This window comes from Mauremys mutica, chromosome 8 (assembly GCF_020497125.1).
Source record: "Mauremys mutica isolate MM-2020 ecotype Southern chromosome 8, ASM2049712v1, whole genome shotgun sequence".
Lineage (NCBI taxonomy): Eukaryota > Metazoa > Chordata > Testudines > Geoemydidae > Mauremys > Mauremys mutica.
Window position 1 is genome coordinate 33263023 of NC_059079.1, and position 144179 is coordinate 33407201.

At 40.6% G+C, this 144179-nt stretch overlaps 3 protein-coding genes across 3 annotated transcripts in view; all 3 read left to right on the forward strand.

Moving 5' to 3' along the window:
- The first annotated feature begins 567 nt into the window (after positions 1-567).
- Positions 568-56074, forward strand: BRDT (bromodomain testis associated). The gene is made up of 20 exons (XM_045028632.1): positions 568-750; positions 6676-6918; positions 11022-11159; positions 12056-12185; positions 17745-17923; positions 19298-19660; positions 21014-21142; positions 21407-21595; positions 26885-27069; positions 27143-27432; positions 27537-27650; positions 34749-34889; positions 38906-38967; positions 40723-40915; positions 41833-41945; positions 42313-42436; positions 47214-47278; positions 50704-50909; positions 52223-52403; positions 54636-56074. The coding sequence occupies exons 2-20, from the start codon at positions 6727-6729 to the stop codon at positions 54699-54701; spliced, it is 3060 nt and encodes a 1019-aa protein (XP_044884567.1). The 5' UTR covers positions 568-750; positions 6676-6726; the 3' UTR covers positions 54702-56074.
- A 745-nt stretch (positions 56075-56819) lies between these two features.
- On the forward strand, positions 56820-82918 carry EPHX4 (epoxide hydrolase 4). Its single transcript, XM_045028633.1, has 7 exons — positions 56820-57233; positions 64664-64749; positions 67964-68121; positions 70685-70813; positions 74886-74989; positions 76259-76407; positions 81965-82918. Exons 1-7 carry the CDS (start codon positions 56991-56993, stop codon positions 82197-82199), a joined length of 1104 nt encoding a protein of 367 aa, XP_044884568.1. The 5' UTR covers positions 56820-56990; the 3' UTR covers positions 82200-82918.
- A 12312-nt stretch (positions 82919-95230) lies between these two features.
- BTBD8 (BTB domain containing 8) overlaps positions 95231-144179 on the forward strand; it is a 67116-nt gene continuing 18167 nt past the window's right edge. The window contains exons 1-12 of the mRNA XM_045028614.1: positions 95231-95563; positions 97724-97921; positions 122112-122389; positions 123314-123431; positions 129922-130011; positions 132429-132509; positions 134353-134449; positions 135231-135319; positions 135566-135668; positions 140096-140278; positions 141089-141226; positions 142715-142844. Of these exons, the coding sequence (XP_044884549.1) occupies positions 95430-95563; positions 97724-97921; positions 122112-122389; positions 123314-123431; positions 129922-130011; positions 132429-132509; positions 134353-134449; positions 135231-135319; positions 135566-135668; positions 140096-140278; positions 141089-141226; positions 142715-142844 (1639 nt within the window). The 5' untranslated portion in view covers positions 95231-95429. The remainder of the gene's footprint in view (positions 95564-97723; positions 97922-122111; positions 122390-123313; positions 123432-129921; positions 130012-132428; positions 132510-134352; positions 134450-135230; positions 135320-135565; positions 135669-140095; positions 140279-141088; positions 141227-142714; positions 142845-144179) is intronic.

Below are 144179 nucleotides of genomic sequence, written 5' to 3' on the forward strand. Positions count from 1 at the left end.
TGTATCTAGGCACTTTTTGACCCCAAAACTCAGTTGAATGCAGATAGACAAATTTGAGTTTTTGCAGCTTTCTTGTACCATAGTGTGTTGGGACTAGATTTTTTTAGGTGCAGCATTAGAAGCAACAGTTGTTCTTTAGTTTGATCTTACAATTTCTGGATCTGTGGCCAATTTTTGGCAGGATACTAGATCTGAGTTTTTGTAGTATTGTTGTCCTGGGGTGCACTAGAGTCCAGATTTTTAAGGTACAGCAGGGGTAGTAAAACTTGTTTTTTATTCAGGCAGTAGATTTTGAAGGATTGGGGCCAAAAACTGACTGGATCAGCAGGATCCAGGTGCTGGATCCAGGTTGCATCAACACTTGCTCTCTCCTTAGACATTAGAGTGTGGAGTAGTGGGGAACAAAAATTGTCTGGCTCCAGATTTTACTTTTTCCAACTGGTTTGCTGACCAGCCAATGAATGGGTGGGCCTAAGTATAAATAACCAGGTGGTCACTATTGACTCCTGCCAGCTGCTTCCATTTTATAATGATAAATCCCTGATCAAGAACACTGTTGGAACAGAGATGAAGGCTCTACTCTAGCTTAGGCTGGGGACCTATCCCTATACTTTGTATGTGTGATTGTATTACAGAGATAAAGCAGCTGTGGGAAGAATTAAATAAGCCTTCCCCCTTCCTGCTCTGAGGTTCTGTTCTTCCTCTGCAGGCAGGGAGATGCTGAGCTGAGGCTACTTCCCTGGGGTTGAGGTAAATGGATGTCTGGTTTAAGTAAAGGTTGTACTCAGGCTTTTAGCTGGTTAGTGGTGATGCTATTTGGTCTGGCTTGTCTCTGACAGCAGCTGTACATTGGTGCCATTTTAGAGCTAATATTTACAGGGCTAGCCTTGCTGGCTGGTGTTCAATAAACTCATGGCTTTGGGGATAATATAACAGCCCTTCTGAAAAAGGAATCTGAACTGCTGATGGAGATTGAGATGGGGGTGGGGAGGCTCTGATGAGTCCTATAGGGCCTAGACTAGTTGTGTTGGGTTTCCTTCTCTTCCCCCCTGCCCCCCCGGTACTTAAGTAAACATTTTATTAAAAACAACAGTGAACATCAAGTATATAACAGCTTTTTGTTAGTTGGAGGAACTAATGCTTCTAGTGCATACAGAAATCTTGGCAGATAGCATATCTCTGTTCAAACGTGGTGTGTTAATGTGTGAGTGGCTGATCTTGAGTAATGGCATGTGTTTCCAGGAAGGGGGTATAGAAGCTAAGTATGTCCTAAAAATCCTATTCTTTTTATAAAGGGAACCTTTCAGCTTTCCCATACACTTTCTAGCAGATAACTAATATTACCTGTGGTATAACATGTGAACTAAAATCTCATGAGACTGTTCCAAATCTTATGACTTGATTCTGACTCCTGATAGTGCTTTAAGAAAGATACTAACTCTTGGAGTGATGTGATTATGGGAGTTGCTCAGTCTTTACTTAAAACAAACAAAAAAACTTACTATTTCCTAAAATCTCATGACTTCTGAGGGTTAGCCTTCTGACCTTTTGACTGCTTGGGGGCTGGCAATAGTGTAACTCTACAGTTGTGGGGGAAGCGGGAGGACCTCAAATAACTTATTTGGACAGAAATTACTCAAATCCTTGCTTTCATATACATACAAAGGATCTTATTTTACAGGAGGGAAAGTGCTGGTTTAAAAAATAAAAACAACTTTGTCCTTCAGGTGCAAGGTTAAAGTTATCTCTTCTGACTGTTTCTACTGTCTGTGTAGATATGGAAGTTAAGGATCCCACAGCACTCTCCAAAATGATGGGTGTTAGCTGCCATCCCCTTAATTAAAACACACTAGGTCCCAGGTGCTATATAAACTATTGTGTGCCTAAAAGCTGCTCTGCCTGATCACTTGGTTACTCTGACACTATTTAATTTTTTCAGCATTTTATAACCCTAACTACTAAAAGTGCTTCAAATTAAATTATATGATGTTTCCTATACAATCTTTTAATTCTTGCCCAATTACAACCTTTTCTTTTACCTTTGTCTTTACCTTTTAATGTCCAATCTTAAACCTAGTAACCAATTTAAATCTGATACTTTATTTAAAAAATTAAAGGGAAAGGAATTTTCAATACCATTTTTAAAAGATGGCTTTTATACCTGTGGCTGAAAAACAATACACAGCTTAAAACTGCCTCCCAGCAAAAAGGATTGCTAAGAAATGGCATTTGGCTGAAGCCTAGTGGACAGAACACTGGGCTGGGATTCAAAACCCTGTGTTTTATTCCCAGGTCTATAATGGGTCTGCTGGTTGACCTTGACTAAATCACTTTCTCTGTCAGTTTACTCATCTGTCAAATGGCTACTTCCTTCCTTTTGAGCTCTTTAAGATCTTCTGATGAAATGCCATGTAACAGCTAGGTATTAATGGAACTATCCCAATGAATATTTATTCCTGCAAATAGTAGTCAGAAATTCAATTTAAATTATTCAATGGCTAATAATTTGTCTTGAATACCTATAAACTATGATTGGAACTAGACTATACTAGAATTCAGTGATAGAAACTTTTATACGCAAGGCAGCATGTCCTCTATGGTACACTAGATACTGCTTATGTAGCAAGCAACCGAGACTCATGAAACGTGCTCTGTCCTTCCTGTCCACTGCCTCTTTAGTAGCACAACATAAAAGCTTTATGTGCTGAGCTGTCTTGTCCTTTCATGCTGGGCATATTGCAACCAGCCATCATCTTCTCTTCTTGTGTGGAGTGCTGAGTGAATTCCCAGAATCTTGGCTAGCTTTTTTTGCAAGTTTGGCTTCTGAGGTACAGAACTTCTGCAGCAAGTTCAGGTAAACTAATTTGAAGTTTTTAATGAATTAAATAGGAAAATAATAAATAATCCTTAGTGATGATACAATGAATTGGCAGGGCAGCAATAGTGCAGGAGAAGGCTCTGTGTTGACTCTACTGCTACTCTTTTTTGGCTTCTGACTGCAGTGTGATAGAGCAGTCAGAATGAAAAGATTCCAAAGTCCAGGCAGTACAGAATCGTTTCTTTAGACATGACGGGGGGGACCTGATAGAGCTCAGCCCCCAGTTGCTATGATGAGGACGGTTACCAGCCGTTCTGTACCATCTGCTGGGAATGACCAGGAGTCATTCCTATTTTTACCCAGGTGCTCCCGGCCGACCTCACTGAGGCCAGCCAGGAGCACTCACGGGCTGATGATGAGAACGGATACTAGTCCTTCTGCACTGTACCGTCTGCCACCGGGGAGGGGAGAAGAGAGGAGAGGATGCTGTTGTTTAGCGCTCCAGCACCCCGTCTACCAGCAGCATGCAGTAGACATAGGATGACGTTGAAAAAAGGCGAGAAATGATTTTTTTTCCTTTCGGGGGCGGGGGAAGGGTGTAAATTGATGACATACACCCTGAAACACCCGAGAAAATGTTTTTGACCCTTCAGGCACTTGAAGCTCAGCCAAGAATGCAAATGCTTTTCGGAGACTGTGGGATAGCTGGAGTCCTCAGTACCCCCTCCCTCCCTCCATGAGCGTCCATTTGATTCTTTGGCTTTCTGTTACGCTTCTCACGCAGCACTGTGCTGAGTCCCTGCTGTGGCCTCTGTCTATCATAGCCTGGAGATCTTTTCAAATGCTTTGTCATTTCGTCTTCTGTACCGGAGCTCTGATGCAACAGATTTGTCTCCCCATACAGCGATCAGACCCAGTATCTCCCGTACGGTCCATGCTGGAGCTCTTTTTGGATTTGGGACTGCATCGCCACCCGTGCTGATCAGAGCTCCACGCTGGGCAAACAGGAAATGAAATTCAAAAGTTTGCGGGGCTTTTCCTGTCTACCTGGCCAGTGCATCCGAGTTCAGATGGCTTTCCAGAGCGGTCACAATGGTGCACTGTGGGATAGCTCCCGGAGGCCAATACCGTCGATTTGCGGCCACACTAACCCTAATCCGACATGGCAATACCGATTTCAGCGCTACTCCTCTTGTCGGGGAGGAGTACAGAAACCGGTTTAAAGAGCCCTTTATATCAATATAAAGGGCCTCGTTGTGTGGACGGGTGCAGGGTTAAATCGGTATAACGCTGCTAAATTCGGTTTAAACGCGTAGTGTAGACCAGGCCCCTGAATGCCTTTGCTGCCCTGCCCTGCAACACTTGACAGCAATTGAGTACTTTGCTACACCCTACCCAATGTCCAATAGCTCTGAATAAATGTCTGCTACAGTGATCAGCTGTGATATGGTCAAACACGTGTCAATCTCCAGAGTTTACATAGGATTGAGATGAATGAGGCAGTTCACACCTTACTTAGAGCTGCTACTCTCAGGCTGTGACAGCCTGAATCAGTTCATTTTTTAAGATGGGATGTTCAAAAACACATAAAGAAATGAGTTGCCCAACTTCCCACTGGCTTTCAGGATTTGCTTTACAAAAAGAAGAGCCAGACTTTAGTTTCTCTAGAAAACTTTGACAATGGAATATAATTATTCTACAATTTAAAGGGAATTATGCAACTATTAAAATATCTGCATAATCCCAGGGTTTGTTTTACACTAGGCATAAAATATAATTTTTCCCTTTTAAAATTGTACAGTATGGTAGGTCTGTCCTAAAGTTAAAGCATTGCTTAGAAAAATAAATACAACAAATATTTTCAGGGCTTTGGAGCTGTGCTCCAGCTCCAGGCTCCACTCCAAAGCCCTATGTTTACATGCATCTTTCAATTATCATTATTGGATCTGTTATTATAAACTGTACAGCTTAGCCTGTCTTTGCTTAATGACCAACATTAAAGAGTTTATCAGCTTATTTATTAAAATGGTTGACCAAAAAGTACCTTGAGATACAGTATAATTTGACATTCCAGCTCCTTAAATGAATAAGCTTGAAAGTCAATAGCAAGCTTTGGCTATTGATACAGTCTCTGACTGGGTACAATTGGCTGATGTGAACACTGCTAGGCTAACTTATCGGTAGTAAGAAATTAAATTAGCTGAAGAAACTGTTTTACATTAATGACAATATCCATTGGAAAATTCTATTTTCTGTAAGTTACAGAGATGGGAGAGAAATCAGAACAGTTCTGATCTACAAGCACAGCTAGAGATGAGGCTTCTTTTTAAATGCAAAAATAAATGAGAAAACAGATCAAAATGTCAGATGTAATATTTCATGTCTGACAAGATGCTCTCCTTACAGTAAGAATGAGTTTAAGGTGTTAGACTTGTTTTAATCAACTCAAAGCTAACAATTGTTTCTGCTTGGAAAATATCACATCTCACTGTATATCTTGATCAAAGATGTGTGTGGTTTTTTATTTGTCTTTTGGTTTGCAAACAGAAATTGGATTGGATTATTTTTCACTGAATAATATTTGCTTTAGTAAGGTCAGCAGAAAATGACAGCCTATAGTTTTTGAATTTACTTGTATTGTAACTTAAAATTTAGCTTCCTCTTGGGTAAAATCAGTAATAAAAGTTATGCTCTGGTTTCATTTTCTAACAATTATCTGGTAACATTCAGAAATAATCCTTTTTCTACTTAAGGTGTTTAAAATTCTTGTTTCAGGTATCTTCTCAGCTCTAAACTGGATGACAATATGATTAGTCTTGTAGTAACTTGTACTACACAACACTATTCTTAAATAACCTTTTATTCCTACTCTTAAGTGAATACATATTTGCATTCTAACATGCTAAAGACTGATTAAGTTTAGCACAACAGCACTATCTACTGGCAAAAGTCTAATGATTGCAAGCAATCTCTAGTAATGTCCCCTTAACTGATTTCAAATGCACTAAGATGGTGTCCCAGGGTAGCATTCCATAAAGCTGTTGCAGTCTTGTTTGTACATAACAAGGATGTTCTAAAGATACAAATGATATTCTTGTGCATATGGCCAAACCTGGAAAAACAGATAATCAAAGCCAAGTTTTATTTGAATATGCAATTTTATATGGTGGTTGCATGTCATAACTGAAGTGGTTTGGTAGAGATGTCTGAGACAGTTAATATTAGACCTATTCTTGTATTCTAGGTCAGACCAACACATCTGTAAAGCTGCACATTACTGTAATTTGAAAAATCAAACAGATTTCATGCAAATCTTGACCTGTTCTACAGCAAAAATCTGTATTATACAGCAGCTGAGATTTCTAACCTGAGCTTCAAATCTAGGAAAAATTGTGTGTGTGTGGTAGCCATGTTGGTCCCAGGATATTAGTCAAGGTGGATAAGGTAATATCTTTTATTGGCCCAACCTCTGTTGGGGAGAGAGACAAGCTTTTGAGCTTACACGGAGCTCTTCTTCAGGTCTCTATAAGCTCAAAAGCTTGTCTCCTTCACCAACAGAAGTTGGGCCCATGAATGAGTATAAGTGGAAAACTAACTCGGTGTTTGAGTTATCCAGACCCATAATTCCAGGTTTTTCCGGTATCCTATGTCATTTCCGTGATCTCAAGTGTGCCTTATCACTGTTAGAGATGCATCCAATGAACTGTTTCATTAAAGGAGCTAAAAATGAATGTGTTTAGTATTGCATGTAGCAGTCTCTTTCACCTTATGTACTGAAAGCTTATACCTTTCCTGACTTGGTTTGTCCCACAATATTTATACTAATTATATTAAAACTTGTTTTTTTTTCTTCACAGATTGATGCTATAACAGACCTTGGAACATGTGGCTATAGAAACTCACTAAAGATGTCTGTTCCAAATCAACAGCGTCCAACTATTGTTAATCCTCCACCTCCAGAATATATCAATCCTAAAAAAACTGGCTGTTTAACAAATCAACTTCAATATTTACAGAGGGTGGTCATGAAAGCTATGTGGAGACACAACTTTTCCTGGCCATTTCACCAGCCTGTAGATGCTGCAGCACTAAACCTTCCTGTAAGACTCCATTTGAGTATTGTATTAAGCCTTATAATATGTTGAAGAATAAGCAAGTGAAATCTTAAAGGTGAACTGAAATGTTGTCTTGAAAAAATGTCCAGAATCTCTGTAGAGTAGCAGATTTCAGTGCTGCAGTTTAGGCCCCTGGGACTATCTACATTATGCCAGAAGTATTTCAGCCCACAAAGCAGCCCAGAATGGGGAAGTCTATATAGGGGTCTTAAACCACCCCACCCAGCTACTCCTGAGCTGCAAGTTCTGGGCTGCACTTCATAGAGGTGCAGCACAGACTCTTAGCCCAGAGCTTTACTCTTCCATGACTACATTATGATAGGAATTGTCAGGAAATAATACTTGCTTCTAAACGGTATTGTCCCCAATAAGTAGCTATCAGGTCTGTCTGAGATCTTGCAGCCGCTTTCTCCAGAGTGGAGAAAATCCAAATAGCTTCTACCACTGAAAATCTGATGCAACTTGTCAAAATACCATCCCGATTTAATGTTATGTTTGTCTGTTTTAAGGCCTCATTTGAGTTTCTGGTGGGAATGTTTAAAGATGTCAGGGACCTGATGTGCACAAGAGAAATATTAGAAAGAAAAACCCAGATGAATTTCCCACTAGAAAAAGCTTTCTCTTGGGGGGTCGGAGTGGGGTACCCTTCTAAAGACACCTGCTCTTAAAATAGTCAATAGTTTCCTGACCTCTTTTAAACATTTTATAGAGCATTATGTATCCATTCAAACTTTAGTTCAGGGTTCTGAGAATAGTGTCAACACCTCTCACGGACCCCTTAGAAGTTAGCACTCCTTAATGCTTCATAATCTGAAAATACAGCACCTTTGGAACAGTTTAAAATGCTATATTTACTTTTATGCATGTAAGACTTATTAGAAAATATTGACTATTGAAGATGCGTAATGTTTGTTTGATCGACATTTGGTTTTGTTTGTGACATGTCCAAGCACTTCACACTTTACACCAGGAAATTAATGGATTACTTCTTTTCAGTAATCATCATGTCTCTCTGATGGGAAGGTGGTGAAACTGACCGATGATGCTCATAAGCTTCTTTCTCTGTTCTGCTAACAGTGTATCACTTATCTTTTTTTCTACACTGCAGAGAAGATGAATACAAATACTAAGAGTTTTAAAAAAATAAACCTTGTGAGACTTCCTCAACACCATATGCCTGCTGTATGGCTTTCACTCACTCTTCCGGGGGCTTGATGTAGGGGCAACCTGAGACTTTAACTTGTTTGAGTGGTGAAAGAACTAAGAATGTGTGGTCATTTTGTTGCTAGGATAGTCTGGTTTCTCCCTATATCTGTCCTGTCAAAATCTCCATTTCAAATACAGAATTACGCATCAGTTGACCAGCATAGCTCATTGTGGTAATCTAAAGTCGTCTTGACTTTTAAGTGAAAGACCAAACTTCTGATTTTTTAACTTTCATTTTCACTGTAGTGCAACATTTTAATAGCAGACCCCCTTAGATAACCTTCAAGAAACTTAAAAAGGCAATATTCCATTCTTAAAATCGCCTATAAATGTATGCATACCTCCTAAAAGAAGGCTAGCCACACTTCTCAGTTTGGAAGTCCTTGAGTTATGAGCGTTGTTTTCAATGGCTTGGTTCTTGCTTGTTCTATAGACTTCCTCTCAAGAAAGTGTATATCCAGTCACAGCCCAGGGGTTAGGCTGCTCACCTGGGATGTGGGAGACCCAGATTTGAATCCCCACTCTACTTGATTTAGAGCAGGGACTTGAAACCTGAGTGTCTCACATCCTAGGTGAGTGCCCTAAATGCTGGATTATAGCATCAATCTCTGTCTGGACCAATGAATACTTATTTTCTGAAATAGCACACTATAAAATTAAAAGAATAGAAATTAACTAGATGATCTAACATCTTTCTAATACCTTACCAAAGAAGACTTAGAAACATAGCAATTGCCATACTGAATCAGACCAGTGGCCCAGTAGTATGCCACTAAGGATCTGTTTCTGAACAATGCTAAAGAAAGGTGTAACAAACCTCAACGAGTGATTATGGGATTACTTGTCCCCAAATAAAGCTTTTTCCTAACCCTGAATAGTTTTTGGCTTATGCACTGAAGTATGAGTGCTTTTATCCCTGCCCAAATCCTTGTTTGTTTTGTGTGTGTGTGTTTTTACATAATTAACTCTGGCTATAACTCTCATCTTGTAAAGCTCTTGGTCTTGATGAGATCCTGTGGCAATGAGTTCCACAAGCAAATTGTGTATTATGTGGAAAAAGTGCTTCCTTTCATCAGTTCTAAACTCTCTGCACAATTTGGTGTGTCTGACTGTTCCTTGTATTATGAGACAAATCAAACTTCTGTTCATTCTATTTTCTCAATAACATTAATTATATTGTGTACTCTTTTTTGCATTTCAGGTTATGCAATCCTGGTCTCTCTCAATATGAGGTTTTATGCCTTGAACCATTACTGTTACCCAATTCTGAACTCCCTCAGGATGCTGCTGTATTCTTTCTAATTTTTGGGAGGGTAAAGGGGTATATATTATTCTAGTCTTGTCAAGGAATGGGGCTTCCACCACAACTGCCCTTAGACTTTTAATATGCTGAAAGATGTTGCTCTTAGGTTTATAATTTCTCAACTCAGTCAAGTTTCTCCTGGTTATCCCATTAGATTACCCTTAAACTTGCCTTTCATTAGTGCCCACGTGTACCAGCCATTTATAAATTGTTTCCGTTACGTAGTTGTTACTTAACCAAACTTTGATATAAATACTTAGTTCTTTTAACATTTTCTCATAAATCAGTCCCTCCAGACAATCAGTTTTATTTGGAGCAGCAGACAAAACCCTTTATCCATATCTGTGTATCTTGACAAACTCATTTGGTCAGTTTGTCCAAAAGCACTGTCAAAGTGACTGTCGTCTGCATTTTGTTTTTGTTCTTAGGAGAAACTGTCACTTAAGGTTAATATTGTAGGTCATTCATTCAAAGTTGTGGCAACAATTGTAGTTAGCCTCAGGACAGTTCTGCCTCTTCAAATTTCTAAGGCAGCCACTTAGAGTTTAACACATACTTTCGGAAATAGTGTAGCTTCAACTTTTGCATAATCTACAATAAATTCTGTCTGGCTTCGTTACAAGGACAACGAATGTCTAACTTTACTCTTCTGACACCAAAAGGGGACAGGAGGTGGCAGAAGAGATCAGTAGTTTGACAATAGCTGTTTTTTAGCTGTGTAGTTTAAATGTTCTTCTGGTCATGTTGTTGAACAGATACTTAAACATTATTATGATGCATTGAGCCTTTTGTTCCAGTGGATACATTGCTCTAGTTAGAGGTGCTTCAGAGGTCGTCATTACTAACATAATTATTTGAAGCATATGTAACACAGTTAATGGGAGTGTGAAACTGTTGAATGTTTCTGATTTCTTCTAACCTAGAGATTAACAACTGTGTGCTAATTCCCAGAGGCGGAAGTAAGCAGTTCTACTAGGACTCTCTCTTTTAATTTAAGAGTCAGTCAGCTAGGGATTGAATTCACCTTTGTTTTTAGGGAAGCACCATGGCCCAATGGATAATGTACTGGACAGACATCAAGAGACCTTGACTCTATTCCCAGCTCTGCCTGCAATTTTGTGCAAGTCTCTTTGCCTGTCTTTGCTTCCATTTCTTCATCTGGGAAATGGGGATACTTATTTTCACTTGTAAATTGCTTTGAGACCAACAGATGAAAAGTGCTATACAAGAGAACTATTATTCCTAGCAGAAGTGCCATTTAGCCACATGGTCCTAATACTATTGAAATGAATACTCTTTAAAAAAAAATCTATCATGCAATGGGAGGAGTACAAAGAAATTAAGTTCCATAGTACCTCTGCTGTTGTGGCACTTACGATGCTTTTAATGGTAACTTTAAACCTGAAGGAAGCTTTCTTTTAATGGAATGTTCCTATTCCAAATTCAGCAACATAGTAGTTCTATTCTCCTGTAAAGGCTAACAGGTTGTCCTCAAATGTACAAGAGCACTCGTGTCCTAGTAACTCTTAAATTAAATTCACAAATTGTATGGTTTTAACCATCTTTTTCAAAACTACAGGATTATTATAATATCATTAAGAAACCCATGGACTTGAGCACAATTAAAAAGCGTTTGGAACATAATTATTATACAAAAGCTACAGACTGCATTGAAGACTTTAAAACTATGTTCACGAACTGCTATGTGTATAACAAGGTATGTAAAATGCTAAAAAGAAGGGACTGTAGTAAATGTATAGTGTTCAGTAGGCCATATACCCAATTCTGAAAGTGTTCGCTATTGATGCATTTTGTTACTTGTAACGGCCAACTAACCTAACGTGTCTCTGAATTTTAATAGAAAACATTTATTTAAATAGGCTGCTAATATTTATTCAAACTTACCAAAAGCACCTAGTCAACCTCTAGCCATCTGTACAATTCATCAAAAGGATAAATGTCCCCATACAAGGATACTACCAACAAACCCACTACAACACTACACAAAATAGCCCATGTAATCGCACAGCAGATATGTCTAACAATTAAAAAGCTTATCATAAGTAAGACACACACTCCTGATTATCCTGAATTCCACACTCCACTCCTTCAGGAAGGTGGGTGAATAGATGAGCTTTGCAATGTATAATTACTGACAAAATAGTGTGTGACAGACCAAGGGAAGAAGCAACTTTTAAAATGCTTCTTATGCGTGGCAAACTCAGGCAGTTTTGTTTTAATACTTGATTGCCATATCCTTAGGATTTGAAGGATGCTCAAGTGAACAGCCTGAAATTTGTCTCTGTGTAGGAGTGGGATGGTTGGGGAAATATAGAAGGAAATAATAAAGGGATGGAGGGGCATTTATATTTTTCAATATGATCATAACTTGTGGAACTGGTGGGGTGGGTTATGTAACCTTTTTAAGGTTGTTCTGTAATCAGACTTTATTTAGAAACCCTATAATCTCACTTCAGATTGACAGTAAACTTGTAATGCATGATGCAACAGAACATGGGTGTATTATAATGCTACTGAATGTAATATTCTTGTATTAAAGTATATTGCCTATATTCTGTGATTTACAAACATAATTACCGGTATATCTTGCAGCCAGGTGATGACATTGTTTTTATGGCACAAGAGCTAGAAAAAGTATTTCTGCAGAAAGTGTCACAAATGCCTCCAGAAGAGAGAATAGTTATTGTTAACAAAGGGAAAAGAAAAGGGAAGAAACAAGAAGGTAAATACTAGACTACATACAGTGTTAATGTATTAACTTGCTAACAGTTCACATTTTAATTACTTTTTTCATAAACATCAAATTGTGAGAGAGTTGATATTATTGACAAGTCTATAGATTAGTAAAATTTTATTGGCGACTGTCCTATTTGAACTAAAATCTAATGCTACTAAACTTTGCTGTGGAGCAGTTGGTCAGGACTCTGTATTTCACAAAATGACAACTGTCACTTGATTTTCCTGGAATTCAGTAGACAGGCAAAAAATCATTGCTTCAAGGTTTAAGCAGGTTCAATATGCCAATAATAAATACCCTCTCCAGTTCTCGCTGAATAACTTTTTAAAAAAATCTGCCTTTTGACAGGAGTTTGAGGTTTAGCTCATTCTCTGCATTGACAGTTAACAGGTACAGTAATATAGTTATAGGAAAAATTCTTTATCCATCTGATGAAAGATGCTTCCTGAAAGGAGCAGAAGTGCAGTGCATATATTCCATTATTGACTTACAATTAAAAAAAAATAAGCTAGTTGGTATACTTTTAAGTTAGGAAGTTAAAAGTAAAATTAAGTATTTGAAGAGGGAAATACAAATCTGTGCTAGCTTCTTCCAGGTGTGATAGCTCTTGACCTGCACTCCTCTGCTGTCTGGTTTTCTATTCTTATCTGTCACTAAATTACTGTTTGTCATTGATAAAATTATTTAGTATTCTTGTATCTCTGCTTCTCTTTCTGTAAAATTAAGATGTTTCTGAGCACTTCATAGAAGTGTGATCTGCTGATTAAAGGTGCTGTATAAAGAAATATATTTAGAATAGGGCTCTTGATTAATCGCAGTTAAATCACATGACTAACTCAAATTAATCAGGTTAAAAAAATTAATCAAGATTAATCTGTTTTAATTGCACTGTTATACAATAGAATACCAATTGAAATTTATTAAATAATTTGGATGTTTTTCTACATTTTCATATATATATTTCAATTACAACACAATACAAAGTGTATATTTTATTACGAATATTTTCACTGTAAAAATGATAAACAAAACATAGTATTTTCACCTCATGAAAGTACTGTAGTGCAATCTTTATCATGAAAGTGCAACTTACAAATGTAGAACTATGTACAAAAAAACTGCATTAAAAATAAAACCATCTAAAATTTTAGAGCCTACATATCCACTCAGTCCTACTTCTTGTTCAGCCAATCGCTAAGACAAATAAATTTCTTTACATTTACAGGAGATAATGCTGCCCGCTTCTTGTTTACAATGTCACCAGAAAGTGAGAACAGGCATTTGCATTACACTTTTTTAGCCGGCATTGCAAGGTATTAACGTGCCAGGTATGCTAAACATTCATATGCTCCTTCCTGCTTTGACCACCATTCTAGAGGATATGCTTCCATGCTGCTGATGTGTTAATTAAATTTGTGACTGAACTCCTTGTGGGAGAATTGTATGTCTCCTGCTCTGTTTTGCCCACATTCTGCCATATATTTCACGTTATAGCAGTCTCGGATGATGACCCAGCACATGTTTTTCATTTTAAGAACACTTGCACTGCAGATTTGACAAAATGCAAAGAAGGTCCAATATGAGATCTCTAAAGATAGCTACAGCACAAAACCCAAGGTTTAAGTATCTAAAGTGCCTTCCAAAATCTGAGTGGGACGAGGAGTGGAGCATGCTTTCAGAAGTCTTAAAAGAGCAACACTCTGATGTGGAAACTACCAAAAAGGAGAATCAATCTTCTGCTGGTGGCATCTGACTCAGATGATGATAAATGAACCGTGCATCGGTTTTCACTGCTTTGGATTGTTGTTGAGCAGAATTCATCATCAGTGTGGACGCACGTCCCCTGGAATGGTGGTTGAAGCATGAAGGGACATATGAATCTTTAGCGCAACTGGCACTAGGGTGGCCAGACGTTCCTATTTTATAGGGACAGTCCTGATATTTGGGGCATTTTCTTCTATAGGCACCTATTACCCCTCACCCCTGTCCCGATTTTTCACACTTACTGTCTGGTCACCCTATCTGGCACATAAATTTGTTTACATTTGCAGGAGATAATGCTGCCTGCTTCCTGTTTACAACATCACCTGAAAGTTAAAACAGGTGTTTGCATGGCACTGTTCTAGCCAGTGTTGCAAGATATTTATTTGTCTTAGCGATTGGCTGAACAAGAAGTAGGACTGAGTGGATATGTAGGCTCTAAAATTTTAGATGGTTTTATTTTTTAAGGCAGGATTTTTTTTATTTTTTTTTTTACATCTACATTTGTAAGTTCAGCTTTCATGATGGAGATTGCACTATGGTACTTGTATTAGGTGAATTGAAAAGTACTATTTACTTTTGATTACAAGTATTTGCATTGTTAAAAGAAATATAAAGTGAGCACTGTACACTTTGTATTCTGTGTTGTAATTGAAATCAATATATTTGAAAATGTAGAAAACATCCAAAAATATTTAAATAAATGGTATTCTGTTTAATCACGTGATTAATAGCGATTAATTTTTGAATCGCTTGACAGCCCTAGTGTATAAACATTAACCATTCTAATACCTTTTGGACTAGTGCCTACCTCACTATCTCTCAAATGAATAAATGAAGGTAGAGAGGCTTATTAACTTCTACATAACAATATGCTGCTTCTCATTTCCTTTCACAATGAGGATATATACTTTGGTCATGAACTTTGGAAATCTAATCTAATCTAAAATGGCTCTACCATTATGCTCTCCAAATAGGTTCCCCTTGCTCCCCAACTCTACATATTTGGAGCTTTGTGAGTCATACCTTTTATTAAATGTTATACATAACTAGGGTGACCAGATGTCCCGATTTTTTTGGGTGGTCTTATATAGGCTCCTACTACCCCACCCACACACCCCCATCCCAATTTTTCACATTTGCTGTCTGGTCACCCTATACATAACAATGTTTACCATAGTTTCAGAAGTTTATGCTTGTCTGTTTTCAAAATGCTATACATTGCCAGAGAGACATTTAACAGGAAAGATGTGAGAATGTATCCTCTCTATAGGAATCACCAGTAAATTTATGTTGGATTTGCCTTGAAACTACAAGATAGATACACAATGACACAGGTGCCAACTCTTGGGTCTGTGCACTTGGCAGTAGACCAGCAGTCATGAGCTGTTATCACTAACAAATGATACTGTGTGCTGCCTTAATTAGAGCTGCAGCACCCTATCTCCAGTTGCCTCTCATGACTCCTTCACTTCTGACAGTAAAAGGGCACTGCTCTCAGCTGCCTCTACTGTATCATTCTCGTCACTTGATGGCTATCTACCAAAACTTGTGTAATCTGTAATTGTGTCCTGTTTTGTGTCTTTTGACTCCTCTTTAAATATTCTGTTACTGCTTTACTTGTGGTGGAGGTCTCACGGCTCCACGGTTTCTGAAGTTAATCCTCTGTCAAACAGTTCTACTACTTTTGAAGAAGAAAGAAGAGACTTGAGGATTTCCCTGTTTCCTTTTATCTCGGGTATATCTGAGAAGCATCCCAAGGAGAGGCCCTAGCTGTTTTTGTGCCTTGCCCTGTTGCATCCCACCCCTCAAGCAGCTGAGCCAAAAATAAAAAGGGCAAGCTAACTGGGAGCACAGCCCCTCCCCCCCCCAAATCAAGTGGCATTGCACTTAGGGCAGTTGCCTCAGGCATGCCAATTTGCCCATCCTGAGAACTGGCCCTAAGCATCCCTACAGTGTCTTAAAATGACCTGGTGTGGTGTCTGCTAGATGAATAAAACAGTCTGCTTTGAGGTGGACCATGACTTACTATTTTTTTTTTACCATGTTACTCTTCTGGTCTCCCCAGTGCTCCCTAGAAGACCATAAGCCTCCATGCTTGAAAGCCTCATGTGAAGCAGAATAAGGGATCTTCATTATGTTGAGCGTCTACACGAATGCCACACTTCTCCAGTTTACTCAAAAGTATGTGTCACCACTGACTGGCTATTGCCTAATCTAGATACAAAGTGTCCTTGGAACATTTGGCACTTAAATATATAAACTTTCGTGGTGCTTTTGGCTAGCACTTGTGCTGAGAAAATTACTGATGTTCCTCCGTGAACCTCCCTAAGGAAAGTTTAGTTTCTCTTTAAGACTGGCTTATTCTTATTTTTGATACTGAACAGGACCAGGCCAGACATCTTGAAAGGGCTAGAGTGGCAGTGGAAAAATTACCAATGCTAACAACAGCCACACTACCCTGGAAGTCTATACAAGTGGTAGTTAGGAAGAAAGCTGGCTCCTAGGGATAACTCCAGCTTTCCTTTCCATCCTCTTGGAGAAGATTGTGCAGGAAAATGAGTCAATTTTGATGCCTCATTTTTGTGCCATTCCATCTTACATTAAATTCTTCATTAACGAGGTGATACTGTAAATGAATCTTACTACTTTAGAGCTGGTATCAAGATTCAGTTTCAATAAGTCACCTATCAAGATTATTCATACACTCTGACACCCATCTCAGGGAGGTTCTCTTCCACAATCTGTTTCAAAGATCTTAAGGACTTCATGTGGAATAACTAATGTCCTGCGATAACCTACCCAACCTCTCTTGCTTATCACGACAACATGTTCTGCTCTGAGAACCATCTCTTAATGTTTGGCTGAGCTAATATTTTATTGTCACATCTTTGGCAGGCCTTTGATTTTTAGGGTCACCTTAAAGGAATGTCTGCCTCTACACTGAACCTTCAATCAGACTTCACATGGGAGATTTCTGAGGGCAGCCACTTGCAGTACACAACAATAAATCAGTGATGCTTGAACTCCTCAAGTTAATAATTAGCTTGCTTAAGTGGTCTTACAGAATCCCTTTTCCAAGCTGACTACCTAAGTGCTTCTCCAAATTAGTAAACTTACTTTTGGAATATTGGGCTCTTAGTAGAACTTAAATTATAGAGAGGATTTCTGTCATCACTGTTTATCGGGTATCTGTTTCTAGTTCCAGTACTACTTCTGTTCCACATTTTTAAATCCAAATGACAGACCTCAATGGAGAAATTCTATTTCCAAGACCTAAAAAAGCCCGTGTCTCTGAAAAAAAGATGTTTTAACTAACTTTTGCCTTCAAAGATAAATAGTTTAGTTCAGTTTTTTTCAAGGGTATTAACTCAGTTGAAGACCCTTGGGGGCACTATGACTCCACTGCTGAACTAGCACTGCAGATCTAAACCAGGAGAGTCCCCATCTGGTCTTGCATTAGGAGCATGGATGCAAGAATGGTAATTGTTGCACTTATGTATAGCTTCAGAGAGCACCAATTGCAAGTAAGTATTTAGTCAATTGAAAATAAGATCATGTAGCCTTTGGGCCTACGAACAGGAGCTTTGTGAAAGGAAATATTATGACTGGCATGTAAAGATGGGGGTTTGATACATTCATCAATGGGATTATGACTAAGTTGCCTGCAATGACAGGAGACTGGACTTGATGACCTAGAAGATCTCTTCTATAAGCACATAGGACTGGAATTGTTGGGACACCAAAGTGCACATCTCAGTGTAAATTGGTTTGATTTATTAGGAGCTCAGCTGCCTGATTCAGGAGTTTGTACCACTAAGCAAAATCAACTGCAGAAGCAACTTGAAAGCATTGTTAAGCAGCCTCATGTGATGACTCCAGTACCACAGCAGCTTGTGCTAGCCCCTCTGTCAATGGCTCAATCAACTACCTTCATGTCAGCCACACTCCCTATAATAAAAGTAAGTTACCTTTTGAATACTGGCTTCTAAATGAAAGTAGATTGATACTGTCTGGGGCAGTAGTTGGTACATCCATGTATAGTGTGGATCACAATGCACAAAACTAATGGAACACAATTTAACATTATGCACTGTGAATAAGCACAACCTATTTATCTTGCATCTTATAAAGTGTAGATTTTTTTTTATACACAATTTCTGATCTCTCGAATAAGTGGGGCAGCACTAATTACAGTATATAGGGCAGAGGTTGAGTCAAAATGTAGGGTTACTGTATATTTAAATCTTGGTGTTTTGCTTTTCTTTGTCCTCAGGTGAGTTAATGTGTTTTTTTGTTTTTTAGAAAGATAGTTTGAGAGACTGGTAGCTTTGCTCTATATTGAGTTAAAGGTGGTTTCCCACTATGGGGACGGATCTCTGCTTAACTTCCAAATTAAATATTCAAAAGGAACTGACCTAGTTTTAATGTAAACTAAGTCCATGATATGATGGAAATGCTCAGTTTTCAAAATAACCATACTACCTGTTAACTATTCTGTTGTAGATTTATCTTTTGTATGAGCTACCCAAGGCCACCCAGAGGATTCAGGGGGCCTGGGGCAAAGCAATTTCGGGGCCCCTTCCATAAAAAAAAGTTGCAATACTACAGAATACTATATTCTCATAGGGGCCCCTGCTGGGCCCGGGACCTGGGACAAATTGCCCCACTTGACCCACCCTCTGGTCGGCCCTGGAGCTACCAGAAACAATTGCTACTATCTGGACCTGTGTGTGAAAACACGCCATTTTGGTTAGATCAAACCATCTCATATCAACTAGCTTTGTTTCAAGTATTCTAGCTGGAAACATGCATGCTCTCTGCCAGACCTTTTTCAGAAAAGTAAAAACATATGTATCTGAGTGTCTTAGTGAGTTAGTGGCAAAGTGCATATATTGTATCTCTTCCAAACCAGAGGCAGCACAATTTTAGACAAAACTGAAGAGCTAAAAACTTATACTCATGGCCTCAAATACTAGAGTGCAGGAATATTTGTATTTGCTGGTGACTGTTGTAATGTCAAATTCATAATTTAGTAACTTGTTTGAGATTTTACCCTGCTTAAGTGACGGCAAAATAAATTAAACTGTAGTACACTTTCCTTCCAACTCTAACGAAAGCCTTACGCTTTGATGCTAGATTGTAACACTTTGCTGAAAATGTAGGTCTTAAATATAAAATTGTAGAAACAAGTTCAACAGTTGTGGAGAAAAAATACTGAAGTTTTTGTCTAAAAAAACCCAAACAACTAAACAAAAGTTTCTTTTTTGCTATTTATTGTGGAATTGTGCGATTCTAGTTACTTGAAATAGTCTATGTAAACTTTTGTTTTCTAGGTTAAAAAGGGTGTGAAAAGGAAGGCTGATACTACTACAATATCCACAGCAAGCTGTGAATCTTCTCCAGCACTTAATGAACCAAAAATTGCTAAAATATCATGTAGAGGAGAAAGTGAACGTAGTGTACCAGACAGTTATCTAAAGAAAGACTTGCCAGATTCTCAACAGCCACTTGAAGTTGTCAAAAATGTTCAATTATCAGAACAACTAAAGCATTGTAGCGAAATCCTTAAAGAAATGTTTGCAAAGAAACATGCATCATATGCTTGGCCTTTCTATAAACCTGTAGACATTACAGCTTTGGGGCTCAATGACCACCATGATACCATGAAATGCCCTATAGACCTTGGAACTATTAAGGTAAGGAGTTTTGGCTAGATTCACAATTCTGGTTTATTCTCCTGTGTAGGGAATTCATGGTCATAAATTAAATATATCTTTTAAATTGAATCTGAAAATGTCATGAGGACTTGGTTCTTTAAGGAAAGTAAACCGAGGCACAAAGACTGCATATCCTGCTGTACATAGTGTCTTATGGTTATTTCATGTTGATTAACTGGTAAAGTAATTAGTTTGCTTGCTTGTAGGGTGAACTGAGCTTAAAAATTAGTAAAAGGGCTTAAGTTATAGTTAAGACTTTCACTCAAGCAAACGTCTAGTGGTGGTGCAAGCTTTCCAAGTCTCTAGCCTATCTGTATAAACCCATCGGGGCACATGTCAAAGTACCTTTTGGGTCACCTTTATATATGACTACTTTTAGCATATATAAAAAAGGTAATAGTCTGTCTCGCTTTCCCAGTATTTAAGCATCACTCTAGCCCTTCAGGTACTCACTCATGATGCAATCTGAAACCGCAGACACCCAGATGTCTCAACTGTGTAAGCTCCCTGTTTTGTCTTAAACTTAACTGCTCCCCCGTCTTAAGTGGTAGGGAGATAATTCAAACTTTGTCATGTTTGTTCCCATTTATAAGAAACAAAATAAGTCCTTTAGACAGTGTAGTCAATGACTGAAAAAATGGATACCTATTTTTATAAAATGTTGCTTTGTAAAGTTGGGTTCCCAGACCCTAATTTAGCAACCTAAATAAGTGGCCTACGTTTCAGAAGAGTTGAGAACTTAATGGCTCCCACTGACTTCAATGGAGCTGTTGGATACTCAGTTCTTCTGAAAATTAGGCCACTTATTTAGGGAGCAAAATTGGGGTCTGGGAACCCAACTTTAAGTGCCCATATTTATTTTTTATGTATTGGGAAAACCTTGGCCTGGATTTATTTACAGAGTATTTCAGTCATCTACGTGACTTACAATACAAACTAAATAAATACGGATTCCTTATAATCTATAACTGAACATTAGCTAAAGGTGTTTGGTACTATAGCAGAAAGTGTAGTTATTCAAAGCTCGTTAGTATCATAGCTTTAATTCAATAGAGTTATATTGCTGACAGTTAATATTTGCAACAGAATATTCTAAGTCAGAAGAGGCTATGTGGTGTATGAGGTTTTGTGGTGTTTGTTTTGTTTGTTTACTTTTAATGGTGGTTTTGGAGCTTCTGCAGTATGGTGACCCTACTGCACCAGATTTATTCTGCTGCTGGAAGTGTCAATTTTCTTCGACCACCTATTTTTGGCATTTGTCTGAGATACATAATCTGTATCTTGCATTTTAGATGATCTAAGCTTTAACTTCATTATTCTGTTTCCTCATAGAAGAAAATGGATAACTATGAATATAAAGATACACAAGAGTTTGCTGCAGATATTAGATTAATGTTTATGAATTGCTACAAATACAACTCTCCAGACCATGAAGTGGTTGCTATGGCAAGAAAACTGCAGGTGAGTTATCACTTAATAAATGAAACAGAAGTCTTTGTGGCACCTTAGAGACTAACAAATTCTGGACCACCTAAGGTTCCTACTGTGGAGCTGTTCTGGTAATGGGTTTTGGAGAATTAAATTCTGAGATAGAGGAGAAATCATTGGGTGCTAGGTGACCTGTGACCTGTGGTCTAGGACATCTAGACCAATATAAAGAGATCGGTAAAGATGATATACTCTCCTATAAAGAGGTCCCAACGTTTTTTTTTATTTATATTTTAGGATATCTTTGAGATGCAATTTGCCAAAATTCCAGATGAACCTGTTGCAAGTATACCACCGTCACAGCCCAAAACAGAAATAGCAAGTGCTCTTTCTAGTGAAAGCAGCAGTGATGACTCCTCTGAAGAAAGATCATCTGAAGATTCAGAAGAGGAAAGAACACGACGCCTTGCAAAGCTTCAGGAGCAAGTAAGCAACAATGCTCTGTACAAAGTGCACGACTATTGTAGCCTGTGGTGGCTCTCGATCACATGTATCCATTCTAAGGTCTAGAACCATGAGCTGTCTGTAAAGAGTTTAAATGTATTACAAAAATGTGCATTTGGGGTGGTGCCGAATTATCCTCTTATGTGGTAGCACATTGTGCTGTGGTTACTCTAGTGGGAGATGGCAGGTTCTCTAACAGCAGGCTTAACTTTTTACATTCTGGCTTCAGAGCCTTCAGTAGGCAGTTGTTGTTTGAATAGGGTATCTGCTACCTGTTTGTTTTTTAATGCATTGGATTAAAATTTCAAAAGAGCCTAAATCCAGTTGGTATTGCCTTGTTCTGAAGCCCTAATCACATTGGGCTCTTTGCACCTCTCAAGCAGCTGAAGAGGGAGCCAGTTAGCATCAAGACAAGTCACTTAGGGCAGTGGTTTTCAAACTGTGGGTCACGACCCTGTACTGGGTTGCAGAATGGAAGGCACTGGGTCGTAGTGGCTCTGGTTAGCGCCACCGACTGGGCCGTTAAAAGTCCCGTTGGTGATGCTGCCTGGCAAAGGCAGGCTAGTCCCTATCTGTTCTGACACCACACTGCACCCCGGAAGTGGCCAATGGTTCCCGGACAATGGGAGCTGGGGGGGGATGGTGCCTCTGCCTAGGAGCTGGACCTGAATATGAGTATGTTCAAGTTTTGTGGAAAGCAGGTTAATAAGAAGCTAGACTACATTAGACTATTGTAAACAAGATTGTGAAGTTTCTACTGATCACTGCTGGGTATGCCTGTCTGAGGAACAATATCAGTAGGAATTATTCTGGCATACTGTAAAGATCATAGGTCAAATCTAAAAATTTATTGCAAATCTAAGGGAATGTAATTAATCTATGACACTGTTTTCAACTCTTAATTTAAGAGGAGGCTGCATGCAGACTCTCTCATCCACAACCTCCAAATCCTAAGAATGAACAAGGCAACTACATTATCAGTCTCCCTGCAGGCAAGAAAGCATCAGTGATAAGTTGCTTATAAATTAATTGCACCACTGAAACTTAAACTCTTAACAAAATTCAAGTTGGAACATCAACAGCTCCTCTATTTTCTGTCAGTTTAAAGTGTTAATAGCCTTCATAAAGGGACTGCAACCTTAGTATCATCTTACTCTTTTTAAAAAAATATAATTTATTGAATTTTAATGAGCATAGCCACTGTGAGATTCCATCAGGACAATTACTGGTCTTTTTGCATCTCTGTCAAGATGCATAAATTCTGGCTGAAGTGCTACAAAATCTAATGAAAGGTGGATGGGTTTTAGCTCTAAATTTCAGTGTGCTGAGCTACTTAATTTGGAAAAGATGACTACTCAAGCAGTATCAAGATGTGTATGTTCTCCATTTTGCTGAGGGCCAGGGGATTAATTGATCATCACCCTTACTTCTGCTTAACTATCAGAGGGGTAGCCGTGTTAGTCTGGTTCTGTAAAAGCAGCAAAGAATCCTGTGGCACCTTATAGACTAACAGACGTTTTGCAGCATGAGCTTTCGTGGGTGAATACCCACTTCTTCGGATGCAAGTGGTGGAAATTTCCTGGGGCAGGTATATATAAGCAAGCAAGAAGCAAGCTAGAGATAACGAGGTTAGATCAATCAGGGAGGATGAGGCCCTGTTCTAGCAGTTGCGTGAAAACCAAGGGAGGAGAAACTGGTTCTGTAGTTGGCAAGCCATTCACAGTCTTTGTTTAGTCCTGAGCTGATGGTGTCAAATTTGCAGATGAACTGGAGCTCAGCAGTTTCTCTTTGAAGTCTGGTCCTGAAGTTTTTTTGCTGTAGGATGGCCACCTTAAGATCTGCTATTGTGTGGCCAGGGAGGTTGAAGTGTTCTCCTACAGGTTTTTGTATATTGCCATTCCTAATGTCTGATTTGTGTCCATTTATCCTTTTCCTTAGAGACTGTCCAGTTTGGCCGATGTACATAGCAGAGGGGCATTGCTGGCATATGATGGCATATATTACATTGGTGGAAGTGCAGGTGAATGAACCGGTGATGTTGTGGCTGATCTGGTTTGGTCCTGTGATGGTGTTGCTGGTGTAGATATGTGGGCAGAGTTGGCATCGAGGTTTGTTGCATGGATTGGTCCCTGAGCTAGTGTTACTATGGTGCGGTGTGCAGTTGCTGGTGAGAATATGCTTCAGGTTGGCAGGTTGTCTGTGGGCGAGGACTGGTCTGCCACCCAAGGCCTGTGAAAGTGTGGGATCATTGTCCAGGATGGGTTGTAGATCCCTGATGATGCGTTGTAGGGGTTTTAGCTGGGGACTGTATGTGATGGCCAGTGGAGTCCTGTTGGTTTCTTTCTTGGGTTTGTCTTCCAGTAGGAGGCTTCTGGGTACACGTCTGGCTCTGTTGATCTGTTTCCTTATTTCCTCGTGTGGGTACTGTAGTCTTGAGAATGCTTGGTGGAGATTTTTTAGGTGTTGGTCTCTGTCTGCGGGGGTTAGAGCAGATACGGTTGTACCTCAGTGCTTGGCTGTAGAGAATGGATCTTGTGGTGTGTCCGGGATGGAAGCTGGAAGCATGAAGGTAGGCATAGCGGTCGGTAGGTTTTCGGTATAGGGTGGTGTTGATGTGACCATCACTTATTTGCACCATGGTGTCTAGGAAGTGGACCTCCCGTGTAGATTGGTCCAGGCTGAGGTTGATGGAGGGATGGAAGCTGTTGAAATCGTGGTGGGATTTTTCCAGAGTCTCCTTCCCATGGGTCCAGATGATGAAGATGTCATCGATGTAGCGTAGGTAGAGAAGGGGCGTGAGTGGACGGGAGCTGAGGAAGCGTTGTTCCAGGTCGGCCATAAAAATATTGGCATATTGTGGGGCCATACGGGTGCCCATAGCGGTGCCACTGATCTGGAGATATATATTGTCAGCAAATTTGAAATAGTTGTGTGTGAGGATAAAGCCACAGAGCTCAGCAACCAGGTGTGCTGTGGCATCATCAGGGATACTGTTCCTGACAGCTTGTATTCCATCAGAGTGTGGGATGTTTGTGTAGAGAGCCTCTACATCCATGGTGGCCAGGATGGTGTTTTCTGGGAGGTCACCAATGCATTGTAGTTTCCTCAGGAAATCAGTGGTGTCATGGAGATAGCTGGGAGTGCTGGTAGCATAGGGTCTGAGTAGAGAGTCTACATATCCAGACAGTCCTTCAGTGAGAGTTCCAATGCCGGAGATGATGGGGCGTCCAGGATTTCCGGGTTTGTGGATCTTGGGTAGTAGATAGAATAATCCTGGTTGGGGCTCTAAAGGTATGTTGATTAGTTCTGGTGTTAGTGTAGGGAGTGTCCTGAGTAGATGGTGCAGTTTCTTAGTGTATTCCTCAGTGGGATCTGAGGGAAGTAGCCTGTAAAATTTAGTATTGGAGAGTTGTCTGGCGGCCTCCTTTTGGTAGTCAGACCTGTTCATGATGACAACAGCACCTCCTTTATCAGCCTCTTTGATTATAATGTCAGGATGGTTTCTGAGGCTGTGGATGGCATTGGGTTCTGCACGACTTAGGTTGTGAGGCAAGCGATGTTGTTTTTCCACAATTTCTGCCTGTGCACGTCGGCGGAAGCATTCAATGTATAGGTCCAGACTGTCATTTCGACCCTCAGGAGGAGTCCATGTAGAGTTCTTCTTCTTGTGCTGTTGGTGGGAGGGTAACTGTGTATCCGTGCGCTGTTCAGTGTTGTCCTGAAAGAATTCTTTGAGTCGGAGACGGCGAAAGTAGGCTTCCAGATCACCGCAGAACTGTATCATATTGGTGGGGGTGGCAATGATCCCACACTTTCACAGGCCTTGGGTGGCAGACCAGTCCTCGCCCACAGACAACCTGCCAACCTGAAGCATATTCTCACCAGCAACTGCACACCGCACCATAGTAACTCTAGCTCAGGAACCAATCCATGCAACAAACCTCGATGCCAACTCTGCCCACATATCTACACCAGCAACACCATCACAGGACCAAACCAGATCAGCCACAACATCACCGGTTCATTCACCTGCACTTCCACCAATGTAATATATGCCATCATATGCCAGCAATGCCCCTCTGCTATGTACATCGGCCAAACTGGACAGTCTCTAAGGAAAAGGATAAATGGACACAAATCAGACATTAGGAATGGCAATATACAAAAACCTGTAGGAGAACACTTCAACCTCCCTGGCCACACAATAGCAGATCTTAAGGTGGCCATCCTACAGCAAAAAAACTTTAGGACCAGACTTCAAAGAGAAACTGCTGAGCTCCAGTTCATCTGCAAATTTGACACCATCAGCTCAGGACTAAACAAAGACTGTGAATGGCTTGCCAACTACAGAACCAGTTTCTCCTCCCTTGGTTTTCACTCAACTGCTAGAACAGGGCCTCATCCTCCCTGATTGATCTAACCTCGTTATCTCTAGCTTGCTTCTTGCTTGCTTATATATACCTGCCCCAGGAAATTTCCACCACTTGCATCCGAAGAAGTGGGTATTCACCCACGAAAGCTCATGCTGCAAAACGTCTGTTAGTCTATAAGGTGCCACAGGATTCTTTGCTGCTTCTGCTTAACTGTTCTGCAACTATCCAGCTAATGTGTCTCATTTGGACGACTTATCCATCCTTTCCTCTTTTAATCCCTATACAATGTAAACTGGTCTTTTTCTTTTTTTTTTTTTTTAACTTGGACAAACCATGTGTTGTCTCTGCAGGTGTTTTATAGTTCCAGCTGATTATGCTGAAGCCAGCACTTTGTCTTGGTTTCAGTATAATTGTCTGTCCAGACTACCAGACTTCCAAAATAGCTTGGACTTATTATGTGAAGACTCTGCCCCCATCCTCTAGACTACCTTGCACAGAACCACCTCATAGGAGGTGGGAAGTGGTGCACTGAGACACTTGAGCCCCAAGTTTTTCATGCTAAAGAAAAGCTTTGGGATGTTCCTGCAGGAAGACAGATTTTTTTTTAACTTTTGTTTTTTGGAAGTCTGGGGGAGGATGGCAAGAGACAACCCTCATGTGCACATGTACCTGCTACAAATGTTCTCCCTCTAATGCACACCCCCATTTTCCAAAGGTCCCCTCTTCCTGTTCGTTCTACCTTCCAAAATCTTGTTACACCACTGAGTAAACACCCTGTCCATCCCTGCCCAGCTGCCAAAACTCTTCCATGGCCTTCAGGACTAGTTTCTCCCTCCCCAGTATTTTTCCTGTAATGACTATCAAGATGTTTAGTTTCTTTCCTTCTTTTCTTTGACAGCTTAAAGCTGTTCATCAGCAGTTGCGGGCTTTGGCCAAAACCTCCTTGCCCAAGCTGAGGAAGAAAAAAGGAAAGTCTAAAAAGGGGAAAAGAGGCAAAGAAAAATCCAAATACAAATATGTGAATCAAAAGAAGAAAAAGCTAAAGCAAAAAAAGAAATTGAAGAAAAAACTGTCTTTAAATATGTAAGTGTGAGGGTTGTGTGGGTGACAAATTATTTTAAATTGCTCTCAATGCAGTAAACTCTCTCTCTTGCAGTCAGTCAAAGAAAACAAAGCAGCAAGTCTCATTGGCACGTAAATCAGAAGATGAGGATAGTGCCAAGCCGATGAATTATGATGAAAAAAGGCAGTTGAGTTTGGACATAAATAAACTTCCTGGAGATAAGCTTGGAAAAGTAGTATATATAATACAGTCAAGAGAGCCTTCACTGAGAAACTCTAATCCTGATGAGATAGAAATAGACTTTGAAACTTTAAAAGCATCGACGCTTAGAGAACTAGAGAAATATGTGATGGCTTGTTTAAGGAAAAGACCAAGAAAACATGGTGTGTGTGTATATATCCTGGATAAATGCTACACAATATGTTTTTAGCCAGAATCTATTTTGGGTTTGGATGTAGCTCTTAATGTCTCTTTATTTCATATACAGCTAAGAAACCAGAGAAGTCAAAAGAAGAACTTAATTTTGAGAAAAAACAAGAGTTGGAAAAGAGGCTGCTGGATGTCAATGGGCAGTTAAACCCTAAAAAGCAAAACACCAAATGTAATGTGACCATTAGTTGTACTGCTTTGTTCTTTATAATGCGATTTCCTCCTGAGGTCTGTACTCTGATGTAACTAGTGGGATTTCTTTCTTTTTAGAATATGAGGCACTAAGAGTTGCCAGCCGTCACTTTCTAACCTGCAAGAGTGGGAGATCTCTCTTGTATTGTCTCAACTACACCACAACAGCAATTTTGTTGGTCAGCTATTTTTTCCTTCTGTCCCAGACTTTATCTGTTACAGAACCTTTTCTGTAGCTTTTGTTAATATTTTTAGAAAACATTATCTTGTGCCTCATGGTGTTAGCATCTCTCAAGCAATATGGGGTGCCAGTCAGACCATAGGAATTACTGGTTGCACCAAAGCAAAGGTCTATATTTTGTGTGGTATCTTGCATCTGACAATGGCTAATAGCAAATGCTTCAGTAAAAGTTTCACTTAACCAGGTTCCTCTTTTTCAAATCCTATTCTGGTGTGGTGGTGTGCATACTGAATTGGTACTTTTCCACCTCCATCTCTTCTTTCAGATGGTAAAGACACAGCCAAGTGCCTGCAAAAAGTGTGTAGTTAAAAATGGTCCATAAGAAATATCTTGGTCACTGGTTGCACCAAGCAGGTTAAGTGCAGTGGGGTCCAGGGAGAGTGGCATAAGGCTCTCTTGAACGCCTAGTGCCAACAGATTAAATTCAACAGTAATTCAGCCCGGAGGGTCTAATACTTCTGGAATGCATTGGTCAGGGGTCATTGTTTGGTTAAGGGGTCATCTACAATTACAGCACTACCACTGTAGTGCTTTGTGAAGACCCTGCCTACACTGACAGGAGAGCTTCGCCAGTTGGTCTAGTTAGTTATTGCCTCTTGGGAAGGTGGTGTACACCTCTACCTTGATATAACACTGTCCTCGGGAACCAAAAAGTCTTACTGTGTTTATAGGCGAAACCGCATTATATCGAACTTGCTTTGATCCACCAGTGTGTGCAGCGCCACCCCCACACCCCCGAGTGCTGCTTTACCGCGTTGTATCCGAATTCGTGTTCTATCGGGTCGCGCTATATCAAGGTAGAGGTGTATATCGATGGGAGACGCCCTCCCATTGATGTAGCGCTGTCTAGGCCAAGAGTTAGGTCAGTGTAACTACGTCAGCCAGGGGTATGGACTACTAAGTTGGTAGTATAGACCAAACCTAAGAATCTGCATCAGTGCCAGCCTCTCCAGCTCCCACTGCTGGATTCTGTTGGAGTTGTGCTTTGATCCCTTCAAAGTACTAAGTTATGTCAGTTATGAAGGATGTGAGAAGATGCATTCAGGTTAGGGCTGCCAAGCAATTAAAAAAAATTAATCATGATTAATTGCGTGATTAAACAATTTTAAAATATTTTTGGATGTTTTCTACATTTTCAAATATATTGATTTCAATTGCAACACAGTATACAAAGTATACAGTGCTCAATTTTTATTTACTTTTTATTACAAGTATTTGCACTGTAAAAAATATGTATATTATTTTTCAATTTACCTAATACAAGTACTGTAGTGCAATGTCTTTATTGTGTAAGTTCAACTTACACAATATATAGAATTATGTGCAAAAAAACTGCATTCAAAAATAAAACAATCTAAAATTGTAAAGCCTGCAAGTCCACTCAGTCCTACTTCTTGTTGAGCCAGTTGCTAAGAGAAACAAGTTTGTTTACATTTACAGGAGGTAATGCTGCCCACTTCTTTCTTACAATGTCACCTGAAAGTGAGAACAGGTATTTGCACGGCACTGTTGTAGCTTTTGTCACAAGGTATTTACGTGCTAGATGTGCTAAAGATTCACGTCTCTTCATGCTTCAGCCATTGTTCCAGAGGACATGCTTCCATGCTGATGATGCTTGTTTAAAAAAAATAGTGGGTTAATTAAATTTGTGACTTTACTTCTTAAGGGAGAGTTGTATGTCTCCTTCTCTGTTTTACCCTTGTTCTGCCATATATTTCATGTTTTAGTAGTCTCGGAAGATGACCCAGCACATGTAGTTCTTTTTAAGAACACTTTCACTGCAAATTTGACAAAATGCAAAGAAGGTACCAATGTGCAATTTATAAAGATAGCTACAGCACTGGACCAAGTTTTAAGATTCTTAAGTGCCTTCCAAAATCTGAGACGGATGAGGTGTGGAGAATGCTTTCAGAAGTCTTAAAAGAGCAACACTCAGATGTGGAAACTACAGATCCCTAACCACCAAAAAAGAAAATCAATCTTCTGCAGGTGGCATCTGATTCAGATTATGAAAATGAACATGCGTTGATCCGCATTGGATTGTGGGACATAATCTTTAGTACATCTGGCATGTAAATATCTTGCGGCACTAGCTACAACAGTGCCATGCAAACATCTGTTCTCCCTTTTGGGTGACATGGTAAATAAGAAGCAGGCAGCATTGTCTGCAAATGTAAACAAACTTTTTTTTTGTCTGAGCGATTGGCTGAAAATGTAGGACTGAGTGGACTTGTAGGCTCTAAAGTTTGACATTGTAGAAAACATCAAAAAATTTAAATGGTATTCTGTTTAGCAGCGCGATTAATTGTGCTTAATTTTTTTAATCGCTTGACAGGCCTAAAAAATACTTATTTTATCATTTTTACAGTGCAAATATTTGTAATAAAAAATGTACACTTTGATTTCAATTATAACACAATGCAGTATATATGAACGTAGGAAAACTTCCAAAATATTTAATACATTTCAATTGGCATTCTATTTAACAGTACGATTTAAAACTATGATTAATTACAATTAATTTTTTTTGAATTAATAACATGAGTTAACAGCGATTAATTGACAGCCCTAATTCAGACATCTGCTACCTTGGCACATTGGGGTAAAACTCTATTGAAGTTCTGCTCTTAAGATGACTCCTAAATATCCAGTAAAGCGCACTTCAAGGCATGAGTCAGAAACTTTTTTGCTCAGCTCTTCCTTGCTCAGAACTGCTAGAGCGTCCAGTGACTTTAGGGGTAAGGGTGTGTGTTTGGCACCTCCTGGATAGATCTATCAACATTTACTCATGGTTTTTATAGTAGTGTGATGAAGATAGCACTACTACTTTCCAGTTTTGAGGCATTATCCTAGCATAATCAATGTAGAACTTCTACACCACATGGATTGACACCCAGCCTATACCCTAGTCTTCAGCACCTTCTATGCACATATTATCAGGCCTACTTTTTCCAGTGGAGCCAGAGATGATGATGCCTGTTCTAGTCCAGTAGATTTCCTCTCCTGGCTCACCTTGAGGTGGATCCCTTATGAGGCTAGGTAAACCATGACGGTATAGCCAACTTGGGATGGTGGAGAAATTATAGAAACACTCCTGCATCAGAAGTGGCACAGGGTGAGTAATGTGTGCCTATCGTTGCTCATAGTGACTCAATCCTTACTATCAGACTCTTATGGAAAGTCAGGTACAACAGAAGCAAAAAATCAATATATGCAGTTATGCTTCTGCATTCCCAGACCCTGATTTTAGATAATGTAAAATCACCATCTTCCCATTTAACATTCCTTTTGTGTGCTGCTTGCATTGCAAACTATAAGTCCCATAATATAGACAAATATCACAACTGAAGCTCTATATAGCTCATTTTCTCTGCATTGGACGCCAAACTAGAAAGTCTGGGGACTTGTCTCCAACAGGGAGACAAACACAAGACAGAATTACAGAGCATGGCAGCAATTAAAGAGTGGTAGAATAAGAACTGAGGCTTGACTTTACTTAGTTCTCAAGTTCAATCTAAATCTTGATTCCCCTGGATTCTGTAGGGAAAGACTTCATGGTGGGTGGCTACAGTAGAAAATCAACCCATGCTCTGAATCCTGCATTTTGGGAAAATGCTATTGAACTCTGGGGGAAGACGAGGAACCATGAAATACCTCGGATAGAAAATTTACTTTAACGGTCCTTTTACTGTTTCCTGGGAAAGAGAGAAAATCCTATCTGCATTCACTTTGGAAAGTGCAAAATACTTCCATTTTAATTCCTGAGTTAAAGGTGGAGGAAAGAACTGAATTAGGTTACATTTTTTTTTGTTTTCTTTTTTTGGATAAAGAGTTGTCAATTCTGTTCCAGCTAATGTATTTTAGCAACACTTCAATATTTGTAGATGTGCTCTCTGCATAGACTTGTGGAAGAAAGAACAAATATCTGAAGTGAAACTGTTTGTGTGGCTAGCTATTTTATTCTGCATCTTGCTGTGCTTTCTGACCAGGAACTGCCACTATTACAAATCTGAATTGCCGTACCAGACTGGATCAATGGTCCATCTAATCCAGTATTCTGTTTCTGGCACCAGTACCAAATACTTTGGAGAGAGGTGCAATAATCTTCATAACAGAAGCGTACATCTCTCACATCTATCTTCGGAGCATCTTTATGCTTTTGTTTGTGGTATCTTATGTATGTAGGCATACTTCTTTCCCCAAATCTGGTACTAATGGTCCCATATCTAGCAGTTAGTTGCAGCTTTCTTCTTGTTAACTTGTTAAATGGGCCACGCTCTTACCACTTAAAAAGTTGTTATTTTTCCTCCCTTGGTATCCTGCTGTTAATTGATTTCTCATTAGACTGACCTCACACTTGGTAAAGCAACCCCCATCCTTTCATATATTTTTACCTGCTCATATATTTTCCACTCCATGCATCTGATGAAGTGGGTTCTAGCCCATGAAAGCTTATGTCCAAATAAAGTTATTAGTCTCTAAGGTGCCGCAAGGACTCCTCAGTCTTTCTTCTTAAATTAGCTATTCTGGAGCCTTAGCCTGCAAAAACAAGGACTGTTGTGGAACTCTTTCCAAATCTTAATCTCCACTGAGTTAAATTGCTTATCTTCTCTTCAGGGTAGCAAAAATCTCTTGGTATTAAAAAGACTAACAGTTAGACTCCAATGGTCCAGGGTGCATCCAAGCAATGGCAGGTATGTGTTATCCTCCTTGTGAATAATGGACAGAGATTTAACAAAGGTAGTCCTGTCAGTCACTCAGATGGAGCAGCTTTATTAATCTTAACATTAGGCTGTCAATTAATCGCAATTAACTCATATGAATATCTCAGAAAAAAAGAATCATGATTAATTGCAATTTTAATCACACTGTTAAATAGAATACCAATTGAAATTTATTAAATATTTTGTGGGGTTTTTTTACACTTTCATATATAGTACTCTGTGTTGTAAATGAAATAAAGTGTACAAAAACAAAACAATATAAAACTTCAGGGCCTAAAAGTCTACTCAGTCCTCCTCGTTCAGCCACTCCCTAAGACAAACAAGTTTGTTTACATTTATAGGAGATAATGCAGCTATCTTCTTAGAATCATAGAAGATTAGAGTTGGAAGAGACCTCAGGTCGTCATCTAGTTCAGTCCCCTGCTCAAAGCAGGACCAACCCCAATTAAATCATCCCTGCCAGGGCTTTGTCAAGCTGGCTCTTTAAAACCTCTAAGGATTGAGATTCCACCACCTCCCTAGGTAACCCATTCCAGTGCTTCACCACCCTCCTAGTGAAATAGTTTTCCCTAATATCCACCCTAGACCTCCCCACTGCAACTTGAGATCATTGCTCCTTGTCCTGTCATCTGCCACCACTGAGAACAGCCTAGCTCCATCCTCTTTGGAACCCCCCTTCAGGTAGTTGAAGGCTGCTATCAAATCCCCCCTCACTCTTCTCTTCTGCAGACTAAATAAGCCTAGTTTCCCCCAGCCTCTCCTCATAAGTCATGTGCCCCAGCCCTCTAATCATTTTTGTTGCCCTCTGCTGTACTCTCTCCAAGTTTTCCAGATCCTTTCTGTAGTGGGGTGCCCAAAACTGGATGCAATATTCCCGATGTGGCTTCACCAGTGCCGAATAGAGGGGAATAATTACTTCCCTCAATCTGCTGGCAACGCTCCTACCTTGCAACGCCAGTTTCAAAAGTATTTACGTGCCAGATATGCTAAACATTTGTTTTCCTCTTTGTGCTTTGGCCATCATTCTAGGGGACATGCTGCTGATGCTCGTTTAAAAAAATGCGTTAATTAAATTTGTGATTGAACTCCTTGGGAGAGAATTGTATGTCCCTTGCTCTGTTTTACCAGCATTCTGCCATATATTTCATATTATAGCAGTCTTGGATGATGACCCAGCACATGTGGTTCATTTTAAGAACACTTTGTGTTCTGTCAAATCTGAAGTGAAAGAAGGTACCAATGTGAGATTTCTAAAGATAGCTATAGCACTTGACCCAAGATTTAAGAATCTGAAGTGCCTTCCAAAATCTGATTGTGACAGGGTGTGGAACATGCTGTCAGAAGTCTTAAAAGAGCAACACTCCAATGAGGAAACTACAGAACCCGAACCACCAAAAAAGAAAATCCACCTTCTGCTGGTGGCATCTGACTCAGATAATGAGAATGACCATGCATTGGTCTGCATTGCTTTGGATTGTTATTGAGTAGAACCCATCATCAGCATGGACGCATGTGCCCTGGAATGGTGGGTGAAGCATGAAGGGACATGTGATTCTTTAGCACATCTGGTACATAAATATCTTGCAATGCTGGCTATGACAGTGCCATGAACACCTGTTCTCACTGTCAGGTGACATTGTAAACAAGAATCAGGAAACATTTTTTCCTGCAAATGTAAACAAACTTGTTTGTCTGAGCAATTGGCTGAACAAGAAGTAGGACTGAGTGGACTTGCAGGCTCTAAAATTTTACATGGTTTTATTTTTGAATGCAGTCTTTTGTACGTAGTTCTACCTTTGTTTGTTCAACTTTCATGATAAAGAGATTGCACTACAGTACTTGCAATAAGTGAATTTCAAACTATTTTTGTTTTTTTACAGTGCAAATACTTTTAATCAAAATAAATATAAAGTGAGCACTGTATACTTGGTATTCTGTTGTAATTGAAATCAATATATTTGAAAATGTAGAAAACATCCAAAAATATTTAAATAAATGGTATTCTATTAAGTGTGATTAATTTTTTTAATCACTTGACAATTCTACTTAACATATATATTCATAAGACTTTCGGTGCTATATGTACTTTTAACTTCCTTTTCTTATCTTTCAGCTGAAAATAACACTATACCAAAGATTATTGGTGGACCAAGGCGATTGAGTGAGAGTAGCAGCAGCAGCTCCTCCTCAGACTCTAGCAGCAGCAGCACTAGTAGTGATTCTAGCTCTTCAGATACCAATGACTCTGAATCAGGTCAGATAACCTCATTGTATAGCATCTGCCTCTTGAGATACAGGACCTGATGCTTCAGAATTTACAAAAGAAGCTTCAGTTTGCATACTTCTAGGCCTATGGACTTGCTATATTTTCCAGGGTGCCATAGACTAGTCAAATGCTATGAAGAAAAAAAATTCTGAAACTCTTTTACAGATAAAACTTCTCTCAAAGTATTATTTATTTTATTTTTAAAGTAGCAAACTGAAATTGGGAACGAAAACTTCTAGTAGCAAAATGTAAGTGTCTGTACTGGAGTGTGTCATAAACTATATGCTAGGTAACTTAAAGGTATTAAGCTCTTTTTTAAAAGCATACTTTCATCTAATTCATATTTGTCTAAAAACTGTTGCCTAAATGTTTGTAACATGATTACTATAATAGAATGACTAGAAATATTTTTTGTTTGTGTGTAGGCCTACAACCTAGCAGCAAAACTTTTTTTCTATTTCTTAAAAAAAAAAAAAAATGGTAGGGAGGAATGAGGGTAAGTGTAGTACCTAAAACTCTTACCAATGGCATTTCTAGTGATCATACTTCAAACTGATGTTTTCCCAAAAAACAAAGTTGGAGTTAATTGAAATTTGTTTTTACAGTGTTCTGTTCTGAAATGCAATTCACAGTGCAGTCTGGATTGAAAACAATCCCAGATTGCTGAAAGATTGAGTGTCTTTGACTACTGTATGCATGAGGTGCATATCTGTGTGGGAGGAGAGGAACGAGACAGTATCTTGTGGTGTTCCTTTTAACTTTCTCAACTATTCAATACAAATGTATATAGTGGGTCTGTTTCATAAAGCAGAGCTCAATATTTAGGCCCTGTTTACACTGGGAAAATAACACTTTTTTTTTCCCCAACGTGTAATCTTTTTCCCAATAATGTGTTTTAGCATCGAGTATAGAAGGAAGGTTTAATTGGTCATTAACCTAGCTCATTTTTTCCAGAGTGGCCCTTGTCTTAGACTCTCTGTACACTGATTTTGGGGAACAAACTTAAAATTATTCAAATTGCAAGTAAAGCTGCTATACGTGATGAGATCCTCTGAAGGACTGATACACTCTGTCTTGCATAAAATGCTCACCCTTGCAGTTTACTGAACAATCAATGACTAGGATGACGATATTTCCCTATGCTGAATACAGGACACATGGTAAAATTACTCATATATTCAAGCAAGTTCAACAGCAATCAATCAGAACTATGCAGTACAAACGTTCAAATTAACATCAAGTTGAGTGAGCCCCTGTTAAAAAGAAGCACTGCATAGTTGGATTCTTTTTATTTGCTTTCTTATCTTTAAGGCTTTAGGGCTCACATAGGGAGAGCTCTCTCTCACTCTCACTCACACACACGACAGGGGGTGACCGACTGACCAACCTGACCCTCCCTGGCTGGCGGTCTGTCTTTCATGCCTGGCTGGGCCCCCAGACCGGACCCACCTCACCTGGTGCTGTGCCTTCCCAAGGCAACACATGGGAGGGGGCACACAGGATCGCATGACCCCCCTTCCCCCCCCGCAGATTTCTGCCAGGGTCCACACCAGAATGTGGCCAGCAGCAGCCTTTCAGCACTGTTCAGGAGGGAAGGGATAGGAACTGCTTCCAGCCAGAGGGGAAAGGAAGGGATGACCTGGCCCGTGTCTTTGCAGAGCTCATCCTTTCCCATCCCCTCTGTGGCTGGAAGCAGCTTGTCCCTTCCTGCCCCTGTAGTGTTCAAAGGCAGCTAATGGCCACTGACAAAACCCAGCTGTCTCCTGTCCCCTGCCCACAGCACAGGCAGGAAGGGGTTAAGCCTTAAGGATGCATTGTGCACCAGGGCCCAGGGAACCGGGCTGCAGGAGCTTCAGTGAGTCTGGCCAGAGAGGTGGCTCAGCAGCAGAGTTGCCTAGGGGATGGAGCAGCCCCATACTCCTTGGGCGGGGGGGAACCAGGGTGGGTGGGTGTGTGTGTGTGAAGGATGGTAAGTCCCTGCTGGGGGGTGGGCACTGCTGTGGAGCCTGCAGGGTCGGGTGTCAACAGGTTGGAAACTGCTCCCCACCTCTCCAGACCTTAGCTGAGGGGCAGAGAGGCTTCCATGTGCCAGCACTGTATAGGGCTTTGGCACACACAGAGCTTGGTTCCTACTGGCCAGCACCCCGGGCCAGAGGGTCTTGAGCTTTCCTGGGGTGCTGGCCCAGCCAGAGGCAGTGTGGGGGGAAAAGAAGGAGGCTGCCAGCCAGGCTGTTGGTGAGCTGAGCATTCCGACCAGGGGCTAGTTCTCTACCCGGCTCGGGAGGTGATATGGGGGAGCAGCAGGGCTGGAGGGGGTGAAGGGACAAAGCAGGGAGAGGACAGCAAGAGGGGGATCACATAAAGGGCAATAGAGGCGACACATAACTGGCCGCTGCCTAGTGCCTGCCTGCACGCACCAGAGGCTGCACGTTGCAGACAGCACTGGCTAGAAATGGAACGGGGCGAGGCCCTGCTGTCTGAGAGCCGGCACGCAGCAGGGGCTGCGCTGATGGACCAGCAAGGGCAGTGGCTGGCCCTGCATGCTGCAGCTTCACCCTGTCACCAGCCTTGTACACCTACCCCCATCATCGGTCTCTGGACCCTCCCACTCAGCTGGTGGGAGGGCAGCTGGCAAGCAGAGATCTGGCCAGCAGCAAGACCCACCCGTACTGGTGGGGGGAGACAGAAAATACGGGACAATTTGCCCACTTTAAAGAAAAAGTCGGGACATCTATCGGTGACAACAATATCCAGCAATGAAGAGTTGATGTCTGTCTTAGTGTTAAAACCAGAACATCAAGCTCAGAATTTTTGAAACTTTCTGGGCTATTACAAACTACATTAGTTGCCTGGAAGATGGAAGCATATTCTTTGGTGTAAAGGATTTTTTTTCCTCTTGTAGCTGGAATTTATTTTCATGACCGGCACAACATTTCAGCCAGTTTTATATAGGCATCTACATTCAAAATATAGTTAGTTCATCTCAAGGTGACGTTGACTCTAATGGTCTGGGAATGCCACTAAGCTATGGTACTTCTGTCTTGCAGTTTAAACTTAAGTTTAGAAATTTTGTTTTACTGAGCCATCTGCGACTACTTCAAATGTCTAATTATTTCACATATACTGAATGACAATCTTTAAGTAAAAATAGAAGTAGTCTAAAAATATACAGAATGTATTTTGAACTTAGTTTTCAATTAACATGATTTCAACATGCAGTCCACTTGTACAGCAAGTTTTCAGCTAGAAATGCAGCTGCCTTTCACTTTAAAGATTTTATATGCTGCCATTGATTTAAAATATCCTATTCTGAAAGCCACGTACACTAGTTTTAATTGTTAATCACGTCTTGTAATATACCATTTCATCTGAAATAAAAATATGGATGTAGTTAATGGATACTCTAAGAGCATGTCTACACTTTGAGCTGGAGATGTAACTTCTACTCAAGGAGACATAAAGGTGCTAGCTGATTGAGCTAGCACACTAAAAATAGAGCATGCCTGTGGTAGCAGGAGGGGCTGCCTGCCCCGAATATGTGCCTATGGTCTTGGATGGGTATCTACTTGAGGCTGCTAGCTGCCTAAGGCTGCTTTAAGTTCTACTGGGGGCTGTTCCAGCCACTGGAGTATGCCAAAATGCCATAGCTTCATCTCTGCTTAGGCTGGAAGCTCTGCTGCACACTGAATCCCACCCTTAGTCTGTGGTTTCTTTACACTTGTACAATACAAAAATTTACATTAAAGTGGCAATGGCAGCTAAGGTATAGATCCCATTAGGACCCTATATGTGTGCTTAATTCTATGCATTGAGTCCCATTGACTTCAGTGGTGTTACTCTTTTTCACAAAGTTAAGCATGTGTGTAAGCTTTCTGGGACAGGGACGGTCGTTCAGTTCCCACAACAATGGGTCTTGGACCGCTAGGTGTTACTGCAATACAGATAAAAATGTCCTGATGTATGATTTACAACAATTTCTCACTTCACTTTATTTATGATTACAGAAATAGGCTCAAAGCCAAGTGGAACCAGACAGAATGGTGTGACTTCTAAAGAACAAATGGAGGTAAATTCACAGGTCTCTTCTGTTAGACTGCATATAACTTTGGATCTAGATTAAAAGATTTGTCATTCACTGCGTAGTGTTTGCTGAAATCACTTAAATAGATTTGTTCTCTGTTTGATACTAAAATCTTGAACATTTGATTTGATTTGAATTTTATTTACCTCACTCATAGGGACTGGGAGGAACAAAGTTTGTTTGCTGCAGAAGTTCAAAGTTACGCATATTGCTGAAACACTCTGGCTAGAGCTAGCCCAGCTGCTGGGGTGGGAGCAGCATTTGGGGATCCTCTTCCTTCATTACAGACAAGGAAAAAAACAGGGGCTGGGGAGAAATATGGAGGCAACATTTAACTAAAAATGGTTAACAAGGCTTATTTTAAGTGTCTTTAACACAGTCTCACCCTTCACACATTAAAGTGAATCAGCCTAATAAACCATGCTAAGCACACTAAGGTCTCATCTTAGCTTTAAGCATACAAATCTTCAAGTAAAATATTAGTTCAGATATAGTGACAGATGTTGGAAGTATCCAAAACATTACAGCATCATCTGAACAATGAGCAAGATTTAAGAGGAACTAGCCTACCATGAAACTAAATACACCTCTACCCCGATACAATGCCACCCGATATAACACGAATTCGGATATAACGTGGTAAAGCAGTGCTCTGGGGGGGTGGGGATGCGCACCCCGGTGGATCAAAGAAAGTTCGATATAACGCGATTTCACCTATAACGCAGTAAGATTTTTTTGGCTCCCGAGGACAGTGTTTTATCGAGGTAGAGGCGTATATAGAACTCTTTAAGTCACTTTCCAATAAATAAACAAATCACCTACTCCACTCCTGTGAATACTCATCTTATATACCAGTACAACTACTTGCATGTAACCCTCCCATTGCCCATGCTCATCCTTCAGAATGTACTCGGAAAGATCCCAAATGGGAGGTGTGGCGGGGAGGAAAGGTGGCAGCTAGTATTTCAAAGTACTTTTATAAGAAAACTTCCACATCAGTTTGCCCACACTGGACTCAATTCCCTTCCCCCTCCCCCTTCCTGGAAGACTTTGAGTACCACTCCTGTGCTTCAAATATACTGCTCCTCCTTTCAGAGCAGAGCACTTAGCCACATAGAAAAATCAGATGGCAAACTTAACTGGCCTTCTTTATTCAGTGGCTATTTATTCACCCTCCATTACAGAGGGATTATGCAAGACCTCTTCTTAGAATATGTCTTTCACTCAGGCTCTGATCCTGGAAAGACTTAAGCATATGCTTAACTTTATTCTCTGAGTAGCCTTTGCAAGATAGGTGCTCAAGTGTCTCCACAGTGAGATCCATGCTACTGATATATCTCGGCCTCTCCCTCGGAAAACTAAGACTTACAGAATGCTACTCCTATGCCACAAGGCTGGGCCTTAAGTTTAATTTGTCTTGATGTCTCTACAACTTCCTCTGTAGTACACTATATTCTGACTTGGATACCAAGTATATTTATCAAAGTATCTACCAGACAGCAGGAGTTAATGCCACTTCAGTTTAAATTGTTAATTTAAATGAGTACATTTTTCTGCTGTCAAACCTATAGAATTCCTAACCTATACTATAGGCACCAGTGACATCAGATATTATTTGTACTGTATTTTTAAGTGGAGTAGATCACTTTCAAATGCCCAGGTGGAAAGGTGAATAAAGGGTTAACTTTATCAAATGTATGGTAAATATAAAAAATTAATTGCATTTAAATCTTCCTGCAGCAAGTACCACTGTCTTTACAAAAGACATCCTGCAATGCTATTCCTGAAGTGCAGACCTCATTTTCTTTTACTAGTAGCTTGCAAAATCAAAGATCATCAGAAACACAGCCTTCTCATAAAATACTACAGTGGCCTCAGCTTTTGCAACGTAGTCCACTTAAACTACCTGAACAAAGCATGCTGTCTCCTTCAGGTAATATCTTTACACCAGAAAATGAAATGGCTGCTATTGACATGAGACTGTCATTATAGCAAGAGAAGAAAATTGGTATTTGTCTTGTCTAGAATTCCTGTTTTGTTTTTTGGAGTTTGCTGGGAGGTGGGATGGGGGAAGTGTTAGGTTAGAGATCCTGCAATAGCTTACATGTGTAGTGTTGAGCACCCTTTGTTCTGTCATGGAGGTCAAGCGACACTTAGCAGAATCCTGGTTGCTGAAATGCAGTCTACCAACACTTCAGATACTGTGGTTTTAGTAGGTGTCATTTTACTACTCTCAAACAGCAAAATAGAGTAATGTGACTATAAAAAGTGACTCAAGATTGGGGATAAAAGGACATAATGCTGCATTGGTAAAGCTGGGTTTAAAGGAAAGAATATTAAATATCTCTTACCTTAAAGCTATCTTGCAAATATTTAATGACACCCCCCCCCCAAAATCTGAAAGTTTATCATCCTTCCTCAGCTCTGGTATAAAACTGAATGAGCTGCTAGCTGATTATCCAGCTGGGAAGCTAACTAAAAATAGATGACTGTCCCAAAAAGTATCTAGCTGGAATGTACACTTGGCTATTCTGTGTCTTAAAATATTGTTGAGCTAGGTAATAATTGGAGATATACCAATCTCCTAGAACTGGAAGGGACCTTGAAAGGTCATTGAGTCCAGCTCCCTGCCTTCACTAGCAGGACCAATTTTTTACCTCAGATCCCTAAGTGGCCCCCTCAAGGATTGAACTCTCAACCCTAGGTTTAACAGGTCAACGCTCAAACCACTGAGTTATCCGCAGATTGACTGTGTAGCCCCAGCTAATTTTGAGTATAGGTTACAGATTTGCTGACTCTGTGTATTACAGGAAGTTGCACATTAACTTTTTTTTTTCCCCCTCCACTCAGGTATAATCACAGTTATATCTCCACTGCGCTCCACACCAGTACAGCAAAGGCCTCAAAATATTCCAAAGACATGCCAGCCTTTTGTCAGCCAGCCTACTCACATTGCCACAGAGGTGAATTATCATCATTTATGCTAATTTATCTACAAATAGATTTCTCAAGTATCTTCATATAACTAACCTTTTGTCCTTTAAAATAAGTAGACCTAGTATCGCAACACTTCAGGCTTGTATTCCTACAACACTGGAGCAAAGTTTTTTCTGTTTTCCTGGAAATGCTAGTTGAGCTTGATTAGCATTTTAGTGGTTCCATATGGGTCTAATCTAATTCCCATAATCAAATAGTGACTTAATTGCCTTTAATAGGAGTTGGATTGTGCTTTCTATGCCAAGATATGAAAGGAAAGATTGCAGCCGAAGGAATCGCTAGCACAGATTAACTGATCAGAGTACATTTTGAAGACTCTCTTATCTCTCCTAGGCATCCAATTCATCTTCCCAGGATATTCCAATGAGTGATGGCAAAGAATCTGGAAAATTAAATATTCTTCAAAACAATGTTTCTGGGGGAGTTGCTGGCTCAAAATCCATAAATCAAGAACAAAGTATGTATGGTCTTATTAGAAATGTAACTGAGATCAGGAGCATACACTTGAAATAAATGTATATGTGAACTTTCACATTATGTTGGTCAAAATAAAGTAATACTAAATGTAATATTTGTTCACTAATTAATATCTAAATAGTACTGCATGCAAACAGTACTGTGACTATTTTTCCTGATCCACTTTGTTGTTTTGTTGATTCACTTAACAGTTTACATAAAGCTAAGTAAAAATGGATGTCCAGTCCTCATTCTGGTTGTATCTGTTACCAAGACTATCTAAAGCCAATGACCTTAAATTTGAAAAGGCTTAACTTTCCCTGCAGTTTAGTAGCGGAGACAAATAGCTTAATTTAGAATGCTTAGACTAGTTAGATAAAAATTCACTCCAGTGATGCCCTGTTACATAATAGTAAAACTTTTTACTGAACTTTAAAAGGATTCTCTCCTGACATTCCCTGGAATGTCTCCAGGTGGCTTATTCTTTATTCTCTGCTACTCACAAAAGCCAGATATCTGTCAAAATAAACAGATGCCAAAGAATTTTCCCTACTGTAGAAACAAATTGATAAAATACTGCTTCAGTCTTGCATCACTATTGAAATAGCAGGGGCTACAGGTATCAGTGTGTCCACTGCAGCATTTCATTCCCTTCTAAAGTTCTGCATTGCAGTAATGAGTAGGGAATTCTGCTGAAAAAGATGATCTGATGGCTTCATATTTCCTGGGCAATATATTAAAAGTAGCCCATAAACCACTGAGCAGTTAGTACAGTAGGGTCAGGGGCGGCTCCAGGCCCCAGCACGCCAAGCGCGTGCTGGGGCGGCAAGCTGCAGGGGCGGCAGGCAGGCTGCCTGAGTAGGGCCGCCCCTGAGTAGGGTTGAAGAAGGATCCTGGTAAAGGGTCTGGGAATAACCTGTCCCTAGAACATAAAGTTTTTACTCACTTCAGACTTTCAAATAGGTATTGAGCTGGAGATCTTGCATTTCTGCAGGGGATGGCTTAACAGTTCTCAAACGGAGTCCCCACTGCAATAGTAACTTGAGCTTCAGCACCCCTTGAGCTCCAACCCACCTCCCTTGATGAGCTAGCTACTTCAAACCCAAAGCCCTAGTTACCCTAGGCTAGAAATTTTTGCGTGAAGAAGAGCTGAATTAGCTTGTTGTGCCCCAAACTAACAATGCAGTGAAGAGACATTCCTTCTCCTCCTCCTGTCCCCATTAATTTGAACATAAATAAAACAAATTTCAAACAAAACTTTGTGGAAACTGAAAAGCATACTTATTTCCAAACAATTAGCAGTGAAGATTGTCAATGAATAGTGTTAGAAATTTAAGGTTAACTAACAAACTTAATTATACCAAAACAAGACTGCAGTGTGAAAGCATTAACCCTGCCCTTCTGTACTGCGACACTTATTTAGTACCAATAATGTACTTTATTGTATGCTAAAAAGTGCCTACCATTTTACAGTACCTGGTATCAGTTTTACATGAATTATAATTCAGTGCACAATCCTCAATGACAGTGTGCACGCCTTTTTGCTTTTGAATTATTACCCGTATAGTGTTCAACTGTAAACTTCAAGGCAAGGACCTTGCTTTAATGTGTTTCAAAATGACAGGTACTCCTTATAGCAATCTATAAATATTATTGGAAAATACTGGTCTTTCATTCTCTTCTTCCATTCCTGTTCCCATCTTTTCTTTGTCTGAATGGTTTGCTCTTCCTTTTTCCTTTCAACCTTTTCCTTCCTCATTGCCTATCTTCCCCATATCCCTACTTCTCTATCCCTCTTAGTTCTGTCCTCTTCAATCTTTTCCTTCAATCCTTCACTACCTTTTCACCCACCACTCCTATAGTTCTCACTTGGCAAGTGGAGGGGGCTGTGGGATGGTTCCTCTCATCCTCACTGTCAAGATCACCGGAGTTGGGATGCTCTATTCCTGGCCCTAACAAGGGGGCAATAAAGCTCGAGTTCTTGTACATAAGAAAGCTGCTGCAGGAAGAATCTCAAGATTGAGAAGGTAAGAGAAGGTTTTTGCCATGGGGTGTATTACGAGTTGCTTAGTTTTTTGAGCCACAGGGGTGCAAGCACTAGTTTGCTTATGTCTTTTAGTTTTTTTAAAAAATAAATGAGACGAATGAGCAGAGATCTGCTCAGTGCTCATTCTTCAGCACCAGACTTGCTGCTGCAGGAGTAACCACCGTGGGAGCTATTTCCCAGTCACCCAACCTGAGCTTCTTACTAAGATTATTACATTTATTTTCCATTATTAAAATTCTGGGGGAAAATGTTTGTTTTCCTTGAATAATAAAAGGAACTTAGACTTTGCTCCACAAGCTTGTGTGCTGCTTAATCCTCAGATGAAAGATGCTATATAAGTGCTAAGAACTACTATGTGCATCTTTACTGACATAATTTGACCTAAAACTTGCTAAAAAGAATTGTATACTTGTCTGAACCACTTGTCAAGAGATCTTGCAGAAAAGCAAATCTAATTAGACATTCTTATATGGTCAGCTGTTTCCTAGACATAGTCAAAATAGCTTTCCTGAGCTCCAGGACTCAGTATTAGCACCAGCCTTGTTCTTGCCAACTTGGCTGTCCTGTATTAAGTCCTGGTGGAGCTGCCTCACTACAGAAGCACCCCCATGCCACTGTGAGCTCAAAATACTGGCTCCTCAATGCACTCACAGCCTGTGACTAATGAAGCTCATTAGTAATGAGATTCAGCACCTCTGCTGTCAAGGCCAAGGCAGGAAATGCCAGGTGGGAGCCAGCACCTCAATTTGCAGTCCCTGACTGCAGGCAGGCAGCTTTGTTACAAGGCCTGAGTTTCACCTTCTTGCATTCATGCTCTTGAAGTGGAGATGAAGATCGATTCTTGGTACCTAGTAAGGTCACTACTAGGTTTCTGAAAGACTGCCATGAAGCCCTCTGTGTCTGCTTTGAGGAAAATCCTCTCCTGACCAAGAGTAAATGTTCCTTGTGCATGAAGTGCTGGTCTTCACAGCAGAGCCTCTTTTGCTGAAGATTATGCTCCAGGCTTCCCATCACCTTGACAATTCCAGATGCTTGTGTGGGGGCAAGGTGAAGAGCAGGGTGATGAAGGACATAATTGGCTTTGAAGTGAACCTCCAGTTCCCCTGCATCTAAGTAAATCTCCATGCTGGAGAAGCATGAAGATAGTGACCTTTCTCCAGGTCTCGTAGAAGCTGTCCAGACAAGTTTGAGTTCAGACTGGTCCAGATATTTACAAGGGTCACCGGTGAGACATAGTGGGGCTCAGACCCCCATCAATAAGGCTGCTTTGACTTGGCATCCTATTTTATTTGGCTAGCCAAAAGTCTTGCTCATTTTAAGTTGAGTAGTATGCTCATTTTCTGACAATAATAATAATAAAAAAGAAGACTACTTGGGATGTTTGCTTCTTGTAAAGGTTGCTTTTGGAAAATCGCATTTGGAGACCACAGTTTAAATTTTCACCGAAGGCACTTTAATGTCTTAATGTTTTCTACATGTTTGTGAGCTCGGGATGCTTATGTAACTGCTTACATAATATTTTATCCTGTAGCTACCAAATGTTTAACAGATTTGATAAAGAATAATTCTACATAGAATTACTGAAACCTAGTTTAGTTACCCGGAGTAGATGATAGTGAGCTTTATCACAAAAAGGTGCAAGAGTATTAAACCTATGTTTTGTGCTATATCAAGGTCTAAAGCAGTTCCTTTGTGAAAAACAAAGCTTTAGCTTCCATCCCCAAAGCACTTAACAATCTAGATATAGAAATCCCTTCTGAGCACTAAAAAGCAGTGATATCCAGGGTAAAAGCAGCATAACGCTTCTGTTAATGTGTGGTAATTCTGCCTATTGATTCAGTATGTTTTGCCTGAAATAACAGAAGACTTAGTCATCTGCAATTCCACATACTTGTCAAGGTATTTCTAATATTACTCTAAGTGCAGAATTCAAAAAAATGTTCTTGGCAAAAACACTTGATATTTTGAGGTTTTCCTTTTGCAGTACATATAGTAGAGAGGAAATTTTATTTACGTATGTTGAAATGAATGCTACTGAAATGGAATTTATAGTTTGCCTTTCAAAATGAATTTCTATCAGGGTAACAAATAAGATAATTACTCAGAGCACATACCTTATTTCTTAAACATTCTGTACCCTGGAACTACTGGAAGTGGAAATGGGTTTACATGACTAGAAGACCTTATTGGCTGACCTACTTGTTTAAAAAGGTGGAAACTGGCAGGAGAAATGCTTTTATGCAGAATGTGAGGTTACTAAGTAACTGACTCCTCCCTCTCTAGGGGAGGCTGGGAACATCACAGAAGGGATAGAGTCAATCTCTGTTGGAGGGGGAGGGGAAAGATGAGTTATGTAGAAGGTTTTTTTTTCTCCCAGTCTAGTAACTAGAAATAGAAAGCACTGCAGGTTCGAAGAAGGCTTTTTGTCCTGCTTACATTACCTTTCCACAAGGAAAGTAGGGGTTCTAGAGAGAGCCTTCACAAAATGAAGGGTGGAACAAAACCTACACACCCTATTCAAACACTTAAACTTCTAACTCAGGAAAGTGAAAGCACTTTAGGCATCTTTTTCTGTCTTAGTTGGGACTGATGAATTCAGGAGCTCCTCTGCCACAACGATAAAAGCAGAGACCAACTTGTAAAGGACTTTTTCCAGTGCGCTTCCATTCCAGAAATAGAAGCATCTTCCAGATCAACACATGACTCAAAGCTCATTCTGTTGTTCCAACAGGTCATTCTGACAGCACTGATGATAAAAACACACTAGATCCTACACTTCAAATTCTTCCTAAAAAGGTAGGAATATTGTCTTTTTGGATGTCCCTCTTAAGACTCAAAGAAAAATTTTGCATCTCTTATTTGAAGATCTTTAAAGTTTATTATAAAGCAGTAGCATCTTATCTCGGGATCTTCTCAAGTAACTTCTATGGCTTATGTGTTCATTGTTTCTCAGACCTTGGGAGCTATTGAAATCCATTTTCCAAAGACTCAAGCACATGTTTCTATTCCATGTCCTATTTTTTTTCTATTGGTTTATGCCAGGGGTAGGCAACCTATGGCACAGGTGCCAAAGGCGGCAAATGAGCTGATTTTCAGTGGCACTCACACTACCCAGGTCCTGGCCACCAGTCCGGGGGGCTCTGCATTTTAATTTAATTTTAAATGAAGCTTCTTAAACATTCTGAAACCTTATTTACTTAACATACAACAATATTTTAATTATATATTATAGACTTATAGAAAGAGACCTTCTAAAAAGGTTTAAAATGTATTATTGGCATGCAAAACCTTAAATTAAAGTGAATGAATGAAGACTCGGCACACCACTTCTGAAAGGTTGCTGACCCCTGGTTTATGCTGTTTTATGTCATGTTCTACTGTGACCAGATGCTTAACACAATTAATATTCACAACAAAGTGGAAGGATCTTTGGCCAGAATAGGGAAAGAACATATTTAGATAAGGTAGATGTATTCAAGTCAGCAGGGTCTGATGAAATTCACCCTAGAGTACTTAAGGAACTAGCTGAAGCAATCTCCGAACTATTGCAATTATCTGAGAACTCATGGAGGACAGGGGAGGTCCCAGAGAACTGGAGAAGGACAAACCATATCTAACTTTGAAAAGGAGGATCTAGGGAATTATACACCAGTCATCCTAACTGCAATATCAAGAAAGATACTGCAACAAACAATTAAACAATTTATTCAAACCTAGAGCATAACTGGGTTATGAGGAACTATCAACAGAGATTTGTCAAGAATAAATCATGTCAAATCCATCTAATTTCCTTCTTTGACAGGGTAACTGGCCTAGTGGTGTGTGGGGGGGGGGAAGCAGTAGACATCTGGACTCTAGTAAGACTGTTAACACAGTCCCACCTGATGTTCTCATAAGCAATCTAAAGAAATATAGTCTAGATGAAATTACTAAAAGTGGGTGCACAACTGGTTGAAAGACTGTACTCAGAGTAGTTCTCAATGGACTGCTGTCAAAATGGGAGCACGTACAAGTGGTGGTCTGTCATGGGTCAGATAGTAGTAAATATTTTCATTAATGACTTGGACAATGGAAGCAAGTAAGCTCTATAATATTGGCATTGGTGAGGCCTCAGCTGGAGTACTCTGGCCAGTTTCGGGCACCATGCTTTAAGAAAGACGTGGACAAATTGTGGGGGAGGGAAGAGAGACAGACACACCAGAGGATAGCAACAAAAATAAGTTTAGGAAACGTGAACTATGAAGAAAAATTAAAAGAATTGGACATATTTAGAGAAGAGAGAGCTGTGCGGGGGTGACATAAGTCTTCATATACATTAAGAGTTTGGCGACCAATTTGTTCTCCATATCCACCAAGTGTAGGCGAAATAGTAATCCATCTTAGTTTACACCAAGGGAGATTTAAGTTAGAAATTAGGAAATAACTATAAGGGATAGTTAAACACTTGAACACGTTATCTAGGGAGGTTATGGAATCACAGTGACTGGAGAGCTCTAAGACAGCTTAGACAAATATCCTTCAAGGATGGTCTAGGTATACTTAACCCTGCCTCAATATGGGGGTGGGAGGTGGACTAGATGACCTCTTGAGGACCTCTCCAGCCCTATATTTCTAGGATTTCACATCATAAAAAAGTTAACATATCAAAACAAAGGACTCAGAATTCAAAACTTGTGCACCTGTACTATGATGTTAACTAATGTGGTCTGACTCTTTTCAGGGTGTGGGGTTTTTTAATACTCTCATACATCTCCTCCATATTACACAATACTAGGTCATAGCAATACTTGAGAAAATGCCTCTAATAGTGCTGGAATTCAAACTTTCATGTGGGACTAGGAAAGAATTTTTCATACCTCTACACCACGAGAAAAAAAAAAGTTAAATAACTGATTATGATCCCACCACTATGCATGGGACCAGCTTGAAGATTTGGGGAGGGGTTAGCAAGAAAGTTCTTTTCAGTATTCCTGAACTGCACTGGCTTACTTTTAGAAAATGGCAAGGAGAGGGGATCTTCCAGTTCCTGCCAACTTGCTGCTTCAGGAAAAGTTGATACTAGATAATATTTGCAGAAGTGCCAGTTTTAGTTACCCCCATAAGCTGTGGGCCTCATGGTCCCTAGACCCTGAAGAGGTATGTTTAACCCTGGTAAATGTTTCTAGAATTCCTGTCAACACACTCAGCTCTGAAGTATTAACATAGGGCTTGTCTATGCTACCACTTACGTTGATGTAACTTGCTTCACTCAGGGGTGAGAAAAAGCCACACCCGAGCGACATAAGTTGCATCTACTTATAGTGCAGTGTAGACACCACTTTGTTGGCGGGAGATGTTCTCCCACTGACATGGCTTCCACCTATCATTGAAGTGGAGTAATTATGTCAATGGGATAGTGCTCTCTTGTCAGCATAGCACGTCTTCACCAGACACACTACAGCAGCACAGCTGCATCAGTGCAGCTGTGCTGCTGTAGCGTGGTAGTGTAGAGTCTGTAGACTAGCCCTTAGTAAATTTCCATTGTTCCACAGCTTATATTTTCTTCAACTATTAATATTTGGATTCAGATCCCAAGGCAGATATGTCATCAGTCAAACAAAATAGATTTTCATAAAAACTTCTCTAAAAGTACTGTTTGTTAACCTAATATTGTGCCTTGACTTTACAAAAGAAATTCCCCTACAGAGAACTAGGGTCTCTCTCTGATATACATGCATCCAATCATTTCCCCTTTTTATATAAATATATATTTTTTAACTGCAGGCCTGATAGGAGCTTTCATAGAATTGAGATGGGAGTTATGCAGGAGAAAAATATTGCCAATGCACAGAGAGAGAGAGAGAGCGAAGCAGTCCTGAATGCATCTCATTCTGGGTCTAGAAAATCTGGTGCATATGTCCTAATAGGGAAGGATCTGGGGAAGATATTTAACAGATATGTCTATTGATGGTAATCCATTTTTCTACATAATGGCATTATTTGAGAAAGCACACTTAGAATATCTGCAACAAAATTTTTTGAAAGCTTATATCTAATAAAACATTCCTGTTTAAAAACTACACTGAAAAAGTTATGATGTGCTTGCATCTTATGAGTGAAAGTATGTCCAGTGAAAACCAAGTGTTTTCTGAGTATAGTAAGGACTAAGTGATTTGTTTACAAAAAATGCAGTTTAATACCACAAACTATTATGTGAATTACAGTCACTTTTTAAATTTCAGGACATCAGAATTAAGAATGCAGACTCCTGGATAAATTTATGTAAAAAGATGGCACTTCCAGTTCCCATAAAGGCATCTCCGGAGAACTTCAAACAGTTCAGGAAAGCAGCACTAGAAAAGGAAGAAACTGAGCGAGCACAAGAGTTAAGGAGACAACTGGAACAAGCCAAGAGGAAAGGGAAAACCCCCTTTCAAGAAAAAGAGAGGTTTGTAATTCCTTATAACTGAGTGGAAAAATGACCCAATTTTGCACGTCCACTTTATTTGTATCAAGTGCCTGTCAACTGGATTCTTGGATAGCGGTCTGGAATTTATTAAGTTAATTTCTATTTTAAAAAAGTACTTAAAGCAGTAAGGAATCAGTTTATTCATAAAGTACCACATGACTCCTTTGAAATAGGCTATGTTGGCTTGTCCACAAAAGTGTGACTCACCAGTCTGTTTGATAAGCTGATAATACAATTATTTAAGGATGTGTAATGAGCAACTGCACCAGTAGCCATAAGAGAATCAGTCATAAGCAATTTAGGACTCATCTACATTAGGAGATGTTCTGGAATAGCTATTTCTGAGTAGCTCTGTCTGGATGTGTTTTTATTTTGGAATAAGAGGGTCCATACATGGAGTTAATCAAGACTAGCTAATCTGCTTTAAATTCAAGATAATTGCATTTTTGCACTTACACTGCTGTAACAGAACCACCTGTGGCAGAGCTATAACAAAATTCTATTCCTAAAACGTGTAGGGGTAAGCCTTGCGTCTCCATTGAATCTGCACCAGTGTGTTGCATCCATCTTAACATGCAGTCAGTGCACTGCCAAATCTAGACACCTGTCAGAGCTGACAGTGCTGTTGGCAAGCCTCTGTTATTCATGGGCTGACAGCCCCTCTCCTTTGCCTGTCATGCCCCTCAAAAATGCCTCTTTCCAGCTCTGCAAGTCTTCCAACGACAAGCCACTGACTGGATGAGACTGCTCTCTGCCCCACACCATGCCCCTCTCTTTCGATAGAGGAGAGGTATCAGTGGAATAAGTCATTGGGGTGGCTTGCCCTATTTTAGGCAGCAGGGGGTCACTTGATAGAAATTTTTTTCTATCAGATTGGCCAGTCAAAGAGGAGCAAGGCAGAAGCCATGAGTCTAGACTGGCTTCTGACACTTCCCCTACCTGACTCACAGGTAAGAAAATCCCCATTTTATATTCTTTGTTTACAAAACTTAGTTAATCTAAAAGAAATATACAATCCCCATATAGGTTTGTGGTGGGGAGTGTCAATGGTGCTTATTCCATGGCTTCCCATTTAAAAACAAAAATATTGCCACATAATGCTTGTATTTGGGGGGAAGCGTTATATAATTAATGAACATGTGCAATGCATATTGTTGGACCACATTTAAAGTATTGTGTACTAGGTAAGTGCTGATTAAGCTACTAACAGATGCTTTTGTTCAGTTGACATGTGTTAAGGCTACAGAAATAATGCTGAGGAAACAAAAGAATCAGACATTTTATTTTTTAAGATCCCATGAAGGAGCAGAACTGGAATCCACTGGAATGAAAGCCAATGAAGAGCCACAAAAAGAGAGGCCAAACAGCGAACAGCAACAACCACCTGAGGTTCAACAAAATATCCAGAAAGGTCTTGTCAAAGACCGTAGCCTGGCTAGAAAAATGGAGCAAGAGCGCAGGCGGAGAGAAGCTGTAAGTCATGGAACTTTTTTCAACTATTAACTTTGCTTTACTTACAAAATAAGGTGGACTAGATCCTTAGCTGGCATAAATCATCATAGATTCACTTGAAGACAATGGAATTATGCTGATTTAAAATAGCTGAGGATCTGTCCCAGTAAGTAAAGTCTGAGGCTTAAGATTCTGTGCTACACCTCCAGGAGGCACAACACAGAAAGACAGAGTAATGGGGAAAGGGAGGTGCGATGATCAATGGTGGCTTAAGTCACTTTTGTGCCTTTCTAATTTTGGGCTGCTCCAGGGGCTGGTGGTATAGGTTACTCTGCTGCCCACAGCAGCATGAAATCCTCATAGTATTGTGTGCTGTGGGGATTCTCTTCCAGCCCCCAGCTTGCCTACTTATCCCCAGGATTAATGAAAGGGGCCAGTGTGGGTAATGCAAGATGGGAAATTCTTCCCTAGCTGGTTAAGGGGCTTTTATGGTGTCATACAGGGCCCATTGCAAGTGGATGAATCTCTACCTAGTGTTCTTTTGCATCCTAAAGTAAACTGACTGTAGTTGATCCAATAACTCAAATTCCTCTTACCTCTGGGATACTCTTAAGGGAAAACTTCTAAGAGTAAATTATCATGGAACAATAAATGTGATTGATTGGTTAGGATATTTTGTCAGTGCTAAATTGGCACCTCTGTCACTCTCATTTAGAACTTTGGCCTTTGCTGGGTACAGAGGCTGAAAGACTCTTTCCCTTTGCAAAGGTCACTCGGAATACACTGAGTCACCCTGGAAGCCATGTAGGGAAGCTTATGCTGCTGCTGCTGCCCATGCAAAGTTCCTGTTCCAAAGAACGTCCTTCGTAAACAGTTATCAGCTCTAGCTGGCACTCTTCACAAGCACTACATTAATTTACAATTTAAGTAATCTGTTTGCCAAGTTTCTTTCAAAACTGGAGCATGCATCTTCCTTACATGATGTAAGTCTGATTGTCAGGATATATTACTCCAGTCTTTAACCCAATGATTTGGAGATGTCTCCCATGTAAGAAATGTAGCTTGGCTAAACCACAGCTGACTCCTCAATCTGCAAAATGCTTTTGTCTAAACTTGGCATTTCATTGATATTTCAGTAAAGTTTTGGGTAAGTTGGTGTAACCTAATCTCTTTTTAGAAAGTGTAAATGTCACTACAATCACCTTCTCTTTTAGAGCCCGCTCCAAAGCCCACTGAAGTTGATGGAAAGACCCCCATAGACTACAATGGACTTTGGATCAGGCTCTTGGCATCTGCAACTCTAGCCTCTCCAGAGTTTCCAGATTAGCTACTGTGGAATAGCTATTCCACCATACATGTTCCAGAATAGTTTTCTGGATAGACACTCTAATTCTGGAATAAGAGTGTCCTTTTCCAGTTTAGGTTAATCCAAAATGAATTAGTGTGTCCACAGGGTAAAGTACTCTGGAATAGGTATTGCACTTTAAATTCACACCCTATCTTAATCTGAAACTTTCAAATGTTGACAGCCGTCAGACTCTTCAAGGACATACACATGCACAAAAAGCAGACATAGTAGCATCAATGATTGTTCAGCAGAATAATCCTACAAAAACAAAACTGTGTGTGTGTCCCACAGTGCTCATCAGATCAGAACATTAAGAGACAGCAAAATTTAAGGTTACAAGAATTCTGGTCTCTGAATATCTCAGAGCAGAAGTCTTGTAAGTTGTCCATATGTGCTCCCTTACTATGTCTGTTTTGAACTTAATGTTGGTATTACAGATCAAATTTAAAACAAGAGAAATTCCCTCTAGCCCTATTAGAATAGGTAAATAAAACATCTTATCTTTCTCTCCCATCACCATTGGTTACAGAAATGTCTTTCTAATCAGAAGTGCTTGCCTTTTCAATTCACTTCCAACTATCAAATTCTTTAAAAGTCTTGCACCTGATACCACGAAGTGATTGATGTCACAGCCACAGGCTGACTTTAAAACACTTTTTTTTTTTAGATACATACTGAAAGTCCACCTGCAATGATGAGAAAAGGAAGTGGACATGTTACTTTTATTTTTTTAATTCCTTTTAATTTGCAGTTTGGATAGTGTCTAGTGCTACCATTGTGGATGCCACTATAAACAAGCAATAGATGTGCTGTCACTTTAGTAGTTTAGAAGATATTTTTCTCACTCATGGTATTCCTTTTGTCTGTGATAACTCCATTATGAAACCTGTTTCACTTTCCTGTAGATGACTGGTACCATTGACATGAACCTGCAGAGTGATATAATGGCAACTTTTGAAGAAAATCTTTAGTGGAATTTTGGACACTGGAAAAAGTTGCAACCTGGCCACAGTCCTTGAGTGACACTGTACTCAATGGAATGATACAATAAACTTGATACAAGTGGCTAAATACATGTGTGCTATTTATGTATCTCAACAGTATATTGTTTACAGCTCTTCAAAGTGTTCTAAACTGCTGTCCTGTGTGTTTAATTTGCATAGCACTGTTAAATATTAAAAGTATGCATTGACGCATAAAAGATCACAGGGTATTTTTGTTGCTTGCATTTATAATCTGTCAAATCGACTTGTTACTAGCTAGTTGAGCATGGTCCTGTTTGATTGCATATACATGTTGCTTCTTAAAATACATTGTAGAGATTTTTCTGGAATATCTGTATCTCCCTGTTTTTTAATTTAGAACTTTTAAAAGCAATTATCTTTCAGAACCATTCCAGAAGCTTTTTTAAAATATACTGGCAAGAGCTGATTTCTTTTCTTATTTTCACTGGCTGTTTCTGGTTATACACTGCATTTACATGTAGTGTTAAATACTTTGGAGAAGTTATCCAAACCATAATAACTTTGTCTCTTCAAAAGCATTTTATTTTGATTAAACAGTGAAGATATCACTTTTTTAATTAACACACAAATGTGTTATTTAATAAAAACTGGACTTCTGCAAAGACCTTGTAATAGTGACCCTCTATATTATCTATGGAAATAATTTGTATTTAAAGAACTACAGTTGTGGAACTTTTGCATTTTCTGTACTTGACCTACACTTTCATTTGCTAAATTCTGTTCACTTAACCTGCCTCTACTTGGTTAAAAATGTTTACTATAAAATACAGGAACAAAAAAGTTGAGATTGCTTGAAAGAGCAGGCAAGCTGGAGTTACCTAATCATTCATATTTTGTTCCCAAAGAAATTCATTGGAACTAAAATGCTTGTAGTTCTGGGTAGCATTTAAAGATCAAGCTCTCTCTTAACCTTTAAAAATTGTTGGGCTTTTTTTAAGTACCTAGCATGTAGCAGTTCCAATCAGGATCAAAATGGTTGTACTATTTTAATATAACTGGAAGAAGAGGGGAAAATGACTTGCCGAAAAGTACATGAAAGGTTGCAAAATCCCCATTACAACTTGGAACTTCCTACCTTCCAGCTGTCTGCTCCTGCCTCCTAACAGCCACTAACCTCTATCTTCCTCTGCTCTAGCAAATTACACTCCCAGGTAGGGAGCTGATATGTACTCTACCATTATAGATCTACTGTCTAACTGTCCCTAACACAGAAGCTACTGTTTCAGACTTCAAGTTTAATACCCCATTCAGATGAATTAAGAGCAGCTCACTTCTCTTAGAGCCACTGTTTGTCTGACTGCAACCTTGAGCCTACATCCCCACGTCAGTTTATGGATCAGATTTCCATTGTGTATGAGTTGGGCATTTAATATTTTAATGAAAACTTAAATTGTTTAGTATAGGTAAGAATTTAAACACCAGTGTACACTGATGCAGTAACCTGTGCTTCCATGTACTCGTGTTCAACATCGGGCCTTGCGCACAGAGCGGAAAGCCAAGGGCGATGAAGGATAGGGCTGTGGTTAAGACACTGCCATGGGAGGGAGAATAGAGTAGATTTAATTTTCAGCTCTGCTACTGACTTTCTAAGGGACTTAGCTAAGGTCACGTAATGTCGCAGCGGAGCACGAGGACATTTTTTCCTAGCTCAAAAGGGGAGTGCTGGTGAGACACTCAAAGCAGGTGCTGAGTGAGCTGCCCTGGGCTGGATAAGTCCCCCAAGTCCAGCCTGGGCGCTGGGGGCGCGGGGCGGAGCTGTCCCCGGGCTCTGAGTGTAGAAGGTCCTCGACTTCCCGGGGCGTGCCCGGGGGCCGCACGCCGGGCTGACGGCGCCTGGCTGGGGCACAGGGGGTGCTGCCTCTGCCAAGGTAGGTGCGCAGCGCCCGGGGCTGCTTGCGGCTGACCTGCGCCGGGTTGTTGGCCGCTGCCTTGAGCCGGGGGCTGCGGGGGGGGGCCCTCTGCGCCATTCCCGGGGAGGGAGCCGAGGACCCCGCGCCTGCCTCCCGCGCGGCGCTGCCCCGCCCGGCTGCAGGAGCCAGTCTCCTGCCTGGCTGCTCTCGGTCACGCCGGCTGCTGCTGGCCGGCTCCCTGCCGCTGGCGTGAGGCAGACGTGCCGGTGGCTGGGCTGGGCTGGGCTGGGCTGGGCTCCTGCCTGGTGCCGCGCTGCTCGCCCTGCCGCGGAGCCCATCCCCTGACGCTGGCGGGGAGGGAGGATTGAGGAGCAGCCGCCGCCTAATGGCGAGCCCAGCTGGTTGTTTACCGTGGCTCCCGGGCGGGTTCATGGTGACGGTCAGGGCTCTGCTCTTCTGGTCGCTGGTGTATAGCTACTGCGCGGTCTGCGCCTGCATTGAGCTGCTGAAACTTTTGTGGAGCATAGGAAGGAGTCCAGGCAAGACCTTCCAGCGGATCATCCGGGAGAATCCTCCAGCCTGCCTCAGTGATCCCTCCCTGGGCACCCACTGCTACGTGAGAATCAAGGTAAAGGCTTTTGGTTTCTGTGCTAATCACCAATACGAGGGTGCGAGGGGGTAACCTGACTGCCACTAAACATAAATAACAGGTGACTCGCTCTCTTTGCTTGTAAAACCCGAGGGAGCGGGGTGAGGACTGGCTGGTCTCTTGCATTTCCCCTTATTTTCTCTCTGAAGATCTGCTGTAGCGCCGTTTGTTTCTTGAGTTGGTGCTGAAGGGGAAGGGACGCTGTGTGTACAGTATTTGATTCATTCAAACGAAAGGAAACGGTCATGGTTCTCTCTTCGTTTTAGTGTGTGCCGTGTAGTCACATTTAGAACCCATTCTATGTGCATCACAAAGATGGGGTTTGCAAACAGTAATCCATTTTGAAACAGTCACACAGTGTGCATATCAGGTCTTTTGTCTGAATTGTTTCACTCTGCTTCTATTTATTTGTTGTCTTAAAGACCAGGCTGATTTTTTCTTTGCAGAGCACATAGAATCCTTGCGTGTCACCTTCATTCTCGGGGTGATACGCTCGACCTGCGTGGAATCGCTCTGTTCAATAAAGTGAATGGTCTAACCGTCTATCTACAGCTACAGCTATAGCTACCTACTGGGGCGAGGGGACAGGAAACTTGATGAAAATAACCAGTGTGTATGCAAATCAGCTGAGCCAGGTGATGTGTCTCAAAGTGTTGAGGGAATTAACAAATGAACTTACTCAACCACTGGTCATTTCTTTCAGAAAGTCATGGAACACTAGGAGGGAATTAGACAACCAGGGAAAATTCAAGGTGGCACTAATCACTATTCTTTCTAAGCTGCTCCTACGTGCATGTTCTGCCAGCCCTCCCAGGGTTGCCTGGTGTGATGAATCATGCATACTGTATAGATGCTTAACGCAGTATAAAGCATGAACTCTGTATGTGCACTGGTGAAGATTCTAGAGACTAGACCACTGTCAGACTATCGAGTTGTGTCTCCACTTTACCAGGAGCTTGAGCACCCAAACTGGTGCCAGGTGAGAACAGAACTGAGGGAAATCAACTGATTATGCCCCACAAGGATGGCAAGGCCTATTCAGCTGCTAGGCTATCATTGTCCTTTGCCACTAGCCTAACTTCTCCACATGGGAAATGGAATCTCAGGCTGATGGAATTCCTTCCACTGCTTTCTGAAGGTTGGCGATATTCTTCCACTCACAATAAAAAGAGCCATCTTGTTCAATTCTGACAGAGGACATTGTTCCTGCTGTCTGCCAGTAGGCTGCTGGGCTAAACAGTGTCTCTTGAAGATGAAGGAATCAAATTCTGGATAGGTCTGAGCAGTGATTGCACAGTCCTACCATCTGGAAGCCTCATCTGGGTTAGAGGTGGAAACTCTGTTTTAGTAGTCATTAGATTGCTGGGCTCCCTGTGTCTCCAGTGCAGCAATAATAGCGACAACTCTTCTTTGCCATCTCTTCTTTTTCATCCTTTTCCCTCTGTAACCTTATCCTACTTTCTGCAGCATGCCTCATCTTTCTCCACTTCTCTCTCCCATTTTTTCTCTGTTGTTGTTGTTGTTGTTGTTTTACTGTTTGTATATAAGGCCTCGGAACCCCAGTCATGGATCAGGACCTATTCTCTTAAGTGCCTTAAAAACATAGAACAAAAAGTCCCTGCACCCAAAAAGCGTACAATCTAAGTCCTTGTTTTTCTTGAATCTCTCTCCTATCTCTTGTGACCGTCCTGCCTGTGGTCCATACATCTAATAAACATGCAAATGAAATAGTATAGACCTTGCTCAGCCTACAGTCAGAAGTGCATAGCAGATGTATGATGTATGGCAATTTTTTTAAAGTTTAATTTTTAATAAAACACTAGGTTTAGCTGACTTCTTTTATTACTTGTGGGTAAGATCTTGGAAATGGGCAATAAACATTCACTAAGTGTAAATCTCAGACTCTAGTAAAATAATGAAAAAATACTGAGAAGAAACTGTAAGCATCTGGAGCAGTGGTTCTCAATCCATGGACCACTTGCTGCCCAATCAGCACACAGCTGCGGCCCATGTGACATCCTCAGGGCCATACAGGTAGTATATATATGTGTGGATGCAGCCCACATAACACACATAGAGCTGCATATGAGGCCCACAATGGTAAATAGGTTGAGAACCACTGATATAGAGAAGAACAAAAATACAAACAATAAACCATGTAAGATCGATAGAGACTAATACTGCCAAATGTAGTTCACCACTTTTTAGTTAGAATTAGAAAATACATTTCTACAAAAGAGATAATGAATAAACAATATATCACAAGAGAGTATATGACTATTAGTTATGAACCTCAGTTAATACATTAAATTAAATCATGCATTCAGTTACTTGGTGAATTAAATATCTGAAAGCCTTTGACAACTACAATGGGAATACATTCTAGCCATTTAGTTGATCATTAAGGAGAAAGCCTGTATGTGGAAAAAATTTTAAATTCACATTATATCTTCAGTGTAAAAGAGAGCTGGTTTGAATCCTCAAATATAAAGGTTACTTTCTTGTACTTCTTAATATTCAGGTAGCTACAATTTGCTTATAAAATGTTTTTCTAGGTTACTTACAAACAAATTATCTTCTACTCCAGAGGGACAATCTTTCACTTCTGATATAAAAACTTCCATGTCACTTTAAAATATTAAAATACATGGTTGACCAGTAATAATAAACTGTAGATTTTCTAGGAAGAGTACAGTACAAATGCAGCCATTTTTAAGGATTCCAGTTTCTTATGTCTGAGTTGTTTTACATACTTCATTTAGGTCATGAGGTATGTGAATTCTTAATACCCATATACAACATTTCCCCTCTTTATAACAAACAATACCATATTTTAACTGACCATGTTGGGGAGGGGTAAATTATGGCAGTAAAACATTCTGGGGATAAATGAAATCATTGACTATATCCATAAGAGAAAGCCAGAACGGTGGCACTTCAGCGGCAGCTCTACCACACCACTTCATTCTTTGGGGGCAATTCGGCAGCAGGTCCTTCACTCTGAGAGGGACTGAGGGACCCGCCGCCGAAGACCCAGACGTGCCACCCCTTTCCATTGGCCGCCCCAAACACCTGCTTCCTTTGCTGGTGCCTGGATCCAGCCCTGAAGGCTAAGTGTATTATTGTTGTCGTCAGTACTAGAGTAGTGCTTACAGGTCCCAAGTAAAACAGCAAAGATGAAAGTCTTGATCTTGAAACACTGTAAAAAAAAGGGACAACATTTCAACACAGCCTGGATGTGCAGCTTGAAGATGATGCTCCAATTACAGCTTGGATGACTGTGCAGATGATCATGTCAACAGTCACAGAAAAGGTGGGGAGAAGAGAAGGCTCAAGAAGGAAGATGAGCTCAGTTTGGGGCATATTGAGTTTGTACATCTGCCTGGACATCCATGAGATAATTTCAGGGAGACAGGATAGTTTTGGATGGAGAAACAGAGGTCAGGAGAAGAAAGGTAAATGTGAGTCATCAGCATACAGATGATGATTGAAGGTGTCTGAGTGGATGAGATATTGTTTGTTTGAGGTGATACACACACACACACACACACACACACACACACACATATGAAGAGTTTGAGGACAAAGCCCTATGGGTCATCCATTGAAAGAGAGGAAAGGAGAAGGACCCACTAAACAAGACATTGAAGAGAAGCAGGAGCAGGGCCGGCTTTAGGCCAATTTGCCTGATTCCCCCGAATCAGGCCCCATGCCTAAGAGGGCCCCGCGCTGGCGCCTTTTTAATTTTTACTCACCTGGCAGCGCTCCGGGTCTTCGGCGGCGAGTCCTTCACTTGCTCCGGGTCTTTGGCGGCATTTCGGTGTCAGGTCCTTGAATGGCGGTGAAGACCTGGAGCGAGTGAAGGACCTGCTGCTGAAGTGCCACCGAAGACCCAGAGCGCTGCCGGGTGAGTACAAATTGGGCCCTGCACTTGCTAAAGCCGGCCTTGGGCAGGAGGATAACAAGGAGAGAAAGGAATCATAAAAACCAGAAGAGGACATGATTTTTGAGAAGTACCAATGGGGATAGGGGTCAAATGTGTCCGAAATGATATCACGAATGATGATGAGGGAATAGATGCCCTGAGATATGACCAGGAAGAGGTCATTAGAGACTTTAAAATTAGGGCTGTTGATTAATCACAGTTAACTCACGCGATTAACTCAAAAAAGTAATTGTGATTAAAAATATTAATCGTGATTAATTGCAGTTTTAATCACACAGTTAAACAATAGACCGCCAATTGAAAATTTTTAAATATTGTGTTTTTCTACATTTTCATATATATTAATTTCAATTACAAAACAAAATACAAAGTGTATATTATTATTTTTAATATTTGCACGGCAAAAATGATAAACAAAAGAAATAGTATTTTTCAGTTCGCCTCATAAAAGTACTGTAGTGCCATCTCTTTATCATGAAAGTGCAACTTACAAATGTAGATTTTTTTTTTTACATAACTGCACTCAAGAACAAAACAATGTAAAACTTCAGCACCTACAAGTCCATTCAGTCCCACTTCTTATTCAGCCAATGGCTAAGACAAACAAGTTTGTTTACACTTACAGGAGATAATGCTGCCCTCTTCTTATTTACAATGTCACCAGAAAGTGAGAACAGGTATTTGCATAGCACTTTTGTAGCCGGCATTGCAAGATATTTACATGCCAGATATGCTAAACATTCATATGCCCCTTCATGCTTCAGCCACCATTCTAGAGGACATGCTTCCATGCTGATGACGCTCGTTAAAAAAATGTGTTAATTAAATTTGTGACTGAACTCTTTGGGGGAGAATTGTATGTCCCTTGCTCTGTTTTACCCACATTCTGCCATATATTTCATGTTCTAGCAGTCTTGGATGATGATCCAGAACATGTTGTTTGTTTTAAGAACACTTTCACTGCAGATTTGATAAAACGCAAAGAAGATATCAATGTGAGATTTCTAAAGATAGCTACAGCACTCGACCCAAGGTTTAAGAACCTGAGGTGCCTTCCAAAATCTGAGAGAGATAAGTGTGGAGCATGCTTTCAAAAGTCTTAAAAGAGCAACACTCCGATTCGGAAACTATAGAACCCAAACTACCAAAAAAGAAAATCAACTTTCTGCTGGTGGCATCTGACTCAGATGATGAAAATGAGTATGCATCACTGCGCACTGCTTTGGATTGTTATTAATTGTTATCCATGCTTGTCATCAGCATGGATGCATGTCCTCTTGAATGGTGACTGAAGCATAAAGGGACATATGAATCCTTAGCATCTAGCACATAAATATCTTGCAATGCTGGCTACAACGGTGCCATTCAAATGCCTGTTCTCACTTTCAGGTGACATTGTAAACAAGAAGCGGGCAGCATTATCTCCTGCAAATTTAAACAAACTTGTTTGTCTGAGTGACTGGCTGAACAAGAAGTAGGAATGAGTGGACTTGTAGGCTCTAAAGTTTTACATTGTTTTGTTTTTGAGTGCAGTTATGTAACAAAAAAAAATTACATCTGTAAGTTGCACTTTCATGACAAAAAGATTGCACTACAGTACTTTTATGAGATGAATTGAAAAAATACTATTTCTTTTGTTTTTTACAGTGCAAATACTTGTAATAAAAAATAAAGTGAGCACTTTACACTTCGTATTCTGTGTTGTAATTGAAATGAATATATTTGAACATGTAGAAAACATCCAAAAATATTTAAATAAGTGGTATTCTATTCTTAACAGTGTGATTAATCATAATTTTTTAATCGTGCAATTAATTGTGATTTTTTTAATCGTGAAATTAATCACGATTAATTTTTTTATTGCTTGACAGCCCTATAATATATAGATAGTGTCACAAATAATTCCTGAATACTGCTCACTGAATTTGATGCTTCTAAACTTTCCTGAATTGATTTCCTGTCTTCACTGGAGTTACAGTGTGTAAAACTGGTGTAATGGGGGGAGGGGGAGAATCAGGCCCAAATTCTTAATACAATCCAAAATAAGTATGAAAAACAGAAGAAAAATATTTCCCATCTAGAACCTTGGTCCCAAGATATTAGTTGATGCATTTGCAGTGTCAGGGCAGCTCAAGAAAGTTCAAGCAGATACAGCAGGGAAGTTCTGGCTACTGTACTTTCACCATCATGGAGAGTACATCAGCCCTTGATCCACAGGCAAAAGCATTAATTGATCAGGCTGTAGAGAGGCGGCAGTACATTCTGTTACATCAATAAAGAGGAAGGACAATCTCTCCTTATGTGATACCCACCCAACAGATTAATGCTTCATAAGCCAACTCTTTCCCAAGTCTAATATCCCCTTGTCTCAGGAAGTTCTTCCCCAGCAGTATCTCCTGAGATCTACCATAAAACTTATTTCTGTGTGGAGATAATGTACAATCTCATAGGCAATATTCAGAGCATATTAGTCAGCTCTATACATGTAACCTTTTGGATCACTCTCAAGTCTGTGGCTGAGCATTAAGTTTTCCTCATTAGGGAGGCAGGAACCCATCAAATCTATTCGGCCATCATTTCAGCCCATTTATTCAGTTATAACCTTCAGTTGGTGTATCTCAGCATAGCTCCAGTAATTTAAATAGAGCTATGTCAGTTTACACTGACTCAGCTTCTGGCCTACTGACAATAAACACCTTGGTTATTGGTAATTTTCACAATGATAAAAATTCTCAGGGGGCTCATGGGTAATAAAGACAAGGTAGGTGACGACAGTCACATTAATAGACCTTCTTTTCCAATCTCTCTGAGAAAAGCCTTAATGGACCTTCAACTTTTTAAAATAAAAATAAACGTGTTTTAAACCTTGTGGCACATCAAAAATATACAATTGTAACTACCTTAATTAATTTTGACAAACTTTCATTTTTAAAAAACCCATATGGTCTGTCAACTCTATACCTGTTTTCAATGTGATATAATTTTAAATAGCTGAGAATAGCCTCATCTAACTCACAAGCTGTACAGCGGATATAAAGTACTCTTGGTATGGACTAAAATACATTCTATCTAGTGGTTATTTGGTGTTCTATGTGAACTGAGTGGGTGCTAGTTCCTAGTTACCTAGTACCTAGTTACCTGGGCATCATACCAGTTGGCGCTCTTGTTGGCAATCTTAGAAGAGTCACATGACTGAACAGGCATAGAAACTGAACGATCTTGTCACCTGCTAGAGGAGATCCTTCCAGAATAGTTGGTAAGCTTGTACTACCATTGCCCATACATCACTGATCTGTGAAGATACTGAAGACATCAATTTCCAGGGCTTTCAATTTGGCACTTATATTAAGCACTAAATTCATCTCTTTGAATACCTTTGAAAATCATATTAATACTCAGAGCCTCATTGCAGCAGTACTGAGCAGCAATCAGATCACAATACTTTTTTTTCTTTCCCTTCCAGGATTCAGGGTTAAGATTCCACTATGTAGCCGCCGGAGAACGGGGTAAACCACTCATGCTGCTGCTTCATGGCTTTCCAGAGTTCTGGTAAAACTCCCCACTTGTTCTCATTTCACTACAGACATAGTTTATATATCATTTAAATCCACTCTGTTATTCTCCATATCTATGTTCAAATATCCCAGTAATGGTAAGTTTTAAGGCTGGAAAACCACTGCAATTGAGCATGCATTCATTTTTTCCAATTGTACCATCCACAAAATAATCTCTACGTGTTCATCTGAACCAAAATACCACTCTTTCTATTCTAGTTCAGGAAATATTTCTTCATCAAACTGTCAGGAGAGCCATTTACTCTGTTCTAGTACATTTCAGGGTTGACAAAGCATAGACATTTAGAATGAGTATTCCTGCATTCAGATCATATGGTGATGGGCACCAGCACAAGAACCCAGGCAGATTTTTAAATTCAAAATGTATCAGTATATTTATTAGTAAATAATAGCATGGCATACTATATATTGTAAGAAATACTGGGAGGGAAATGTATGTTTTTTAAAGGTCTAGAGTCTATCGTGTAGCTTAACTACTTTTAGTTGTCACTAAGGGAAAAAGGCTCCATTAAAATAGTTACATCTGCAGGCACATGAAGAAGCCTGGTGGATCAAAAGTAAACAAAACCTAAAGTGTTTGTTTGTAATGATGAAAGGACCAAGTTTCTAATATTTTGGCTATATCATTTAGGCTGTGACTACCAGATTTAACAAGCTAAAATCATTGCAGGCCATGCCTTTAGCAACATTCTGTGTATTGTCTGACTACTCAAATGGAATGGGATATTGAATAAGAAAACTGCTATATAGGTCATTGTTAATGCCAGTAACATAGCGTATACCTGCTATTTTTAAAAGAAGACAACAATAAAGTAATGCATAAGATAAAATATGCACACTAAAAATATTACGGTTGGCTTGTTACTGAATCTATTCAGAATTTTATGTATGAACTGAGATTTTGTTTTGAAACCATGAGTGACAATTTTAAGAGTAGTATAAAGCAGCAGCAAACCTGTACTTTTTGGATAGTAACAGGAATGGAAGTAACTTCCACTATTATGAAGCTTAATTGCAAAATCCTCTAGCTTCCAATGTCTCAAGGTTATTACTAGGACACATGAAATAACCAGTCAGTGCTGATCTCAGTGAGCAACTGAGGGTGTATATTGGCAAGCAATCAGTCAAATATATAATGCACCACTGCCATTAAGTCACTTATATGCAATTTTTTTAAATCAATACAAAATCTTATGGGAAACTAATATCAAAATTTTAAAATTGGAGTAAAATGTTCAGACAGCTGAATGCCTGTTAGGATGTGTATGAGCTGCTGAATTTTGTATAAACTGCCTTCCAGAAATAACATGATCAGAAAAACCCAAAATAGCTCCAATTATTCAGCCTTGAGAAAATAAAGGTATTTACGAACATTTCAAAATCCTTCTTGCAAAGCAGTGGTCTCACTAGATAAATACTTTAGATATGATAAAAAAAAGTGTTGTATGAAAAGATCAGTGATACATGTTGAACTGACAGAGGTTGGTGACAGGATACTTTTACTGGATGACCCATGCCCCTGGGATCTGCTTCTCTTGGTGGTCTGCTAAGGCTACAGTTTGGCAAGCGTCAGGGTGTGTAAGATCTATCTGTTCATCAAGCCTTTGACTGATTGATGGACCATCATGACAGTAGAGTATGGGGATATAAAGGTGGTATGTCATTAAAAAAGAAAAATTTTACTGTGTCATGTTGTTTCACTTTAATGAGGTATTTGTGATAGCTCCTATAGTTATCATGGTAAACTTGACTTACAGGGCAGTGTATATTGATTTTTTTTTAAATAAGTCATTTATAGAAACCTGTATTTATTTATTTGCATTAACATGGGGCACCCAGATGGAACTGTGATGGGTGTTGTGTTTACAGTAATAACATTTTCTTTGATTAGTTCAAGGACAATGTAATGTTGACCATGATGTGTTCAAAATCCCTGACTGGTTAGCACTAACCCCAAAGCAGAAGGCATAAGGACCTGAAATAAAACACTAGTTGGAGACTGGCAGAATTGTACACTTCTCCCTTAAGCTATTTGACCTCCCAAATGCTTCATTTATGTTGTTTATTTCAGTTCTTTGCAATAGGGCTAATAGTAAAAGTTAGCAAGCAGGGGTCCATTTTATATTATCTGTGGTTAAAATGATCGTAACATTTTTCATATTTCCTTGAAAGATATTATAATATAGGCCCAAATCCTTCCAGGTTCTGAGCACCTCCTAGAAGGGGTTGGGTATCCTCAATTTAAATTGATTTCATTAAGAGTTGAAGGGTAGGTAACACCTTGCAGGACAAGGCCCACAGTCTTTTATTATCTTTATACCATTTTTATCCAGTTATAATCTATTATTTCCAAGAATAATCCAAATCTTTCTCTGGATGCTTATTAAACTCTTCCTCACTCTAGATTTCCTTTAAAGTAAGTAATTTCTGTCTTTATTCTCCATAGAAACACAGGCAGTAAAATACCATGTACTGTACTGACGCACTGACAGCTGTTAATCTTCATTGTTCTGGGAGAATTTAGAGTGACTGAATAAGGACACATAGATAAATATAGCACGGATGATAAACCATAAAATATCAGTGGATCAAATTAATTTGTAACATATGTTATTAATCCTTTGCTTTACATATTGAATGAGTTATCGTTCCTTCTTCCTCCTCTCCCACAAAGAAACACAAATGTGTTCATCTTGTCATTTGAGGCCCAACTGGTTGGTCCATTCAAGCCTATCTGGTGCAGGAAGAAGGTGACAGGAGAAGTAGCTCTCCACACCCCATATTCTGGGGTCAGTTGCATCCTCAGAATTACAGCAGTCTCAGGGATGCTCTAATTTTTGCCAGCTACCTATGGCACTAAGGAGCCATTCTAGAAGCCATGAATAACTGGACCATAGAGACAGTCTGGTTATACCCTCTTTCCCTCAGCTATTCTCCCTATCTTCAGGGCTTCGAGAAGATGGTGGTGTAGAACCACTCATGCTAGCTCATCTTCCCTAGAGATTCCCTTTCTAGTGGGAATTCCCAACTAGACAGAAGCACCATGCTATGGCAAACAGTGGCCATACATAACAGAGAATCAAGCCAGTAGAATTTAACATCACCCTATCATAGAGGCTGTACTACTGACTGAATTCTTTAGTATTCTTCCACGTAACCTTTAACTACATTTTTTTCTCCCTTATTAGGTATTCTTGGCGCCATCAATTGCGAGAATTTAAAAGTGAATATCGAGTTGTGGCACTGGATTTGAGAGGTTATGGAGAAACAGATGCTCCATCTCATCAGGAGAATTACAAGTTAGATTGCCTAATTACAGATATAAAGGATATTCTGGAATCTCTAGGTGTGTTAACAGAAGCCAAACTGCCTAAGTTGTTAATTTTATTTCATTTGTTGCAGATCCATGAATAGCTATCTTGTGATTTAAAAAAAAATTCCAAGGTGATTGGTTTTGTTTTAATATATGCATTTAGTTGACTTTATAGTCTAAGTAAATTTGATTCAAATAGATCTGACTTATTTCATAGATTTTAGTCCACACTAATTCTTGAACAATATGAAAAGTTTTGTTTTCAAGCCAATATGCCTGGGTCAGCATAGGGAATATGCAAACATGCTTTTCAATCAAATGCAAAGCCCTAAAGATGCTCTTATATGCCCCCATCCTGCAATGGGATCTGGTAGCACAGCTGGATCTAGTACTATAGCCTTATGGTGAGTACCACTGAAGTCAGTGGGTCTCCACCTCATGCTGACCCTTGCACTTAATGCATCTAATTCTAGGATTAGAGTCTTAAGCATCAGTAGCGCTTACAGGGTCTCACTACTAGAAGATGGAAACCAAAACAATGTGGTGAGATTTTCTATTACCTACTACGCAAAGTGCATATGCTCTACCCTCTACGTGACAGCAATGTAGGGGCTGTATAGTGTTAATAAAAAAGAAAACAACTTACTAAAATATGCACAATAGCCTATTTTCAATTGTCAGTATTCAACTGAGTTTTACTGTTCGTTTATGTACTCCCTTGTACAGGCCAATCATGACCAATCTTGCACAGCTGCGAAAAGGGGAATAAGAAGACATAAGATACTGTACTCCTTACATCCTTGCATAGGCTTCTGGGTTTCCCCTATTCAGGGGGAAATGTAGCTGTGCTGGATATAACCAGTGGTGAGCTGGAGCAGGTTCCCACAGGTTCTCAAGAACCGGTTGCTAAAATTAGACCTCCATGGAGAACCAGTTGTTAAAGGGCCAGGGGGTGGGCAAAGAACTCTGGTCCGCAGGCCGGACCATCCTGTTGCTCCCAGGATTCCCAGCTGGGGAGGCTAAGGCTCCTCCAGCCCTTCCCCTGCTTCCCCCCCAGCTGCAGCGTGGCCAGCTGCCAGCATCAGCTGGGCAGGTCAGCTGAGCTGTGGAGTCATCCTGCTGCGGCTTTTTGAATGGCCCAGCGAGGTGTGTGTGGGGCTGCTGCAAGCTCCAGGGCTGGCCAGAGGGGAGGGGGCAAGTGGGGCAATTGGCACAGGCCCTGCAGGGGCCCCCAGCCCCACAAGGATGTCTCCCTCGGCCCCTCCTCTGCTGCTCCTCCCCCCCTTTAAATCAGAACTTTTTATAGGGAACCGGTTGTTAAGATTTTGGCAGCTCATCACTGGATATAACCACACCATAGGATACTTCCCCTCCAGAGTAGTGGGGCGATCCAGAGGCAAATTGCTACTCGCTGAGTCATTATCCCTTCCAAGCTGCACTCAGAGCAGTGCAAGAAACACTGGGCAAATTGTAAAGTGATGATATAGCCCTCAGGTTTGAATTTAGAACTGGTCTGAAAATTCTGAATCACATCAAAAAATGGGGCATGAGATCACAAACTTCGTTTGCATTTTCTAAGCAACTCTAGTTTTATTAAACTCCTCAGTAATGCCATAGTTGTGCTTTGTGATGTATTGTGCTCTCTCATTATAAGTCCTGCTTCACAGGGGCTTAAAATTTTCTAGAAAAAATGACCTCTTGGACTCAAATTTCCCCTTCTTGTTCTTGCTCCAGAGATAAATTATTTTGGAAAGTCAGATTAAATCAAAAGTGGCCAAAGAGATTTTTATCAGAAAGTAGATAAAAGGTGTTGGTTACTTTGACATTTCTCTCTTGCTTTCTGTCAGAGAACCCAAAAGAATTTGGATTTTACACATCTGACTTGGCATGTATGTAGAGTGCTTTAAGGAACTGGGGCTTTGCAATGTAGGTCTGTCTGGGTTAAGGAATAAAATGTGGAATTTCCTAAAGTGCAGCAGTCTTGAATGAACTCTGCTCCCTGTGAGTCAGTTGTCAAATTCCCGCTGATATCAGTGGAAGCATAGTTAGGCCAATGCTTAGCACTTTTGAAATTCCCACCTAAAGAGAATATGAATAAGTAAAGAAGTGTTCTGAGCCTGTACAGTACACCATCATCCCTAACTGTTTAAGTGTGCAGTAAGTGCAGCTATCTGGGTATAATTCCCACCTTTACAATGATGCAGTACTGAGATTTTGAACACAATGTGACCAACTTGGCCACATTGCACATAGGTATTAGGGCATTGAAATGATCTCATACAGTAAGATGACTTACGTCACATATACAAGGGGAGACAAAGTATATTTGCAGTGGAAACCATTACTTTTAATTACCTGTAAAAATTTCAAGCATAACACTCGCCAATCTCCTTTTTCACGGTTAATAAAGGAAGTGTTGACACATCTTTAACTATGGCAGTGTAAATAATTTGTTAAGAAAAAATGAAGAAGTTGAAGTATTGTCAGCAAATATGTTGGAACATTTGTTTTTGTTTAACTGCCATTATTTTATGTGATGATTGATTTTCATATAACTGTCAGTAAACAAATGTCAAAATCTGTCTTTATGTGGCAGGGTACAATAAGTGTATGCTGATTGGCCATGACTGGGGTGGAATGATTGCTTGGTTAGTTGCTATTTGTTATCCGGAAATGGTGACCAAGCTTATTGTGGTTAATTTCCCTCATCCCTCTGTATTTACAGGTGAGATTTACAATATTTTTATATTAACCAAAATATTCACATTTTTCACTAAGCAGGCAGATTTGGTGCTTATTTAAGGGTAGATCTGGAGAGGCACTGCACACCTAGATACCTAGGGATGCTGTGACAGAACATTACAAGTGCTCTGCACCTCTTGGAATCTGTCCCTTATTTAAATGAAACCCAAAGCTGTCAAATATTTTGCATTAAAGCATAATTTTACAGTAGTGTGTTAGGGTACTAGCATGCAGATATACTGGCTTCTTGTCTTTGGAAATCCATAGGCTGATTCTCATTTACACTCAGGCTGCTTTACCTGGCTCTGGCAGTGCAAAGGTGCCTTAAGGTGGATGAAAATGACCCATTATATTGCCACATAAGTGTAAAACCAGAGGCAGATTACGATTTTGTGGGGCCCTGGGCCAGAGCAAGTGGGGGTCCCTCCCCACACATTCCGCCTGCAGTCCCCCCTCCCCTGCTCCTCCCTGGCACTCCTGCTGGGGAGTGGGGGCTTGTACCACTCCACCTGCCCACCCGGTGCTCCTGCCAGAGAGCAGGGTCGGGGCACGGTGGCTTCCCCCGCTCCATGACAGGAGTGCTGGGTGGATAGAGGGGAGAAGGCCCCCGTGCCCTGACCTTGCTCCCTCCGAAGAAGGTCCCATCACCCAGCACTACCCCTTGGATATGCTGCTTTGTCCCTTCCCTTCTCTGGTTATTGCATGTTGGCTGAGCCCCTCCACCCCCCCACCCCCCCACACACCCCTAAGGACTTTTGCCCGTGCTCCAGTCTCAGAGAGCAGAGGACACAGAACATGGCCTGTCATAACCCAATTGCCCAGAGGACAAAGGGCATTGCTCTCTGTGTCTCTTTGCTGGCCAAGGGCAGGTTAGTGGCACCTCAGTTTCCCCCTCCTCTCCTAAGACACATTCCTTTGGTCCCATCCCACCCCACCCCCACTGGATGCTAGCCTGTGCTTTGGAGCTGCCATGATAGTGCCCCTCCTCTCTGAGGACATGTCAGGCACCTACCGTTGTACCCCCAGTGCCAGAGGATGGTGAGAGCCCTGCTAGCATCACAAAGGGAGGAGTCACGTCTACGCTTATGGTCCCAGATATGATCATGATTGACTCACTTCAGCCCTGAGGGTCCTGAGAATGCCTGGACCCTTCCAGCCCCTAAGGGACAGGGTCACACTGATTCAGGTATGCTCTTCAGACCCCTCTGTGGGATGGTAAGACTTAATGGAGACCTGCAGCTTCTCTTTGGAATGGGGGTGCATTAACATGGAGGGGCTGAGAGCCATTAGAGCCATTTGTGGATGGGGCAAGGTTTCTCCATATGCCTCCCTGCATTCCTGCCGGGGAGCGGAGCAAGCCCCTGCACCCTGGCCCTGCTCCCTGGCAGGAGTGCCGTGCGGGTGGAGTGGAGCCAGCTGCTGCACCTGACCCCACTCCCCAGCAGGAGCACCAGGTAGAGCTGGTCAGGGCACAGGGGCATCCATTTTTCTGGGGCCCCCAGTTGGCCAGGGTTCCTGGGGCTCCATTGGCCCAGTGGCTAATCCGCCACTGTGTAAAACTGCCTTAATGTAAATGAGAATCTAATCCTCATTTACACAAGTGAAATTGAGTTTTGTGATATTATACTACAGTAGACCTCATTGTAACAAAACAATCATCTGAGTCTGCTTAATAGCATGGAGTTGAAGGTAAAGATTTTGGTGGATTTGCAGAGTTGTGTGGTGAGGTATGCACAGAGAATATCTGCTATATGGCTGGCTCTAGCCAGTGCTACTTGATTTCTACTTTCCCATGCATTAATTGCACATACTATTTTAAAATGCCCATTAGCATCTTACTACATTTCTTTTATTTAATTGCAGACCTGTTTTTTTCTCATTAAAAATCTTGTGATCTCACCTTGCTTCTCCAAATATATTTAACGGAAGAGTTCTTAATAAGGGCTTGATTCTTATCCCACTTGGTGTGAATAAGTTTAAGCCAATGAACTAACACTGGTGTAAAACCAGTATAAGTGAAATCAGAACCAAGCCCTAAAACTCAATTACTCTTACAAAATATACTCAAGTAGCCTTCCTAGCCTCCTACAGATTATTTTAATGAATAATAAAGCTACACTTACAAAAATAAGGGCTTATCTTGTACCATTGGAGCCAGTTGAAGTTTCATCAGTAACTCCAGTTGGAGCAGGAGCCAGCCTCTGTATGAACAAAATGCACTTTGTGATGCCATAGACTTTTTGATATGTGTATTTGTCTACTTGCTTAGTCGTTCACACAATCCACTCTAATTTTCAGTGGGCTTGCCAGTCAATGGCACAAATTAATTAGGTTCTACTGTGCACTGAATAAAAAGATTCAGGTTATAAATCAAGTTCTGATAGCCATAAGCATCATTGTAATGCCCAGTACTTGAAAAGTCTGCCTTTTTCCTCACATTTTTATTCATAACTTGCATTTTATAATAGCAATAAGATACTCTGAACCATGCATTTCTAAGGGATCATTGCATTTCTCACATGGCTGAAGTCACCTGGTTTCAGGCTTGTGCCCTATAACACCACTCTGGGCTTGCTATAATCACGTAGTCATGTACTGCATATCATTTCTTGTTAAGTAACAGCAATAACAGATCTTTGACAGTTCCTCACAGTTTGCATGTCAGGATTGGTTGACTTCTCATCGCATTCACATCTCCCAATATTAGAGGACTATATGTACTACTAATGATCAGTGCTGAAGTCTGCCTATTAGAAAATGGTGAGATAACTTTTTCCAATTTTGAGCAGATCTCTATAGTCCTCCTTGTAAAATTATAATATTTAAACAAAAACTTTAGGGATCAGGCAATACTGAAAATATGTTAGTTTACCATTGTCTTATAGGGCAGAAAAGTCAAGCAACATTGACCAGCAATGTTGGTGACCAGTCAAAGGAAAAACGCAACAGGTGATGCAATTTAAGAATTTACAAAATAGGAATGTTTGAAAAAGTTATTTGGGACTTGAACTATTAAATACAATTAGATTAGTTTTGTTTTAAAAGATAATCCCTATTCATCTTTCGTGACTGATTGTTCAGAGATGGGCTCCAATTTTGTAAGTACAATTTTGCATCTCCAAATAATTGCGTGTGTAATTTTACATCTACAAATGATAGCCTTTAGACTTCTACCTAACTACTATACTTGCTACTTCAATGTTATAGTTTGTACATGTAACCCATTGCAGGCATAGAGTTGCACCTGCAAAAAAATGGAAGCCTGCTTGAGATCCTTAATATCAATTCAGTTATATTGTTTTCTTTGCTATGTGTGCTTCCACTGTGCTACTGAAGTGACTATACAGTATCTTGGTTCCAGTTTTTGTACCTGCTAAGAAAGAAGACTATTCAAAAGTTTAATCCTTCCATTAATAGGATTGATGCCATATTTAAAAACATAAATGGATTATCATCTATAGTATCTCTATGCATCACATTTGTGAGAGGAGAAATATTTAAAATGTTCTTTATTTAATTGTTTTTGTACAATTAAAAATGGTTTTGACTAATAAAAACAGGTAATTTTAATTAAACTGTTAAAAATACCCAAATCCTCAAGTCCAGCCCCCTTTGCTGCTTTTTTGTCAGGCCTTCCTTTTGCTGCCTACTTAAGATATATATCAGAGGGGTAGCCGTGTTAGTTTGTATCCACAAAAACAACAAGGAGTCCAGTGGCCCCTTAAAGACTAACAGATTTATTTGGACATAAGCTTTCGTGGATCTGAAGAAGTGAGGTTTTTTAACCATGAAAGTTTATGCCCAAATAAATCTGTTAGCCTTTAAGGGGCCACCGGACTCCTTGTTGTTCTTAAGACATATGTAAGACGAAATTCATTACATTTTAATGGCCAGTACATATACTCATATACTTACTTTTAAAATTATAATAATTCCTTGTCACATAGCACCCTCTAAATTAATACTTTTAAAACATTCCTTTAATTTTAAAAATAGTGATATAAACAGTAATTTTATCAGCTTTCATTTTTAATTAATGGGCATTTTTGTTTCAGAATACATTCTACGACATCCTTCACAATTGATTAAGTCTGGTTACTACTTCTTTTTCCAAATGCCTTGGTTTCCTGAATTCATGTTTACAGTAAATGATTTCAAGGTAAGCAAAATGAGTGCTCTTGTTCATGTTTAATACGTTACTGATGGAAAAACTGCCACCTATGTTGATCCTTTCTGATAGTATGACATTTATGGAAAAATTAAGGATAGCTAGTAAAACTTGACTATAATTCTGGATTTGATGTGACTTTGTTTTAGGTAGGGCTGTCTATTAATCGCAGTTAACTCACGCGATTTAACTAAAAAAAATTAATCATGATGATCTGCAGTTTTAATTGCACTGTTAAACAATAGAATCCCAATTGACATTTATTAAACATTTTGGATGTTTTTCCACATTTTCAAATATATTGATTTCAATTACAACACAGAATACAAAGTGAACAGTACTCACTTCTACTTCTTGTTCAGCCAATCACGAGAGAAACAAGTTTGTTTACATTTACAGAAGATAATGCTGCCTGCTTCTTATTTACAATGTCACCTAAAAGTGAGAACAGACATTCACATGGTACTTTTGTAGCCAGCATTGCAACTAGAAGTGTGGCTGCAGCACGTGTAGACATACTCAAGCTAGCTAGGTGAAGACAAGCTTGGGTATGCTTACACGTGCTGCAGACACACACTATGATTGCATAGACACCCTGTGCCAATAGCCAGATTCTCTGCACATAGAACACCCACTGCGTACATGAACATCCACTGAAGTCAATGGAATGTCCTCTTAGAAGTGTTAGCCTTTTTCTCCCTCAGATCTCTCTCTCTTTTCTCCCTCAGTTGACATATTAACTTCCTTCCCTTACAGAACAATAGTTTCTAAAGAAGAGTTTGATTGTTTGAAAGCAAGAACTTCGGACAGGCTGGAATATGGAATGCTTCCCTGTAAAATGTGCTGCCTAACTAACCTGTAGCGCCAGACCCCAAAAACAAGACAAAAGAAAAACAAAAGAAATGTCAATGAGTTTGACATTAAATCAAGTTGTTACGTTTAAAAATGTTTTCCTTCTATGACAGTAGAAATCTGTGTCCAGAGCTTGTGTTTGCTTATGACAGTTTAAGGGCCCACTGCGAAGGAATTTTGTCTTATTTACATATCTTTTAGTACTCTGAAATAGACCTCACCAGGAATAAGAACATTCTATACTTCATTATTTATAGTTGCCTAAAAAAAGTAGCTTACACTTCAAACAAGGAGGTAGATGGATTTTAAACAAATATCTCCTACTCAAAGGGAGAAATATCATCATCACTGTTTTGCTATCTAGAACATCTAGATTTCTTAAGTGCTTTTTTTGTTTGTTTTTGCTAGGTACTGAAAAACTTATTTACCAGTCGGACTACTGGAATTGGAAGGAAAGGCTGCCGATTAACAGCAGAGGACATTGAAGCTTATCTTTATATCTTTTCTCAACCTGGAGCACTAACTGGACCCATTAACCACTACAGAAATATTTTTAGGTCAGTATAATGTTCATAAATCAAGTAAAACATCTCAGCCAAATCCTTGGGATCTAAATATATTATTTTATCTGTTACCCCAAGGGCAGGAGAAAAGGTAAATCTGTTCCCAAACTAAGGTCCTTTACCAGGTAATACATTGATTCAGTGTCAGAAAGTATGATGTAATTTAAATTGCATGGCATGGCCACAGAATGTAATCAAAGAGCCAACATGTTAGGGAGGAAAATCTTTATGTCTAGAGCTGATAAAAATTCTCTCCTATTAATAATAGGCATGGCAAATCAAAGATCCAGTCTCTAAATAGGATATTAATGATATCATAGAAACACAGTATCATACAAATGTAGGACTGGAAGGGACTTTGATAGGTCATCTAGTTCAGTTCCCTGCACTGATGCAGGACTAAGTATTATCTGGACCATCTCTGACAGGTGTTTATCTAATCTGTTCTTAAATACCTCCATTGGTGGAGATCCCACAACCTCCCTAGGTAATTTGTTCCAGTGCTTAACTACCCTTATAGTTAGCAAGTTTTTCCTAATGTCTAACCTAAATCATCTTTGCTGCATCTTTGCTAAATCTTCCATTACTCCTTGTTCTGTCTTCAGTTTGTCCTCCTGCTTTTTACAATAACCTTTTATGTACTTGAAGACTGTTAACATGTCCCTGCTCAGCCTTCTCTTCTCCAGACTAAACAAATCTAATCTGTCCTCATAGGTCATGTTTTCTAGACCTTTAATCATTTTTGTTGCTCTCCTCTGGACTTTGTCCAAATGTGGTACCCAGAGCTGGACACAATACTCCAGTTGAAGCCTTATCAGTGCTGAGTAGAGTGGAAGAATTACTTTTCGTGTCTTGCTTTCACCACTCCTGCTAATGTATCCTAGAATGTTTGCTTTTTTTCCAACATTATTACTCTGTTGACTCCTATTTAGTTTGTGATTCACTATAACCCCAGGTTTTCTTTCTGCAGTACTCCTTCCTAGGAAGTTATTTCCCATTTTGTATTTGTGCAGTTGATTGTGCATCAGTACACTTCCCAAGTGTACTTTGCATTTGTCCTTATTGAATTTCATCTTGTTTATTTCAAACAGTTTCTCCAGTTTGTCAAGATTATTTTGTATTCTAATCCTGTTCTCCAAAGCACTTGGCATCCCACCCATCTTGGTACCATCCACATACTTTATAGGTGTACTCTCTATGTCATTATCCAAATCACTTATGAGGATATTGAACAAAACTAGACCCAGTACAGATCTTTTTGGGACTCCACCTGATATGCCCTTCCATCTTGGCTGTGAACCATTGATAACAAATTTCTGAGTACGGCTTTCCAACTAGTTGTGCACCCACCTTATAGTAGGTTCATCTAGGTTATATTTCCATAGTTTGCTTATGAGAAGGTCATGTGAGACCATAACAAAAGCGTTACTAAAGTTGACATATATCACATCTACTGCTTTCCTCCATCCACAAGTCTTGTTACCCTGTCAAAGAAGGATATAAGGTTGGTTTGACATGATTTGTCACATTATCATCTTCCAGATGCTTGCAAACTGACTGATTATTTGCTCCATTATCTTTGGATAATGACTGATTTATAATTCCTGGGGCTGTCTTTATTCCCTTTTTATAGATAGGCATTATATTTGTCCTTTTCCAGCCCTCTGGGATCTCTCCTGTCCTCCATGAGTTCTTAAAGATAATTGCTAATGGCTCAGAGATCTCTTCAGCCAGTTCTTTAAGTATTCTAGGCTATATTTAATCAGGCTATGCTAACTTGAAGACATCTAACTTGTTTAACTTGTTCTTTCCCTATTTTAGCCTCAGATCCTACCCCATTTACACTGATGTTCACTTTGTTAGTCGTCTGATTACTGCTAACCTTTTTGGTGAAAACTGAAACAAAAAAGGCATTTAAAACGTAAGCCATTGCTGCATTTTCTGTTACTGCCTTTTCCTCCTGATTGAGTAATGGGCCTACTCTGTCCCTGGTCTTCCTATAATAATATATAATAGGGGATTAAGTCCCAATGCATCAGCACCGTTGGAACTAAAGGATTAGATCAGTCTTGGGACCAATTCAGTTCTTACCTGTGTTGAAGCTGTCTGTAAGAATACCAATTGTGATGGTGATTGTTGGATATGAATACCTGTTCACTAGGAACTGGATTGAAACCATCACTATATTTTACATAAAGCGCTGAACAGCAGTCAGATTCTAATGACTTTCATCTTCACTAATCATAGTGGATTGTACCTTGTGACCTAGATGTTAAAGGCTTCATATCTCATTACCATCCAGCCACCCATCTGGAGTAATCAGTTCTTCAGACCTTAATTTTATTACAGAATTATTTCCAAAGAGATGTTGTTTGAAATCCTCTAGTCCCCTTGACTAAGCAATATATCTTTATAGGGAGAGAATAGCAATAATTCCATAAACTGCACTTTATACACAACCCCTTTTTGAAATAGACCTTAGCCTGTTGGTTGCTTGGCTTGTAGTATATTCAGTTTAGGAGATATGCACTGACATGCTGTCCAAGTGAACTTTTGAACTTGAGCTCTGGTACACTGTAGTTTGTGTAAAAGCCTGTTGTATGTTTTTTCAAAACGGGGTTTTTCCTCTTGCATTGGTTGGGAAATATTTCAGCATTTTGTATAGGAGGAAAATTGCTGGTCATCTGCTGCCATTGTGTGTGGAGGATATCTCTTTTTCGAAAGGTATTGAGTTCACAACATGACCTTTCCTTCTAGATGGCAAATCTGCACGTTAATCCTTGTTAAAAGAAACTTTTTTCTATTTGGTACCTTGAGGCACAATGCTACATACTGAATTTCACATACAAAAGAAATCACACAACATGGTTCATAGACATCATTATCTAATTGAGCAATATTCTGGTTTCTTGAGTTCAAAATTGTTTATGACTAATCAAATCTCCAAAATATCCATTGTCCTAACTGATTGTAAGAGTAATATATTGATTAAAGAGAATGAAATAAATGAAGAAACTCCTAAGCTTCCACCCCATGCTAAGTGCTCACAAAAGCTTGTCTAAATAAAACTATTTCAAATATTCTGTTGCTTTTAAAAAATCACATTACATCATTGTTATTAACTGATTAAATGTCAGCGTACCTTGGTGGCTGTTTTGAGCAACTGCAGTTAATCTGCATTGCAACATGCCACTAAGATTTATAAAACAGTTTAAACTTAAGCATGGATGGGCTGTTTAGCATCTATTTGAAAATGGATTATTTGAAATAAATTCTGATGGGTTAATAAGGCTTACATTCAAGCAATTATTTCACATCTGTCTACCATCTGTCACAACTTAGTCCTGTAATTTATAGATCTATTAATAAATATCAATATAAATTCATAACAACTGTAATAATTTAAAAGGTAATAAAAAGGTAATAATTGGAGATATACCAATCTCCTAGAACTGGAAGGGACCTCGAAAGGTCATTGAGTCCAGCCCTCTGCCTTCACTAGCAGGACCAATTTTTGCCCCAGATCCCTAAGTGGCCTCCTCAAGGATTGAACTCACAACCCTGGGTTTAGCAGGCCAATGCTCAAACCAATGAGTTTATCCCTCCCCCCTGTACTTTAAATGTTCAGAAAGATTTTATTTATAAAATATTTACTTTAATATAAAGTCAGTTGTATAAAGAAATAATTTTAAATCATAATTTTATGCAAATTTAAGTGGGTCATTTAAATGTTATTAAACCCTTAACCATTTTACTTTTTGAAGTCTCTTTTTCAATGTGTTAACAAAGTGTCTCAAAATTTTCCCCCCATAAGCCCCTCAGAAATTCTTCCAAAGCCCTGAGTTCTGATGTTGAGGATTTAAGCAGCTTTTACCCAATGCTATGCAAATTTTGGGTAATATTATTCTCTCAATGCATAGAGATTTATGTATTTAACTCTCACTGCTTCAAAAAAAGACTATATCCCTTTGTACTGTGAACTCTGTCTTTTGAATGTCTTTATGCATTCTGTAGGTCTGTTTGAATATGACTGGCTACATTCAGCATTAGAGAGGCTAATATTCAATTGAAAGTTTTTCTCCATAAATATTTTACTTATAGCTGTACTGTACATTTGATTTTCAGTAAGTCTAGGAGACAGAACAGACTGGTCATCTTACACAATGTTTATGAAAAACAATTGAAAGGAATTAAATGATAGTCTACTGGCATCATTTGAAACTTCACACAGCATTCACCAATATAGGAAAATTCATCAGCATGTAAGATTCAGGCTATATTAGGCACAGGTTCTCTTTTATTGATGTTACTGAGCTTCTGATCAGTAGATCAAGGGGGGGACACTATTCAAATGCAAGAAAGAAAATATCCTTTTTTACCTTCTCCAGAATCACTAGAACAGATAGACATTAAAACGAAGCAGTTTGTGACATGGCATTGAAGACTCAAAGGGGGAATGTGACCCAAAACATTCACAGACATAACTCTAGAGCCAGATTCTCTGCAGTCCCAAGCAGCAGTTCAAGCATTCATGGATTGCTGGAGTGCAAGGGCCTACCAGTCACACTTCCTTTTCCTGGTAGCAAAGGTGCTGGGTGCCAGGAAAAGGGTTGTCCATCTCTGTGCCACCTGTATACACTTCCATGATGAGGAATCCTCTTCCAGACACACCTGCTGGGTTTAAATCTGCATTGCACCAGAGAACTAGTGCAAAGATGATTTAATGGGACTTAACCCTCCCCATGTTACTTGCTTCTGCTAATTTCTTGTGCACTCAAAGCAGGGGCGGCTCTAGGCATTTTGCCGCCCCAAGCACGGCAGGCAGGCTGCCTTCGGCGGCTTGCCTGTGGGAGGTCCCCGGTCCCGCGAATTCGGCGGCAGCCTGCGGGAGGTCCGCCGAAGCCATGGGACCAGTGGACTGCCGCGGGACCAGTGGACCCTCCACAGGCATGCTGCCGAAGGCAGCCTGCCTGTCGCCCTCGCGGCGACCGGCAGAGCGCCCCCCGTGGCTTGCCGCCCCAGGCACGCGCTTGGCGTGCTGGTGCCTGGAGCCGCCCCTGACTCAAAGACATTTTTACAATAGAGTTACAGTTCAAGATAGATCACTTAAAACAAAGGCCATTTAGAAATTATTTGCAAATATCTGCTGCAGAGTCAATAACGTATTATGTAAATCTGAACAAAGTGCTTTTTCATACAACGTACAAGTTGAAAAAATGACCATGTTAATTTCTCTTTTTATAACAAATGAGGCCCAAATGTACAGACCCGCAGTGTTGCTTCAATGAGGTTTTATCTGAAAAAGCAACTGCAGGATTTGGACTATGGTAAATTCTGTGTTAGAATAAAGATACCCTCCAAAGATGTTGCTGACATGAGATCAATTAGAGAGCTTTGGTAATAATTAGTAATTTCTTGGTAATATAGTGAATTGGATCCTGGAAACCATGCAACTAATCTGTGATGTATTTTGAACTGGAAAGTTAAATTGACTGATATTTTGTCGTCATGATTTTTAAAAAACAGTTAAACTTGTATTTTGTTTTTAAAGTTGCCTACCTCTGCAGCACCATGAGGTCACCATGCCTACCTTGTTGTTATGGGGAGAAAGAGATGCATTTATGGAAGTTGAGATGGCAGAAACTACTCGGATTTATGTTAAAAATCATTTCAGATTAACTATTTTGTCTGAAGCCAGTCACTGGCTCCAGCAGGATCAACCTGACATAGTTAACAAGTTGATATGGACCTTTCTAAAAGAAGAGACAATAAGAAAAAGAGAGTGACTTTTTCTACATGTTTTAAAGGTCTACATAAAAGCTCTTACATTTTAAAAACTAATTATTAGCAGGACCATATTTCCAGCCTACCTTCTAATTTGGGCTCTGTTAGGGAAAAGTGTTTTCAATGTACTGTACGTATTGACACTGATGTTATTACTAAAAGAAGATAGTGTGAGGACGTATAATGTTAACATTGGTTTTACCTGTATTCTTGTATTTTGCACATAAAAACACCTGCCTTAAAATGTATGTGTTTGTACAGTAAGGAAATCATGGAAAGTTACTTGGTTCTGGTTTCTCACTTGCTTTACACTTGTAATATATGGTGCCTTTCACAAATTTATAATGAAACAATGGCGAGCTGCCATATGAAAAGGAAGTCAGGTATCAGTTGGACTATCAGTTTTCATTCAACCAGTTGAAATTTTTTTTACTGTATTGTACCATTAAAAATTACCAATTATTTTATTGTTTACATTTTACTGTATCAGTCTAAAGAAAACAAATTTCTGGGCAAATCTGTAGTCTTCAAGTGATATATCACACATACCTGGTTGTGTTGTGAAATTACAGCTGTTTTATGTGGTATATTTTCTTCTCAATTGAAAAATAGGGATCTGTTCACACATAACATATCTGGACAAGAAGAATGGAAAATGAAGAGCTGTATATTCATGATTTCTGTATCATATCCACTTCTATCTAATAAAATGGAATTTAAATTGTGCCCTCTACCTGACTCTTTATGGAGAGATTTGTTACTAAAGCTGAATAGCAGTTTTGAAAAGTGATGTGTCCATTATTATTGTGCAGCCTTGCTCATGCTATCATTGTTGAAATTTCTAGCAAATAAAGCCATTCAGCATTCATCCTCCCATGTTGGCAATTATCATTCTTGCCTCCAAGAAATGTTGCCCTGTGCATAGGGGAAAAGAGAGACTCAATAAGTGATAACCCAGAAGAGAGTAGTAGTTTGAGGATGGATTTCACTAGCCATGGGGAGGTCAGAGAGAACAACAGGATGTAGGTTGCTAGCAATGGAGAAGAGAAGGCTTGAAATGGGGGTGTCCAGCATTAGAAGGGAGAAGTTGGAGTCACCTCCCTGTACAGCTCCTTGTTCAAGACCCTCTTTTCAGAGCAAAGACCCCTCTACCTTCACTCTCATTTTAGAGAAAAAGCACTTTCTTAGCCCATATTGTGAAGAAAAGATGCTGCCAATTTCTCTAAAAAGTGAGAGAAAGAGCACTCTACTCCAGGAAAAGGTTGCTCCATCCCTGCAGTGGAACTGCATCCCTGCAATGAGATGGATGGAAATTGGCTCCCACAAGTTCTGTTCAAACTCTTCTGCCTCTCAAACCTTCTATGGCTCATGGCACAAATCTGTGTTCCCTTTTTCCCCCACAAACACAATCTTCCTCCCAGTTTTCATGCTCCCTCAACTCACCATGTAGCTGACAAAGCCTCTTGTCTGATATTATAAACTCTTTCCTCCCAGCTGCAAAAGGAATCGACACCTAACACCTTCTAGGCACAAGTGTCCAACTAGAGTACTTAGCTACAGTAAAATATGAGGGACTTTATACAAATGGAGTTGGGCAACTCAGGCATCTATTTTTCCCACATTCCTTATGCAAAGTATATCTTCATTTTTACATCCATAAATACATCTGGAGACTTCGGGTACGTCTACACTACAAGACTATTTCGAATCTACTTAATTCGAATTTGTGGAATCGACCTTATGAAGTCGAATTTGTGTATCCACACTAAATACACTAATTCGACTGTCTGAGTCCACAGTAACGGGGCCAGCGTCGACTTTGGAAGCGGTGCACTGTGGGAAGCTATCCCACAGTTCCCGCACTCCCCGCTGCCCAGTGGAATGCTGGGTAGAGCCCCCAATGCCTGCTGGGGGAAAAAATGTGTCGAGGGTGGTTTTGGGTAACTGTCATCATTGAACCGTCACTCCCGCCCTCTCTCCTTGAAAGCGCCGGCGGGAAATCTGTTCGCGCCCTTCTCTGGTCGGTTACAGCTCGGATGCCACAGCACTGCGAGCATGGAGCCCGCTGCGATCATCGCTGCACTTATGGCCGTTGTCAACTCCTCGCACCTTATCGTCCACCTCTTCCACAGTCAGCTGCTGAGAAATCGGGCGAGGAGGCTCCGGCAGCGCGGTGAGGACAGGAAGTCACAGAGTGGCGCAGACCTCTCACAAAACAGGGTACGCCGCGCAGTGGAGATCATGGTGGCAATGGGTCAAGTTCATGCTGTGGAACGGCGATTCTGGGCCCGGGAAACAAGCACGGACTGGTGGGACCGCATAGTGCTGCAGGTCTGGGATGAATCACAGTGGCTGCGAAACTTCAGGATGCGTAAGGGCACTTTCCTTGAACTCTGTGACTTGCTGTCCACTGCCCTTAAGCGCCAGGACACCCGGATGCGAGCAGCCCTGACTGTGCAGAAGCGAGTGGCCATAGTCCTCTGGAAACTTGCAACGCCAGACAGCTACCGGTCAGTAGCGAACCACTTTGGCATGGGCAAATCTACCGTAGGGCTTGCTGTGATTCAAGTAGCCCACGCAATCGTTGAGCAACTGTTCTCCAAGGTAGTGACCCTGGGAAACGTCCAGGTCGTCATAGATGGCTTCGGCGCGATGGGATTCCCAAACTGCGGTGGGGCTATAGATGGCACTCACATCCCTATCCTGGGACCGGCCCACCAGGCCAGCGAGTACATTAACCGAAAGGGCTACTTTTCTATGGTGCTGCAAGCACTGGTGGACCATAGGGGACGTTTTACCAACATCTACGTCGGGTGGCCGGGCAAGGTTCATGACGCGCGTGTGTTCAGGAACTCTGGTCTGTTTAAACGCCTCCAGGCAGGTAGTTTCTTCCTGGACCACAAAATAACGGTTGGGGATGTGCAGATGCCTACAGTGATCCTCGGGGACCCAGCCTACCCGCTAATGCCCTGGCTCATGAAGCCCTATACAGGCGCCTTGGACAGTGAGAAGGAACTCTTCAACTACCGGCTGAGCTAGTGCAGAATGGTGGTGGAGTGTGCTTTCGGACGTCTCAAGGGGAGATGGCGGAGCTTACTGACTCGCTCGGACCTCAGCGAAAAAAATATCCCCGTTGTTATTGCTGCTTGCTGTGTGCTCCACAATCTCTGTGAGAGCAAGGGGGAGACCTTTATGGCTGGATGGGAGGTTGAGGCCAATCGCCTGGCTGCTGATTACGCTCAGCCAGACAGCCGTGCCAATAGAAGATCCCAGCGGGAAGCGCTGTGCATCCGGGAGGCTTTGAAAGATAGGTTCCTCGGAGAGCAGGGTAACCTATGACTCTCCAGTTGATTTACAGAGAAGCTGAACCTGAGCCTGTTTCAGTGACTGTTGACTTCGATCTGCGGTTACATACCCCGTTCTCCAGGTTTCCCCCCTTCCAACACACGTTTTAAAATAACTTTAATGGAACACTGATTATTAATAAAGTTTTCTTTAATTATGAATTCCTGTTCAAGGGTTGAAACATGGACGCGGACTGTGGTGGGTACGGTGTGCACTGATGTCCAGACCGCTTCTACACTAGAGGAATGACAGGCTCCTGCTCCTACAGCGGTCTCTGGGGGGAGGACGGTTGCAGGTGGGTGTGCAGGAAGGGGTGGGTTTGCAGGAAGGGGTGAGGGGTGCCGTCTTTGGGACGGACTTTGGATGCAGGCTCTGGGCTGGGGGTGGGGGCGTAGGAAGGGGTGAGGGGTGTGTGGGAAGGGTGAGTATGTGTCCGTGGATGAGGGCTCTTGCTGGGGCTCAGGGCATCGGAGAGGCTCGTGGCTAGAGGGGAAGGGCATGGTAAGGGCAGCCTGCCTTGCCATTTGTGGATGTCAGGCGCTAGGACCCTGGGGCAGCATTCACCTCCCAGAACGACCCTAGTGCCTAGTGACTGCAGTCTGTGTGTGTCCTGCTGTTGATCCTGCCCCCAAGTCTGTACCCTGGTAATGGAGGCTGTCCTATGCAATTAAAAAACCCCTCCCCCCCCCTTCACACAAAGTCTTCTGACAAGGAAAACGTGACGGAAACAGTGAATAACAACAAACTACTTTTAATACTCAACTACACAGTGGGGGGATGAAACTTGGATTTGGGACTGGGTGATCCAGGAAGGGAAGCACTTCTCATACTTTAGGGAATGAGAGCTGTTTGGTACATGAGCGCTCTGCTGGGGTGGAGTGACAGTTTTCACGGCCCCAAGCGCCCCTCCTTCTTGTGATTTTTGGTGAGGGGGGGACAGGACTTTGTGGCGGGGGAAGGCGGTTGCAGATACAGTTCAGGGGGGCTCTCTGCTCCTGCCTGCGGTCCTGCAGAACATCTACAAGGCGCCGGAGCGTGTCCGTTTGCTCCCTCATTAGCCCAAGCAGCGTTTGAGTCGCCTGCTGGTCTTCCTGCCGCCACCTGTCCTCCCGTTTGCTGTGTGAGCGCTGGTGCTGACATAGGGTCTCCCTCCACTGTCTCTGCTCAGCCGCCTCGGCTCTGGAGCAAGCCATCAGTTCAGAGAACATGTCGTCCCTAGTCTTTTTCTTTCGCCGCCTAATCTGCGCCAGCCTCTGTGAGGGGGATGCCGGGGCAGTTCGTGAAGACCCGCAGCTGTGTGATGGGAAAAAGGAAGTGATTTCCTTGAAAAGATACATGTTTGCGAACACTGAACACAGTCTAGTCAGTTTCTGTGAACAAGACCACACAGGGCACCTAGTCTCACGAGCTCTCAGGACAAGTTCGAGATTTCGGAATACGCTTTCATTGGCTGCGGTCTTGCACAGGAAATCGGACAAGTGGGGCGGTACAGCTGAATCTGTGTAGCAGCCAGGCCTGGTAAGCACTACACTATAGGCTGCTTAACAGTTAATGGATAGCTGTGCCCTCCTGCTGAAGGCAATCTGTAAAGCATAAAGTCTGACCCTGTTCCAGCCCCTCGCGGCTGTGCCCGGGAAAGATCACTGTATGCTTTTCCTCTGCGGCCTCCAACACGTGGCTGTTAAACGAAGGTCATTGCTATGCAAAGTAAAAGTCAAGCATTCACAATAGTAACAGTACACTAATTGCCCTAATTAGATGCAGCAGTCGCCGAACGAGATTACCCTGAGGCGGGTCACTCGGAGAGAGAGAGAGAGGATGCTGCTAGAATCCCTGCACAGACCAGGACCGTACGCTGCAATGCTGGTGGAGGCAATGATTCCTCTGTACATTAGGATGGCCTGGCACGGAAGAGTGTGCTTCCACGGAGCACCAAATAAGGCACCTCTCCCCAGGAACCTCCTGCGGAGACTTTTCGAGCTGCTCTCCGAGAGCTTCGTGGAAGTGTCCCAGGAGGATTTCTGTTCCATCCCTATATGTGTGGACCTTCTCTTTATATAGTTTTTTAAGGAAAAGTTTTTATATAGTTTTTACATATTTTTTATTCCTGTTTTTTAAAAAATAAATGTTTCCATGTTTATAGCACTTACCGACTGATCCTTCCCCTGATTCTGAGTCCGGGTTAACGGCCGGGGAGGGTTGGTAGGGGATCTCTGTGAGGGTGATGAAGAGATCCTGGCTGTCGGGGAAAGCGGTATTGTAAGCGCTGTCGCCTGCGTCGTCCTCCACAAACCCTTCCTCATCTTCCCCATCGGCGAACATCGCCGAGGAACTGCCCCTCGACACTATCCCATACTCAGAGTCCACGGTCACTGGTGGGGCAGTGGTGGCAGACCCACCTAGAATGGCATGCAGTGCCTCGTAGAAGCGGCATGTCTGGGGCTGTGCTCCGGAGCGTCCGTTTGCCGCTCTGACTTTTTGGTAGCCTTGTCTCAGGTCCTTGATTTTCATGCGGCACTGCGTTGTATCCCGGCTGTATCCTCTGAGTGCCATGGCTTTGGAGACCTTCTCGTAGGTCTTTGCATTCCGTTTGTTGGAGCGCAGCTCCGAAAGCACAGACTCATCGCCCCACACAGCGATCAGATCCAGGACTTCACGGTCTGTCCATGCTGGGGACCTCTTTCTATTCTGGGATTGCATGGACTCCTCTGCTGGAGAGCTCTGCATCGTTGCAGGTGCTGCTGAGCTCGCCCCGATGTCCAACCAGGACATCAGATTCAAAGTGCCCAGACAGGAAAAGGAATTCAAATTTTCCCGGGTCGTTTCCTGTGTGGCTGGTCAGAGAATCCAAGCTTGGACTGCTGTCCAGAGCGTCAACAGAGTGGTGCAGTGTGGGATAGCTCCCGGAGCTAGTAAGTTCGATTTGCATCCACACCTAGCCTAATTCGAGATAGCCATGTCGAATTTAGCGCTACTCCCCTCGTCGGGGTGGAGTACCGAATTCGAACTAAAGAGCCCTCTAGGTCGAATTAAACGGCTTCCTGGTGTGGACGGTTGAGCGGTTAATTCGAATTAACGCTGCTAAATTCGATTTAAAGTCCTAGTGTAGACCAGGCCTTCACTTCTGTTGCTATATGCAACACAATGCCTTTCCCCTCCCCCCCTAAAAATTTTAAGGCAGAAAACGCCCCCATCCCCCACAACCTCCCCTCAATCCCGAGTTAAACATGGCCATTTGAAATCAGCTCTGATAGTGACCCCTTTTAGGGATAAATGCTGTCTCCCCATGTATACAGAGGGCACCTGTAGACAACAGAACTAGTGCAGTTATGTTGTTTGGAAAGGCTGTGAGGTCAGAATGCTGGGCATGCACACTCCTTGCAGCTAGAGATGTTTGAGCTTCTTAACCAGTCTTTGCTGGAGAGGTAGAACAATCCCTGAAACATACATCTAGTTTTAAGCAGGGTTCAGCTTCTGGCTGTAGATTCAGACTTCTTTTCAATCCTAAAACACCCTTTCAGACTCAAGTTCCTAACTTCCTTTGAAATCAATGGAAAATAGAAGCCTAGATACCTTTGAGGACCTGGGCCTAAGAAACTTCAGAGATAAGAGACAGGAATAAATTGCTGCAAATACACAGAGTTAATTGCCTGAAAAACAGATTTACTAGTAAAAATATTATAATATAAATAAGAAATCATGTTGAAAAGCTATTGCCTTTTAAATAAGTTTTAGTATGTGTATATATAGGCTTGGCAAATCTGATTTTTTTAAAAATAATTTTAACAGAGATCAATATTTCTTTGTAAGCATTTTTAAAGATTATTTTGATTTAAGTTTTCACTGTTGTGTGAGATTATGGGTTTTAGCATTTTTAATTATTTTTATAAATTTAAATTTCCACAGTTGCAGGAAATTATGTCAGGGGGGTCAGATGACTATTTAATGACTGTAAACATGGAGATTCAAAAAGTTAAAATTTTATAAACTGTTTAAAACACAAATTGTCAACCTCACATGCCAAAATAAACAAAATAAATATCCTTAAATCAACAAATTATGCCTGTTTTTACTATTCATCCACTAGCCCATTTGTAACAATCCTAATTCAAACATTTAAATCTGGATTTTGATTCTAATAAGCTATCAAGCAGAATTTTTCTTTGCCTAACTGTAAATTTCTATTATTATTGATGGGAAAAAAAAATTTCGTGGCATGGTATGTGTATTGTAAAATCAATCTTTCCAACATTTACCAATAAATATCTAATCCAGGGGTAGGCAACCTATGGCACGGATGCCAAAGGCAGCATGCGAGCTGATTTTCAGTGGCACTCACACTGCCTGGGTCCTGGCCACTGGTCCGGGGGCCTTTTATTTTGCATTTTATTTAATTTTATAAATAAAATTTTTTGCATTTTATTTAATTTTAAATGAAGCTTCTTATACATTTTAAAAACCTTCTTTACTTTATATACAACAATAGTTTAGTTATATATTATAGACTTATAGAAAGAGACCTTCTAAGAACGTTAAAATGTATTACCGACACGCAAAACCTTAAATTAGAGTGAATGAATGAAGACTCGGCTTCTGAAAGGTTGCTGACCCCTGATCTAATCCTTCTAATCTTAAATATATACCATTGATGGAAATTGTGATTAAAAGATAAACTTTCCACCAACTACTCAGTATTATTTATGGACAAGTGGGGAAAGCTGTTAATAAGAAGTGATTAAATGTTAGATATTAGATCACCATTCAAAGCTAGAGGAAGGTAGATCATCTTTATATAAAGGTTTATGGGTCTGTCCATAAGAAAAGAGGCATAATTTTATGACTACAGCTTCCTTTTGGACTCCGGATTAAGAGACACAAGTAATTAAAAGAGTGAAATAAAAGAGTTTTGAAAAAGTTGGAGAGGATTCAATCAAAAACCAGAAGAATGATGCAAGGTCAAGAAAACCTATCTTACACTTAGAGCGTTAAGAAGCTCAACCTTTTTAGTTTATCAAAGAGACGGGTAAGAAGTGCATTGATTACCATGTATAGGTATCAACACAAGGAGAAATATCTAATGTTAAGAGTTTTTCAACATACCTCACAAAGGGCTGGAAGTTGAAGCTAGACAACTTTAAACTTAAATAAGGCATACTTTTTTTTTAATCTCTGCAGCTAATTAACCAATGGAACAATTTAGCGAGGGATGTGGTGGATTCTCCTACACTTGAAGTCTTTTAATCAAGATTGGATGTCTTTCTAAAGGATATACTCTAGTTCAACAGAAAGTTATGGCTTCTATTATTGCTGGAGGTCAGACTGGATTATCATAATGGTTCCCCGTGGCCTTAAAATTTATGAAATCTATGAAAATGAAAACAAATGGCACCAACCAGAAATCTGACCATGATAGCTGGAAACTAAAGAAATGATGCACATTTTCACTGACTTTTTAATAATATATTTCACCTTCCAAGAAGCTATTCTCAAATAGAATCAATGACCTAACATTTATAACAATCGGGGATTTCTAAAGACTGGAAAAACAAAACAAGAGGATGCTAGTCCTTTATGATGTTTTTAAGACCATAACATTGGGTTCAATGGCCCACCTTCCAATGGAGATACATTCTGGAAAACAAGTTCTTTACCTTCTAAGTCTATAAAGATTGAACATGTTTTGGGGGAAAATTTCCCTTGTGATTCAGATACCAGTTATGGATGACAAAGGCAGGATCAATGCTAAACTTGCCTACTCTGCATTTGCCCCAACTGGGTGGATACCAATGAATTATGCATCTTCAAACGAGATTTCTTCCCTGTTGGGTTAGTTTAGTTAATTACCAAAACCTAGGATTATTTGTCTGTAAGCTGTGCTGTATATTTATATAATTTATTACAACAGAGGAAAATGGAGAGAAAAAGCTAAGTTAAATCGATCTGTTTCATATTACCAGTGAACAGACGTTGTCAAGCTGCTGTTTGAATTGCAGTGAAGCTATTCTATCCAGTTTTCCTGGATCCTCTGGTGGCCTTGCTCTTCCTATGTTCTTATTCTTTTATGTCTACTTCATGTAGAGATGTATTACTGTAGCTTACTGACAAAATCAAATTAATTTGTAAAAGGGCTTCGTTCAGGGTTCTCAGATCTGTTCTCTTTAGAGGATCAAAAAGTATCTTTCTTTGCTCCCCAAAGCAGTATTGTTTGGGTTTGATGTGTGTTTCTTATACAGAGAGAATAACATGACCCATTTCTACTGATGGTTAAAACAGTCCAACACAGTAAGTACATTTATTTAGGGATAACCTTCAAGAGGACTCTCAGTACTAGGCTCCCGCTGCCTTCAGCCCAGATGCAATTGCCACGCTTAGAATTTGTATAGCTCTGTGTGAAGAAAGATGTGTATGTGTTTCAAGCTTACTTCCACTGAACGTATAGCACAATAGTGATGGGGGTAGCAGACATGTCAGGCACGCTACTTGTCATACGTGGGTAAAGGGACACCAGGAAAGTTTATCATGAGGAAGGAGACTGATGTGGTAATAACAAAATGTTTTTTAAGTACATCAGAAGCAGGAAGCCTGCTAAACAACCAGTGGGGCCCCTTGATGATCAAAATACAAAAGGAGCGCTTAAAGAGGCTGAGGAGGTTAGGGAGATTCCCATACCTGAGCTGGCTTTTGTAGGTGACAAACCTGAGGAACTGTCACAGATTAAAGTGTCACTAGAGGAGGTTTTGGAATTAATTGATAAATTCAACATTAACAAGTCACCAGAACCAGATGGCATTCACCCAAGAGTTCTGAAAGAACTCAAATGTGAAGTTGCGGAACTTCACGTTTGTAACCTGTCCTTTAAATCGGCTTCGGTACCCAATGACTGGAAGTTAGCTAATGTAATGCCAATATTTAAAAAGGGCTCTAGAGGTGATCCCGGTAATTACAGACCGGTAAGTCTAACGTCAGTACCAGGAAAATTAGTCGAAACAATAGTTAAGAATAAAATTGTCAGACAGATAGAAAAACATAAACTGTTGAGCAATAGTCAACATGGTTTCTGTAAAGGGAAATCGTGTCTTACTAATCTATTAGAGTTCTTTGAAGGGGTCAACAAACATGTGGACAAGGGGGATCCAGTGGACATAGTATACTTAGATTTCCAGAAAGCCTTTGACAAGGTCCCTCACCAAAGGCTGTTATGTAAATTAAGCTGTCACGGGATAAAAGGGAAGGTCCTTTCATGGATTGAGAACTGGTTAAAAGACAGGGAACAAAGGGTAGGAATTAATGGTAAATTCTCAGAATGAAGAGGGGTAACTAGTGGTGTTCCCCAAGGGTTAGTCCTAGGACCAATCCTATTCAATTTATTCATAAATGATCTGGAGAAAGGGGTAAACAGTGAGGTGGCCAAGTTTGCAGATGATACTAAACTGCTCAAGATAGTTAAGACCAAAGCAGACTGTGAAGAACTTCAAAAAGATCTCACAAAACTAAGTGATTGGGCAACAAAATGGCAAATGAAATGTAATGTGGATAAATGTAAAGTAATGCACACTGGAAAAAATAACCCCAACTATACATACAATATGATGGGGGCTAAATTAGCTACAATGAGTCAGGAAAAAGATCTTGGAGTCATTGTGGACAGTTCTCTGAAGATGTCCACGCAGTGTGCAGAGGCGGTCAAAAAAGCAAACAGGATGTCAGGAATCATTAAAAAGGGGATAGAGAATAAGACGGAGAATATATTATTGCCCTTATATAAATCCATGGTACGCCCACATCTCCAATACTGTGTACAGATGTGGTCTCCTCACCTCAAAAAAGATATACTGATACTAGAAAAGATTCAGAAAAGGGCAACTAAAATGATTAGGGGTTTGGAGAGGGTCCCATATGAGGAAAGATTAAAGAGGCTAGGACTCTTCAGCTTGGAAAAGAGAAGACTAAGGGAGGATATGATAGAGGTATATAAAATCATGAGTGATGTGGAGAAAGTGGATAAGGAAAAGTTATTTACTTATTCCCATAATACAAGAACTAGGAGTCACCAAATGAAATTAATAGGCAGCAGGTTTAAAACAAATAAAAGGAAGTTCTTCTTCATGCAGCCACAGTCAACTTGTGGAACTCCTTACCTGAGGAGGTTGTGAAGGCTAGGACTATAACAGCATTTAAAAGAGAACTGGATAAATTCATGGTGGTTAAGTCCATAAATGGCTATTAGCCAGGATGGGTAAAGAATGATGTCCCTAGCCTCTGTTTGTCAGAGGATGGAGATGGATGGCAGGAGAGAGATCACTTGATCATTGCCTGTTAGGTTCACTCCCTCTGGGGCACCTGGCATTGGCCACTGTCGGTAGACAGATACTGGGCTAGATGGACCTTTGGTCTGACCCGGTACGGCTGTTCTTATGTGCTTGTCATTAAGGGAAGGGAAATAACTGGGGAAGGTTGGGTTCATCCTTCAAGGCTGAAAGGTGGGATCATTATTTAGGGAAGTGTTTTGAGTAAGCTAGATCCCAAAGTGAACAACCCTGTTTGGCTGCACATTTGGCACACACAGGTGAACAGGCATTTGGTGCCAGGCGGGAGTGAGGTCTATTTTATCATAGATCTTTTATATGGACTAAGAGTGGGTGGACTGATAATAGATAATTTGTGTTTAATTTTAAATTCTGCTTTTAGAACTGCAGATTTCTGCCATGGCAACTGTCAGGGTGAATACTCAGTCTCAAGGTTGCACAAAAGCACTGTAACCTGCTGTTTAACTTTTTATTTTATAGGAAAGAAGCAGGGCAAGATGGGCCTGAGAAATAGTGAATATGGCAGCAGCATGAGACAGTCATTTAGGGGTGATTCAACTTCCATGGAACTCAAAGTCTTTATCCTAATAATGCTGGTGCAACACCCTATTGTATGATGCTTTCCTATGGCTTTTCCTAGAAATAAATTAGGGACTTTATTTATTTGAAGTTGTTTATTGAGGGTTGTGACTACAGGAAACCAAATTATTTAAAACCCTTTAAAGCTGTGGCACGCAAGAAAAAAGCAACTGAATCACGCTCTTGTGATAATCGTGCCCGCACACGGGGATGCAAAGTGTCTCAATAGGCTCCCTCCCTTCTGGGACCCCACCCCAGTAACATTGCCCGAGCTGGACGGAGACAAGGACAAAACAGATGGGAGCCACTGAAGGGCAGCAATGGTAGGGGACAGCGGTGGAAGCACGGCCGGGCCCCGCATTCACCACACCGGCCGCACCACACAAACGTGTTAAATCGTCATTCACCGATTGCCACAGCGCGCCGGCTGCAGGAGCTGCCTCTTGTCTGCATCCAACGCTGCTCCCCGCCCCTGCCGAGCCAGGCTGGCTGCCCCGGAACCTCCTTGCTGGGAGCCTGGATCCCCGCCACGCGCCACCTCGCCCCAGCCCTCCGCTGCCCCGCCCCCCCGGGGCCCTGCCTAGCCCCGCGAGCCAGATCTCCGCCCCACACGCAGCGGGTCGCAGCAACCGGCCCGGCCTAGTAAACAACCGGGGGGCGGAGCAGAGGTGTCTGAAGGAGCAGCCGCGATTGGTCAAGGTCGCTTCCGGACCGCCCAATGGGAGGAGGGAAGCTGGCTCTGTGTCCAATGCGCGGAGGTTTCCGGTGTGGAGAAGGCGGCCGGCAAGTTAGTTGTTTTGAGAGAGTCCCTGGGCTGCTTGGCGTCGCTGCCGTAGGGTGGACGCCGGCTCTAGGGGCGAACGCCGGAGTACGGGTTCTTCGTGAATACCAGCGATGTCCTATAAACTGTGTAGCTCAGGGACCGTCTATCAATCATCGACGCTCACGCCGGCGTTAGTACAAGAAGCTGCCGCCTAAGAGGGAGCGGACCCCGCCCGGCACATGGCGCGGTGTGGGGGGGACGCTGTCTCGAAAGGCACCAGCTGGGTCCCGGCAGCAGGCGGCGGGAGGGGGGCGTGGGAGCGGCAGAGGCTGAAGGAGATGGTGGCTGAGCAGCTCCGTCAGGATCTCGGCAGGTAGGGGCGGGGGCGCGGCACTCACCCTGGGGCCGGGCACAGCCGCGGGTCCAAGTGTGGTCGTGGGGAGCGGGGCACCCGAGGCATGGTGGGGACCTTCGGCCAGCCCCAGTGTTGTCATGGTACTCGGCGCAGGTGGGGTCACCACTTGGGAGTACCTTGGCCGCAGCCCTGCAGCATCAGGGCACAGTCTCTCAGCTCCCTGGCCCCTGGGGCTTACAGCCAGAGCTAGAGCGGAAAGGTGTAATAATAGTAGCCACGAAACTGTAAGAATGTCAGTTTCACTGCTGTTAGGCTCCCTGCTATGAAATCGAGCCCCTCCTCCTTAGGGCTGTCAGCCCTGGGGCTGGAAGAGCTCCATGTTGGGGTGGCAGTCTCCTGCTAAGAGCCCTGCGTGGTGCTGACAACCAATAGGCGGTGTGAGTAATGCAGATTCTGCATAGACACACTCTGTTGCCCTAACTACATTGACCAAAGCACTACGCCTCTTGCAGAGGTGGCGTTATTAAGTCAACGTACTGGGCAACTTACATCGGTGGGAGCACCACTGCAGTGTCGATAGTTACAGAGTGAGGTTGACATAAGCTGCCTTATGTTGACCTAACGCTAGTGTAGACCAGGGTTCTGAGTCTAGCAAACTGTCTCCTTCCTGTGGAGCTGGCCTTCAGATACTTCTGTGTCCCTATTCTGTGATGGTCTTTGTAGAGACTCTCTGGGTGTTGTCTGCTGTCTTGTATGTGTCTCCCGTTCCTCTAGATCACTTGTCCCTCTTGCATAGTCATCTTGTATGACCTGGGTGCCACTGCACCCCTCACAACTCCTTTAGTTCTATCCTTTTGGTGTGTCTATAAAGGCTGGATCCTCACAGGAATGCCTATCTCCATGGTAAGTTCTTGGCTGACCTTCGGTACATTTAGTGCCTGCTTTCTCAGATTGTTGGCCATCACCTTTTGGCAGTGTCCCCATCCTTCTGGCTACACCAGGTCTCCCCTAACTGGTGGTAAGTTTTGGTCCTTCATCACATCACTGTCTGCACTGGACTGTTTTGGTACCCCTGTGATGGAGTATTTCTGCGTACCAACAAATGTTAACAACAATGCCTGAATCAGAAGAAACAGCCTTGTGTAACAGTCTCTGAGCTGTTTTTGCAGCTGATTCAACCTTACCATTACTCCTATGGTATGCTTGGAAGGAGGTGTGGTGGTCAAACCCCCCTGCTCTTGCTCACACTGCAAAAATGGTTCAACTTTCCACGTTCCTTGTTGTCATAGGCTGGGGCACTTCTTTTACCCCCTCATGCAGTCTCCCACCTGAAATGCATTTCACTGTGGGTATAGAATGGTTTTTGTTCTGCTTTGGGGAGCAATAGTTCCCCCGAGCTCTTCGGACTCCTGTGAGGCTTGAGGCAGTGGTGAGCCCTCATGTGGTGCTGACCTCTCTTCTTGTTCCCCAGTAAGGTAAAATAATAGCTTTACTTTCCTGCTATTGTTGTCCTATTGCATGACCAGCTCTGTGTACAGCTCTAAATCCTCCTTCAACTGGGTCCATCACTGGGCTGGATTTGTTTGCAAAATCCAGGGCTCTGTGGGGGCTTACTTTGCAATCTGCTGCCCTTCAGAAAGCTAACAGCTCAGCTGTTGCCACCATGTTTCATTTTCAAAGAGTAAAGCATTGCAAAGCTAAGCTGAACAAATGGAACTTTATTAAACGCTGTCCGTTGCTCTGTCCACATGGCTGATTTGCTTCCAGCCTAACTCTCTGCATTCCCTATTTTTCCTGGTGCTCTCTTAATAACAGTCCCTTCAGGGAACATGAGCCCTCTGACTCCAGTTCCACTGATCAAGATACAGTAGTGGCATCACCAGCTGGGGGGTCTGTGTGCCATAGCAATGGATCACAGTGTCAGCATTGCACTTGGGCCATAGTGCTGGTGTAACTAGCTGAAGATGTGGGTCAGTTCCAGCAACTGAATTGAGTTAAAATGCTTCAACAGGATTTTTTTTTTCAGATGACTACATCCTGAATTGTCATGGCATTCATATTTCACTGTAATTTTAAAAAAATTGTATTTTTTAAAGATTCCAGTATATTATAAACAGTGTTTAGAGTGTGTCTTCTAGATGTGAATTTAATTGCATAATGATTCCTGTCCTCTAACAGGCTTCTTAAAGAAGAAATACATGCAGATGTCACTTTTTCTGTTGGTCATACTCTATTCAGAGCACATAAAGCGGTGCTTTTAGCAAGAGTTCCAGACTTCTTCTTACACTGTACCGGAAAACAATTAACTAATCTGAAAGACCATGAAACTTTTAATCTGGAGAACTTTGAGCCCTCAGAATTTAAAACATTTCTGCAGTAAGTTTTTCATTATCTTTTCTTTTTTTTTTGTATTTCACTGTCTAAAAATTAGAATGGACTTGTAGTCAGCATTTTTTGTGTATGTTCTGTAGTGTCTGTAGAGAGAATCTGATCAACAAAACTTTAGGTTTTGCTTAAAGTTACTGGATCCGCAAGTGTTCCAATTAGCATCAATGGGAGTTTTACCACCAATGTCAATAGTAGCAAGACTGGATCCTTAGTTTAGGGGAGAGGAGATTGAGGTAAGAGAATATTTAGTACTATATCTTAAGCAATTAACCCACCCATGCCTACTCACACCAATTAGCCCATTCTTGGATGATACAGCTTGGAGGACAGATAATTGTAGTTTTGAAATAAAACAAAAAATTTATGGTTTCTGTTGTTGCTAAATACCAACGTGGTTTATTGTGGCTGCTTAACACATCTGGTAAATATTAAGCCATAACAGAAATGGGAAGTAGTCAGCAAGTAGCAAATGAATGCCAGCATTATTCCTTGAATTACTTTATTAACCTGTTCATTTGTAAAGAAATAGGCCACTTGTGCTGAATCCCTGTGTTGTTTTATTATTGAAACATTTTATATTTTAAAGGGCTAGTAATAAAACTTTCAAACTGTAAATTTTCAAACATCTACAGATCTTAGAAAGACAAGAGGGTGATGTAATATCTTTTATTGGACCAACTCTGTTGATGAAAGATCTTGTCAAAGGACTTGCTCTCCCATCAGTATGGTAACATGGAAAAATTGATATATAGCATCCATTAAAGAGGTCATTAAAGGTGAAAATATTGAAAGTCCTCTGTATTATATTAAGGCTAGTGGCTGACTCACTGAATTTAATATTAAGCTGCTGCCATTAAGGTCCTAATGACTTAAATTTCTTTTTTTGAGATGACTGTAACTTATGCGGTGGAAGTATGGGCAGATGGTTGAAAACAGATAACCAATTTTCTGTGAATTACTAGTATGGAAGCAGTAGATTCTTCTAAAAAATCCAGAAGATATTGCTTAAAACATGGTATTTAGGGGGCACTACAGTTCATGAAATAGTGTAGGGTTTATCAGTTTCCTACTGAGATGTTAACAGTGGTGTCTTCAAAATAATATAAAACATGAAACTTTTGGTGTTAATAACACTTTTTTAAATGACAACTACTATTGGGAGTTTATTTAAAAAAAAAAAAGACATTACTCCGTGAGATACTGCACATAGCATTCTAATTGTGCATCATACCAATAGCAGTGTATATTAGTGGTGGTGTAGTAGGTTCTTATGCTGAACCAGTGCCACAGGACATAACTTCCCACATCTTTTAATTAAACATTTGGACTTACTCCTCTGTTTCCTGAATGGTAAGCATCGTATACCTACAATTCATGGCTCTGTATCACTTGTTTTCAATTAACTTGTGTTCATTGGAAAGCAAGTAAAAGTCCCTAGGGTCCAGGAGGCTCTCCAAGGAAAAATATGTGCTAGTCTTACAAAACAACTTGAGTTTCAAAACACTATGTCTAAATATAAACCGTAATCTTTTAAAATGCCCGTCTCCATGTATTCTAGATGATGTATAAATGCATCTGTGGGGTGGGGGGGGGACCCCACCTCTGCCTTAGTGCTGAAGGATGAAATGGTTATCAATATGTACATCCTCCTAATCTTCCATCTTCTCAAAAGTCTGGAAAAACAGATGGCCTTTTAAAAAGCCCTAAAGGTCTACAGCCTTGAACTTTATTGGACCAAGTGAGGGAAGCATACTTCAGAGTTGAGTGGGTCCCCACTGAGAACAGCATTCTAGCAGCCCTCTCTCAGGTAAAGGTGGAATGTGTCAGGTTGTGTGCCTCCACTAATCTCTGTGGCAGAGGTATCCCATGGGGTCTTTCTGTTAGCCAGGATCCAAACCAGTTAGACCTGTATAAGTCAGAAACAATACCTTGAATTACACCCAAAAATGAAATGGTGTAGGTCTTGGAGCACAGATGTAATGTGGTCACTGCATGAAGCTCTGGTAAGAAGGGCGGGGGTGGGGTGGGGAGGGGCACTGTATTAGATAAAGTTCTGGATTGTCCTCCAGTGTAGCACCATGTAGAGTGCGTTTACTCTGAAGTAACAAATCTATGGATAGCTGTAGTAAAGCTTGCATCTGAAAAAGACTGCAGTCTCCTAGCCGAGCCCAAAGTGAAATAAGCACTTTTGGCCACTGATGCAGCCTGGATTTCTAGAAACAGCTAAGGACCTTCAGTTGCAATCATGTGCGATAAGTTGTAGGATATCCCCCAACAAAGGGAACTGACCCAGCCTTCCCATACTATCACGATGTCTTCTTCCAAACTAGAAATTTTACACTCAATCTTGTCTGCACTGAGTCTCACCCAGATATACTTCAGATCCATAATCTCACTTCAGCACAGTCACTCAACTGCTCTGAATAGGGCAGATGAGCTGGAGAAATAAAGCTGGGTGTAATTTGCATACTGAAGACACTGCAGCTAGGGTGACCAGACAGCAACTGTGGAAAAATCAGGACCGGGTGGAGGGTAATAGGCACCTATACAAGACAAAGCTCCAAATATCGGGACATCTGGTCAACCTAACTGCAGCTCATATAACCTCAATAATCCTAATGGCTTTGTGTATGTTATGAGCAGGAAGGAAGACAAGATGAACTCCACTTGAGAGAAACATTTAAACAGATGAGCAGTTGCCCAGTACTACCCTGTGGTGTCATTCAATTGTCTCCTTATCTACAGCTGCTAAAGTCTGCCAGGAACAGGTCTTTGTCATGAGGACATCCTCAACTGATACAGCCATTCCATTCTCTGTACTTAGGTACAGAGTAAGGCTCAAGAAGACTTGAGGAATACAGACAATTCTGGAGCTGTCTTGCTACAGGCCCCTGTGCCTTCTCTAAGAAGGCAGTACTTGGATAGGTCAATAATTTAGAGAACAAGCATGTCAGTGTTAAGAAATAATTTCTTCAGCCAGGGTCTTTCACTTTCTTTCTTAAGAGAAGGCTGTCGCAGACCATCAGTATCCTATGTTTTCCATATGCTACAGTAACTGGTGAAAGACAGATTGAATATTTTATTGCCCTTGATGAGGTAAAGGGTAGAAACATAGTCATGTAAAATTCAAAATTCAGTGTTTAGATGACAGGAATTTTTGATTGGGGTAGATGCTGCTGTCATTAAACAAAACCTGTGTGTGTGAGGGAACTGTATATAAGTCTCAATACTATAAGGGGGAAAAGAACTTTGGTTTTACTGTATAGATACTTTTCCTTGCAGACTTGGAACCTAGTTTTGTTAATTTTATTCCTTAACCATCAAGGTACTGTATGTCTAATTCTGATCAAATAAGTTTTTCTCTATTTAGACATCACAAATGCAAACCATAACATATTGACTCATAAGGACATATTTACAGCAGCTATGTTTCACTTTTCAGGGTAGAGCTGGTGAGGTGAAAATGCAGAATAGGGAGAATGGGTGACTATGTATTCATGTTACTAAATGCTTTTGTTTATATTTTTGCCCTTAAACTATGAATAGTGTGTGTACACCTACATATCTATATTTAAAGTGGGTTGGGCTGGTAGCCTATTAAGGTCGCTGACACTTGCCAATATAAGACCCTGTTTTCATTTGCTTAGAACAATTACAAACTTTAACTGTTTGGGCTGAAATTTTCTATGCTGGGTGTCTGCCTCAGGCTGAAGGGTTTTTTGTTTTTTTTTTAAACTTAAGCCAAAATAGTTGAACTGTTTCTGTGAACGAGGCTAGGAAAAAATACGTTGTTTTGTCCATGTTAAAATATTCTTAGCAACCTTTTTTTTTTTTTTTTTTTTAAGAAGTTTGGTTTCCCCCATGCTTTGGAGTAGGGACTTGAACTTTGGCAAGGGCCTGACCTTTGTGAGACTTGCTGGAACATTGCAGCTAAAATCCCTGAAGACTCTGTCTACACTGGGCATGTTTCAGCCTGCAGCTGAACAGGATTTTCCCTGCAATTGCAGCTCTGGGTTGCTGTGGGCCAGAGCCAGGCACTGAAACTGAGAACAGGAAGCCTGTTTTTCTTGTGCTCTCAATGCCCCCCCGGCAGGGTCCAGGCAGAGTGGAGGAGGAAGCTGCCTGATTTGAATGCAGAGGGGACAAGAGTTGGTCCTGAGTGGGGGAATAGGAGAGTAGATTGAGACCGGGACAAGAGGCTGTTGGGGGTGGCGGGGCAAAGGGAAATTGGGACTAGGGTTAGAGAGTGTGGAGATAGAGACTGGCTGGGTCCAGACTCTGTGAACCAGTGAGGCAGAGGAAAGAGATGGAGACAGATCAGACAACGATTTGAGCTGTAGGGAGAAGAATTGTGACTAGTTGGGCAAACAGATTAGGACCAGGACTGATGAAGTGGTGGGGTAGGAACAGGACACTGAGATGGGATGAGGAGGGAGACAGGGACTGGGAGCCAGTGGGGGCAGAGTGGATTGGAGGTCAGGGTGGGGAGAGACAGATTGGACAAGGAACTGGGAAAAGAGGAACTTGTACATGCTAGGAAAGGAGACTGGGACTAGTATGAGATGCCTGAGGAGTGATGACTGGTTAAATGAAGAGAATGGGACTAGGATGAGGAGCCGGGGGCGGAGGGGAAGGGAGGAGAAGAGAAGAGAACAGGCACAGATAAGAAGGGATGGGGCAGGAGGGTTCCTGTTTGGAGGGAATGGTCAGAAGAGTCTGTGCCCACTAGGTCATACTCTCCTGCAGAGCCTAGAATGGAATCTCAGATTCTTGAGTCTTATCATTCCTCTGCTGTCAGCAAATACCAGTGAAGCTCCCTGGCAAAGTATCCCATCCTCCTCTAGTGCTTGTTCATGTAGAGGAGGATAATCTACTACTGTTAATTTACTCCATTAGCTCGAGTGGCAGAGGTCTGTGCAATGGGTTTAAAGGTTCCAACCCTGCTGGTGAACCTATTGGGATGTCCACATGATGGAATTTGTCTCTTCATTTTGATTTTTTTTTAAATCTAGGAAGCTACATCAACCAAACTACATTAAAAGAACACTATATTAAGGTTGCAAAGTCAAGCACTCAAAAGTTAGGAAATGCCAGAATTTAGGTTGGCGGTGCAACCTTAATTTCCCCCCCTTGTATGTATTATATGTCTTTAATTATATGATCACGTACTGTTCTTTTAGCAGGATATCTGCCTCCAATAGTGCACAAAATGGACTGCTCTGGGATGAATCAGGTTATGTAGTTAAGGAGTGTGTGTTCAGTAGGACCTCTACTTCATTTGTTGCAGAAGTTGGAAGGTGTATAGTGGGAGAGTTAAGGTGTTACCCCTGAGAACCCTCCTTCTTGTAAATCAGTTGAGTTCTGCCCTGGATAATTGGATTTTATCCCTGCTTCTGCCACAGAGTTCTTGTCAGGGTTGGCTCCAGGCCCCAGCATGCCAAGCGCGTGCTTGGGGCGGCAAGCTGCGGGGGGCTCTCTGCCGGCGCCGCGAGGGTGGCAGGCAGGCTACCCTTGGCGGTTTGCCTGCGGAGGGTCCGCTGGTCCCGCGGCTTCGGTGGACCTCCCGCAGGCGTGTCTGCAGAGTGGCCGCCGAAGCCGCGGGACCAGCGGCCCCTCCGCAGACAAACCACCGGAGGCAGCCTGCTTGGGGCGGAAAAATCCCTAGAGCCGCTCTTGTCAATTAAACAAGTCAATTAAATCAGATTTTTGACAGGTAGTCTCTAATAGTATGTTCCTTATTTTCTGGGTGCCTGAGTTGAGATCCTGGGTCTCATTTGTGAGTGGTAAGCACTTTTTCAGCTCAGCTGAAGCTAATGAGAGCTGTGCTTTGGATACATTAAGTGCTGTATAATGCTAAGTGCTGAAAAATCAGGTCCTAAGCATCAATTGGGTGCCCAAAACTAATGGATACTCTGACCTTAAATCTCTCTCTGCCTCAGTTCCCCATCTGTAATGTTGCTGTCTTGTATGTAATGTGTATATACAATATATATTTTGTATGTATAATCTAATTAGGCACCTCGCTCTTCATTGTCTCCCATTTGCATCTCCTTCCATTTGGTTATGGAGGTGGTGTCCCATCTGCATAGCAGACTGCAACTGCAACTTCTTTAAAATCTATGGTGGGTTTTATTGTGTTTGTCAGGCTGCAGAGGAGAAGAGCATGAGCATCTGGGTTGATAGCCTTTGGACTGCATCTTGAAACTTAAGACTCCACTTAACAGATCGTGGCCTGTCTACACTACGAAGTTTGGTTGACACAAGTTATCAGGGGCGGCTCTAGACATTTCCTGTGGCACCTTATAGACTAACAGACGCTTTAGAGCATGAGCTTTCGTGGGTGAATACCCACTTCGTCGGATGCAACTGATTCTAGACATTTCGCCGCCCCAAGCAGGGCGGCATGCTGCGGGAGGCACTCTGCCGGTTGCCGGTCCCGCGGCTCTGGTGGACGTCCCGCAGGCGTGCCTGCGGACGGTCCGCTGGTCCCGCGTGGCTTTGGTGGAGCCGCGGGACCAGCGGACCCTCCGCAGGCACGCCTGCGGGAGGTCCACTGGAGCCGCCTGCTGCCCTCCCGGCGACCGGCAGAGCGCCCCCCGTGGCATGCCGCCCCAAGCACCCGCTTGGCGTGCTGGGGTCTGGAGCCGCCCCTGCAAGTTATGTCAACATAAAACCACTGACTGTAGTATGTTGTGTGCATGCACACTTGGGTGCTTGCATCAGTGCTGCATGTCCTCCCTGTGAGTGGTTGCATTGTTGTAAAATGTAGTGCACTGTGCATAAGTATCCCAGTGTGCCTTGCACTGCTGTTTGGCTCAGTGCCTTGTGGGTTGCTTTTTTGCAGTGGTTTTTGGAATGCCACCAGTTCACCCAGGGATTTATAAAGGTAGGGGTTAAGTTTTCACCAGGCCACTTTCTCCGTTCCATAATTTTTTGCACTGTTTTTTAAAACTCCCACAGTTCCACATGCCTTTTTTTGGTCTCCATCATCTCTCTGGCAGAAGCATGGACAGTGCACAACTCAATGAAATTCTTGTGAGTATTGCTAATACAGGACACATGATTCTTCTGTATTTGCCGAACTTGAACATGTGCTACTACAATTGAGTGTGCAATGAGGAAGATGTGGAGATGTTGAAGCACAATAACTGGATACTGATTGACAGAGCAGGGGAAAAAATGCCAGATCGCTGTTAGCATTCATGGAGAAGCTCCACATGATGGATTGCTGCATCTGGGCCTGAGAAATGAGAACTGATTGGTGGGATCGCATTGTAATGAAAGTTTGGGATGACAAGCAGTATCTGCAGAACTTCTGGATGCAAAAGGCTGCATTCCTGGATCTGTGTGCCAAGGTCACTCCACCCCTCTGTCACAGAGACGCCAAACTGAGAGCTACATTGGCAGTGGAGAAGCAAGTAGTAATCGTGGTCTGGAAGCTTGCAACACCAGATTGCTGCCAGTCAGTGGGCAATCTGTTTGAAGTTGGGAAAAACCGCACGGGGGGTGGTTGTGATCCAAGCATACAAGGCTTTTAATCATCTCCTGCTATGCATGGTTGTGAGTCTGAGTTATGCTCAGGAAATAGTGGATGAATTTGCAGCAATGGGATTCCTGAACTGTCTTCCTGATCTGTATGTTACCATTATGGTGACCAGATGTTCCGATTTTTATAGGGACAGTCCCAATTTTTGGGTCTTTTTCTTATATAGGCTCCTATTACCACCTCCCCCCACCCCATCCCAATTTTTTATACTTGCTGTCTGGTCACCGTAGTTACCATTGGCGATGCTGAAATGCTCAGGAAATAGTGGATGGATTTGCAGCAATGGGATTCCTGAACGGTCTTCCCTGATCTGCATGTTACCATTGGCTATGTTGAAATGCCACTAGTGTTTCTGGGGGACCCAGCCTACTCTTGCTTCCCTGGCACATGAAGCTGTACACTGGCCTCTTCGACAGCACCAAAGAAAGATTCAGTTACCAGCTGAGAAGATGCAGAATGATTGAATGTGCTTTTGGTAGATTTAAAGATTCCTGGCAATGCCTGCTTTCTAGATTGCATCTCAGCAAGGCTAACATCAATCGCCATTGTTATAGCTGCATGTTGTGAACTGCAAAACACCTGTGAAGCAAAGGGAGAAAAGTGGCTGCTACAGTGTAGGGTTGAGATGAACCATGTTATCTGATGAACACTTTATGGAACAGCGTTCATGGGTTGGTGCTTCCTGTTCTGAATTCTGTAATGCTTGGTGTACACTGATTAAAGATACTCAAGTTTCCAAAAACAGAATTTTTTTGTTCATTGCTTCTTTGCACACAATAAAGTGCAAAAATAGGGTAAAAACAATCTAGCAACGCTATAACAGTGAACCATCTTTTAAAAACCCAAGAACAAAAAGGAAATAAATACAAGTATTGTCTGATCCTATGTCCCCCCCCCTCCTGGTTTATATATATGTAGGTATGGTTCTCCTTATTTTTCCCTGGTGTGGAGTGGTAGGGGTACGTATGTGATGCCACCTGTTGTGCTTGAGGTGGTGTAGGGAATAGTGGCCATGGAGTTCTTCGAGGATAGGAAAAGTTGCGGAGTCGGTAATCTCTAGGCAGATAGGTCAATGTTGCCTGAGCAAACCCAGGATGCTTTGATGCATTTCCCAATGCACCTCTCGGGCCTCACCCCTTTTTTTTTTTTTAGCAGCCAATCCCTCCATTCTTGGTCCTTCTCCATGATTGTGGTTGTCATGGCCCCTCCAAGCCTTGTACTTACTGTCGGCGATCATAGAGGAGTGGGAGATATCATTGAATGTATCCTCCCTAGTTCTCTTCTTTCTCCTTCTGATGAGGGAAAGATATTCAGCAGGTGTGGAGAGGGGACAACTCAAGGCAACCACACTAGGGGCTACTGACTTAACACAGACGGATACACCATTAGATTTACAGTCACAATGGAAAGGGAATGATAAGTTTCAAAACTCCCTTTCATTAGTCCCAGAAATACTTTTAATAAGAAATGCTAATTGTCACTTTAGTTTTAGAGTTCCTCGTCACAGCACTGCTCTGGCGCTCAAACCCTGGTGAGTACAGCCTAGCCTAGAAGGAGGAAGAGGTGTTCTGCTGCATTGAAGCCTTAAAAGCTGGTATGGGTATAGGGCAAGTGCAATGAATATTGGCAATATTTTCACAGCCAGGGATGATCTTGGCTATATGAGGGTGATAAAGGCACAGAGAACCCAGCTGCTCCTGGCAGCCCAAAGCTGCCCCGTCCTGTATGCTGCTAGCCCCTTTAATACAGTGGTGCGAGTGGTACTCATTGCAGAGTGACATGGGAAATTCTCCTAGCACAGGAAGAAACAAGGCTGCCATCAGTAGAAATGTTCAGGAGAGAATTGCAGAATATTTTCATGAAATTTTCATCAAGATCTCTCAAGGACAAAAGGGACATCCCTATTCAGAAAAAATGAAGTACTCTGCATGGCTCACTGCCAAGCTGGAAAAAAGAGGCTGACTGTACCTCTGTTTCTTCTACCTCTACCTGAACACAGGATGCTGATCTGATGTGGATTGTGTAATTGGACTACCATGCTGTTTTTTTTTTATTCTCTACTGGCATAATGTTAAGACAAAATATTAAAGTAATCAAACAGAAATCAATGCCTTTGTTCTCTAAAGTTGGGGATGGCACGGGTACCATTTTAAATGGTGATGTGCTGTGGTGGGGAGGGAGGAGGTAGACTAGGTTTTGGGCAACAAAAAGGGGAAAAATTACTATGAGATATAATTCATGTACAAATTTACCTAAGCTCCTTCCCCTTCAGCAGTTGGCTCCTCTCTGCTTGCCATCAGGCACTGGCTTGACTCTGGAGAAGTTTCAAACGGCTCCTGGCTCACGGCTTGATTTGCTGTGCCCCTGCCTCTCCCTTCTTTTTCAACATTCACGGCAGGGGGCTCCTGCAAAGTGTCCACAGTTTTACATGGGTGCTGGTGAGATACCTACCAAGAGGTGCATGCAGTTCATTGTAAAAGTGGCAGATCTGCGAGGCAGCACCAGTTTTCTTGTTACCTTCTCATACCTTCTGGTATATCTGCTGTAATTCCTTTTGCTTTCACATAGCACTGCTGCTGATCCCTGTCATGCTCCTTTGCCCCATACAGTCTGCTTGTAGATGTCAATATTTCCATGGCTGGCATGTAGCTGTGCTTGCACAGCCTCTTTGCCTTACAGGCTGAGGAGATCCAAGTCTTGCCTGCTCCAGGCAGTAATTTATGTAGTAACTTTCTGTGTTTGTGAAGCTGGCATGGCTGGACACGCGTAACTAAGGTGAGCTGGTAGGTGTGCTCACCAAGGTGAACAATCAGGAAAATGCATTTCAAAATCTGGGGGAACAAGAGAGTAGTGGCTTCTGGTGTCTGCAACCCTTGGACAGCAGAGTTTGAAATTGTGAGTACAGGAGCTACTGTCATGGGGATAGGAGAATTGTGGGACAGCTGCTGGAGTACTGTTAGGTCAACGCAGTGAAGTGTAGACATTGCATGACCTGTGTTGACCCTAAGTAGGTTGACCATGGCTCTGTATTGCTCAGGAGGTGATGTTATTGCATCGCTGTAACGGTGCTTATGTTGCTGGGAGACAAATTATAGCATAGGTACATGTGCAGTTAGGTTGGTGCAAGCTGATTTAGGTTGACCTTTCTTTGTAGTGTAGACCAGGCCTAAGTAGAAAAAAAAAATGGGCTGGAGCAGTGCAGGAGAGAGTGGCAAAATACAAAGTTGGCATTGTAAGTCTCAATTATGGATCTGACTGAGTGGATTGCCTTTCTTAGAACAAGGAGAAATTGAGCAACATATGCATTACAATGGTCTAAAAATAATTAAGACTAAGCCTGTCATCTGAAATTGTTCAAAAGTGCTTTTCTATTACTTGTATGGTCCCAGAACCTCCCAAATGTTAACAGGCTTATCCTTGCAATAATCCTGTGAGATAGAAAATATTATTTCTGTTTTACATATGAGGAACTGAGACACAGAGAAACTGTCTTGACAAATATCACAGGAAATCTGTCATAGAATTGGGAATTGAACACAGATCTCCTGAGACTTAGTCCACTGTCTTTACTGCGATAGTGCAGTTCATGTGAGAGAGTAGCACTAAAGCACATTAGTAGATTAATAACGGATGTGATTACTTTTACATTACAGAAGTTTTCACTGCCAGTAGCACTGCGAATTCTTTATATGTGACCAGTTAATCAGGTAGTCTTGGAATCTTTCCATTACTGTATCTTTTGCTTCTGTGGCTCTGAGCCTTCACCGTTTTCTAATTGGATTCTCTTATCTCCAAAGCTTGTGAAAGGAAAGGGAATAAGGAATTTTATCAGTTTCAACAGCTATATATAATTCCTCTGTGTTTTTGTTAATTTCTTCTCAGCACTGTACCTGCTGTTAAAATTCTTTGTTTAAGAATGTCTTTTTCAGTGGCTCCACCAATTATTTTAACTCCATTTGTAAATAGTCATTCCTCTTCCTTTTTATTCACTATTAAATGTTTTCTTTTTAAGAAAGAGAAACTTAAATTCAAAATTTGGAATTTCAGGGGAAATAAGTTCCCCATCATCTAAACTTAGTTGTATACCTAATAGGAGGCAACAATTTAATTCAGAATCCTGTCTATTTTGAGTCATTTCTAATGTGCCCATCACCTTAATGCCTAGGGCCTGGTCTACACTAGAAAGTTGTACTAGCTTAGCTGTGTCAGTTAGAAGTATTACATTTTCCACACTTCCAACCAACTGACAACTGGCAAAAGCCTTAGTGTAGACACAGTTATATCAGCAAAAAAGTCCTTTTGCTGTTACTGCTTCTTCCATTGTGGGAGCTGGTTTAAGCTATACCAGTAAACACCTTCTAGCAGAGAAGCAACTTATACCAGTAAAAGAACTCTTGCTGGTATATCTATAATGGCAAACTCTTTTAAGTGTAGAAAAGGTAGGGTGACCAGATGTCCCGATTTTGGGGGCTTTTTCTTATATAGACATCCATTACCCCCCACCCCCTGTCCTGATTTTTTTTTTTAAATACTTGCTATCTGGTCACCCTAAGAAAAAGCATATGTGCCACTTCAGAAGTGGTGCCCATCAGCAACTCCATGTTTGTGTCCCTACCTCTACCTCAGACCCCAAATTAACAGATATGCAAAAGAAGTTAATCTTTTTTTAAAGTAAACTCAACTAAGCAAACTCCAGACACATCTTGTGTTGCTTTCTAATTTTTTTCTTTCATTTCATTTACCTTCTCAAACAAACTCATTCTTATTTACCCTCAGCACCTTCCCACTTAATTGAAATACAAAGGTTTTTTCCCTGTTCCTTTTGGTGTTCTTCTTCATCCATTTATCTTTTATCCTTGTTCTGTCTTTTCTCCCCTGCTCCCTTTTTTCCTCTCTTGGATTTCCCTTCCTTACTTTTCTAGTGCTCATGTTCATTCAGGTGCTCTGTTGTTAGTTTTATTAAATACCCAAGTTATTCTGAGGCACCTAAAGGGAATTTAAAAACCTAGAATTGATAAATGATGAAAATCCTTAATACCAAGTTGTTAACATTGTGAACAAATGAATTCTTCTTGCCTGTTCATATTACATTGAGTAATAACTTTTAGGGGTGCCAGGTTTGAATAATATTTGGTGGTGCCCAGAACAGGTCCAAGTCCTGCCCCCCCTCTCTCCCTCCCCCACACCTGCCTTGTAAGCCGATATATATTTTTTAAAATAATGTAAAAATGTGAGGGCTCTGGGGTGGGGCTTGGGGTGAGGGGTTTGGGGTGTGGGAGGGGGCTTAGGGCTAGGGCAGAGGGTTGGGGTGTGGGAGGGGTTCAGGCAGAGGGTTAGGGTGAGGGCTGCGGGATGGGGCCGGGATGAGGAGTTCACGGTGCAGGAGGGGCTCAGGGCTGGGGCAGAGGGTTGGGGTGCGGTGGGGGGCTAAGGGCTCTGGCTGGGGGTGCAGGCTCGGGGGTGGGGCAGGGCCAGAGCTGAGGAGTTTGGGGTGCATGCAGGCTGCCCCCGACTGGGACCAAAGAGGAGGACTCCCCACGCCGGCAGCAGCAAGCTCCAGGGGAGGAGCCCCTTTCCCTCCCCCCGGCAGCACACTCACCTCACACCACTGTCACTGCACATGCTCCTAGGGCCCCTCTCAGGTCCAGGAAGCCCCTTCACCTCCCCTAGGGTGGGGGTAGGGCTGCCATCACATGTGCGCCTCCACCCCTGCTGCTACCCCTCACTGGAGGTGGGGGATGGGGCTGCCCCTTGCCCAGTGTGGGGCAGGAGCAGTGACTGTGGGCAGGGGGCCCCCTGTGCTAGTGGAGGGTCCTGCCGGAAAAGGGAAGGGTCCATCCGTTCAAGGCAGAAGGGCAGGGGCTGGGTCAGCCTGCCCTGGCACTAGTGGTTGGGGGGTGCTAGGACACTGTAGCAGCAGTTGATGCTGGGAGCTGGCAGAGCAGAGCGCAGTGGGGAGCTGCAGGGAGCAGCTGCCCAGGGTGCAGGGAGGGACGCTTGGGGGAGATGCATGGGGGTGTCTCAGGGGAGAGACCTGGCCCCCAACATTGGTGGAACCAGGCCCCCGGACCCTGAATATTGCTGGAGCCCGGGCACCACAGGCCCATATAACTTGCCGCCCCTGATAACTTTGTAGTACACAAGGAAGAAACTTTTGTCTCTCCTATGCACTTTGAACACAAATGATAAATACACCTCTACCCCGATATAACGCTGTCCTCGGGAGCCAAAAAATCTTACCGCATTATAGGTGAAACCGTGTTATATCGAACTTGCTTTGATCTGCCGGAGTGCACAGCCCTGCCCCCCCAGAATACTGCTTTACCGCATTATATCCGAATTTGTGTTACATCGGGTGGTGTTATAGCAGGGTAAAGGTGCATTGCCCTGTGTCTTTTGCCCTATGATCTTGCTGCTTCATATCATTTGAGCATGACTTTATTGCCATACTATATAGTATTCATTCATATAGAGCTTAGAAAGGACTAGACTAATGTATTCTAGATACATGAAGTTCCTCTTCCCCCTTTCTTAAGCCTAAATATAGGTACCAAGAGACACTGACATTGAAATTAAGTTAGCAAGCAATACATTTAAATCAAATACAAGGGAACTCTATTGACATTGTGACACTTCCTGCCATGGGGGTTTGAATCAGATACTGATGCTAGATGTTAAAGATATGGACCAGTGGTTTGATTTTTCTATGGCAAATGTTATGTTCTTGTGGTTCTTCATCAGCCAGCAGAAGGGCACAAAATCTAGTACATTAATTGCAGGCAGCAACTCTCTCTGAAATGAAACTTCTGCCCCCCCCCATCATAGGCTATAGTTAGCTGATCTTTTAAGTACTGTAGTCCTAGGAGAACTTGTCCTTTTGTAAAATCATCAGGCTCTAGCTACTGCTACTAATTTTGAGAGATTGCCCTATAGCATCATTCAGATTTCATTATCTTTCATCTACTCATATTGTACACTACCTCTTGAACTCACTGTTCATGCCTTTCCTAATCTTCCGTGTGCAGAGGAAAAAATAAAACAACCAGAAGGTGGAGTGTGTGTCAAAACTACAGGCCATTAGAACGATATTACAGAAGATGACAATTAGCTCTATTTTTGGATCTAGCTAACGTAGCCTTTTGCTGCACACATTTTCGAAAGGTAGTTGTAGCAAATATAGCACATCCAGAACTGCTTGTGAAAATTTGGACTTAAGAACTGAATATTTTAAAATGGCAAAAGTCCTAACTGACAATACCAGTTGAATACATTCTGGATTATAAATAAATTGTAATAATACTTTAACAGATTTCCCATTTTCACGGTCATCTTGGAGAACTTGTGCATAAGATGGCTTTATTACTTAATTGCATATAACTTAATGACCATCAGCTGCTAATAGGTTCTTCTGAGAAAGAGGCATATCTGTTTTTAAACAAAATAAATCCTCCATTGATGTCCTTTAATATTCTCAAAGCCAGTGCTTTAGAGATTCTGTTCATGTAGTATAGGTTTTTGTATTTCTCTTCCTGATGGTGATAGTTAACAATCCAGGCTATTCTAAGAGAGAATAATTTATATTGTTGGACCAGTTTGAGGAGACAGGAAAAGGGTTATAAGGAACACTGGGAGGTGGTGAGTCCCTCCTAGTCCGCCCCCGCCCCCCTTAGTATATATTCAGCTACTTATCCAAGGGAAGTGCATCTTTTTGAATATTATCAATTCAGGTTACCCAAATATTAACTTGACGTTTACCATGCACAAGGGATTCTCTAAGGCTCTTGCACTGCAGCAGTATTTCTGCTTCAATGCTGATCTCTCTTTCTCACTATTAGGATTGTACTGTGTTATGAACTGAGATAAGGAATCTGCAGTGCAGTACTAACTCATGTGGTGGGTTATCACAACAGTGCTGCATGCTGTTGTCTATTGTTTCTAGTTTGTTTAGTTGGCCTGTGAACAGCCTAATCCTCTTGTTGTTACTGTACAAGTTACTGTTACATACAAAAAGAGAAGCTGCATGGATCTCAACTGCTGTTTACTAACCTATTTGACTGCAAAAGAAACAATGCAGAGGCCATATTCTCCATAAGGTATAATAATTCAGAGGATACCATGCAAATGGAGACTACAGATTACTTAGGGTGTGATTAAGCAGTCTGTCTGCTTTGTCTTTTGCAGTAAATGCTGGTAATGATTATTTTTCTTTCTCTTTATAACCTTCTTTTTTTTTCTTTTTTTTCTTTTCCCCCCCTTGCTTTTGTACTCCTCAATAGTTGTTTCAGAATGGCTAATGGTCACTTTTCTCAATACTGTGAGATTATAAAATTATTATGAACTTTGTGTGTATTTTATATTTAATCATTGTCAAAATGTTATAAAAACACAAGTGGAAAAGATCTTAAAATTAATTTGAATCTTCTGATATTATTGCTGAAAACATCCCTCTTGTCTTCCAAAATATCAACAAACAAAGTTAACAAACCTACTGCTTTATGAATGTGTGGTTTGTAAACTTTGAAACAGGCAGTCTAACTCACTCAATTTTTACTGAATTATGGAAGTCAAACCACTATGTAGACTGTGTTAATTGAATAATGGGGGGGAAAATGAGAAATTTAAATTGTCTAACATAAGAGGGAAAAAATCCGTTTTTATTTTGACATGAAGTATATGTGTTAAACTATCTTCTCAGAAGAGCAAGTTTAACCGAGCTCTACCTTAAAGAAGGGGAGAAATGTGAGAGGCTGTATGGCGCTCCAGCTTTGGGTTACTGTGAAGTGTCCAACAGAAAAACTTTCATGTTTTTTCTCAATGAAAACAAACTTTAAAATAAACAGCTTCTAAAAATGAGTGTAAATACCTTAAATGACAAGTGTGAACAGACTGCCAAGTTTTGTAAAATGAGAACACTTCTATTTGTTAGGAATTGCTTTTTTGCATGTAGGTTGATGTACAAGGAAAACATTTAGTCTGCTTCTCTTCCTTGTTAGAACTGTCTGTCTTACATGCTTACTTCATAAAAGAGAAATATTATATGGATATAAACATTTGCAAAGGACAGAGTGTAATAGAGACTTGATGATAAAGCTTTGCATTTACTCATTTGTATTTGAAATACTCCCAATTTTTATAGTGAAAGTTGAGGACTGAGCAGTATACATGTGAAGTTAAGATTTTGTTTGGGAAAATTCAATGAACCAATGGATTGTCGCAAAGATACTATAAGGAATCCATAGACTTGTAATAAAAATATCCAAGATGGACAGAAATCTTTCACTGGGAAAGTGCACTAGTGGTTGCTTAAGGGCCAGATCTTGCTCTCACTGAAATGAGTGGTATAATTCCCACTGATTTCATTGAGAACTTAACTCTGACCAAAGTAAGGAATAGAAGCAGCTGATGCTTCATTGTGTCTGGTGAGAAGGAATTTGAAGAAAGTCTGACTCCTTAAGACAAGCGATCTTCTGAGCTGCAAACGCTGGCCAGTGGCTCCTTTTAGTGTAGCAGGGTGTAAAGGACACAGCAAATAATAAGATTGGTTTTGATTGCCAGCTGGATCACCTGGTCAAGAGTGAGTTGCGCCTAATCCACACTAGAAGAGGTTTGCCGGTGTAGTTGTTTCTGCAAACTTCCTAGTGTAGATTCAACCTATACTAGTTAAAAAAAAATGCTTTTGCTGGTTTAGCTTACACTGGGTCACCAAGTGAAATAAACTATACTGCAAAAAAGCACATTTATGTTTGTATAACCACATCTACACTAGGACTTTTACTGGCATAGAAATGACTTAAAAAAAAAAAAAACCCTCACCCTTCACTGATGTTACTATACTGGTAAAAGTTGTGTAGAGCTGGCCTTCATCTTAGCACATAGTCATAACTCACAAGGTTTAATGTGTTGCAATAAGCGTAAACATGAAGCATTCTGGAGTGGTTATGGACAGTATTTCAATATCAATAAAACTACTTTCTGGAGTAGTGGGAGTCATAAGTTCTGTTTTTGCTATCCACAGTCCCTAGTGAAAACAACAGTGCACAAGACTGTAAAACTTGTAAATAAAGGAAATAGGATCTATATTGTGTCTGTGTCCACTTATTTTGTCTCCCAAGAAAATAATCTACTTCTGGGATCCAAACGTTTGTGGCCACTTACAAGTTGTGACAGTATCTTTTACAGTGTGTCAGTATTTCACTGTCATGGCAAAGTGGTAGAAAGCATCCACTTCATAGCAGACGTATCCTTTACAGATACGGTATAGATTTGTGTTCTGATAGCTTCTTGCTGTTTATATACTTTACAAAGAAATGAAATATGCTTACTTTGACTTATCAGTTTATTTAAATACATTATTTATCCTGAAACCTGAATTTAAAATAGAATTAACTGTCTTTTGAAAGTACTATTCTGCCTGAATTAAGCCTCAGACACATTTTTTACGATTTTCAAGTTTGGTTTTGTACTTACATTAGAAAGCCTTCTGCAGCTTCCTACTCAGCCTTTTGAGGTTTCAAACATTGAGCCTGTTGAACAAAGGGAAGTGAAATGGCGGTGAAGAACTCTAGGACCATGAATGTCTGAGGATTCTTACTTGTCATTCATTGATTCTTTCACAAAAAGAGTGGATTTGAATTGGTGCATTATCTGGCAAAGGCATAGTTATAACTTCTGCCTTCTCTTGCATGAAGTTATTTAGAAGAGCTCATAGGCACAAATTAAAACATTCACCTCAACCATTCTAAGTTAGCCATTGCAGCAATAGGGGAGAAACAATTGTCTCAGAGAAAAATGTATATTCTGATTGCAAGTACATTGTATGAATAAGAGAAATGTATACTTGCTGCTCTCCAAAAACTAAGTTATTCAGTATAATGTTTCTCAGAAACAAGAGTGATACAGCTCAGTTCAGTATCTAACAATCTAAGCTTGGGCATTTATCAAGAAATCTTATTATTCTTGTTAGTGAGGGTCATAATCTCAAAATTAATGCAGTCAAAAAATCACTGTTTTCATTATATTCTACCTGTTTCCTACTTGCAAGAAAACCAGACAAACTGAGGCATATGTGTGACCTATAAAACATAGACTAATTCTCTTAAAAGATAAAGTGCAACCCTTGAACTGAGTAAAACACGTCTACACTACAAAACAAACAACCCAAAACCTCTGCTCATGCAGGGACAGGAACTGACTTCTTTCTCATTTACACTAAGGTATTTTTATTAATTTCCATGGAATCACTCCTGATGCTCATTTAGTGTAAGAACCAAATGGGGCCCTTTGTGCTGTAAGATGTAATATATCTGTGGCATGTTGTACATTATACAGTTAGGTCAACCATAAGCTACCTTCGTTGACCTAGCCTGTGGAAGCATCTTCACTTAAAATTGGCCCCTGCCGACGTAAGTGCCTCCCTATGCCAATTTAGTAACACCATCTCCCCAAGTAGTGTAGAATCATGTTTGATGTAATTAGGTTGACATAGTGTCAGTGTGGACACTGCATTGCTTACGGCGACTATTACTGGCTTTCAGGAGCCTTCCTACAGTGCCCCTCGCTGACAATACAGTCATATAAGTGCTCCTAGTGAGGACGTGCATTGCCAACTCATAGAACCAAGTGGGAACATGCACACAAATGATTTAATAAGTGCGGTGGCAACATAATTTTGTAGTGTAGACATGGCCTACATTTAAAAAGTGCAATTCCAATTAGTTTATCACTATTATTCTGTCTCTTATGGCCTACAGCAAGTATTTTTAGGGGTGGGACAAAGTCATTGTCATTTCATTGTACTTGTCCTTGAGATCTTGTCAGCCCTTCAAGTGATTATCAAGATTTTTAGTTGTCAACGTAGCCTAGCTCAGGGAAGAAGAACTTCATATCCTCCTTAATTTAGATGACTGACTGTTAAAAGCAGATGGTAATTCACAGGCAGAAGTCTCTACACAAATATTTCAGATTTTCTGGGATTGTGATTTCTAATAAACATATACAAGTTTCATCTGACTCCAACCCACAGTTTAAAATGTCTGGAGGTCATTTTCAGATCAGATTTAGAGTGGTTGTGCCACCAAGGAGAATGTACATTCTTTAACACACTTATCAATCAATGCATCAACAATGTATAGAGCCAAACAAGGGCTTCTGAGATGGGTTGGGTTTTTTATTTTATTTTATTTTTAGAACCTTCCCAAAGGATTTAGCCGTAGTGACCTGGCTAATGGAAGGAAATGCTTCCTCAGGATGAGTTAAAATGAATTTAAAAAACAAACAAACTGACTTTACAGAAACCCTGATCATATGTCTTTTTTGTTTACATTGGTGCTTTAAAATACTTCATTTCCCTAATATTTGAGGTATTCCGCCTACTTTTCCCTCAAAGTGCATCTGATCAGTTATCTATGATACCTGTGTATCTCCAATTCAAGTAACTTGTGCTACACAAACCTTCCAGGAAATCATTTTGACCACAATGAGCATTATGCAGCCCACACTCTTAGACAAGCACCCTCAAAGAACAGAAAGCAAAGTACTGTTTAATGGTCTTAAGAGCTGGCAACTTGAGAGAACTGGTTGATTATTAATAATGTATGGAACTCTGAGGATTGATCAACCTCAAGTTCTGTCTTTAATAATACTTAAACATGAGGTAAATCAGCCAAAAGTATGGCCTACTATACTGTAGTGTTTTAAAACAAGCTATTACACAGTTGCTGTGTTTGGCTGAATTGGGACAGTAAAGATTTCCAGTCAGAGCATGGAAATTCACTATCAGGAACCCGTTTTTTTGTCTTTGTTGCACAGAAGAAATATTGGAATTCTTTGACAGCTGTATTAAGAAGATGAATCAACCGTGACAATGGTAAAGGAGGTGCAGCATAAGGACCTTGACTACCCATTTGCCTACTGACTAGACTAAGGAACAATACATCTCTCATCTGAACAGAAAAGGTTTTGTTAATTTGACAGTTTGTACAAAGCAGTTCAGATAACACACTGCATATCTGCTTCTTTTTCAGATGTGCATCTTTTGAATAAAGGATTTTACTAAGGTATCTTTGCTATAGGAGGACTTGGAAAGATCCTGGAGTGCATGAGAGAAACGATTAGTGGTTTGGTGTCCTCTTACACAGAACAGCTAAAGGGATTGAGATAGTCAAAATTTGTAAAAGATATAGTGAAAGCTGATTAGTCCCTGCAAGTAATCTAAGAACCAAGGGACCCTCCATGATACTAGAGGGCAGTAAATATAGATCCTATACAAATAAATGCTCTGATGAGGTACGTAGCCAGGAATTCAATAGATTGGCTGCTGTGGCTGGATTTTAAAAACTGGCTAAATTGACTAAAAGTTTTGTAACTCTGGGAAGAAAATGTGAGTAATTATATTTCATTCTTCAGGGTGTGAGGTGCTTATCTTCAGGGTGCATGAATGAATTATTTTATCCCCAGATACATTGCCCAAATGATCAGATATATTAGGACTGTGTGTTTGCAATTGCTGTAGGTAGGATGATAAAATAATGACCTCGTATGGTTTAGCAATTACTCTGTTTCAATTTATTTCTCCTCTTTTGTACATTATATTTGTACTTCCCATGTATGTCACTGGTGAGTAAATCTAGGAAAACTATAACTATCAATACATCATAATAAGGGAAGAGTTTAAGTTTTGGTGATTTCCTTTGTACTATAAGCCTAATTGAGGCTCCTCTCTAAGATTTTCCTGCACCTTTCAATTTCAAAATTGGTGAGTCTGACTAGTGAGCAATATTCTTTGTTCAAATAACCTTGAAATTTGATTAAATCTGTTTAAGATACTGAAGAGAAGAATTTTCAAACTGTGCTGATTAATGTTTCTTATTGTTTGTTTGCCAAATCCTAGCTACAAATTCTTTTTTTAACATAACTTTATATGAGGCTTATTTGGAAAGCTGTTGGATAGATGTAGTCACGGAATCATACTTCAGATGTAGAAAAGTAAATTTCTTAGAACAACATCATGGAATCTAAAATTCCAAAAACTTCTGCTCTTTGGAGCTCCTAAACTGTACTGAAGCAGAGACCTTGATCCACAGCTGTAGATATTAGGATCTGGGTAGGACAGTGTGCTGGGGATATATATGGAGGTTAAAGACCTTCTCCTCTTGTAGTGGTGCAAGGCGTCCAGCTGTAATTCTGCGAAGTCGGAACAAAGCTCAATGTATTCCACTGGAAGTTGCCAGCTCCTCACAGTCAACTCTAGGCCTGGCATTCTTTGAAGTACAGCATGCAGGTTTCTTAGGCCTGGTCTACACTACGCGTTTAAACCGGTTTAAGGAGTGTAAAACCGATTTAACGCCACATCCCTCCACACTAAGAGGCCCTTTATATCGATATAAAGGGCTCTTTAAACCGGTTTCTGTACTCCTCCCTAACAAGAGGAGTAGCGCTAGTATCGGTATTACCATATCGGATTAGGGTTAGTGTGGCCGCAAATCGACGGTATTGGCCTCCGGGCGGTATCCCACAGTGCACCACTGACCGCTCTGGACAGGAATCTGAACTCTGATGCAGTGGCCAGGTAGACAGGAAAAGCCTCGCGAACTTTTGAATATTTCCTGTTTGCCCAGTGTGGAGCTCCGATCAGAACGGGTGGCGATGCAGTCCGAAATCAAAATAAAAAAAGAGCTCCAGCATGGACCATGCGGATGTGATCGCAGTAAGGGCAGGCAAATCTGTTCTATCAGCGCTCCGTTACAGAAGACGAAATTCAAAATCATTTAAAAAAAATCTCCACACAGACGCCATTGCTGGAGCTCTTTTTTTATTTTGATTTCGGACTGCATCGCCACCCGTTGCTTTCCCAGCGGAAGGAGTGACTGGCGACATTTACCCAGAACCACCCGCGACAATGATTTTTGCCCCATCGGGCACTGGGATCTCAACCCGGAAATTCCAAGGGGCGGGGGAGGCTGTGGGAACTATGGGATAGCTACGGAATAGCTACCCACAGTGCAACGCTCCAGAAGTCGACGCTAGCCTCGGACCGTGGACGCACACCACCAATTTAATGTGTTTAGTGTGGCAGCGCGCACTCGATTTTATACAATCTGTTTTGCTAAACCGGTTTATGTAAAATCGGAATAATCCCGTAGTGTAGACGTACCCTTAGGCTGCTTCTACTCTTCTTTCCATCCCTTAGCCCATCCCAACCCAAAGATGGAAAGCCCTGTAAATATCGGGAGCTTCAGAGTTTAGGAACTCTGCAAGCACCTTCAGGTATGAAGATTTTAAAAATCCATGGGGGGAAAGGGCTTGGTGTCGTACTGATCTTTTAAAAGGTCTTCACTGTAACCTCAACTTATCCAGACACATGCTCCCTTAATGCTAGCTGCTCCCAGTACCAGTTTGTCTCCTCCATCTCCTTCTCTGCAGCTTCTCATTTTTTCTTGACTGACATATACCGTAATAAAAATGTATGGAGTTGTCAGAAGGGGAAGCTACTCCACGCAGCCATAGAACATAGGAAGAGGCCTATGTCTAAAGACCTAGGAAGGGTTGTTTTCAATCTCCTCTAGCTTGCCAAGGACCAGGCTATACACAGTCTGCAGAAAAAATTACTTAATTCCTGATTAGACAAATATATTTATTTGTCTAGTAGTCACAAAAATCCCACTCGCCCCAGAGCGAGTGATGTTTAAACACAAAGTAAACATATCTATAAGTATGAATCTCCTGAGCCCAGATATGTACCTCTAGCTTTCAAATGAAAGTAGCAAAGCTTACTGTATCTAGCAGTGTTGAAGATATGTGTATGAAACCCAACTGTACAAGTGAAGTATCTCAGCTACGCACTTTGGACTTTGTTAAACCATAAAGTCCTTCATCTGAAAGTAATACATCTTACAAAGTAGGTTTGAAGGGAAAATGGAAGGCTGATATTGTGAGAGGGACGTTTTTGTGTGATTTTTATTAACTGAGTATTTACATACATTTGGTTTTCTTTGAAGTAAAATTTAAACTCCTAAATTTCTGACTTTCTAATCGTTTGTGTTTTAGTAATTACAGTGTTCCTTAGAATCTTTTTACCTTTGTTTTATAAATGTAATGATGAGACTAACATGAGTGAGTGAATTTTATTGTTGGTTCTGCTAAGCTGCACAAATAAATCAGCCATCCTTAATATTGGCTGTTAAGAGTGGCCTGTTTGTACTGTAGGGGTCTGTTATTGCTAGTGGATGATAGGGATACACAGGAGATACGGAGTGGTCTTAAATTTTCTTTTAAAGATTTTTCTCCCTGCAGCAAAGAAAAAAAGTTACCAAGGAATGTTAGAAAAAGAAATGCAGTGCTACAGCCTGGCATTCTGGTAGTAAATTACACGATATGCTGATACTCTTTTGAGGGCTGCACTAGTGCAGGACTCTAGAAATATTTCAACACTTATTTTCACAGGTTTTGCACATTTTTCAAGTACTCTTAATTACTGGGGGGTTTTTTATATTCAGTATACGATTCAAAAGTAATTGTTTTCTTTATATTTTCTTTATATAAGCCTTGTTAAGCATAATATATAAATATGTTTTCGAGCTGTTATTTTGGAACATTTGAAAAATTACATGAGTAAACTTCAGTGTCTTCTTCTAGGGTTGTATATTCATCTGATAAAAACATTAGGGAAATCGAGGAAGAGACTCTGAGGAAAAGAGTACTGGAGCCCAGACAAACACAGGAAAATGAAAGCCTTACATCTGGTAGTCTTCAAAAGACTCAAATATCAGGTGTAAAATGCATTGGAAGTGATAAAACGTTTGTTAATCAGCATTTTCTGGACGGAGCCATAGAAGGAGAATTTGTTTGTTCACCTAATACTGAAGATGAAATTCTAGAAGCCAGTCATGCTGAAGGCAATGTAACTAAGCCAGGTGAAGTTAGAATTGTGTGTGGATTTTGCTAGTTACCTAAACACCAGTGTAGGTTTGTTCAAAAATTGTGGGTAAAGTTTATGGTTATTGCACTAACAAGACCAAGATGAATATTCTTTGCTTTGGCCCAGATCATTCCCTCATGCCCTGAGTAAATGGGTGTTCCATAGGGAGCATACAGGAATGTGGTAGAAACTGTATCCCTTGCACTCATACTGCTACAGAATGAAAATGTAGCAACACACCCTGAGGAAGAGGAGCGTTTCAGTTTGTGCATTTGCATTGGTGCCAATGCCTCTTCTGAGCTACAGCAGATGTAAGCCCAGGCCCCTTTGATACAGTGCTTCCATAGTGGGTGGTCCTTCTTTTTCTTTACTGCAGGGAACTTCATTTGTTCCACTGCGTTTCATGTACATGTAGTGAGTGGGGGGCAGGGCCAACTCAGTTCCATATAGTCCTGCAAGTGGGGAAATGTAAAAATATCCATTTTTCATTTTGTGAGGAGTTGACAGCCTTTGTCTCTGATGGCAGAAGTGAACTTAAATTTCTTCAGAGACCAATCTCCTTGAAACTGTATGTATGGTTTGTATAGAAAAGGGAACAAACAACATACATCTTCACGTACAGCAATAACAGTAGTACTTCTCTTCCATTGAGCTCCAAGTGCCAAGGGCTGGTAGAACTCCCAATATCTCAGTTAAGAGTAACACACAGAATTTATTCCCCACTACTAGTAAGTTTGTCTGAAAAGGCTTTCATCAAATGTGCATTTCAGAAGGAAATGAAAGCTGTAGGATGGATATAAAATATGTTGTCTTTTTAGTATGATAGATCCTTTGTTTCAGATGCCTGAAATTGTTTGCAACTTCAAAGTAATCTAGTATAAATTGGAAGAAATAAATAACTCTTTCCCCCCATTTATAGGTAATTCTGAACTAGAAACCGCATCTGGGTTAGGAGAAGACTTAATGATGCTCTACAAGAAATGTTGTTGTCCAGATATTAATATTTGGATAGAAGGCAACCAGTTTCAAGCTCACAGGTATTTAAATAAGTAATGAATTTAGAATGTAAACTATTTCACCAGCAATCCTTTCTGTATAAAACACTGTTAATGCTACCTAGCTGTGTTGCTCAACAGCAGTGTTTCCCAAACTTGGGACGCTGCTTGTGTAGGGAAAGCCCCTGGTGGGCCGGGCTGGTTCGTTTACCTGCTGCGTCTGCAGTTCCGGCCGATCGCGGCTCCCACTGGCCACGGTTCGCTGCTCCAGGCCAATGGGAGCTGTGGGAAGCAGCGTGGACCGAGGGACGTACTGACCACCGCTTCCTGCCAGTGGGAGCCGCGATCGGCCGGAACTGCAGATGCGGCAGGTAAATGAACTGGCCCGGCCCGCCAGGGGCTTTCCCTATACAAGCAGTGTCCCAAGTTTGGGAAACACTGCTCTACAGGTTTAATATAATAAAGTATTCTTAACATGATGTCTTTATACTGTTTTGTACTGTTAGAACTACTATAATGGCTTTGCTAGTTTCACCACAGAGACCGGTAGTATTTTTGTAGTAACTGAAGTGCTTCCTTGTGATTACAGTTGTCGTTCTTGTGATAACTTTAAGTCTTGAGAGAAAATATAATGTGCTTTTAATATTGTAGCTCTGTGTTTTTTACTTTAGGTGCGTTCTAGAATAAATTAAAGTAGAATTAGGCTGCAATATATTTATTGCAATAAAACCAGTTAAAGAAAACTAAATACAGCACACTGTTACAACTTGAAATCCTGTAAACAAATCTATCCTGTCAAAATAAATAAATAAAACCACAAGTCAGTTGATACTAATTAATTCCTCATAAAACTAGCCCAAATAAACAGAAACCTCCCTGGATGGAAAGGAAAGATCTTTGGTGTCCTGAAGATTTCATTTCTTCCTCCCCTTGTTACCTGTCCACAAGAGAACAGTGACCACTTCAGTGAAGCAGAGGTGAATGTTGTCTCGTCTCAAGAGATTTACCAGCCCTTGGTAACCCAGAAATCATCACTCTGCTTAAGAACCATTTAGGACTCTCATGTTGCAGTTGATAAAGCTGAGAGAGCCATTCTCTCCTGTTTTCAGTCAATTTATAACTTTCTGGAGAAAAATATCATGCTGTAGTCACTGGACTCTCTCCCTGCAGTTGTGATTGTTAATTGCACACAAGTTGGGAAATCCCTGGTTAGGTTAGGTTAGATTCTCTGTGGTGGGGTCCAATTTTCTGCTGTTGGTTTTGATGTAGGAAGCTAGAAAAGAGCTAATTGGCATGTTTTAGAAAGCCACAGCCTCCATGCACATTCCTGAGCTTCCCGTATAGCAAGAGGCTGCAGGGAAATGCAGGAAGCATAAGAGACATGAAAACTAAGGTCAGATCTATGATAGGGAGATCTGACTCTTTTATGGCCCCTTTACAAGGCCAGAATGGTGCAGAAGGGTTGCTGGAATGACATGCATCCGACGAAGTGGGTATTCACACACGAAAGCTCATGCTCCAATACGTCTGTTAGTCTATAAGGTGCCACAGGACTCTTTGCTGCTTTCTTGGAATGATATAGAAATTATGGCCGATGCACCCAGAGCGACCTGAGTTCTGGAAGATGTGAACGTAAAGCTATGTCTGCACTGCACACCACTGGCAGCAGCATGAACGTATGTGTAGCTACGTGCTGCATTGAAAAGCAAGCTGTGTTCACACTGCAATGTATAGATGCATGTGTCAGTGAAAGGGGGAAGCTGGAGCTTTTCTCCATTGCCTCCTGTCAGAGCCTTTCCCTGCTGCTGAAGTCTTTCACTGTAAAGGGGAAAGACTGGCAGCTCCCTGCGGAAGAGAAGTGGCTCACCCATAGGGAGCTGCTGGAGCTTCCCTGCTGCTGGACCCTTTCCCTGCTGTGTGGGAAAAACTTGGGCAACAGGACACTACATTGCCAAAGATGATAGTGTAGATGGGGGAGGCACTGCTTAAGCATGTAGGGTACATACCCACAGGTTCAGGTGTCTTTATGCACCTAAGCAGTGTCTCATCATTTACACTGCTATTTATACCCATGCTGGGAGGGGCATACAGTGTAGATATACCCTAAAAGTTATTGAGATAGGAGCCCCAAATTTGTTGCAGATTATCTACCATCATATAATATCTGTGTAGAACACTGTGGGCCAAGTGTTTCCCTTGATTATGCAGTCAGATCATTGTGTTGCACTCCACCTATTGGTCAAAGCTGCCTTTTTTTAAATAGAAAACTTCTCTCTCTCTGGGTTTTTACATTTTTGATGCATTACTTTTTTTCCAATGTACAAGTAAAGAGTAGTAAAGTGAACAAGATGACTCTGAGTATTTATCTTTCTCATAGGTATTTTAAAAAGCCAATAATCAGGCAGTCTCTATCTCTTCTGATTTGTCCCGAAGGCAGGCATAAATCCAGATAATATTTTTCAGCTTTGAAATAGTTTTCCATTTTGCTTGCATTTCATTAATATTTTACATATATAATTGAGAGAGTTAGGATAGAGGAAAAAAGTCTTGTTTTCGGAAAATCCATTTAATGTAGCAAGTCCGATTATTTTATTTACTACAGAAGATATGGGAATGTGGTAGGGGTTTTTTGTTTTGTTTTCGTTTGTGGTTTTTTAAAGTAATGTTGGATGCTGCGTATCTGAAATGATATTTATGTTGGTTGCTTCTCTTTGGATGAAGTAGAACTGAGAAAAAGACATGTTCTCAGTTTCACAGAGAAATAGAAATTTTAATGCAAGAAGGAATTCCTCCCCCCCCCCCAAAAAAAAACAAAAAAACAACCCAAAACCATCTGCAAGAGCTGTTTCAGTTCAGGCCATTATCTTGCCAGGAGCAACGTATCTAGTCTAGCCAACATCAGAAAATATGGCAGTGCGTCATATCAGCAGAGAAGAGGAAAACTAGGACATTCTGAAACAAACACAAGAAAATTGGCTGATTGTTTCAGTATCACATAGAGATTTGAACAGTAGAGGGTGTCTTAAAGTGAGTCAGGGAAAGGTAACTTTGGGTATAATTGCAGTGTAGATAGCAGTGAGTTTTATTTATCATTCCAGATTATGAAAAGTGATATCCTCAAACTGCAGGCAATTTCAAGGCCCATCCTGCAATCTTTACTCATGAGAGTATTCCTTACTCACTCAGGTAGTCCCATTAACTTCAATGGACTGTTTGTTTTGAGTAAGGAATACTATTTGAGAGAGGGTTACAAAATTAGGTCCCAAATTACTGCAAGAGAACTGCCATTTGGTTGTTTTCCCTAGTGACTTGTATACTTAAGACTGAACAAGTTACTCTATGTGGCTCAGATCATAGCAGTAGGAAACCAAGTGCAAGTTTAGTTTCTGCATCTGGAACACATCTGGAACCTATACAAATGTACATTGTAAAGCATGTTTAGATAACATCATAATGCTACTTTTTCACTGGGAAGCCATCTTACTTAACATGCATTATTTAAATGTTCAGTATCATACAAAACAGAGCTTAGCCTTACAGCTTATCTGTTCCTGCTCATTGCTGAAGCTTGTTTGGAGGGGAACTGACAAAAACAAAGACAGTATATTTAGCTTGCAGGAGAGTAAATGGAGAAGGTCACATGATCAGAATTCACTTTCACATGTTCAGGGCTGTTTTGGTCTATTGCAGCATCCTTGTCGGATTTAGGGGTTGACCTATCTAATTCAGATTAGCAGGATACCAGGAAAGCTTAAATATTGCTGGCTGGCTTGTGGGAGGAATGGAAGAGAGATTCTAGATTGGACATGTGGGAGAAGAAAGAAACGATTTGAGAGAGATACCAGTATATAAACTGACGGGGGAAGAGAAGGCAAATTGTATGCTGCTCCTTTCTTTATCCTGTACAAGAACAAGAGTGCTTTCATATAATTTAAAAGTCAACAAATTACAATGTATATAAAAGGAAATACCATTCTTATATAGTGTGTAACCTATTGCATTTTCTGCAAAAAGATGTAACTGAAGCAAAGTAACTTTCAAATTTGCAGCTTAATGTCAAACTATAAGAAATAGCGAATGAGAAAATAATCTGCAATTATACTAGCTAAGATAAAACGTATAAAAGCTAGTCCTTCAGGGTATACCCTAATCATGAGTTGGGGTGAGGAAGCAATTTCCACTTGCTTATCACTTGCTCCCTCTTTCTGCCTCTCTACTCCCATTCAAATAATCTAGTATAGCACAGCTAATTATATCATGGGGCTTTTATACTTTTCTCTGAAGCACCTGGCATTGCTAGAGATGGGATATTGAATTGGATGAATGATTTGGTTTGCTTTATGGGAGGGAGAGGAATAAATCAAACATGCTGTTTTACTTCCTGTTTTGCTTCTGAGCCTGGGAATATAGGCTATTATAGACTAGAAGGAAATAAAGTAGGGCTGTCGATTAATCACAGTTAAATCACACGATTAACTAAAAACAATTGTGATTTTTTTTTGCAGTTTTAATTGCACTGTTAAACAATAGAATACCAAGAGAAATTTATTAAATATTTTGGGATGTTTGTCTACATTTTCAAATATATTGATTTCAATTATAACACAGAATACAAAGTGCACAGTGCTCACTTTATATTATTTTTATTACAAATATTTATTAAAATTATAAGCAAAAGAAATAGTATTTTTCAGTTCACTTCATACAAGTGCTATAGTGCCCTCTCTATCGTAAAAATGCAACTTACAAAGGTAGATTTTTTTTGTTGCAGTTACATAACTGCTCTCAAATACAAAACAATGTAAAACTTTAGAGCTGACAAGTCCACTCAGCTTTACTTCTTGTTCAGCCAATTGCTAAGGCAAACAAGTTTGTTTACATTTACGGGAGATAATGCTGCCCACTTCTTATTTACAATGTCACCAGAAAATGAGACCAGGCGAATTCTCATGACACTTTTGTAGCCAACATTGCAAGGTAATTACATGCCAGAAATACTAAGCATTCATACGCCTCTTCATGCTTCAGCCAGCATTCCAGAGGACATGCTTCCATGCTGATGATGCTCGTTTTATAAAAAAAAAAAAAAAAAAAAAGCGTTAATTAAATTTGTGACTGTACTCCTTAGGGGAGAATTGTATGTCTCCTGCCCTGTTTTACCCACATTCTGCCATATACAGTAACTCCACACTTAACGTCCTCCCGCTTAACATTGTTTCGAAGTTGCGTCGCTTCTCCATTAGGGAACATGCTCGTTTAAAGTTGTGCAGTGCTCCCTTATAACGTCGTTTGGCTGACTTTACAAAGGAGCATTGCACAAGTTCCTCTTCTCTGCTTCCCCCACCGCCATAGAGCTGTTTGGCAGTGATTAGGACTTTCTGGAAGAGAGTGAGCAGTGAAGCTGGCCCCACCCCTCCCCCGGAAGGCAGGGCCACTCGAACGCAGGGGCTTTAGGAGCAGAAGGGCCCTGGGCTAAGGGGGCCCTGGGGCAAACACCTGTTCTCACTTTCAGGTGACATTGTAAATAAGAAGCAGGCAGCATTATCTCCTGCAAATAAACAAACTTGTTTGAGCAATTGGCTGAACAAGAAGTAGGACTGAGTAGAGTTGTAGGCTCTAAAGTTTTACATGGTTTTATTTTTGAATGCAGTTATTGTTTTGTACATAATTCTACATTTGTAAGTTCTACTTTCTTGATAAGAGATTGCAGTAGAGTACTTGTGTTAGATGAATTGAAAAACGCTGTTTTTATTTTTACAGTGCAAATATTTGTAATCAAACATAAATATAAAGTGAGCACTGTACACTTTGTATTCTGTGTTGTAATTGAAATCAATATATTTGAAAATGTAGAAAACATCCAAAAATATTTAAATAAATGGTATTTTATTATTAACAGCACAATTAATCACGATTAATTTTTTTAATCGCTTGACAGCCTGAAAATAGAGTATAGTTCTTCTCATGTGTTCATGTAGGAAGCACACCCCATTTTGTTGGAACATACTAATATATCAGAATAGACTGAAACTTACCTTTTGCTAGGAGGCGGGTAATTACTCTGGAGTGACTGAAGTTTTAGCTATATCTTTCATAAATATTTCTTTGTTAAAATCAGTATACTATAAGTATGGGCAAGAGGTCCAGAACATAACTGTCTGAAGTGTTATAAAAATAATTTGAATTTAGTGTTATGCTGTAATACAATAAAAGCTGCAAACTTGTGTCTTTGAAAAATCTATTCCACTTTCTCTTTTGGAGGAACAGGTAAGTCTTGCAGCAATTGATTTCTTCTATGTGAATACTAAAGGTGTACTAGAAACTAGCTTTAACTGAGAACTTTCAGAGTATTAATTTTCTTCATTATTATAACATCCTGAGATTAGCTGCCAAAGATATTGGTAGAAAAAGATATGCAGTGCACAGATACCTTGATGTGTAAGGGCAAAGATCTGAATCAATCTCATCTAGGTTTTTTCTTGTAATAAACATCATTTCACTAGATACAAATATTTACTTTTTTCCCTCTCAGGGCCATTTTATGTGCCAGATCTAGTTACTTTGCTGCTATGCTGACTGGAAGTTGGGCTGAAAGCTCCCAAGAGCACATCACTCTTCAAGGGTAAGCATAGTTTTTGCAAGCCATACGGGAGCAAAGGTAGGCAATTTAAAATCACTGTAAATATGCAGCAACCATGCTGCATACAAAGCAATTCATAGTAATCTGCTGTGATACTTTTTTTCTTCAATTTAATAAATTTCTGGAGTAGTATTTTGACTTGGCTAGTAGAATACAGTGGTTTTGATGTTTCTCTTAAATTTATCAGTTGGGGGGAGAAAAGGGGAGCATTCATCAACCTCATCCTTTTCCATAATCCACGTTTTAGTGTCCCACAGCCTCACATGAAGGTTTTTCCACTCCTCTTCTATTTAACCTCACTGATGCCACAAAAATGTGCCCTGTACAGCTGAGCTGTCTCATAAATTTTCATAGCTCTTTAGGATGCACATTTAGGATATCAAAGCAAATCAGCTATTCAGTTTGTAGGTCACTTTTAACCAATGTGATTCAGGATCATTGTACACTAGGAAATTGAATCATGGCTGGAAACATTTTGTCCACAAGTGCTCAGAACAATATTGCTGCTAGTTTATAGCAAATAAAACTCTTCTTGAGCTTATTATATATTGTATGGATGAATCAGGGACTTTGGTGTCTCTGGGGATGTCAATTCTGTTCCTTTCAACACCTCAAAAATTTCATATAAAATTTCCATTAAATATTAATAACTGTTATCATATAATATGTAATACTGCATTACAAAGTGTACCTAATGTACACTAACCCTGATGCCCTGTAAACTAATGGCAACTAATATGGCATTCAGGTCATTCAGACCCACTTTTCTTTACAAAGAACCATGTACATTCTAGAGCGTTAGAACATGTATACACTTTGTCTTGATATAAAGTGGTATGACCGAGCAATCCTCCCCTAGTTTTTCCTCATTTTAAATTTAATAACGTTTCTGTGACATCATGAAAAAGCTTTTGTTTTTACTCATTTTATTTTTTTAAACCACTAAAGCAGTTGTTATACAACTGCGAAATATATATCTTTTATGCTATATAGTGAATTTAAAAAAAAAATCAAATGACAAAGTGTTGTTTTTGTATCTTCCCTGCATCCTACCCCCAGTAATTGATCTCCATCTTTCTGAATAGCTAAGGAATTTCAGTCATTATTTTTTAGTAAAGACTTTCTCCTGAATATTATTAATTTTATTACAAGCATGTTTAAGTCTAAATAATATCTTGTGGTTTCCAGGTATTAAGAGCTAACTAGATCCATTATTGTACTATTACTACCTTTTCAAGTTCAGTCTTCTGCTTTGTGCAGATTTTCATGCTGTCTTTATAAACACTTATGAATAAAGTGCATATGGCTTATTCAGAAATAATAAAAATGCTGCTTAAGATAACAGCTGTCAAGACAGCAGGGAAACCTTTTCTTGCTGTTTTTATGGCTATCCTGTGTGCTAATGTAGAGAGAGACAACTGTGTTGATTTTGCTGCTTAGCATGTTGCAACCAATTTTGTTCTTTGTTTTTAGTCATCACTGTCTGTTGCTTCAACATGTTTAATGTTTTAAGAGGTCTCTTATTAACATGTGTGAGTAGTTCCCATTTACACTAATGACCATGGCACCTGCATGTTTTGGGAATTAGACCTTGAGATTAGGATTAATACTATAATGTAATTATTCTGAAAATTGTGTTCACCAATATAAATCCTGCTTCCACTGACTTTGATGGTATAACTCCCATTATCTACTATGGTGGAAGATCAAGCCCATAGAAACGTTCTAAATATTTTGAGATCTGACTTCTTACTATCACAGTGCAAATGACAATACATTTTTATAAAAAGTAAAGTTTAAATACACTTAGATTTAAGAAATCCATAAAAGTAAATTCTTATTAAACATAATACAGTTAACATAAAAAATGGAGTGTTTTCTAGTGATATCTCTTAAGAAGATGAAAATACCTTGTTTGCACACACAATGTCAGTAAAATAATCTTTCATTTAGAGAACCGCTATAAATCTGAGTAATAAGTAATTTTAGCCTGGTTATAACTTTAATCAGAAACACTTGCATTATGAAGCTTTAGTTGGACTACTCATATTAGTGAAGTTACTCACAAACTGAAGTGCCATAGATTTAATTTTTTTATAGCAGTGTTAGTCCCAGGATATTAGACAGACAAGGTGGGTGAGGTTATATATTTAATTGGACCTGAAGAAGAGCTCTGTGTAAGCTCGAAAGCTTGTCTCTCTCACCAACAGAAGTTGGTCCAATAAAAGATATTACCTCATCAATCTTGTCTCTTTAATTTTATTAGTTCATTTCCTTTCCATAATTTTTCATAATATGACCAGATGACACATCAACCTTCTGAACCATTTTATAAAATATCAGCAATAGATTTTATTTTGAACATGTCTCTTGTAGTGATTTTCCTTTCTATTTTGCAGCATAAACCATGTAGAAATGAATGTCCTATTGTATTTTATATATGGAGGAATGCTGGATTTCCCAAACAAAGCTGATGCTGGGTATATGTCAAGTTTTATTATTTTTAATTGCACTTCATGCCTATTCTGCTTTTTCTCAGTTCAGATTCAAATGGAAAATGCATCATGTAGTATAAATAAGACAAAGGTATCAAATGTAATGATGATTGCACCTAAGCATATTTTGAGGAAATTCCAAAAATAATATTTTTAGATGGATCGTGTTGTTTATTCAGCAGCTACTTGAAAAGTTGGACCAGCAGCCCTCTAGAAAATTAAATGGGGAGAAAAATGTTTGGAAAACAAACAGTATAGCCATTTATGCTAAAATAATTTGACACTTTGTGCTGTACATTTTGTTTTTACTCAGCTTTTAGAACAATATGAACAAAGTGAGATGATACTTTGTAACAAATATTTAGAATGTAATATTTGAAAGAACTTTTTGAATTAGTGAGATGTCCCACTGTTTGTAAAATAATAGATCCACAGAAAGTAGTTGAACAGTAACATGAAACACTTGCAGGCAATCTTTTTTTAAAATGTTTGGTCTAAACCCTCTCCCCAGTGTACAGCTGGTGTAAACAACCCTACAGAAATCTGTAGATCTTGGGAATGGTATAGAACTCATCCATTAAGGTAGCAGGCTGCATTGGAGCCACTCCATGACTGCTAATTCAGCCATTGCATGTCCCCTGACTGTATCCAGCAAAATCATGGATGCACTGGGCCCGCTCCCAAAATGTTCCTCGCTGGTTGTACCGATTGGAGCTGTTCTATATAGCTCACGGTGTGCAAGTGTACACACACTCTGGGTTGTTTTCCTATGTCATCTGCTCTCCCCCAATTCTTTTCTGTAGAATTGCACTAGTTCTGTTACTCATGGGATTCCGTGTCTATTAAATTGTAATGGAGTGGTTTAAGATTTGTAGGGTTTGTTCATAAACTTAGATGCTAAGGGTTACATTTGCTGGTTGGATGTTACGAACATACAATATTATAGCATCAGGATTGCAAACCAGTCAATGAGAGTTTTGAAATATTCATTGTAATCTGTTATATAGAAGCTCTTCTGAAGTGTGCTAGTAGATGTCAAGAACATAATTTCTGAATAGTGAAAATCATTTGTTGTTCAAAGCTTATTCCCCCAAGATGACATGGAATTGTATTTAAAATATCCCCTACAAATCCTTGCCTGGAATGGGCCATATCATAGAGGTATTAATTATTTTAAAAAAATAGTAGTTTTATAGTTTGTTTAATATGCTTTTCTGTTGTTTGGAAGTGGCTCTCATCACTGATATAATTCTCAGATGCCATAACTCTCTACATAACCCATAACATCATATATAACCCTTGTAATGGGCAGCCATGAAATGCCTAAATCATCCTACTGCAGCAACTAGAAAAGAGCACTTGCCCTCAAAATGGAGAGGTACTGAAACCCCTGTAAGAAGTTCTGTGAGCTTCAGCAAGCAGCTCTAGAGGGTCACTCTGTGTTAGTTGTAGGGGTTTTTTTTTTTAGCTAGGTTTGTTTCTGTTTGAGGACTGTATTTTGGAACATTCTAGACCAGTGGTTTTTCACCTTTTTTCATTTTCAGACCCCTAAATATTTTTGAATGAAGGTGTCTCCTCCTTTGGAAATCTTAGACAGTCTGCGAACCCCCAACGGTCCACAGACCACAGGTTGAAAACCACTGTTCTAGACATGTACCATGTACTTATACTTATTCAATACACAGTGGTGTATAGAAACTTCTAACTGAGAAGAAAAAAGGGGTTGGGAGGAGGTCATTTGGGTTGCAAACTGTCTTGTAAGCAAAAATGTGAACTTCCAGGTTGTATGGTGATTTTATGATTCCTATCGTTACTGCTCTCACTTCAGTCGAATACTCAGCGTTGCTGATATGTATGGGCTAGACGGACTGAAAGAAGTAGCTATCTATATTCTCAAAAGAGACTACTGCAATTTTTTTCAAAAGGTATGTGTTTCAGTTTTACACGACTATGTGAGCCAAAATGCCAGGGGGAGGAATTTGATTCTTCTATTATAAGTCAGATTGTTGAGATGTTTAATTGGACCTGAAGAAGAGCTCTGTGTAAACTCAAAAACTTGTCTCTCTCACCAACAGAAGTTGGTCCAATAAGAGATATTACCTCATCAATCTTGTCTCTTTAATTTTATTAGTTCATTTCCAATTTAATAACAAAGAATCATTCTGTTACTACTGAGGGTGCTAGGCCGGGGTCTGCAGTTCCTACACTCTTCTTCCTAATTCTATCAAGTTAAATGGGATTACTAATGGAAGTAAGGCCTGCAGGGTCAAGTACCTATTTGTATAACAACAGTGAAGTAGGCAGTTTGTAAACCGTAGTCGAAAAAATGCAGTATTCCACTATAGCAGTTAAACTTATATTAAATTTCTTAGAATATTAGCCATTGTCATATAGCTTTATATTGGTGGGGGTTGTATACAGACATGTTGCATACTTGGAAGTATATTTTTCAGGTATTTCTGTTCAATTGAAAGTTGAAAATCCAAGGGTTTTTTTAGTTGAATGTGTCCATACGTTAGACCCAACCCTGCACCATTGCCACTGATTTCAGTGGAAGCAGGAGTAGGCCCATTATGCATAAATTCCCACAAATGTAATTATTCTGGTCACTGACAATATTTCAGGCTAAACTGAAGACTTGTACATCTGCATGTTTTCTAGAAGTCAGAATGTACAGTAAGTATGATTATTTTCTCACAATTTTAGCCTATTCCTGGAAGGCAGCAACATGTGCTAGAATGCCTAGCTATTGCTCATTCAATGGAAGTCGAGAACCTTTATGCTGCTTGCATGAAGTAAGTGAAATAAAATGCATTATGGTTTATGCTGTCCATTTTCATTGTTCATTCTTTAAATTAATGTGTTTTGACAGACTGAACACAACTTTGGGAGGAACTTAAAGTTCATATTTTAATCTATTTTTGTCCATGAAAACTCATGGGGCTCATTTATGTTAGCAGAGGTGAAGATATTACAATAATCGTTTTATAAAATTTCATCTATGTTTCTTATTTAGTTAAGTAAAGCTCTTATTTTAACAGATGGATAGTAAAATATTTTGTGAAATGTTGGTCAGAGAGGAGCTTTGCCAGTTTACCCACTGAACTTCAGAACAATTGTCTTACTGTGATAATTCAGTCTTTGGTAAGTATGTACCTACTGAGTGCTTACATGTATGTTACTTTAAAATTGTGCTTATTTAGCTTTGCAAAGGAATTAAAAAGTCAATTAACATTAAACATGCCTTATTAAATGTATAGTATATTAATCATAGTAAATGAAAGATAATTCTATAAATGAAAACACAAGAACAAACATTGACATACAAATACAGTCACACTGATGTTTCATGGAACACATGATGATGGAAAATCTCAAACCACTCCAAAATATAGCCATTTAAGAGGAGTTTATCAAATTCCATATTCTGACAGAATAGTACAACGTTATACATTCAAATAGAGAGAAGGAGCAATTGTAGTAATTGTCAGGTTAATTCTTATACTAGACACTAGAGGTGAAACTCTGGCCTGATTGAAGTAAGTAGGAGTTGTACCACTGACTTCAATGGGTCCAGGAGGATTTCACCCCAAATTTTAATTTGGAGACTTATGCATAAGCTGGTTGGTGGGATTTTTTCTCCAGGCGAAAGTGTTTTGCTATCAGTGAGTGGTTACGAGCCATCTACTTACAGGTAGGGCCTGTCTGTCATGGAGGTCATAGATTCCATGACTTTCTGTGACCTCCATGACTTTTGCAGCTGCCAGTGTGGCTGACCCCAGCACTGCCCAAGCAGCTGGCACCAGGGACAGCTGCTCAGGCGGCTCTGGGGACAGCCACACCAGTCGCTGCTGGAGCAGCTCTGCAGCCAGCCACTCCGGTGGCCCCACAGCCAGCCGCTGCTGGAGCTGCCCTGGGGACCACCCGAGCAGCAGCAGATGTGGCTGGCCCAGGAACTGCCTGAGGAGCAGTCCTGGGGACGGCAGGAGCAGCTGTAGCTTGGCGGCCGCCAGCAGCAGTCCCAGGGACGGCCAGAGCAGCGGCAGGATTGTGATCCTGGGGGTGGCCGGAGCAGCCCCTGCTTGGTGGCCCCCGGCAGCTGGTGCCGCTAGCCTCCCACCCCCTGAAAAGCAGCCCTCCAGGGTAGAGCAGTGGCTCCCCTTGTGGATTTATAAGATTTAGTCGGGGTATTTATCGTACAATCATGGACAGGTCACGGGGCTGTGAATTTTTGTTTATTGTCTGTGACCTGTCCTTGACTTTTATTAAAAATACCCATGACTAAATCATAGCCTTACATATAGAGAACTAATCTCTCAAAATTGTTAGTGTCTGTAATTTTCTATTGTCTTAGCTTAATATTAAGCTGTTTTATCTTCCGTTTCACAAATGGTCAACACTGATATGACCTCTGAATGTATCCATCTTCAGACTTTACCTGTTGTTGTTAGTGTTGTGTGTTTACATTCAATTCATACTGCCCGAATTTACAGATTTTTCTACTCTGGGATTCGTGGAATGAATATCTGGGCTGATTTAGTGGGTCAAATTCAAATCTGAGTTATGCCAGCTGAAAATTTGAGCTAGAATGTGCACTGTATCACAGCACAAATAAATATAGTTTGTACCCTGAAAGCTATCTTTCTGTCAGAAAGTTACATGATACCTAGGATGAGATTCTTATCCCCACTCTAGCCGCTTCACACTGGCTAAAGGGGCTGAAACAGTGTTAGAGCTCTAAACGACCTGTTTTTAGCTGGGTATGATTTCTCCTGTGCAAGCACTGTAGAGTCAGCCATAGTGTGTCTTCTGATGACCCCCACATAAGCCCTGGAGTAAGGTGTGTGATGGGGGCAAGGTGGGAGGGATGGAGTTGCAGCATGCAGTGCTGCAGAGATTCTGGGCAGTGCTGAGGCCCATCGGGTGATCCTGGGCAGCTGACAGGCCTGTGGAATCCTCTCTAGCCCCAAGAGCAGCCAGAATTGAGAGGACACAAAGGTGGTTTAAAGCCATCTTGCCCCCATCCTATTCCTGCCGGGCTGAAAGTTCTGGGCTGTGCCTCTTAGTTGAGATCTAGTAAGGCTTCACAATCATGGAGTTGAAAAATAAATCAACATGCTTCTTCCACTCTCTTTCTGCCTCCCTAAATCCTATGTGGCATCTATTCCCAACATTTCCTGAGACTGAAAATTCTCTAGTGGCCTATCGGGTTTTGCATATTTTAAAAACTGCAAAAATGTTAAGGCTGCTTGGCAAAACAGTCTAATATTTATAGATATTTATTTTACTTGAGCTATTATATTTTACAAAAAAACTTTTTATGCTGTGCATAGTACTTTTCAACAGTTATACCCAATCTGTAAATTTGAGCTTATTGGTTCTTTCATCTGTCAATCTTGGACATTTTAAGTTTAAAAGCCAATTAAATATAATAATGGAATGCTTTCTTCTGATATGCACAATTTCCAAATGTACAGGTGTGAGCTTGAGTAGAATCGCAACTGGCTTTGTGAACTTTCATTGAAACAACATTAAAGGCAGCAGAGAAGCAACAAATTTTCCAAAATACTGTGCTTTTTCTCTTGCTCTTGTATAGCAAATCTTGAGAGGAGTGTGAGGTGTATATGGAGAAGTAGACTTGCAGTGGAGAGACTTTGATGAAAAGCCACAAAGATTGGTACAAGAAACTAAAAACTTCTAAGTATGAATGCCATTTAAAACCACATTAAGGGCGCTTATGCTGGTATCCTAACAAACAAGTGTTTGGAAGCAACCATTTTTTAGAAAAGAAAAGAAAGAAACTTCCTCCTAAAACAAAACTATAGTTGTTCACAGTTCTCTCTTACTCTAGAGATAGATAGGCCCAGTCCTGTAAAGTGCTGATTTAACTGGATGCTGTGGAGGTATTTCATAGTTCACTAGAAGTGCTTAATGGGCATTGTGGGCACTCAGCACCTTGCAAGAAAGAGGTAGATGCTCCTCATCTTGTGAGTAAGGACCTGATCCTCCACTATTAAAGAGGCTTGTAATTGAGCCAGTGGGAGTAAGATCGAACCCTAAGTGCATGCTAGTCCTTTATTTACATTTATATGCACATATGAGAAATAGGCTTTGCCCATAACAAATGTAAAAATAGTTGAGCAAGGACTTGCAGGAAGTATACTCCTAGTTGGAATATACACAGAGAAAATACATGCTGTGTTTTTCTTTCTCTGACCTGAAAGTACTCAAGCTTTCTTGGCAAGTGTGAATTTGAACTTGTAACACTTTTCTGTCATGTATTTAGTTGAACTTAGTGCTTTTCTTTTCTATAGCAATCTAACTAAGATTAACCAAATTTCAGCTTTTTAAACCATCAGTATGTTTTCTCTTTCCTACATTGTTTTTCACTAATTTGTCTTTGCTTTCTCATGATGAACTCTCATTCCATAACAATTAGGAAACTGATGAGAACTAGAAATTTTGATTACTTTACAGGTTTACTGCTACTTTGTCTCCATTAGGAAGAATACACAAGACCCTCCTTGTAGAAAACAGTTTACTTTTGGCAGCATTTTTAAACCAAGATAATGGGGGTGAGAGGGGTAATAAAGCTTATTGAGCATATTGTATAATTTATCAACTGACCTGGGAGGTCACATGTAATAGATCTTTAATCCATTTTACTTTGGTGGATAATGATAAATTGTTAATTACTTTTAAGGTGTGAATTGGCAGGTGGTGATATGGTCAAAGTCACAGTATAACTAAATTAAAAGGGAGAGAATATTAGGAAACATGGGGAGGGATAGCTCAGTGGTTTGAGCATTGGCTTGCTAAACCCAGGTTTGTGAGTTCAATCCTTGAGGGAGCCACTTAGGGATCTGGGGCAAAAATCAGTACTTGGTCCTGCTAGTGAAGGCAGGGAGCTGGACTCAATGACCTTTCAAGGTCCCTTCCAGTTCTAGGAGATAGAATATTTCCATTAATTTATTTAATTATGTTTAAAACAAATAAATGCCACATGGATCAGCTCACTCCTTCCTATGGAAAACTTGGGGATGGGGAGGCTAAGTGAAGATAAAATTCTGTGAAGTCCAACAGTTGCTTCATTGGACAGGGTGCGGGAGGCTCTGGCAATGTCTCCCAGCCATGTAGAACTCTCCCTGCCCCTTATGTCAACATGGCTATCACACTCTCGTGTGACTTAGTATTATCCTTTCCATTTAACTTTCCTATGAGGTTCCCCTTACTAATTTAGTGGTTGGCATTTGTTTGTGAATCTGCCTTCTCTCTAGGCAGCAAAATACAATGATGAAAAGAGGGAAAATATAATAAAATCCCATTATGAAAACATTCTCCCCTAGCATCAGCAGAGAATAGAAATAATTGAGCCCACCAGACTTATTAACTTAAAAAAGGGTAGTGAAGTACACTAATATTAAAATCCAAATACAATTAAGGTAAGTGAAATTAATAGTAAGTGTAAGTGTTCAGTAACTGAATAGGAGCTATTTGAGAAACAGCATTTTCTTGGATGTCTACTCTATTAGATAACTATTCTAATATATATTAATTGCTTTTATTTTAAGAACCACAAGAATGCAGCTTCCCTTTTGATGGAAAGTGACCGGCTGCTCAGTAGTCTTCCCCAAGTGAAATGGTCTGAAACGGCTATGGCCTTGGCATCTAGGCTTCAAGAAGAATGCATAACATTTATTGTAACAAACTTCCCTCATATAATAGAGAGTGAAAGTTTTCATATTTTCTTGCAGGTAAAATGCTCACGAGTTATGTTCTACTTTTTTCAAAACAAATGCACTGTATTATTACACTTCCTTCCTTGTATGGGAGTGGGTTCTTCCCAACAACTTAGGCTGTTAACTTACTCAGAATGATTTCAGTGTCACTTTACAAATAATTTTACATAAGAATTTAATGTTAGGGCAGGGGTCAGTTATTAGGGCATAATTCCTTTGAAAAAATTAAGACTTTGATCCTATGTACAGTTACATACTTCAAGTTGAGCAAGTGTGGGTAGTTCCATGAAGTCAAGGGTACTACTCTTGTGTGTAAAGTTAAGCACGTGCATAAACACATAAAGCATGTACAGGACCAAAGTCCAAGGTAGCAGCGCAGGCATGCCACAATGTCCATTTACTTTGAGTTGCAAATGTGCATCACTACTAAGGGTTAAGGTATTAATTGAAAGAGTTCCTTGCAGTATTTCCTGGTAAGAGCTTGTCTAATTTTACCCAGCACTGCATTTCCCTAATAAGACAAAGATTTGGCAAGGTGCTCTGATGCATCAAAAATTAAAAATGGATATATCAAAACTGCCCTTTTCTTCAGATTGGTATTCAGCTATAAATTCAACACCAGCTGCTTCTTCCTAAGATTTTGTTTGGCTAGATGAGGAGATCTCAAAAATATTTGCAGCACCTTTTTTGTGTGGAGAGAAAGGTGGAATGAATAAATGGGAAACACTGAACACCAAAGTCACAGTGATCACTTTCTGTTGGGTAGTATTTTTTGTATGCAATACACGTTTATTTTAAATGACTCCCTTTTTGTTGTTTCCTTAGGCACAAGCAATGAGCAGCAAACCTGATCTTCTAGAACAAGTTTTAAAAGCAATTGAGAAAAACATTAGCATTGAAAACAGTTGCTTTCTTCTTATAGCTGTGGATACTTTGTTGGGCTCCACAAATGTGAAGGAAATGGTAGGTTTTGCAGTAGATAATAGAAAAAGAATAGCTCACAACACTTATTCAGTTATTTAAAAACTGTAGCTTTTTGTTTGGCATAAGAGTTCAAATCAAGTTATGCAATTTGGACTCTATGACCCTAATACTGCAGTTGGATCCATGCAGGCGGTACATCACACCTGTGCAAAGTCCCGTTGAAAACATAGGACCTACTGGCATTTGTGTATAGCAGGGGTGGCCAACCTGAGCCAGAGAAGGAGCCAGAATTTACCAATGTACATTGCCAAAGAGCCACAGTCATATGTCAGCAGCCTCCCATCAGCTCCCCCCACCGCGCTCCTAGTGCCTCTCGCCCAACCGCAGCCCTGCTGATCAGCGCCTTCTCCTCCCTCCCCGCACCTCCTGATCAGCTGTTTCGTGGTGTGCAGGAGGCTCTGGGGGGAGGAGCGAGGGCCCAGCAGGCTCAGGGGAGAGGGCGGGAAGGGATGGAGTGGAGGAAGGGCCTGTGGCAGAGCCAGGGGTTGAGCAGTGAGCATCCCCCCGGCACATTGGAAAGTTGGCACCTATAGCTCCAGGCCTGGAGTTAGTGCCTATACAAGGAGCCGCATATTAACTTCTGAAGAGCTGCATGTGGCCCTGAAGTTTGACCACCCCTGGTATAGAGCAACATTTAAAAAAAAAAAAAAAAAAGTACTTAGCACTGCCTGTGGCAACACTCTGTGTTCCAGGCTAGCAGCAATGACTAATAACATTGTGCGTGGGAAGGCACTATTAATGTTCACTACCATTGTAAATATGTGACCGAGAAAGAATATTTAAAAATTAAATAACCTTAAATTTACTCTAGGGGACAGAGTTTATTTTTAATTAATCTACTTTAAAAAAACACTTTGAATACGAGGGTTGTGTTTGCTTTTTTTTAAGCAAACTCTTCGGAGCAAGAACTGCATCTTCCTATGTTTTTGGAAAGTGCCTATCATGTTGTGGGTGCTACCACAATCTAAATAATACATTTTAAATGAAAATCAGCTATAATGTCATGAGTGACATGTGAATGATAGGAGACACTGATTACAATTTATAATGTTACCTGCAAAAAATTTTAAATCTTTTCTTAAACTACTGCAATCAACTGCTATTATAGACTTACTCAGTAAGAGTGTGAAAATTTAATCAGATACATTTTTGTCCCCAAGAGAATTTGACCTTGTAGTGACAGAGCTGATAGTAAAAAGCTCTGAAAGGATTAATTTAAAAAAGGAATGTGGTGGCTTGTGATGCTTTAGCTTCTGTGGGAGTGGCTTAGTTTCAAACTATAAAATTATGGGAGGAGGGGGACAATAAGCCCTCATAAACAGCATCTGCATCTACTAGGTTATTGTAAAATATAAATGATGACATCATTGATCTATCTTAGGGAGTAAGTAGATTCTGACAAGAATAATGACTGGTTGCTATGACAATGTGCCTCTCGCCAGCTGCTGATTTGTTACTTGAACACAGGGTTTTACGTGCAAGATCCAGGCTCTGCGTGATAAGCTGTGGATCTTCCTGGTTCAGTCTTTTTATGCTGTTCGTCACACAGAAAGCTGGAAGCTGATGAGACCGGATCATCAAGAGAAAATACAAGCAGGTATGCAAGCAATCAAGAACAGCTATCATTGTATAATAATAGTATCCTTAATATAAAAAATGTTGGTAGTGTTGGGGGCTGGTAACAAACTATAGCATGCTTAAAAGCAAGAGCATCACAGTTTTAAAGAAGTATTTTATAAATGAAAGCAAAGATAATATGCTTAGCCAGCTTCATGCCTGGAAATTATTTAACAGTGTTCTGTGAATATTTTCCTGGCTTTTATTTTTATAGATATGAAAAATGGAAACATTATATGTAGATTACGTCTATTATTGTTTGCAACTATACAAAATTATTAAAAATATTGCAATAGGATTAAAGAAACCATTATCTATCTCCATTTTTAAGCAGATAAGCATTATAGGAAATTTAAATCTGCACAAAGCAGATTACTAATTCTATGAATTCAGTTCCTTTTTTAATCAGTTCATATTAATGTATAAAGATTGTATATCTCTTGCATAATATCGATTTCATGTGGACTGTGAATAAATGTAGATGGCTTGACTTTACAATTGATTGGTATTGTGATATTGTATGTGTTGCTGCAGAGAGCCCCCCTGGAAGCTGCATAGCGATCTCTTAAAATGTTAAGAGGCAGTACTTCAGCTTTAAACAAAAGGAGTTTGTGCTCTGAATGTTTCCTTATTTTCAAATATGTGGAATGAAATTTTGAGGGTGTGGAAGTGAAAATGGCTTCAGGGCCTTGGTTGAATATTTGCTTTGTGATAGTGCAGTTTTATAAAGGAAAAAATGTGAGACATTTAAATTTTCTTTAAAATTAGCTCATCTTTGATTCATAGTAAAAGGTAAAATATCTTAAATATTAATGAAGACATTAAAATTGAGACTAATGAAAAATTCTACATGATTATAGATGGATTTAATTTTTTATCCCTTCACATGTTGGTTGAAAGATGGACTATGTCAGTCTTTACAAGCCTGATTTAAGGGTGTTACTAAATTATGTTTGATTGGTACTTTCTGAAAAAGGCTCATGATTTCATTCTTCATTATAAAGCACTTTAATAATTTGGGGGGTTGCTTTCAGAAATAGAAGCATAATTTGGAGTACGTTTGGCATCTGATGTTCTTCTGTACTAGGGCTGTAAAGTAGTGCCTAGACCTGGGTTCATAAAGTTGGTGTAATTCAACTCTCCATCTTAACAGTAGGAAAGTTATTTTGTTTTGGGTTTTTCAGAGTTATATAGCATTAATTCAGCTCTGAGAGACTTCATTTTAACTGTAAACTATTAAGTTATGGAAAATTTTCAGTGTAGGTTTTTGTTCTATAAACAAAATGATGGTATTTTCCTAGAAGCATCTTAATTC

What these genes read in the sequence shown, in the direction of transcription:
- BRDT (XM_045028632.1), top strand. Translation starts at nt 6,727, where the DNA reads ATGTCTGTTCCAAATCAACAGCGTCCAACTATTGTTAATCCTCCACCT. An exon ending in AAAAGGGAAGAAACAAGAAG is followed by an intron (nt 12,186 to 17,744) that starts GTAAATACTAGA and finishes TTGATTTATTAG; the next exon opens with GAGCTCAGCTGCCTGATTCA. An exon ending in TACCAATGACTCTGAATCAG is followed by an intron (nt 34,890 to 38,905) that starts GTCAGATAACCT and finishes TTATGATTACAG; the next exon opens with AAATAGGCTCAAAGCCAAGT.
- EPHX4 (XM_045028633.1), top strand. Translation starts at nt 56,991, where the DNA reads ATGGCGAGCCCAGCTGGTTGTTTACCGTGGCTCCCGGGCGGGTTCATG. An exon ending in ACTGCTACGTGAGAATCAAG is followed by an intron (nt 57,234 to 64,663) that starts GTAAAGGCTTTT and finishes TTTCCCTTCCAG; the next exon opens with GATTCAGGGTTAAGATTCCA. An exon ending in TCATCCCTCTGTATTTACAG is followed by an intron (nt 70,814 to 74,885) that starts GTGAGATTTACA and finishes TTTTTGTTTCAG; the next exon opens with AATACATTCTACGACATCCT.